This window comes from Helianthus annuus, chromosome 6, assembly GCF_002127325.2.
Source record: "Helianthus annuus cultivar XRQ/B chromosome 6, HanXRQr2.0-SUNRISE, whole genome shotgun sequence".
In the NCBI taxonomy this organism is placed as follows: Eukaryota; Viridiplantae; Streptophyta; class Magnoliopsida; order Asterales; family Asteraceae; genus Helianthus; species Helianthus annuus.
The window spans coordinates 15,834,710-15,964,355 of NC_035438.2; the positions used below are offsets into that span (position 1 = coordinate 15,834,710).

Genomic DNA, 129,646 nt, shown 5'->3' on the forward strand with positions numbered 1-129,646 from the left:
TATTTGACTAAGTATCCAGTACTTAAAGCACAAGACCGTCCCGATATCATAGCTCGCGTTTTCTATATGAAAGTTTTCTCATTTGTCAACTTTCTTCGTAATAACAGGCCTTTGGGAAAGTTACTGCGGATTTATACACGATTGAATTTCAGAAGAGGGGTCTACCACACTGTCATTTGTTGTTATGGATAAACGAAACTAATAAGATAACTGACGCTACTCATCTTGATAGGTATATTTCGGCAGAAATTCCAGATCCTGTAATGGACTCGGATCTGCATAGGATTGTTACCGACTTCATGATACGTGGACCATGCGGTACTGTTAGACCCAACGCGCCATGTATGTCATTCGGTATGTGCTCTAAGAACTTTCCAAAGGCTTATCAACAAAGTAGTGTGATTGACGAGAATGGATATGCACATTATAAAAGATGGTTGATTGGGAATACTGTCCTCAAAGGTGGCGTTGCTCTTGATAACAGCTATGTTGTCCCATACCACCGCACCATACTGTTACACTTCCAAGCACACATAAATGTTGAGTACTGCGGGTGGAGCATGTTGATAAAGTACCTCTTAAAGTACATATCAAAGGGCTCTGATCGTATTCGTTTTAACATTAGTAAAGGTCCTTCTTCTTCTGGTGATACCGAAGGTGACACTACGTTTGAAATCGACGAGATTAAGAACTATGTTGATGGAAGATTCATATGTCCACATGAGTCAGCTTGGAGAATTCTTGATTTCCACATTCATCAAAGGAATCCTGCAGTACAGGTTTTAGCTGTTCACTTGCAAGAAATGCAAGGTGTAACTTTCAGGGACAATGAACAATTAGAAAACATTATTAGAAACCCATTATCAAGGCGTACTACATTAACAGAATGGCTTTACAACAATTGCATTGATGAGAGTGGACGACATCTGAATTACGTAGACTTTTTATCAGAGTATAGATGGGATGCCTCAAGTAAGACGTGGATACATAGAATAACAAACAGAACACCAGCGATTGGGAGACTTATCTACGTACACCCAGCATGTGGTGAAACTTTCTACCTGCGTCTATTGCTGTCACACCAGAAAGGTTGTCGATCCTTCGAGGACATTCGTACAGTTTCTGGAAGGTATGCTCAACATACCGTACTGCATGCGAAAGGCATGGATTACTAGGTGATGACAAAGAATGGTCATATACCTTCGTTGAGGCTGCTATTTGGGCTACAGCTTCTAAGTTACGACACCTATTCATACATATGCCATTATATTGTGAGGTGTCAAACCCTAAACAATTGTGGGATATGCATTGGCATAGAATGGCTGATGACATTGTGCATAGACATCATCTCTTAAACGATGATGATAAGATGCAACATGTTTTGTATGAGCTTGAACTATTATTGCGCACTGGATCGTCTTCCTCATTGTCGGAGTTAGGGCTGCCAATGCCGAATCCAACAGTTGTTGCATCTGTGACAAATAGACTACTCATGGAAGAAAGAAATTACGAAAGGCAACAACTTGCAATCGAACATATGTCATCACGGTCTGCTCTCAATCCACAACAAAAGAGCATATACGATTATGTTTTGTCTACATTAGAATGAAAGGAGCAAGTAATGGCCTTCATTTATGGCTATGGTGGAACAGGCAAGACATTCTTATGGACTACTATCATCTCGGCCTTACGCTCTGAAGGTAAAATTGTGTTAGCAGTGGCTGCATCTGGTATTGCGTCTTTGTTACTTCTTGCTGGAAGAACGGCTCATTCGCGATTTAAGATACCGCTCAATCTAACAGATCAGTCAACCTGTTACATAAAGAAAAACACTCATCTAGCTCAGTTGCTAACAGAAACAACACTCATAATATGGGATGAAGCACCTATGAATGATCGCAGATGCTTTGAGCCACTTGACAGAACACTTAGAGACTTGCTGAATAGACCTCATCAACCTTTCGGAGGCCAGTCCATATTACTTGGGGGTGACTTCCGACAAACTTTACCAGTAATACCAAAGGCTTCAAAAAATGTAATTTTATCATCGTCTCTTCCAAGATCATATCTATGGAGACATTTTAAAGTGTACAAATTGACAGAAAACATGTGCTTTCAAAGTACGAATCTAGACGCAAATCACAGAGCCAAGATTGCAACGTTCTCATCATGGTTGCTTGATGTAGGTGACGGGAAATTAGGAACTCCAGACGTTGACAATCCCCAAAACACTAGAAACATCGAGATCCCGTTAGACTATGTCATACCTTATAGTGATAATGCACTTCAAGAGCTTATTCAGTTTATCTATGATGACGCCACTTTGCAGAATCCAACAACTGAAATTCTTCACAACAAAGCAATTGTTTGTCCTAAAAATGAAACTGCACAAGAGATTAATAACATGGTTCTTGCATGTAGCCCTGGATATAGCAAGATATATCTCAGCACTGACACAATGATACCCAACTTAGGAAGCCATGGTGATATTGAAATGCTTTACCCAACAGAGTATTTGAACTTGCTGCATTTTAGTGAACTGCCGCCACATCAGTTAGAGCTAAAAGTAAATACACCAGTTATGCTAATACGTAACATCAATCAAACAGCTGGTTTGTGCAATGGCACAAGATTAATAATTACACAATTGCTTCCAAGGGTGATTGAGGCACATATAGTGACTGGTACTGCAATTGGCCACCGTGTGTACATACCACGTATATCTCTGACACACACAGACAACGAACTACCTTTCACTTTCAAGAGAAAGCAATTTCCGATTAAACTATGCTACGCCATGACAATTAACAAAAGCCAAGGCCAATCACTTAACAAGATCGGGGTATACCTTCCCGAGCCAGTGTTCGACCATGGTCAATTATATGTGGCATTATCAAGGGCAACATCCCCAGACTCTTTAAAAATACTAACAACCCCAATGAAGGATATGCCATCCAATGTTACGAAGAACATAGTCTACTCTGATTTTCTACATCAGATAGACATTAACCAATCTTAAGGTTAGTTCAGTCATTTGAGACATTTGTCTCTCTTCATAGCCATTCTAACAAGGACCCTTTCAGGTACAAGTTATGTGGTCCTACATAGCTCTTCTGTCCGTACAATAACTCTTACGTTTTATATTAATTTACATTTACCAAAGAGATGAAAAGTATCATGTGTAACACCTCGAATTTTTGTGTCCAATGATGTGTTAACACGTGTCATTTGTTTACACGTGGCATCTATAATAAATAAAGGACTAATTTTGACAAACCTTGAAAATATATAAATTCGAGGGTTATAAATGTCAACAAGGGTAAATATACTGTATAGTATCCCTAAATAATGCTTAAACCTTCAAACGAATAAATTATAGATCGTACAAAAACAAAACGCGGAAGAAAGTGAGAGATTACAAACTACAGGGGTTAACTGTGTCAACATGTTTAATAATACCTCTGAGTGACCCTTTAACGTTCCAAAGACTTTGTAACGGTATTATACCCTCACTAAAATAATATATATGAATTTCGCGAAGTTTCGATATGAAACGAGAAAGTTACGATCGAATTCGTAGCAGAAGGGTTAAAAGCGTCAACAGTGAAAGTTAAGGCTTTCCAATATAATTAATAAATAAACTGGGGACTTAATAATGCGGGTAAATAACACGAGGCCCCTATCGGTAAATAACCGAGGGCCAAACCGCAAAGTTACCCCTTCAAACCCGAAAGGTCAGGCAAATCATTACGAAAGATTTCGTTATTAATGGCCAGATTCTGTAATCATGACAAAAGATTTAAAATTTCTGAAATCTTAACCCTACGCGGCCCGCATTGCATAATGGGTTAAGTTGAGGCGGGCCGCGAGCCTCCTCAATTACGCGTTTGGTGTTTAGATCCCAGGCGGCCCGCATTGTAAACGCATGGAACCTCCATGCGGGCCGCATTGGACGCCCAGATGCAGAAAAATTGTGTTTTCTTGACTTTTGAGCATTGTGAACGATCAACCTCCAATAAATGAGGCATGGGTGCCCCCTACTCGACCCATACACCTCTGGGACACCTACCCATCATCTCTGGACTATTGTGGTAGTTGTAATGATCATAGAGGCATGACATTTGCTATAAATAGCACTAGTATGCAACATAAACATTCACAACATCAAAACACACACCTCTGATCATTTCAAGAGCTCTCAAGTCCTCTTCTCTGCTCCATAAGCAAGAACACAACTTCTGTAAGTGATCTAACCCTTTGTGGTTTCACATTTCCTTAGTAAATGGCTAAGAACCAAACCGTCGTAACTACGGTTTGACTTTACAATAAATCAGTAATGGTTCAGTCTTATGACGAATCAAAAGTGGTTATGAGTTGGTATTTATGTGGGTAATAAACCCCTAAAAGGGTTCCCTCTGATCACCACTCTAACTATGTCAAATGTCGAGTCAAACGTGCGGTTAAAAAGTCAACAGAAAGCTATTTTAGCGATTTATGCATAATCTGTAATGTATATGTTATGGAACCTGTTTTGACAATCATAAAACATGATAATAAGTATATAAACCTGTTTGCGCTCGTTTGAATCGATCATTTACTATATGAACCGGTTCGGAGCCGAAAGTCGCATAAGTTTGACTTTTGCTTTGACTTCAGTTCTGACCCGTTTTAGTGAGGTATAAATATACCTTAGGACTCTCTTAGGACCAGGTCACATGTTGGTATACGCCTCTGTGGTCGGTTCATGAGTTATCCGAGTCTTTTACGTATTTCCGTCATTCGCCTAAAAGTTGACCGTAACGGCCTTTTAAAATTAAAACGAGTATTTCGGACACGTGAACGGACCAAAACCTTGCTTGTTAAATTATAAGCATGTCCTTAAAGTTTCACGTCAATCCGAGGTCTAGAATGAGAGTTATGCTAAAAAGCGCACTTTTAAGAAAGTTTTGTAATTAACGGCGCGATTAGCATAACGCCCATCTAACCCAAGTTTTCGTCACCAAAACTTTTACCCACTGTGGTAAAATAATATTTTGGGAATTTTAAAGATTTTTAATAATTTTTACCTTGCTCATAACCTGCGGTTATGGCTACGGTTCGGTAAATACCGAATATGCCCTTTTTGGCCAAAACGGGAGTTCTACAAGGTCTTTTGACCCGATTCCAGTTGCTACTGGTTTTAAATAATAAATAAAGTATTTTAAGCTTTATAAGCTGTTCGGGAAACTCAGATTTCCTGTAGAACTCGAAAATCCCTTTTAAAAGTCTTTAAAGTGACCGAAAAGCCCCTACGGGGCATAATATTAACTTAAACTCGTTACGGGCATTACGGAAGGTATCCTACTGATACCAAAATACTTTTAAGGCATATTGACTTAGGAAATAAGCGTAGGACACTTATGGTTAACCGTTTCGCCTATTTGCGCACACGGTACGGCCCATGGAACTAGTTTTCGTGCAATAGCCGATATGGGTCAAATTATATTATTTGAACCCCAAAAATCCAGAGTATGAACTATAAACCCATATAAAACAAGTCACTGAACTTGTTGGGTCCAAATCATACTCCATTCTCGGTTTTCGCCTTTTCGTGCGAATTAACCATATCTATATATCGGAATCAACCGGTTTAAGCTACGGCTAATACAAGGACCGTTAGGATTCTAAGAGGTTAATTAAAACCTTCGTTCCAGATTAGGAGCCCCAGTAAAAGCTATCGGTGACTTGATCTAAATTAAGGATTTATACTTGCAAAGGTAAATACTTTAACTTATTTCCCCTATATGGGCTTGGGTTACGGTATATTAATACCGCTTGATTGAGCATTATATAATTCCATCGCTTAGGTGGTTAATTGATTAAATATGATCGGCTCATTTAAACAGTTTTGTTGCTTATAAGCCTTTGGGGGGTTTAATGACCGTTGTCCCGGATATCCTCGGCATCATTTTACGAAATGGCCACGACCATCGACATCCCGGTGTAGGCGTACACCCGGTATAAAGTGTCGACATTAAAATTAAAAGACGTAGCCGTTGGTTTTTATACTACGGTTTTACGCAAACGTGGTGTGTCTATAGATCTTTAACCCGGCACGACCCGGGCTACTGAACGCATAAAAGAACATGTAAAACGTTCACAAGATCATTATGAATTTTCCCAAGTTATAAAAGAGTTTGTGCCTTGTGCATTCAAATCAATTTTAATAAACATTTTCAAATGTGTCAGTTGAATGTATTTACCAGTGTAAACTGACGTATTTTCCCCAAAAAGATTAAGTGCAGGTACCTAAACGTAATTGGCTGGTATTAGCTCCCTAGCGTCGGGATAAGCCTCGCAAGCTTGATTGCAGTATCTGATGGAACAATACTTTACCTTTATTTACGATCCACTGTGGATATATTCAACCCTTGTAATACATTTGATATTACGATCAAGGTTGAAGTTTATATATTTATCTTATGCTTCCGCTGTGCATTATATAATTGTGTGGTTTGACTATATTGTTGCCAACATCGTCACGGTAATCCCCCACCGGGCCCACCGGTGAGACACGTGGAAAAACGGGGTGTGACATCATGCTTTTAGTTTACCATCCATTATATGTAGAATTATTAATGAGAAATCACAAGTGTGACATAAAAGTAAATACAACAGAATGATATATGACATATCTTTTGTCTTCACAGTTTTTGTAGTAGTAACTCATCTTCAAATCTCACAAGCTTTTATTAACGTCTACTACTGTCTAAAATCCAATATAATAAATGCTATAACTTTCCCTTTTTGACATTGCATTAGTTACTTATTTTCTTTTTTCTACCCGTAAATTAGCATCCAAGACGCAGTTACTATGCCTCCAAAAAGAGTGTCTCATGTCAAGCCAGAAGACCCACCAGAACCCCTTGAAGTTAGAGTTCTAAAAAGGTGGATCCCCTACTTTAAAAACAAGGAGAAAATGATCGACCTATGTTACCTATTAGTTGATATACATGTAAGTTACTAAACATCAAACTAAGGTTCCTTCTATAATGTCAATTAACTTACGTTTTTACTAGCCAGAAATTAACATCATCTATTACAGGGAGACACAATTGAAGCAGTGGCAGATGTTACCAAAGCAGAATACTTTGACTCACTTATCAATGTACAACATTGTTACACGGTTGACAAGTATGTCTCATCTCCACAACGCCAATACATGCCATCGGTACCACACGTCGCTTCACTGAAAATTGGGAAAAGGGCTACTTTTACACCTTTACTTGACAAAGACATACCCACTTACTATTATAACTTTGCAACCTATGATGATCTTGCACCAAGAATGAAGCCACCAAAGCTACTTACATGTAAAAATATAAAAAAAGTATAATTAATAAAGAAATCAATGTTACTTACTAACAAGATTATATGAATAACCAGACTACATAGGGCGTGTCGAGGAGGTATCACCCATCATGTTTAGAAGTGGAAAAAAGCTACGAAAGATCATCATTCAAGATGAAAGCTAAAGTATCAACTTAAATCTGAAAGTAATATTACAACTTTACCAATAAATAGACATTTGTTGTAGGCGTAATGAAATCGAAGTAACACTCTGGGATGAGAAGGCATACATGATTGAAACAGAGGACATCATTGGCAAAGTATTTGCAATAACTGCTACCATGGTAACTTATTTCAAAAAACTACAACTTGAGTCCACAACATCAACTACAATTGTTATCAATCCACCGATCCCAGATCTTCAGACATACGTGAAAAGGTATACGATGAAAGATTGAGCTATGTTGATAAGACATTCAACTCTTTTGATAAGACAATCAATTCTTAAGACTAAATTATTAGTTATAAATAAGAAACTAACAATTTTCCATTTATATGTTGTTATAGATTTCAAGAATTAGTGCCACTTGCAGAACAACGTGCATCATTAAACCACATCACCATTGCTGAACTGAAGAAGAAAATTTACAACAAGACTGCGGTAAACTAATTTTTTCCTCATGTACTTTATTTATGAATTATGTCCTTTAAGTTTATATAGTGAGGAAATAGTTTTTTGTTGAACTAATTGTTTTACTCCAACCTTGCTTTTAATACCTCTTAATCATAACGCAGCAACAAGGACACTACACATGCACTGCAAGAATAACAGAAATCGATGAGTCACGCACCTGGTTTTATGTGAAATGTCCCAAATGTGGCAAGACATCATTTGCGGAAAAAGACCGATACGTTTGCTTGGACGATGATATAGAAGAAGAAGAAGAACCGATTTTCAAGTAAGTCTCACACTATATTGTTGTGAATTGTGTTGATGTTTGATGAGTTGAGTAGTTTATCTATGGTGATTATCGTGTGGTGTCTAATTTTTTTAGATATGAATTGGTTTTAATCGATTTGAGGTTAGTATGAAAAGTAGTATTTTGGTTAGGACTGGTTAAGTGTAATAGGCATTATGTGCTATTGGTTACTGCTTATGTTAACAGTTAATCCACCTGTTTGAGCTTTTGTTCATTAATCATTAACCTTTGAAGTTTGGGGGAATGTTTTCAATCGTATGATTAGAAAAGGAATTTACAATAGTGAGGATATTTGATAGGACTACAATTTAAGTGGGGTAGTTGTAGTTAGAGGTTATTGCTGGTGGCTTGAACGAAATCAACTTTTCCAAAAAGTTAGTTTGTTGTTATGAGGGTTGTGTGTTACAAATATATTTGTGATCCAGTATTTAAGAATAACTAAGATCGATATAGTTATGATAGAAACTATTCATTCGGGGAAAAACATAGGTGTGAGAATGGTGGAAGCATAAAGTTCACTCAACTATGTATTAGTGGAATAATTATAAGGATTATTAGGCTTTATGTATGAAAGTAATCTATAAGTTCATAGAGGATCAGAGGTTTATGATCTAAAATAGAAGAAATGTTCGGTCGGTACCACTTATCCCATACTCCCATCCCGCAAAGAGGAAAACAAAAATTAAAAGTAATATTATATTAGGTCTCATTCCCAAATACCAGATAATTGTCTAGCTTCATCGGTTACTTTTTCGTTATTGGTTAGATTAACTAATATGTTAAAATCAATTAAAATTTAATCAACAAATTTAAGTGATTATGTTTGTGTGATTTTAAAACTTAACGAAGTTGTCATATCATTTCATATTGTGTGGTTTTAAAACTTAATGAAGTTGTCATATCATTTCATATAAACTAAACAAATAAATATATAACTTACTTTAGAATTACATTAATATTTGAGTAAAATGCTCAGATAGTCCCTGTGGTTTTGTAAAATAACCTCTATAGTCCCCAACTTTTGGAAATTAAGGCTAATACTTGCATGTTGTCCTACGTCTACAGGTATTGCCTCAACGCAAAAATAACAGATAACACAGACTCCATAGAGGCAGTCTTCTACAACGAAGCCCTTAATGATATTGTCAAGCTAAGTTGTCGTGACATGGTAATGAATCTGGGAAACAGAAACCCAAGCTAAGTTTTCGTGACATAGTAATGAATCTGAGACTCCATAGAGGCAGTCTTCTTGGAAGAAGATTGGAGTGAAGTTGAAGAGTTAATTTTTTTTTTAAAAAAACATTTTTTTTCTATAAACAGAGTAATGTTTTTATGCTTAATTTATCAATTTGATATTATAAGTATGTTTCTTTAATTAGACATTTTTTCTATAATTAGGTTGCCGTTATATTTTTTAAAAAATTTAGTTACTTCCTTTGTAGGTATGGTTCCAAATAACTCTTCAACTTCACTCCAATCTTCTTCCAAGAATACCATCGGTTTCCATATAACAATTAAGTTCTTCAGTGGATCTACATATATAGATGCTTTTACATTCTTCACCGTCTTCATCTACATCTACTTTTTCTTGAATCGATTTCTGAATTTCACATATCCCTCTACAAATCTGTAAGTTGTTTTTCTTAAATTACTTCTTTAATCATTATTCATGTGTTTCTCCTTTTTTTAATGTGTTTAAACTATGTTTTTGTTTATTTAACCCTAAATCCCATTGGTATTTAAAAATATGTTCATTTTTGCGTTTTAAGATTATGGTTTTGTTAACGAATACGTTGTTTCTGCAAAACCCAAAACCGATTTTCATTCAGAATACTTTTTATTTATAATGTATATTTATTCTATAAAGTTTAGACGAAACCCTAGGTCCGATTGTTATGAATATCTTTCTTAAGTTCTATTTCAATTTATGTAAAATAACTTTTATTGGATTGGGATTGTTAATAAGTTTGTGAATGTCATTCAAAAGCATAAATCCCATTGGCATTTTAAAATATGTTTATTAAGGTTTTTTAAGATTATGGTTTTCTTATACAATATGATGTTTATGCGAAACCCTAAAACCGATTTTGATGCAGATTATGATGTATATAGGAAACATTGAATCCGATTGTTGTTGAATATATTTTTTTATGAATTTTTTATTTTGATATGATTCCGTTTATATGTTTTTTTAGTCTGATTTATTGATTAAGTTTATGTTATACAAATCCTGATTCTGATTGTCATGGAAATTCTTATGATTTTGTTTTTATATCACATGTTTATGTTATCTATCAACTTTTGAGGTCACTTTATCTATATTTGATTATAGAATAATAGTATTATATATTTTAAGGGGTTTTAAATTTTCTTAATTGTCAGTGTAAATTAGTTGGCTACACGATTTTTTATTATGATGTATCATAATGGTTATATCATCGGTTGCCTCCATTTATTATAGATTTTGGAATAAAAGATACTTTTGATGAGGTTTGTTATATAGATTGTTATTATAACATGTCGTTCACATTATTTTTTATGTTGTTATTTATAATTTTTTTAATAATTCATCTGATGTGGTTTGTTTATGTAACCTGTTTTTGTAGGTATTTCATATGGCAGAAAGTTCATCAAGGTATTTTTTGTTCATTTTGTTAGTTTATGTAACATTTCATATGTAGTATCTGTGTTTTTTTTCATGTTTTTGTTTTTTTTTCTCACACTAACATTAACATGTTACACTTTATTAACATCAAAATTTTTAAATCAGTTTCAGAGGACCCTGGTTCTGTAGGCTAATGAATGTAGCAGATGAAGTTATTCTAGTAAATGATAAATTATTACATAAGTTATTTTTGTTCTTTTATTTTTCTTATTATTAAATACAGTTTATTATTATTGCATAGTTTATATATTTTCACTGTAATTATAATTAATTTTGCCATTGTTTGTTTTATTAGTCCATTCCAGATGACGTTGCGGTCAAATTACGGGGTGTAGATAAAGGCCCTACAAATGTTATTATACACATTGAAGATGGCCGATTATTTAATGTATCTTTAAGCGCTGCTAAAGGAAAGTTATTCTTTTTTCATGGTTGGTCCAATGTTGTAGAACATTTGCGACTAACCAAAGGCTGTTTGGTAGTATTTAATCCTGTAGATTCTACTACGATTAAATTAACATATTTCGTTGATGGGGTTAGTCGTGGCTCTTTCTGGACGTATCTACTCCCTCCATCATCTCATTTTTATGTAAGATAAATTCTATTTTTTATTTTTCTTAATGTGTTGATGTATTAATTTACTTATATTAAAACTAATTTGTTTTTTTCTTTTTTTTTATCATTCTCACAGGTCATTCCTGAATGTATCCTGCCAAAAAAAATATGATTATTCATCAAATGATGTAATCTCTACTGTACTATTAGATAACAAAACGTTTAACGTTGCCATTGAAACGTCTGACGGTAAAGTCGGTTTTACCGCTGGTATTGACGTAATTGCCAGTCAGTTACAGTTGAAGGCAGGTTGTTTTTGTTATTTACAAAAGTTTTTGGTAATTTTTTCCATTTAAAATTTTTGCAAAAAACGGTGTTGAAATGAATTTTCCTGATGTAGATGTTGATGAGGTAAGTTATATTTTGGTACTTAAATATATATTTTATATATGTTAATGTAATACATGTTATATATTTAATTTGCAGGCTGACGTTGCACCTATCGATGTTGAAAATGAAGTTGATGAACAAATACCTGGTGGTGTTCGTCGTTTTGTTCGTATGGCTTGTGAACGTTATTTTGTAAGTTTTAATATCATTTTACAGACCTCTAAAAAACAAGTGTTACAATTTTTTGTTACTTAATAAACATTCTTCTTTTAGTTTCATATTTATTATTAATTTTATTTTTACAACAATACAGAGGATTCCTGATCCTGTATCACGGATGGCTAGACTTGATGAAGGTTTAAAAGATATCACCGTTAGGCTTATGCATCTAGATCCCCCACAACAATTTACTAACGGTACTAGACGTGAAAGAAAAATCGACGGAGGTTTTCGATATGCGTTAACCAGGTGGAAGAAGTTTATGAAAGCAGCTCGAATTAACGTGCGTTACAGGGTTCATTATTCTTTTGATGAAAATGACCAGGTGTTGAGTGTTGAACTGGTTGTACCTTACGTTAGGCGTAGACATTAGTTATATGACATTTAGGTCATGTTTTTTGCCTTTCATATGGTAGATATTAACTTTTTTATATGGTTTTGTTGCCTTCTGACATTGGTTATGGTTTTCAATTTCAATTTATTACATTTTTTGCATCTCTTAACTGTGCTTTTAACCGCTCATTTGTCATGAGTTGAAAGTTTAATCTTTCTGTTAAGTAGTCATTTCTTAAATTATATAAATCCTTCACTGATGCTAATGATCTTACTAATTTCTTCAAAAAGTATATTAAACACATTTTTATGTTAATCAATTAAGCGTTTAACATGATTTAAAACCATCTGGATCCCATTCTTTGTTTTATCTTTCTCTTTTAATATAGTGTTGTTATTATTATAAGATAGGATTGTGAACCTTTGCAAGTTTTTAATCATAAAAATTTTGTTCTTACTTCACACCTAATGATAAAATCCACTTTGTTAATAATTTATGTAATGTCTGTTTATTTGCATTAGTTTTATTGATACACTTATGATTTATGTAATTTAAATGTAGTTTACAAGGAAGTTATTCCCGGTATTTGAAAAGTTTTCTGTTTTTTTCTTCCAATGTATGTATTTGTACACAATATTTCATTTCAAAGTAAATAATATGGTTTTACATTAAGCTGCGCATCGCGCGGGCATTAACTAAGATCGATATAAACTAAACAAATAAATATATAACTTACTTTAGAATTACATTAATATTTGAGTAAAATGCTCAAATGGTCCCTGTGGTTTTGTAAAATAACATCTATAGTCCCCAACTTTTGGAAATTAAGGCTAATACTTGCATGTTGTCCTACGTCTACAGGTATTGCCTCAACGCAAAAATAACAGATAACACAGACTCCATAGAGGCAGTCTTCTACAACGAAGCCCTTAATGATATTGTCAAGCTAAGTTGTCGTGACATGGTAATGAATTTGGGAAACAGAAACCCAAAGGTGTTGCCAGACAAAATAACTTCAACAAAGGGGGAACCAAAGCTGCTACACATCACGGTGAAAAATGATAATAGCATTGCCGTGAACAAAGCAGAAAATCCTAGAACAATCCAACCAGCAACACCAGACCCCAAGAAGCCAGCAACCAAAAGATTTTTACCACAATTGTCAGGTAAATTGCCATTACCACATCAACAAATATTATACATAATATCGTTCAGTCGAACTATACGTCTGGTAAATGCCGTAAAATTAAATTTAAATTAAAAAATGGAGCACACCAGTTGGGTTATAAATAGCAAAAACTATACATCATACCGTTCAGTCGAACATAAAATTTCAAATCGAATGTTATATTTGATGATTTACGTTTGTATGTTTTTTTATTGGACCCCTTCAATGTTAATTTGGACCCAAAGTTTACAAATAAGATTTTCAAGGGTTTCAATCTGCATTTACAATGTGGGCTCTATTTTTTTATTTTACATTTTATTTTTTGGATTTTCAATTCTTATGTTTCAACTAATACTAACCAAAAGGGTTTCATTTCATTAATAGACTCTGACAAGAAGGCAAAGCTCCCAGCATAACCAACGCATGTAAAAGAACAACAAGCTTTCGGAACTAACTTTTTGGAAAACAGGTCCTAAAGTACAGTAATACAAGACCTGCCTTCTATGGGGAAAACAAGACAAGAAGATTGCCTTTTGTAAAAACTTCAGTGTCAACTAACGTATGTAGTATAACCTCAGTTTGTAGTTGTTAGGTAGTACCTCCTATGGGGAAAATATGACACAAAGACGACCTTTTGTAACAACTTTAACGCCGCCTAATGAATTTAATATAACCCTAGTATGTAGTTTTATAATTCTCTCACTTAAAATCATATAACTATATATAGTGTATGCATTAAAACCGTCAACAACCATATTTCCGCCGACTATAAACAACCTAAAGGTTGCCGCCGCAACGCGCAGCATCTGGCACCATCCTAGTTATTATAATCAAGTATTTTTATACATTTTTACTCGATGACCCACACCGAACGAGTGGTGCGGTCCAAGACCGGGACGACAAGTCAAGTCAAGGCGGTTGCGGTCAAGATGGGCGGTTGGGTCGGGGCGTCGGCCCGATCAAGTCTATAGTAGGCCAGGGTGGGGGAAGTGCACGGGATGATAGATTCCAATTCATTTGCCAAGTAAACACATAAAGAATGAAATTAAGATTCGAGTTCATACAAAAAAAAATTCTAGTTCTATCCATTGTGTAAAACAAACACACCCTGAGTACCGACCAAGGGACATGGTGGCTCTTAATACTCAACTCGTTGTTGTTTAGTTAGGGATGAAGTTGATAGGTTTCTAGGAGTAAAAGTGAATAACATAAACAAACTAAAAAACACATAAAAAGTTACGAAGATAATGAGTCTAAAATAGATAATCAGTTTGTCTTTGATTCCCCTTGATGTAATAGAGTATAATATTTGAAATGTTTTAAACGGTGTGATAAAACGAGGTTTTCACTATGAGATGAAAATAGTCAAATACCACATCGTGCTAACATTCCCAAAACTCTTTATAGTTTATACATCCACATAAAATGAAGAGACCACATTGCGATGCATCTCCCACAAACTTACTTGTAAAACTCTAACTCATAGCTCCCGTATAAACCAGAATTAAATACATATTAACCACAACTAGTATTCAAGTGTAATTGTATAAAGTTCCAATGAAATGGCTTAGGATAATGTAGGAGTTATAGTAGTATGCATGTAAACGGACCGAGCTTTCATAAAATGTTCGTAAATTGTTCGGCAGGAAGTTCGTTTATTTAATAAACAAACGGACATTGTTCGGCAGGAAGTTCCTATAAATAAAAAAAGTCAATATTTTTTATTTATTTATTTTTTTTTGCAAAAATGGCTTTTATACATTCAATTATGCGCTAATTACAATACACCCCTCAAGTTTGATTTCTACGGCATTGACCCCTCAAGTTTGGTTGGGTCACAAGATGAGGTAGCGGTATTGCTCAAAACCGAACTCGTCACATTTATTGGGTTTATATTAGAGACATATATCCTTAAATATATATTGTAATCATTCTATTAACAAATAACTCACAAGGAAAATCAAATATCATTTTATACCCACACTTGAAAATGGTTACATTACATACTTATGGTTGACTCGTAATGCTTGTAACTGGTGGCGTGTCTCGTTTTATGAGGCATCACCCATTTTTGGTATGCGCATAGTACTTCTAAATGGTCATTGATTAGGGATTGCAAGCACAAGAGAAATCATGAGGGATACAATACATATGCTTAATACAATGTTGGGAGTATATGAACTATCAAACACTACACTACACTTGATATTTCTATCAAAGGCTATTTTGTTTCACGCTACACATGATATTTCTATCAAAGGCTATTTTGTGTCATAATTACACTTCGAACTTTGCATTTATTAGTAGGCACTAACAACTCTTTTACGATGAACATGTTACGATTCAAACATCAACGCATAGTGTTTGGTTAATATTTTAGCAATCGTATCGGTAGCACAACAAAGTTTGAATGCATTACGTATTTGATCAATCGAGGGAAGTGTTGGTATATGAAAATCCTAAGTAAACACTTTACTAGGTCATTAAACCATTTTTAACGCATGTTTAAACTTTCACTAAAGTGATTATTTTAGGTCTTCTCCCAAGACATACATTCATGTGAAAAGTTACGTTACAAAAAGTATTCCAGGTTGTCTCTAATTATCTGGATATAAAGATGTTGCAAAAAAAATATATTTGTCAAATGTTGCTGGCCCATTACACGTTAATAGTTCCAACTTGCAAAAGGTGACTAAGTGTACTATGTTGTTGGGTAATACATCATATGGGATCCCACATGCTCGTATGTTGTTTGTTGTCTCAAGTCTCTAACGATGAACAATTATAAAGTAAAGGCTTTTATTAAATTGAAACCGATTTTAATGTAACTTAATATGTTTTGTACACGTTAAGAGAGTGTTTGGGGTTGAGTTTTGAAAATAGATTATGCATTTTGAATAATCAGAATCAGATAATTAACTATAACAAAACTTGATATTGAAAGATAGTGTTTGGATTTGATTATTTTGCTTGATATCACAATAATCAGATAATCAATTATTTGAGTGTTTGGAAAATATATATTTTTAAAAAATAAATAAGTGAAAATCCTTTTCTAAACGCAAATAATCAATTTTTGAAAAACTGCGTTTTGTTGCAGTAGGGGGAGCTGCTTTTGGAAAACTGTGTTTTGTAACTTTCTATACGCAAATAATCAATTTTTTTTTAGTTTTTTTTAATTTTTTACCCAAACACTCAAAACTGATTATTTATGTCACACCCTGTCTTTTGCGGAAGCGTATGATGTGTGACTGGTTTAATATCATTGCATTCAATCGTAATAAACAACTACATGATCAAAACGATGTTCATCCATTCATAAAATTTATGTATTACAAACATTGTTTATTCAAGTTTTTAAAACACAACCTTCGACTAGGTTACAAACCAACAAAAGTGGATGACATCTAAACTTCTAGTTACGACACCTGCGTCCAAGATCCATTCCTGTTACCTGAAATATATGTAATTTGGGAAAACATCAACAAAAAGTTGAGCGAGTTCATGCGTCTAGTTTGTGTACTGTAATTCTTTTGAGAGACTCTTTTGTAAACAGGTATGAAAAACGTGTATGAACATGAATGTTTTACAAGAACTTTAAGGCATGTGAGGACATGGGGAGTACTTGTGTAACACCCTTAAATTTTTCACTAGTTTTTAATGATAAACAACACATTTCTAGTAAAAATGTTGATTAAACAACATGTCATTCGTTAACGAAGTTCATAAGTAGCAAAGACCTTAGTCAACTGAAGACTAAGTTAAAACGTTTTATAATTTTGTTTAACATGTGTTTGCAACCCATACACGAATACTACAAAAGATCTAAATTATCGCGGAAGCTTCAAAATGGAGTGTTCGGTTCTTCATTCAATCACTTGATCGCCACCCGTAAGATCCACCAAATTACCTATGATCAAAACCGTCAAATTATTAGTTTTGACATTGATATACAATAAAATCCCAAGATTTAACATCGCATTAGAAACAACAAAAAATATGAAAGCTATTCAGGTTCCACCGTAACTTACGGTGTCACCGTAAGTTACGGTGAGTCATGGAAAGCCCTTGGTCCACCGTAAAACAGTAGTGAACCACCGTAAGCCTTTGATCTCCACCGTAAATTACGGTACCGCCGTAATTTACGGTGGTACCTTGAAATTCATGTTGTTGTTTTCTTTTTATTTGTTTGGCTGGGCATCACACCAAGACCCCGACCCTCGGATTTCAGTATTCTATGGTATCAATACATTAAAATCTAGTATTTCTAGTATGTTATATAACCAATATCAACAATCAATCTATCACAAACCGAAGCATTAATCATGCCTCACTTGATTATCCGACCCGTTTGGCTCGTCTACAGAATTTCTTCCTTTTGACGACTACCAACGAGTTCTAACAAACTTGTGACCAATTATACAATATAGCGATATCATCGCCTAGATTCATAGCAACCTTTATTCTAAAATTTAACAATGCATATTATAATGATTTAAACTTGCTTAATGTAACGGGTCAAGTTACATACCTTAGCGCACTCCCTTCAACCGCGAATCACCACCGGCTTGTCCACTCGACGTTCCGGTATCTTGTCCTATAAAGTTCAATTCAAGACATGTTTAGAACTCTCTTTAGACCTCACTACGCATAATATACCGAAACATCTTAATTTGGCGTTAAGGCTTTAAATTTCTGTTTTTAAGCCTTCTTTGAGGCATTTCTACAAACACTATGAGGGGAGAATTTTCTACATCATTCATACTCATGTTTATAACTTATTAATTAGTTAACTTAACATCAATAAAGCCCTCATATAGCATTTTAATCATCATACCTTCCTGAAATCACTTTTCTATAACCCATTTACACTAGGATAATCATCTAACCCTAGTGTTCATCATCACCATGTAAAACCCACAACCCACCTTCAAGGTGTTCATGGAATTTTCCTGAATTTGGTCATGATTTCGCATGAAATTAGCTAGGTTTCACTTCTAAACACCTTATTAATTCTAATCAAACTAATAACCACACATGCAACATAATTCTTCAGATTTTCCAAAATCATGAGAAATTCAAGTTAAAAGATTTCATTAGATTTCACATACCTTACAATCCTCTTGTGATGAGGATTATGATTTTAGGCTCAATTCTCGATTTCTACTTGGATTAATCCTTCAATTTTGCAAGATTAATGGGATTCTAGGGTTTTGGAGAAGTGGGGATCGCCCCTGATGTTTTGATCGACCAGACATCCCTTTTGTGGGGTGTTTGGTTTGATTTATATGTTACTAACAATTAAGTTTTTTTAATTGTTACAACTTAGGCCCCTCAACTTTGTTTTACTTATTGTTTAGTAGCCTTTAACCCTTCATAAGCTATTTCTAGTCTATTAACTAACTAGGTTATAAGTTTCTAGTTAGTACATTTTCCCGTTTATTTATACTTTTAAATTTTAATATAACGTTTCATATTTTCGGGGTGTTACAAGTCCACCCCCCCTTAAAAAGGGTTTCGTCCCCAAAACCGAAATACGTACCAAATAATGTAGGGTAGAGTCGTCGCATTTCTTCCTCGGACTCCCACGTAGTGTCCGAGCCTTTTCTATGCTCCCATCTGATTTTGACTTGATCGATTTGTCTATTTCTTAAGTATTTGACCTTCCGATCTAAAATCTCCACCGGTCTCACCGCATAATTTAGGCTATTATCTATTTCAATATCATCGAAATGAATATAAGCTGTTTCATCCGCTAGGCACTTTCTTAGTTGTGACACGTGAAACGTGCTATGGATTCCACTTAGTTCTGCCGGTAGCTCAAGGCGGTAAGCTACCTTGCCGATCTTTTCAACGATTTTAAATGGCCCAATAAATCTCGGGCTTAGCTTCCCCCTTTTTCTGAATCTAATTACGCCCTTCCATGGGGAAACTTTTAGCATAACCATGTCGCCCACCTGAAATTCGATTGGCCTGTTCCTTTTATCAGCATACGCCTTTTGCCTGTCTTGAGCCGCCTTCAAGTGTGCCCGAACTATGTCAATCTTCTCATTCGTGGCTCGTACTATATCTTGGTGGGCGAGTTCTCGTGGACCCACTTCACCCCAGCATACCGGGGTTCGACACTTCCTACCGTAAAGCATTTCGTATGGTGCCATCTTGATACTAGATTGGTAACTATTGTTATACGAAAACTCGACTAACGGTAAGTGAACATCCCAACTACCTCCAAAATCGATTATACATGCCCATAGCATGTCTCCCAATGTTTGTATCGTTCTTTCACTTTGTCCATCCATTTGAGGATGGTACGCAGTGCTAATGAACAATTTGGTCCCCATTTGCTCTTGGAAATCCCTCCAGAAATTCGAAGTAAACCGGGTATCCCTATCAGACACGATAGACACCGGCACCCCATGACGTGCTATTATTTCATTCGTGTAAACCTCTGACATCTTTTCTGACGTATAAGTCTCGCGTATTGGAATGAAGTGAGCACTTTTCGTCAATCTATCTACCACTACCCATATGGCATCAAAACCACGACTCGTTTTAGGCAACTTGGTTAGTAGGTCCATTGTGATATGTTCCCATTTCCAAACCGGAATTTCTAACGGTTGGAGTTTGCCGTATGGTTTCTGATGCTCCGCCTTGACTTGTAAACATGTCAAGCATTTTTCCACGTACTTCGCCACATCTCTCTTCATTCCGGGCCACCAATAATTTTGTTTCAAATCATTGTACATCTTGGTCGCACCCGGATGGATTGAATAACGGGATTTATGAGCTTCATCAAGCAGGAGTGCCTTCACTCCACAAGTATGTGGGACCCATATCCTTCCGGGTCGAGTCTTTAACCCGTGATTCCCATCCGACAAATCTTTCAACTGACCAATTATTCTTTCTTTCTTCCAATTCTCTTCTTTTACTGCTTCCAATTGGGCCCCTCGAATACGTTCAAGTATACCCGAGGTTACCACGAGTTGCATCGATCTTACTCGTATCGGAACATAATCCGTTTTTCTGCTCAAAGCATCCGCCACCGCATTAGCCTTCCCTGAGTGATAGCGTATTTCGCAATCGTAGTCTTTCACCGTTTCCAGCCATCGCCTTTGTCGCATATTTAAGTCCTTCTGATCGAAGAAGTATTTCAAACTCTTGTGGTCGGTGAATATGGTGCACTTTACTCCATACAAGTAGTGCCTCCATATTTTTAATGCAAACACTACCGCCGCCAACTCGAGATCGTGTGTGGGATATTTCTTCTCGTGTATCTTCAATTGCCTCGAGGCATAAGCTATTACCTTGCCCCGTTGCATCAACACGCAACCGAGTCCTGATAGTGAAGCATCCGAATAAACCTCCATGTCTTCGACTCCGTCCGGCAATGTTAGTACCGGAGCTTGAGTTAACTTTTCTTTTAGCGTTTGAAACGCTTTCTCTTGGTCAACACCCCAAATGAACCTCTCTTTCTTTCGTGTTAGCTTTGTTAGTGGTGACGCAATCTTGGAGAAATCTTGAATGAATCTCCTGTAATATCCCGCAAGCCCCAAGAAGCTTCTAATTTCTGAAGGGTTCTTCGGGGGATTCCATTTTGACACAGCCTCTATCTTTGACGGATCCACCAGTACTCCGACGGCACTTATAACATGGCCAAGAAATTGTACCTCTCGTAACCAAAAGGCACATTTAGAGGATTTTGCGTATAGCTTCTCTCGTCTAAGGGTCTCTAACACTTCTTGTAAGTGATGTGCGTGTTCAGCTTCACTTTTCGAATATACCAATATATCATCGATAAACACGATGACCGACTTGTCCAGCATTGGCTTGCAAACCCGGTTCATGAGGTCCATGAAAGCCGCGGGTGCGTTTGTTAGCCCAAATGACATCACGAGGAATTCGTAATGTCCGTATCTCGTGCGGAAAGCCGTCTTCGGCACATCTTCTTCTTTGACCTTTAGTTGGTGATACCCCGATCTAAGGTCAATTTTGGAAAACCAGTTCGCACCTTGTAGTTGGTCAAATAAATCATCTATCCTCGGGAGCGGGTATTGGTTCTTTACCGTGAGTTTGTTTAACTCCCGATAATCGATACACATGCGCATGCTCCCGTCTTTCTTTCTCACGAACAATACCGGTGCACCCCAAGGAGACACACTCGGCCTTATGAATCCCTTGTCAAGCAGGTCTTGGATTTGGGACATCAACTCTTGTAATTCCGACGGTGCAAGTCGGTACGGGGCTTTTGCTACTGGTTTCGCGCCCGGAATCAATTCGATCCCGAACTCTACTTCCCGTTCCGGCGGTATCCCCGGTAAATCTTCCGGAAAAACATCTTCATAATCTCGTACTACCGGTACACCTCCAATCTTTCGTGATTCTTTTTCGGGTTCATTAGCGTATATCATGAATGCCTTGCATCCTCGCCTCATTAGCTCGTGAGCTTTCAACATTGAGCATACTATGGGATTTCCTCCTTTCTCTCCATAAATGGTGACATGTTTCCCGCTTGGAGATGTTAGTTTTATCTCTTTACGGAAGCACACGACCTTTGCATGGTGTCGAGATAGCCAATCCATCCCAACGATCACTTGAAATTCTCCCATCGACATCGGGATTAGATTTATCAAATATTCTTCATCGTCAATGCTCAGTTTACAATTTTCACATACATCGCAAACAATAAAGCTTTTGTTATTACCTATCTCTACTTCTAAAGGCACAGGTAATTTTGTTAGAACAAATGAAGGATGCCGAATAAATCGATATGAAACAAAGGATTTATTCGCACCCGTATCAAATAACACACGTGCAGGAATTGAATTTACAGCAAATATACCTGAGACTACGTCAGGTTCAACCTTTGCTTCTGCGGCGGTTAGTTGAAAAGATCTTGCCTTTGCTTTAGGGGCTTCACCTTTCGGTTCCTGCCCATCCTTCTTTCCAACCAATTCCGGGCATTCAGACTTCTTATGACCCGTTCGATAACAATTGTAACAAACCGTCACTTTCTCCGGGCATGATATAGCTATATGTCCCGTTTTCTTGCATATGGGACAAGGCTTATCCTTGTAACGACATTCGCCTTTATGACCCTTCCCGCAGATCCTGCAACTTGGCGACCCACCTTTTGTATCGGATTTCTTCGCGCTTTCGTTTGTTCGTGCCTTCTTAGTAGGGCTTGGATTCACATCTTGCGCTCTCCGTTCACCCCTTTCAATGCTCTTTTTCAATTCGATCTCCCTTTCCCGAGTAGCATTTATAATCTCGGTAAGGGTCTCGTATTTGGAAGGGGTGATAAATTCCCTATATTCGGCGCTTAACATGTTATGATAGTAGTATATCTTTTGTTCTTCGTTCGTCACTAGATCGTCACAGAACTTCATCTTATCCATGAACGTTGCCGTAATCTTGTCTATGGTCTCGTTTTTGTGCCTAAGTTGCATGAACTCTTCCTTGATCTTATTCACAACCGCTTTGGGGCTATGATGCTTAAGAAATGGCGTCTTGAATTCTTCCCAAGTCATGACCTTAGCAGCTTCAATACCGATCTCTCTTTTTTTGTTATCCCACCAATCTTTTGCTTGATTTCTTAGTTGACCCGTACCATAGGCTACATAGTCTTCTACATCACAATGGGTCCTCTCGAATACCCCCTCAATATCACTTAGCCACCTTTGGCACACTATTGGGTCAACCTCTCCATTATATATTGGTGGTTTACAAGCCATGAATTCCTTGTATGAACAAGGCTTTCATCCTCCATGCTTTTCCTTTGTTATATTTGAGTCATCTTCTAGTTTCTTGATTCTATCTTCTACCATTGATAAAACTGTGTTTTGAATTCTATCAATGAAGCCTGTCAAACTGTTTTCGATCGCCTTTCCAACCTCTTCGGCAATCACTTCCCTCACTTGTTCGGTGACTCTTGGCACCGCATCATCGTTACCTTTATCAGCCATCTCTATTTCTGAAATGTTTACACAAGTTGTTAAAACATTCCATTTATAACACATGCTTTACTTGTTTGATTCAATCAAGTTCATAACTTGATTTAATCGCTCTTGCTTTGATTCAATCAAGTTCACAACTTGATTTGATCATTCTTGCTTTTGATTCAATCAAGTTCACAACTTGATTTGATCGTTCTTGCTTTTGATTCAATCAAGTTCACAACTTGATTTGATCGTTCTTGCCTTTGATTCAATCAAGTTCACAACTTGATTTGATCGTTCTTGCTTTTGATTCAATCAAGTTCACAACTTGATTTGATCGTTCTTGCTTTTTACATTTCTTGTATTTAAATGAGCTTACTTGCTCTTTTCATGCATATTTGTTCATTTCTCATTCTTTACGTAATATAAAATTTATTAACAGAAGTTAGTTCTTACCGGACGGTCGATCAAGCTTGAACCGAACACTTTGTAGACAACCTTAGGCTCTGATTACCAACTTGTAACACCCTTAAATTTTTCACTAGTTTTTAATGATAAACAACACATTTCTAGTAAAAATGTTGATTAAACAACATGTCATTCGTTAACGAAGTTCATAAGTAGCAAAGACCTTAGTCAACTGAAGACTAAGTTAAAACGTTTTATAATTTTGTTTAACATGTGTTTGCAACCCATACACGAATACTACAAAAGATCTAAATTATTGCGGAAGCTTCAAAATGGAGTGTTCGGTTCTTCATTCAATCACTTGATCGCCACCCGTAAGATCCACCAAATTACCTATGATCAAAACCGTCAAATTATTAGTTTTGACATTGATATACAATAAAATCCCAAGATTTAACATCGCATTAGAAACAACAAAAAATATGAAAGCTATTCAGGTTCCACCGTAACTTACGGTGTCACCGTAAGTTACGGTGAGTCCTGGAAAGCCCTTGGTCCACCGTAAAACAGTAGTGAACCACCGTAAGCCTTTGATCTCCATCGTAAATTACGGTACCACCGTAATTTACGGTGGTACCTGGAAATTCATGTTGCTGTTTTCTTTTTATTTGTTTGGCTGGGCATCACACCAAGACCCCGACCCTCGGATTTCAGTATTCTATGGTATCAATACATTAAAATCTAGTATTTCTAGTATGTTATATAACCAATATCAACAATTAATCTATCACAAACCGAAGCATTAATCATGCCTCACTTGATTATCCGACCCGTTTGGCTCGTCTACGGAATTTCTTTCTTTTGACGACTACCAACGAGTTCTAACAAACTTGTGACCAATTATACAATATAGCGATATCATCGCCTAGATTCATAGCAACCTTTATTCTAAAATTTAACAATGCATATTATAATGATTTAAACTTGCTTAATGTAACGGGTCAAGTTACATACCTTAGCGCACTCCCTTCAACCGCGAATCACCACCGGCTTGTCCACTCGACGTTCCGGTATCTTGTCCTATAGAGTTCAATTCAAGACATGTTTAGAACTCTCTTTAGACCTCACTACGCATAATATACCGAAACATCTTAATTTGGCGTTAAGGCTTTAAATTTCTGTTTTTAAGCCTTCTTTGAGGCATTTCTACAAACACTATGAGGGGAGAATTTTCTACATCATTCATACTCATGTTTATAACTTATTAATTAGTTAACTTAACATCAATAAAGCCCTCATATAGCATTTTAATCATCATACCTTCCTGAAATCACTTTTCTATAACCCATTTACACTAGGATAATCATCTAACCCTAGTGTTCATCATCACCATGTAAAACCCACAACCCACCTTCAAGGTGTTCATGGAATTTTCCTGAATTTGGTCATGATTTCGCATGAAATTAGCTAGGTTTCACTTCTAAACACCTTATCAATTCTAATCAAACCAATAACCACACATGCAACATAATTCTTCAGATTTTCCAAAATCATGAGAAATTCAAGTTAAAAGATTTCATTAGATTTCACATACCTTACAATCCTCTTGTGATGAGGATTATGATTTTAGGCTCAATTCTCGATTTCTACTCGGATTAATCCTTCAATTTTGCAAAATTAATGGGATTCTAGGGTTTTGGAGAAGTGGGGATCGCCCCTGATGTTTTGATCGACCAGACATCCCTTTTGTGGGGTGTTTGATTTGATTTATATGTTACTAACAATTAAGTTTTTTTTAATTGTTACAACTTAGGCCCCTCAACTTTGTTTTACTTATTGTTTAGTAGCCTTTAACCCTTCATAAGCTATTTCTAGTCTATTAACTAACTAGGTTATAAGTTTCTAGTTAGTACATTTTCCTGTTTATTTATACTTTTAAATTTTAATATAACGTTTCATATTTTCGGGGTGTTACAACTTGTTATGACTCCTTGTCGGAATACTCGTTCTGACTCCTTGTCGGAATACTCGTTCTGACTCCTTGTCGGAATACTCGTTCTGATTCCTTGTCTGTGCCGATTACCCTCGACTGTGTCGATTTCCCTCGACTGTGTCGATTACCCTCGACTGTGTCGATTTCCCTCGACTGTGTCGATTAACCTCGACTGGGTCTCCGAAGCACTACTAGGTACTAGTTTTGACCATGAGTGGGGTTCGGCCGTACCCGTTATATCTAACCCTCGTCCCTAATTAATGAATGTTTTTATGGCTTGCTACTAGTTTTCACCAAGACTTTATGGCATTTTTAATATTAAGTCTATGCTCACATGATCTAGTATTTCATAGGCATTTCATACCGTTTAAGTATTTGCACATGTATTTCACCCCCGAGAGTTATAAAACCAAAAACAGTTAAAGAAAAGGGGGAGCATGAACTCACTGTTTTGCGTCTTCAGTACTCGTAACTCAAATCTCGTCAGCAAATATGACTACCTACAATGTTCTAGGGTCTATTAGACGAGCGAGTCGTGCCTTGTCTTGGTATTCATGTTTTGAGTTACGTTTTCTTTATGTCTTTACATCATCCAGAGTTATAATACTTTTCAAGTATTTGCTTTCGCGTTTCTTTCCCAAGGATGGGAGTATTTCATACATGTATTCTCGTATTCTTGTATTTGTAGTTTCCAAAATAATATATTTTCACTTAGAAAATATACATAGACTTGTTTTGTCCAAAAATAATGTATCGTCAAGAAAATATATATTTTTCTTCAAAAATCATATATCTTCTAAATATTCTCAGAAAATATATTTTTACTTCCAAAAGTAATATATTTCCTCTTTGTCGAAAATATGATATACTTTGTAATAATAACGAAAATCATATTTTCACATCTTTCGTTTCCAAAATAATATTTACCAAAAATATATTTGTAATGGTATTTTTCCGGAATATTTTTTAAGTTACGTTCTTGTTCGGTTGTCAATATTTAAGCGTGTAACTTATATACTTTATTCCTTGTGATTTTTGGTATAATTTTGGATTTGTAAGTTCTTGGTATTTGTAAGTTGCATTATTTTTCCTAAAATAATATAACTATTTCACATAATCACACACAATGTTTTTAATGTAAATATATATTCTAAATACATATTTACCCATTTTTATTTGTAAAAACCAACTTCCAATGTTTGTATTTTTGTTACAAAAATCTATGGCAAGGTTCATATGGAAAATTATAGTTAAAAATACACTTGTAAACACTTGTTTAGAAAATATTTTCTAAGTATTGGTATTTTTAGAAAATTTTGTCATAGTTTCCCCTAAAAATGGAGGTTTCCATGCTTTCAAGCATATCATTTTCTTTTGTAAAATCATCATCAATCATCAACAAATCAAATAACACTTACCAAGTGCCAAAAATATGAAATTTAGCCTACGTCATGAACTTGAAACTTGGTAAAAATTTGTAGTAACTTAGCATGTGGTTAGGTAAGCTTAGTTACCCTTAAAAGTGTGATTATTTATTTAAAAATATCATTCTTGAAGAATTTTGATCTTCACAACTTGTATGAAGATTTTCTAAAAATATTTCTTCTTGTATTTTTCTTGTTAACAATATGTTTCTAGCTTTTATTTAACACTTAAAACATGTTTATTTCCTTTAAACATCATGATCATGTTAGATCTTGTAATAAACTTTAGCCTCTTGAAAATATTATTCTTGAAATCTTTTATTTTCAAGACTTATTACTTGTAGAAATAATCATTATGCACTAAAGCAAGTTTATTTTTCAAGTTCATGGTTTACATAAAGGATGATCATTATAAACTTCTCAAGATCTATCCTTACACTTGCCAGATCATGTGTTTAATCATCACCTAGCAAGCTTCATATGGTGATCTACACCATGAACACAAGAAATCAACAAACAAGTTCAATACATACACTAGAACCACTTGATCTTCATGTTTTAGATCTTTATGTTAATGTTCATCTTTATGTTTTCTTGAGATTCTTTAGTTTACCAAGTTACTTCATGCTTTACCACTAAAATTGTGAGTAAAAACAAGATCAATGGAACTTACTACTAGCACTATGGCTAAGGAAGAACAAGAGAAGAAATGAAGTGGTTAATAGCTCTCCATGAAGGTCCTTCAAGTTCCAATGCTTCCCACCTTCTTAAATATGCTTCTTACACCTTTGTTAATGCTTAGAATACTTGGGAATGGATTGAAGATGATGGGATTATGGTGAGGGTGTTGGGCCGTAGCTTAAGGGAAGAAGGAGAAGAAGGATGTTACTTGAATGGTGATGGTGATTATGAGTATGAACTAGTGGTTATAAAACAATGGTTTCCAACATTAAAGTAGCATATGCCATATCTTTGCTTAGCATATTCTCAACATAATCCTATAAAATAATCAAAGAAAATCCTATGTGGGGTGTCCCCTAACCGGCCATCAAGTGGGGGGGGGGTATTAGTTGAGTTCCAACTTCAAGTTAGGGATTCTAGTTAGATATTATGTGCAACATTTAGTGTTTAATGTTTCATAGCGTTTGAGGGTGTAATATGGTGTTCGATGATCATAACTAGCTTTGTAACACTAAAACAATGCTTCTAGCAATATTTTAGTGTTCCGGGTAGTGTCCGGTTGTTCGGTTGGTTACCGGTTCGTTAAAGTGCTAAATAGCACAGTTTAGTGAGCTTTATGTTATATTTTATGATAGTTTCGATTCCCGACACTTAGGAAAGTATCCTGGACCATTAAACCATTTTTTTGCATTATAATTAGATGTTTAAATGCTGAAAATAGCTGAATTTTGGTTATTTTCTGCAGAATTCTGCACTTTTAGTGTGTTTTAGGCACTTTCCGGCACTTTGTCTATCACTTAGGCATGCAGTTTTGTGGTCCTTACTTCCCTACACACTATACTAGTGTACGTCATCTCTGGCTCATACTGGGTCTCATAATATTGTTTGTCTATATACTGAACATCGTCAGTATTTATTATTTTTTTTGTTTGTCTAATAATGGTGCCAATTCTGTTCTGTGCATTATTAGCACTATCTCGTGTTGCATGTAGCAACGAATAAAGTCAACATGAAATGCCATTGTATGTATATAACAGTAATAGAAAATTCATTTGTCTTGTAAACTAGATCATGCACAATTATTTAAGCACATATTACTGTTCAATTAGTGTACAGAATGTACGGAAAAATGACGGTTGTCACAATTTACGATTTCAAAACTCAATAATCTAAAAATCTCTTTCAAAACTCAACCCCAAACACCCTCTAAATCGTTCTAGTATTTGTTTGCGTTCTAATATTGTGAGAATATATGAAAATTGACTCAAGACTTTGTGAACCAAGGGCTATTTCTGCTCATACTTAATGGATATTTTTAATCGTTTGTAAGTTAATGTTAAATGAAATGAAACCGTACTTGGACATTTTAAGTAGGGATGTTCAAAACTATCCATATCCGAAAATCCAATCCGAAATATATGAAAATTTGGATATCCAAATTTTTTTGGATTCAGATTCTGATAGTGATTTTAAAAATTTTCGGATATTTCAGATATCCGAGATATCCAAAAATTTAATTTTCAATTTTTTCGAATATCCGAAATATTCGAAAAATATGCGAAATGTCCGGTTTCGAATATGAAAAAATAATAAAAATTAAAAATTAAATAAAAGGTTGAATTTTCGGATATCCGATTCACTATCTGATCGGATATCCGAAATTTCTACGAATTTAGATAGTGAAATCTGGTATCCAAAAATTTTGAATATCTGAAAATTTCGTATATCCAAAATTTGAATATATATTTTTGAACACCCCTAATTATAAACCATCAAGCAACCTCATACGTTTGAAAATTAGAACATACAACCAACCAAAAACCATTGACTTTGATTATTATTAATTTGAGAATGGCTAATTTACCTATTCATTTAACCTACTTTTGGTTCTACACTATTATTTATCATAAAACTATAATTCTTAACCGCTTGAAAATGGGTCTACATGCACATTTTGACACCACTAGACTACACATCACCCTTAAGTATGTTAGATTTTTTGTTAAAAAATTTTACCTTGTAAAACAGGTATAAAGGAGAAGTAGATACCTATAACTTGTTACATTTGACATTTTTATTAGTTAGATTTGCAATTAATGAAACACAATAATTAGATTCTAGTTGAATATTTTTTTTTATTAATTTAAATATTTGCCAATAACCTCTAGCTCAAATGGTAGGAGGACTTGAGTTCTTTGAAGACTCAAGTTCAATTCCCATTTGGTGCAAAAAAAGAGTGAGGCATTGGTGGACAGTGATAGGAGACCCAGGGAAACCTGGGTTCGATCCTTGAGCCAAACGGGTTTTACTGGTAATTTACCGTCGTGCCTACGGGCGGGTGGGTTGCTGGGTTTTTCCCCGGAATTGGTGGACTAATCGAGTTACTCTCGGAGTACTCTGTTTGTCCGGTGGGTGTCCCGAGAGTGCTCGGGATTGATTTATTAGCCGTTAAAAAAAATTAATTTAAATATTTAAGAAATATAATTTTTGAATTATAATTTATACTTCTAAACACCACTTAAAGGCTTTAACTCACTTCACATCTATGGAAAGCAATCACTAATATCATTAGACTAACTATGATCATTGAAAATACGTTAAAAATAAATTTGGCTAAACAAGTAACTAAATCAACTACTATACCTTAATTGAAAAATAATTTCAAATAATTTAGTTTATACTTTAATGCTTCGCATGATGATTATCCATAAAAGCAATAAAGTAGCAGTCCTTAAACACAACATTAAGCAAATATGTATTTTTGTTAAAAGGAAAGATTTATAACATTCAAAAGAAGAAAGTTTAATATCGAGAACTAATTTTAAGTAAAGAAATACAATAATTACATAAACACTTGTATTCTAAAAAGTAAATTTAAGTACAATACATAAAACAATTATCTAAGAGTGTAAGGGGTATAACACGGGGATGGCCTGCGGTGAAGGGTCACCGTGCGGTAAAACCGCCGCCATCCCCTTAAATCGATCGGCAAACTCAAAAACTCAAAAACCTAAAGACTACTCACCGCATGCTTTCCAACTTTTTTTTGACCGTTGTGTGTTTCAACGGCTATATAACCGTACCGTATGAGGTTTTAAATTAAAAAAAAAAATTAATTACATTTCTATATTTAAATACCAACATTCATAATCCATTTCAGTTGGTATCAACTTTGCTTTGTATTTAATCCATTACACATAATGCAATTTTCTCACCCCCCTAATTTTTCCATAACTAGGACCATAAGTTAGACAATGGGGGCCGACAACATGTAGTACGTACACATTTCTCCAACCAAAATGTCAAAAACATAATATGATAAGAAATGAAAAACCATAACCATAACCAATTTCATATCTTCAAAAACAAAATAACATTAGTTGCAAGATTTTGTTGAAACTTAAATTCCCATTTCAAAAAGATAATAAATTTTTCTCCCCAGATTCGCCATTTCCCCTTCTCTATCTCCATTTCAAAAACCCTTTTTTCTTATAATAATTTGTAGGGAAAATAAATTAAACCCCACAAATTCGCAACTTTAATCTCTCTCCATCCGATTCTCCCAAACCCCTTTTTTCCAACAATCAAACACCCAATTTTCAAAATCAATTTTTGATATTTTTACCCATAATTTCAATCCGATTTGTTGTTCAAGATTCCACCTTTATTGTTCAGATTGATTTGTGTGGTGTAATGTTACATAACCCTTTTTGCTGTTAGGGTTTTGTTGTCAATCTTGTTAATTTCTTATCCGTATTTATGATCAGAGTATTTTATTTTGTTTTTGTTATGTCAACTAACAATCTTGAATTTGTTTTCTAGGGTTCCTGAAAAAGTTTGATTTTTTTTTTTTATTTTTTTTTATGTTGGTTGACATTTTTAGGGCCACAATTGATAGCACCATATATGTTTTTAAATTATTAATTGCACCTTTTTAACTACTAATATCCTATGCAAATATATACATATATATATGTGTGTGTATGTATGTACTTGGTATCTGAAAAAGCCCTTGATTGCTAGTTTTGGAAAGCAAAAAGTTTGATTTTTTTTTTTTGAACAAGTAAGAAGTGAGGTTGTTAGGCTTTTTGCTGTGTAGTTTAGTGGTATTGGATTATTGTGTATGGGCGAAATCGAGGGATGGTCACAGATGGGTGGTGGTGGTGGTGGGGGCGGGCGGGGCCCCCTATTGCCGAATGGGCTATTGCCCAATGCTGGTCCATTGATAGATAGTTTAGATTCTGAGAGATGGTTAAAGGCTGAGGAGCGAACGGCCGAGCTTATAAGTTGCATTCAACCGAATCCGCCTTCGGAAGAACGTAGAAACGCCGTTGCTGATTATGTACAGCGACTTATTATGAAGTGTTTTCCGTGTAAGGTGGTTCTCTTTTCTTTGTTATTTATTGTTTTGAAGTTCATTTTTTTCGCTAACAAGAATTATGATTATATGTATGCTAGCAATGTTATAGACTGTAGTTGTATGCTAGTTTAGGAAATATCTGAATCTTGATTTGGTTTCATATGTTATTTGTTAAACTTGAATTTGTTGATGTTAAGTGGTGACAAGAACATAGTAGAATATAGGGTCTATCCCATAGTTGTTAAAAGCCATCGCCTCTTGCGCCTAGGCCCATTTTTCAGGCGAGGCGAGGCAGTTGCGCCTTAAGTCGAGGAAATTGTGCTTTAATTCTCCAGGTGATGGTTCAGGTGCACATTCCGGCGAGATTCCTAGATTCCGGAGAGTTTCCGGACAAATTTTCTAAATTCCGGCAGGATTCTAGCCAGATCCGTACTTTTATGTAACGAAAACTACTTTTCTACACTAATACACTAATATTTTAGAACCTTTGGTACTAAATAAATGATATAAAGTGTTATATAATAGATTTTGTTTATTTTATTTAAAGAATCGTATTCTTTTTCTAACACATAATATATTTTTAATTTTTTTTCATTATGCGCCTTATTTTTCTCAGGCTCTTGCTTTTTTTGCGCTTTGCGCCTAGGCCCCAAGCGAGACCTATGCGCCTTGAATGCGCCTAACGCCTTTAATAACTATGGTCTTAGTCTATCCACCGGAGGATTTTAGGGGTGTTTGGATGGGTATTAAAGGTTATAATTACAAATTAAAGTTGTGATAATAAGCTTATTGTGGTTTGCAGGTTTTTACATTTGGGTCCGTACCTCTAAAAACATATTTACCAGACGGGGATATCGATCTAACCGCATTCAGTAGCAATGCAAACCTAAAGGATTCATGGGCCATTGAGGTCTGTGATTTATTGCAGGCTGAAGAGAAGAATGAGAATGCGGAGTTTCATGTAAAGGAAGTTCAATACATTCAAGCAGAAGTACGTTTATTCTTCTTCTATGTTTTGCTTGTTATAAATTCGGTTATAGATTTAGCGAACATTTGTCGTTTCATTGTAGGTGAAGATTATAAAATGTTTGGTGGAGAACATTGTGGTAGATATTTCCTTTAATCAGCTTGGAGGACTTTGTACCCTTTGTTTTCTAGAGGAGGTTAGTGTAGCGCCAATATTTTCACACACTTCGTTTTTTCATTTTTAATTGAGTAAATTACAAAAATCGTCCTTTAAGTATGTCACTTATTGCAAACTGTGTCCTTTATCTTCAATAATTACAGAAAACGTACTCGATGTTTTGCAAACCCTTGCAAGTTATGTCCTTTAGGCCTAACTTAGTTAATTTTTTTGTGGTTAAATCTGACCAAATGGACCCCACATGAGGGTATTTTGGTCATTTTTCTCTCATGTGAGGTCCATTTGGTCAGATTTAACCAGAAAAATACCCTCATGTGAGGTCCATTTAGTTAGATTTAATCACAAAAATTAACTGAGTTAGGGGCTAAAGGACATAACTTGCAAGGGTTTGCAAACATCGAGTACGTTTTCTGTAATTATTGAAGACAAAGGACACAGTTTGCAATATGTGACATACATAAAGGACGATTTTTGTAATTTACTTTTTGTAATTTTAAAATATTATCCTTGCAGGTTGACAATTTGATAAATCAAAATCATTTATTTAAGCGTAGCATTATACTAATCAAAGCCTGGTGTTACTACGAGAGCCGTATACTCGGGGCTCACCATGGTCTTATCTCTACTTACGCCCTCGAGACTTTGGTTCTTTACATATTTCACGTCTTCAACAATTCTTTTGCGGGCCCACTCGAGGTTGTTTTTTTTTTGTGTGTTTTATAATGATTATTTTTACGTGAAGAACAGAATAATCAGAAAATCTTACATCCGAACGTTGTCTTTGCAATTGCAGGTGCTTTACCGTTTTCTGGAGTTCTTTAGTAAATTCGATTGGGACAATTTCTGTGTTAGCTTGTGGGGCCCTGTACCCATAAATTCACTTCCAGATGTAACTGGTAATTTTGTTAGCAATTCTCCACTTGATAATAAACTAATGAGTAAACTTCCGTTTTGCTCCCTGTGGTTTGGTCACTTTAACGGTTTTACCCCAAACCTTTCAAAATAGCCATTTTACTCCCTGATCTATGAAGGCCTTCATGATTTTGCTCCTGGCCCCTAAACGTCATCCACTTTAACAGTTAAAGGCTGTCACGTGCAAAACACCTGAGGGGCAATTATGTCTTTTCCCAACCCTCCCTTTACAATTCCAGCTTAAAACCCTAACTGTTAAAATGGACGACGTTTAGGGGCGGGGAGCAAAATCAGGGATGGGCTTTTTTTCCCAAATACCCGTACTCGTACCCGTACCGTACCCGTTGTACCCGTACCGATTTTAGGTATTTGGTACATGTATCGGTACCCAGTTTTATTGATTTTGGTATTCGGTACTTTCGGTATTGGTACAGGTACGGGTACGGGTAAAAACGGGTACTGGTACCGAATTCTATGTATACCTTTAAAAGTTTTTTATTATTATGTTTTATTTCATATTATCGTATTTATAGTGTACTCGTATTGATTTTACCTATATGGTACCCGTATCGTATTGGTACTCGTACCAATTTTACCTATTCGGTACTCGTATTATATTGGTACTCATGTCAATTTTACCTATTTAGTACTCGTACAAGTGCTCAAAAAGTAAATAAAAACAAAATGGTACTAAGCGGGTACTGTACCGAAAATACCCGTACCAGTACCCGTACTCGTACCCGTACCGTACCTATATATTTGGTACGGTATTTGGTACCTAGTTTTGTTCAAATTCGGTACCGGTATTTTCGGTACTGGTACGGGTATAGGTACGGGTACTGTACCAATCCCATCCCTAAGCAAAATCATGAAGGCCTTCATAGATCAGGGAGTAAAATGGCTATTTTGAAAGGTTTGGGGCAAAACCGTTAAAGTGACCAAACCACAGGGAGCAAAACGGAAGTTTACTCTAAACTAATTAGCAATATTAATTATTATATTTTGTATTAATTTATTAGTTATCAATAGTGATATTTTCATTTGTAATGTTGCAGCCGAGCCACCTCGTAAGGATAGTGAAGAATTGCTGCTTAACAAAGTGTTTCTTGATGCGTGTAGTTACGTGTACGCCGTGTTTCCTGGCGGTCAGGATAATCACGGGCAGCCTTTTCTTTCCAAACATTTTAACGTTATCGATCCGCTGCGTGTGAGTAATAATCTCGGAAGAAGTGTCAGTAAAGGTACATATGCTAACTTTATTTTTTTTTTTTTTTCGTCTTTGAAAACGAAGTGCTTTATCATTTTTTTACGGGCACTTGTTTACGTTTTTTTTTATCATGTTTTTAGGTAATTTTTACAGAATACGTAGTGCGTTCGCGCTTGGGGCCAAAAGGCTCGCAAAGTTCCTGGACTGCCCGAAGGAAAATCTTGTTGCGGAAGTAAACCAGTTTTTTACCAACACGTGGGACCGACATGGCAATGGTATTCGTCCTGATGCACCCTTACCCGTTACTGATTCAACGGTTTTGAAAATCGATACTAAAATGAGTACTTCAAGTGGCAAAAAGTCAGAAACTGTTGGTCAAGAGTCTGACTTTGACCACACTCGATCTACCAATAACCAGTCCGAAAGTTCACCCAAGGCTCGTGTTGCGACTCCTGGTCAAACTAACCAAGGTCAACGGAATTTGAAATCTGGTCTTTTGGTCAATGACATCCAACGGTCCCCGTTCGCTAGAACGCGGTCTAGCCCTGAATTAACCGATACGTACAAATACGTTCCTTTTCAAGGAACCGTTAACAAACCACCTGAAAACGAAAAAACCCGTAACAGGAGGAAAAACGTTGAAACTGAAAACGAGAAAAACGAGGCTTCGTCGTTACACCATGTGCCACATAAGCAAAGTTTCGAACCATCACCTGAACCAAATATATATCACCGTGAAGATATGCAGCAAGAGGAACAAGATCTTGTTAACATAATGGCATCTTCTTCATTTCATGGTTTTAACGGGCCGGTGAATTTAGCTTCGGGTCATTTACCTTTTCCGTTCTCGCCCTCTTTTCTAGCATCGTTAGGATACACACAAAGGAATATTCCCGGAATGATCCCGTCAAATATGCCGTTTATTGACCCTCAATTTGCAGCTATGCATTTTCCTCATGGTTTGGTTCCTCATTATTTTCCCGGGGTTGATGTGACGTCAAATTCCGAAGATTCGGTAAACGAAAATAATCTCGGGTCTGTGGAACTTAACTCCGGTGATGATAATTATAACCATGAAATACTGCGGGAAGCCGAGCGGGTGAATTCGGAAATTGTTTTGCAAGATGAAAATAAACCGCAATCGTCTTCTACGAGGATGAATTACATACCACCACCTCGTCGTGTGGGTGCGTCCGGTGGGTTAGTAGTAAGAAGTCAACATAAGAATAACAAGGAAAAACGAGACAGATTAAGAGAGAACAACCATTTGGATTCTTCTCATTCTCTAGAAAATAGTATAAACGATGCGTATTCAGATGAACGGGCTACGAGTTCACGATTCTCATCTGCTGCTCACAGTAGCTCTTTAAGAAGTAAAACTTCTTCAGAGAGTTCTTGGGATGAAACATCAACGGTCAACAAGTCAACGAAGGGTAAAAAGGGAAAGAAAATCGTCAATCCTGTAGATTTGTCTTTGTCTGACCGTTTTCAGTCTGAGGATGATGACGTGGATGGTGGAACGGTTGGAACGGTTCCGCCCGCGAGTTTGAGGTCCGAGTTAGAACCTCATGCGGTTGCTCCAATGCATGCTTCGAGATCTCCCATGCCCGGTATCGAACCGGCTCAAACAAGTGGTTCCGATTCCGGTTCCGGTTCCGTACTTCCAATGGCCCCGGTGATTATCGGGTCCAACCCGAGACACCGGATGGACAATTCCGGGGGTACGCCATTGACTTTTTATCCCACCGGACCACCTGTCCCGTTCCTCACAATGCTTCCGTTTTATAACGTTCCATCAGAGAACGGGTCATCAGATGCATCAACTAGCCGTTTCGAGAGTACCGAAAATGGCGATGCTGGTCAAAGTTTTCATCCGGAAGGTGTTGACCAGGTGGAGGATTTTAGTCCTCGAGCGGCAGGCCGCCACGAGACACCAGACGAACACAGGTCTGATATTCTTAACAGTGACTTTGCTAGCCATTGGCAGAATCTACAGTTTGGGCGGTTTTGTCAAAGTCCACTTCATCATGGGCCCACAGTGTATCCTTCACCGGTCATGGTACCACCGGTTTATTTACAGGGTCGGGTTCCGTGGGATGGGCCTGGAAGACCCTTGCCAAACATGAACTTAGTTACACAGCTCATGAACTATGGACCACGGCTCGTGCCCGTTCCACCTCTTCAGTCTGTACCCAATAGACCTCCTAATGTTTACCAGCATTATGTTGAAGATATGCCCAGATACAACCGTAGTGGTACCGGGACATATTTACCAAATCCTGTAAGAAAGTTTCTTTTTCTTTTTTCCACTTACAATTTATGCCCTATTTTTAGTATGAGTAAAATGCCATTTTTGTCCTTGAGGTTTGGTCAGTTTTGCGACTTTCGTCCAAAAGTTTGTGTTTCCGCATCTGGATCCAAAAGGTTCCTTGCCATTTTCATCCGACTCATTAACTCCATCTAGTTTTCTCCGTTAGGTCAGGGGTGTTTCCGTTTTTTGTTAACTTATAGGGCAATTTGGTCCTTTTCAGGGGTATTCGGTCTTTTTACATAAAGTGAAAAGGGCGGAATTGCCCTTTAAGTTATCAAAAGGACAGAAATACCCCTGACGTAACGGAGAAAAATGGATGGAGTTAACGAGTCGGATGAAAATTGCAAGATTTCAAATCTTTTGGATCCAGATGCGGAAAAACAAACCTTCGGACGAAAGTCGCAAAACTGACCAAACCTCAGGGACAAAAATGGCAGTTTACTCCTTTAGTAAAATATTTCATAAAACCATAACTATCCTCAAAATATAATAATTTTCCAAAAAATTTAACATAATATTTTTGTTACTTATTTTTTATGACATACTAATTGCATTCAGGTCTCGTAATTTGTTTCTTTGCCCCTTGTTTCAGAAGGTCGCTGCTAGGGATCGTCCTCGTAGGGGGAACTTTAACTACGATAGAACTGATAGTCACGGTGACAGAGACGGTAACTCGAAACCACGTGGTTCGGGACGTAACCACAACCATAATCAAACAGATAAATCAACGGCCAGGTTGGATCGCTTGGGTTCCAGCGGAAGCCGGACAACGAATTCACACAGAAACGAGTCATTTTCTACATACCAAACGCAAAATGGTCCGTTACATCCTGGGTCAAGTCAAAGTGGTCCTGCTAATGTGGCTTATGGCATGTATCCTTTACCAGGAGTCCCGCCCAATGGGTCCGACGGTCCTGTTGTGATGATGTATCCGTTTGAGCAAAATCCTGGCTTTGCTTCTCAAAACGAGCCGGTTGATGTTGGGTCAACGGGTCCCGCGGGGTTTTCTGGTGTGAATGATCAGTCACCACGGGGTGACGGAAGTCGTTACAGGGGAGTAGTAGAGGAACATAGGTTATATTCACCAGATCAACCGTCCTCACCCCATCATCAAAGGTAAATATTATCTACTACTTTCAGAAACTTATCGAATGTGAAACTTGAACTAGATTGTTTTTTCACAGGAGGGTATGATTGTCTTTTCGCCGCCCACCTAGGTTCAAATTCATTGATCAGGTGAGACTATGAGAGTTGCAAAAGGTGACCTTCCGGGAATATACAAAGAAGCGGCTCGTGGTTCCATCAAATGATCCGTCTCTACTCACTGGTCGGTTCTCGGTTATGCAAAATCTTGATTTTGCTTCATGGGGTAGCAATAGGAAGGAAGCACACAGTGATTTCATGTAGAAGTACGCTCAAGGCTCGCGCCCATGGGGAGGAAGTTATGTACGTTTTTTCCTTTTCTCATATATAGGGGCTGCAACCACGGAATATGTAGTTTTTAACCGAGTACAATAACTTTTTTCGGGGATGAAGTTCGTAGGGTCTACCCTGTTATAACTGGGTTAGGGTTTGTACCAATTCATTCCCATGTATCCTTTTGTCATTGTAGCATTTACAGTTAATGAGATGATAGAATCTCTCTCATTATATGAGAAATATGTACTAATATATATTATTATAGCGTAACTAGTTCGCAAAGAAAGTAAAGCTTTATCTAAGCTCGGCTTGCAAAACCCGATGCAATTTGCAAAAGCTCTAGTCCGTGTATCTAAACTCCCATATGTCTAGCGAAGTTGTGTTTTACCTGATCCTGTTGGTTAGCGGGGTTGTATTTAGTCATGGTTGGCTTTTATAAACTTGAGTGCGGTTGAGCCATAAATTTGTTAGAATAGCCGTGACGGTCCATTGAAGCCTTAACATATGTGACAACTTAATTTGATATTCTTTTTGTAGTTTGCTATTACTTCTTATTTTATATACTTGACACAGACTAGTTAGATACTTTTATATTGTAACACATGAAGAACCGATAACGTTACAAGAATACATATGTGAAGTCAAAAACGTCGAAAGTGACTTCCAGATTAGTGAAAGCTAGACGCCATGCTTTATATTCTTTTTCTTCCACCTGCGTCGAAAACAAGATCATGATCAATACCAACTATCGGAAAATCTTTACATGAGATCTTGTTATCAAAACAAAAACAAACTTTCGAAATTATCCTGAACCGGAAACTAGTTTAAGAAAAAAGGAATTAGAAACACAACGGGAGTGAACGTAGGGGTTACTAGTTGAATGTGACTAGTGGTGTTCATGGTCCGCTTTTGAGTTTTGACGAAAAATCTAGGCCAAAACCGTCGAATTCGGTTTTGGAAAACAACAAACCAAATCGGGTGGCTTGGTGGTTCGCCTTTTGAACTGATTTTTTTTTTCAAAATCATCAGTTTGTTTTAAAAAGTTAAAAATAAAAAAGACATTTCATCAATATATTTATATATAACTGCATTTTCCGAAAATTATAAAAAATCCAAAAAAAAAAAAAAGAAAAAAGCTAAATGTGTTAAGCCAACAAAACTGAACCATATAATATATCTCAAACCTGCCAACTTGCTTTAACGATCATATCGGTTTCAACAGTTTATGAACACCCCTAATTCAACAACAAACTTAGTGATGAAATATCAAGTTGAACATACCTAGAACAATCGGTGTTGGCATTGATCACGGGAATTTTAATATTGATCAGGCACGCCTTAGGAAGTCGCGAGACTTCAAAACCAGGCAATCTATCTTTTTCGATCGCCTTTTCCTTTATGCAGCTACACATCATTTTTGCATCCTCGTCAGAATTCATTTTTCGAGCTATCATATCGAGGTTTAGACAACATAACGATGGCAGAGCTCCACACGCATCGCAAGGCGGGGATTTACAGACGCGGTGACAATGTTTCAAATGTAAAAGACAAGGCGCTAATCGAACCTTAAGATTTGCGCATGAATGTTTGTGGCCTTTGACTTGTGTGTTTGGCCTTGCAAGCACCAACATAATCACCACACAACATATTATTGTGACTACTTTGTTCATGTTTTATGTTCCTGATTAAATAATGAAGTTTAAGAACTTGAAAGACATATATATATATGCATGTATATATAAATGCATGTATGTACGTAATGTATATCTAATTTTTGAAAACATGCATATATAATAATATATACTTGCCTGCATAATTTATATTCTCTTGCTTAGTATTTTCATTACGAAATCCAACTATTTTGATGCATGAATAATATGATTATTCACATAAGTATCATGAATTTGAATGCGTGTGGTATTATGATCAATACAAGGAGTTATATATGTTAATAAAATGTCACACCATAGGTGCTACTAGAATTTCTTCATCATTGTATCACAACATTTTTGAAACACTCACACTGATATGTATTATATGTATATGTGTGTAAATATATTAGTTTTCTTTTTTTTTTTAAAGGAGAGTTTGATAGTACGTAACATTGTTGAGAAAATTGATATTTTTGAAGTGTAGGTGAAAATCTCATGTAATACGTTTGGATGCGTTGAAGATGCTCTAAGACTATCAAATGCTGGTTGGAGGTAGACCAAGTAATCTTCATCTAATCGGCCAATTAATCGCTAAACCGTCAAGAATGGTCAAATCCGGTCCTAATCGTCTAAAAAATCAATGGCTGTCTAACGATTCCAGCCAAAATCTGTAAATTCCGGCCAAATTTAGGTCAAAACCTGTAAATTCCGGCCAAATTTAGGTCAAAACCTGTAAATTCCGGCAATTAATCTTATCTACTTTAAAATATGGGTCACATAATTTGTTAAATTATGTCTACTTAAAAATATTACATATAAAAATGTGTGTATATACATATACATATAAAACTGAAGTTTACATATAAAATCTCAAATCAAATTAATCTTGATTAATTGCTAGTCAGTACCCCGCCGGCCGACTAGCGCCTAGCGATTGTTACAACACCCTCTAACTACCATCCTTTTTTAGTTGTGTAACATAAATAAAACTATAATTACAATGAATTATGCTCTTCTTAACTGAATGCTCATGTATGTTTATGTGTATGCGAACATGCAAGGTTTGCGGAAGTAAATGAACTAGGCATGTAATGTTGTTCGTTTGTTTAGTAAAATGAATATAAACATTATTGTTCATGTTGATTCGTTTATTAGAAAAATGAATATACACAAACTCCCAATCATTGGATTCATCTGACTCGTTAACAACAACATTTAATAAAATACGTTAGAAATGACGCGCCATCACTTATCTGAAAGTTTACCCAACTATCATATTGCATTGCTAAGCTTGCATATTGATGTGCATCTGTGCGTGAACGGTACAATAAATTTATATCAAGTCACCTTAGAAACAAATTCTAGTTCTCTTTATCGTATTGCATTTCCAATTGTATTATCATAATTACATGCTCAATATATATTTTACAAATTATGTAGTTAAGCTTGCACCAAAGGGCTTGTAATTCAATGCAGGTCTCTCTCTTAAAGCAGTGAATGTTCTAGTCTCATTATGGACGAGTTATGTGAAATTTAGGAGTAAGCTAGTTTGCAGTTAAAAAAATGTAGTTATGTACAGGGTTGTAAAAATCCTGACTACGCGCTGATTAATCACTGATTAATCCCAAGTAATTCCGATTAATCCCCAATTACTCGCTAGTCCTCACCCACCATCCGACTAGCGGCTAGCAAATTAGCAATTACTTCAACATTGGTTACGTAGAGTTTAAGAATAAAATAGTTAGTTGCCGTATTAAGCTTTCTCAATGAAATTAATGATTCTTGTATAAATTAATCAACTACACATTTATTTTTATACAATCTTTGTATGTAAAATCATATAATCTTCCTATAGTAAATGAATTTTTTTTAGACACGTGTCAGCTGGTGCTTTCTGATCTTATTTTCCTATTTATCTATCATATTAAATAATAATAATTTTAACAAAATACCAGATAAGAATAAATATTAAATAGTACATAAATGTTCATTTTTAAAAAATAAATCTTGATGACTATTTATGTTAATATATGACATTATATTTTATTCAATACTGCACTACAATATACATGTTTTTTTAAAAGATATATCTTTTTTATTATTTATTATATAAAATTACATTTATACGATCCGTTTAAGACACGATACTTATAATACAAATTTGAATCTATACTAATGGATACGTAACCTTTTAATATTTCACTTTAAAATAAAAACTATTTAATATTTTCTTTGAAAACCCATGTAATAGAACGGTTTCCAATCTAAAAAATAGTATTATTAAATTAAATATTAATTATTAGACTATGTAGGGTGGACCTCAAGTATACCGAGCCGTAGCACGGGATACAGCTTAACTTTTTATCCGTAGTGTAATTTTTTTCCGGTTTTTATACCAAGGATACCCCTGAACAATTACGATGACACCCCTAAAAATGTTTGTAAGCCCAAATTGCAGTTTATAAACTTAGTTCATACTTCTTAGCCCAACCCAAATCAATAATCAGTTATAAGATTATTACAACTTATAAACCTTATGTTATTAAAGCCCAAATCAATTGAAGTTTTAATGCACGACACAAGTGAAAGATTAAGGATACCAAATGTCGATCATCACCAAACGTCTGAACTCTGAACTGCTAATGTGCTGAAGCCTCCTGAAGTCGCTGCTGAATCGCTAAAGTCTGAACTGTTTCGCCGAACAGCGGAACGCCGGAATAGGCAACATCAGATCATTGATTCGATTGTGACTTGTGAGTATTGAGTATTCTTTATTTCTTTTCTTGGTGACTTGTGAATTGTTTGATTATTAAGTATTCTTTATTAGTTGTTTAGTTCATTTAATTAGTTGTTCGATTGTGATTAAAAAAGTTCAACTTAGTTTCACTGAAATAGGATGAATTGAATTCATTAAAGTGGCCTATATTATAATGTCTTTGATTGGTTTCGCTGAAATGTATTTGATTGTTTGATTAGTTGTTTTATTGGTAATTTTGTATGTTTATAGGGATTGTTGTTCAATCTTTTAGTGAAGCTAGCTTTGCTTTTACTGGTTGCAACCGTAACCGTTGAAAGATGTTTTTCGAAATTGAAGCTTGTCAAAACGGATTTATGCAATCGAATGGGCCTGGAATTCTTGAACAATGCTATGGTTTGTGCGGTCGAAAGGATTTTTTACATGAAGTAAAAGACGACGATGCGATATGATGAAACGATTTCAAGCTATGAAAAAAAGAATATGATAAATCTATTAGGTATTTGTTTTATTTTATTTATTTATTGTTGCTTTTTTAATATTGTATGATTGCACAGTGATTTTTTTTATACCCCTAAATTAATGTTATAGTTCCGCCAGTATGTATAGTGGGTGTAAACCCACTATCACCTCGACAATCCGCGACACCAACAAGGGGTGTCATGAGCGTGTCCTTCAAGCTCTCAACGGATGTGAAAGTTAAATGCGAGATGGGGTCAACCATTGAAAGTCTGTAACCAATCACCAACTTTCGTTATCTTTTTTCTTTTATTTAATTTTTTAAGTTTCTTATTTTTATAACTTGATTCAACAGTATACTAGTTAAATAAAACTTCAAAGTTTCACTGCCTAGTGTTAAAAAAACTGTTTTTTTTTAAACCGGTTTCAACCTGAACCGGGCAAATGCATCTCCTTCTCTATACGGTAAGAGTTAGATACATATCTGAGCCATCAAACCACTAGTCCTGGGGAAAACCTGCCCGCCCGAAAGCTCACTGTAATAAAACCCGATTTTAATTGATTTCAAACTAACGACCTCAAGAGAAATCTAGTCATAAACTTTATTGCCACCACAAATTTCAAACAAACCACTGCCCCAAGTTCATATAACTTTATAAAAAAGTAAATTAGTTAAATAAAACTTCAAGATCTCACTGCCTACCTTTAGGCCGAATGTAGTGGGGCGCCACATAGCGGGGAAAGGCAACATATCGCCCCACAGCGCCGCCGCACACTACTACGACCGGCGCTATGGGGTCTGAATTTTGAATCCACGCGAAAATCATCACGTCGTTGCCCAACCTTCTCCACTCAAACACATATATATATACATACTATAAATTGAAGGGGTTATATTTTTTTGAACGACAAATTTGGATCACAGACGGACCACTGGAGTATCATCGTGCCACCAGCGGAACCATCCGATCATATCCATTACCACTAGGCATAATGCCTATACACTAATTCAGGAGGAAACCCAATAAATATGGAAAAAATCCCCTTACCACTACACCCTCTTGTGATATAAAGTTCATCTCTTACGCATTTCGTCACTTGTCGCATAACGCCCCCAAATGGGCTTTGTGACTACATATGGTAGGGGTGAGCAGAAAATCGAAATAACCGAACCGTAATCGAATAATCCGGACCGAAACAAAAACCGACGGTTCGGTTTTCGGATTTTTAATAACCGAAAATTTTGGTTCGGTTTTCGGATAATCATTTTCAATAACCGAAAATAACCGAACCGAACCGATAAGTTTTAATAGTATACCAAATCTATATATTTTTATGTTTAAGTGTTTACCCATGCTACTAAGAATTATTAATTTTATTCTTGTTTGTTAAATATTTATAATAACATTACCATGTTTATTTATCACTAAAATTATCCATTGTTTACAAGAACTAACAAAGTTTAATATAAAAATTAAATGGTTTTCAAAGTATTAAAAAAGAAAACGTCTTAACAAAAACTTTTGAAAAACATTAAAATAGATTAGAAGGTTAGATTTAAGTGAATAATATTAATTTAAAAGACTAAATATATTAACTTAAATGTAAACATTTAAGAAAGATTCTTAAACTTTGAATTATACTTTTAAGTTTTGAATCTTACATAATTTGTTTCAAAAACGAAAAAACCGAAAAACCAAACCGTTACTAAAACCGAAAAAACCGAAACTAAACGGTTTTTGAAAACCAAAAACCGAACTTTCCGTTACGGTTTTAATTTTACCTAAAAATCAAACCAAATCAAACCGTGCACACCTCAAACATATGGTCTTGTAAAAGAGTAAATTAGTTTAAATAAAAGATAAATTACACTTTTCGTCCTTTATGTTTGTACCAGATTGCAACGGATAGCCTTTAACTTCAATAATTACAGTCACAATCCTTTATTTGCAAAATCCGTTACACTTTACGTCCTTTAGTATTAACCAGGTTAAAATTTTCAGTTAAGTTTATTCAACTAAGGGTATTTTGATCAATTCATATTTTTATTTAAATATTTAATAAATAAAACCACCACCACCTCATCCCCAATTTCATAACCCTAATCAAACGGTCAAACTTGCATTCCCTTCCCTGCTGCAAACAACCATTCGCTTCCCTGTTTCTCTTTCCCCAAAACCAATGGTCGCTGCAACATCCGATCAGCATCACCATCACTCGCGTCAATACAAGCAACAAACCACAAAAACACAACAATAATCACCAACAGACGATGATAAACCACCATTAGATGAACTAAACAGCAGACTAGAAGATCAAAACACTAGCAAATGACGTAATCAACGATCAACAACTGTATCTTGAGCGGATCATGAGGACCGAAACATGAAGATGATTTGATTGATTTGAAGTTTGAGAAGTTTGGTGGGATTCGATTGTATGATTGATAATGAAGAAAAATTGAAAGTTTAAAATCCTGTTGCCAAACGGGATGATGGTATCAGTGAAGATTAGGGCTTTAGCAATTAGGTCACACTTCATCCCTGTTCTTCACTCCTCTCAAATTATAGCAACGCTCCATCAGCAATTAGGGCTCTAATTTTAGTGTTAGTCACTTGAAACGTTTGATGCTTTTAGTCTGAGATTAGAGCTCCAATTTCAGAATTATTCACTTTGAATCAATAATCTGAAAGACGTTTGGTGCTTTCGTCACTCCTCTCAAATTACAGCTACGCTCCTACAGCAATGATCTAGAACTGCGAATCAATAATCTGAAAGAGGTAAGCAACATATTTTTATGTTCATATATTAAAACTTGATGAAATATTCTCTTCAAGCAAACCATTGAAACCACTGGATCTGATAATATATTGAAGTTCAATTTCTATGTGATGGGGCGTTGATGGCGGCAGATCCGGTGGTGGTGGTTAGGTCACGGGTCAAGAGATGGAGAGGGTGAAGGTGATGAGGGTGGTGATGGCGGCATATTTGGTGGTGGTGGTTAGGTCACAGGTCAAGAGATGGAGGGGATGAAGGTGATGGGGTAGTGGCGGCAGCAGATCTTGGTGGTGGTGGTGGTAGGTTAGGGGTGATGGTGATAGAATGGCAAGAAGAGAAAGAGAGCTGATGGAGAGGGAAAGTGAAAATGTGAGTAAGATTGAGAAGTGTTGTATTGTTTTATTTTTTTATTTTTTGTATTGAAAAGGTAAAAGGACTAATTTGCTCTCATGTGCGATTCATGTGACTTGATTAACTACAAAAATTCACTTGGTTAGAGTCAAAGGACTTAGATTGTAATGGGTTTTACAAATAAAGAACTGTAAGTGTAATTATTAAAGTTAAAGGCTATCCATTGCAATCTAATATAAACATAAAGGACGAAAATTGTAATTTATCCTTAAATAAAACTTGAAGATCTGACTGCCTACATGTGACATGACGTAAGACTTTACTTTATAAATACCACAATCGATCACACCTTGAAACCCTTTCCCCCAAATCAGTCTCCATCAAACCATTTTCACTCGTAACCACACCGATCAATCCCAATGGAGCAACAACCTGAATCCAAAATCTATCAACTAATCGCAAAACTCTTAAACGGCAAATCACAAACCCTAAATTTCCAAACCCCAATTATCCCAATCTCCTCAATCAAATCCCAAATCCAAACCCTAACCTCCATCCCCCCACACCACCAGCTCCTCCTCTCCAACGGCAAAGCCCTAAGCGACGATTCTTCATTCCACCATGAGATTTCCTCGAATTCAACGGTGCATCTTCTGTTGCGTCTACGTGGTGGCAAGGGCGGGTTCGGGTCGTTGCTCCGTGGAGCGGCGACAAAAGCGGGGCAGAAGAAGACAAACAACTTTGACGCGTGTCGCGATATGAGTGGGCGGAGGCTGAGGCATGTGAATGCGGAGAAGAAGATGGAGGAGTGGTTGGCGGAGGAGAAGGAGAGGAAGCTGGAGAAGGTGGCGGAGGAGTTTCTTAAGAAGAATGCCAAGAAGGTTAAAAAGGCGGGTGGAGGCGATGGGGCGGAGAAGTATGTGGAGAAGTACAGGAAGGATTCGGAGAAGTGTAGGGAGGAGGTTGAGAAGTCGGTTAGGGAATCGCTTTCGGGTGGGTTTTTGAGTAAGAGGAAGGGTGTGGAGGATGGGGACGGGTCGAAAGCGAAGAAACTTAAGATTTGGTAAGGATTTTTATTCTTATTATGCATTGATCATTTGGTTGATTCTATGCAGTTAATGCGGTAAAATATTGGATATCGCTCAAGGACCGATATTTGAGATATAGGTTATCTCGGTGAGATATCGGTGGTATGTTGGTAATTTTAATGTAATGCAGAATTTTGATATATAGCAATTTAACACTAATAATTCAGTGATATATCGGTGATATATCAGTTATATCGGTCAATATCGCCGATAATATCGGTAACCGATATTTTACTAAGGGACTGATATGACCGATACAACCGATATATCACCGATATTAACTGCAATGGGTTGATTGAGACTTGAGAGGCTTGGATTTATAAGGTTTTGTGCTTTTTATTAGAAACCTATGAATGCTATGAATTTGAAAATGATTTTAAAGTTTTAAAGCACCTTAGATATGCCTTTATAGTAGAAAGTAAACGTTTGGAGCTTAACGATAGTTGCTCATGCTAATGCTTGTATTTAGGAATGTAGACTACAGTAGAAGGTAAACATCTGGAGCTTAGTGGTTATTGGTTAATGCTAGAAGTTCATGCTAGTGCTTGATAATAGAAGGTAAAAAATTGCATCATGCTGTGGCAAAATGCAGGGTGAATGCTATGAAAATACTATCTTGGTATCTTGGTCTGAGTGAGCCATAAATGTGAGATGTTTTCTAAATTTGATTATGTTACTTAGTCGATAATTTTTTTTTTGTTTTTATAGGGGTGTGGTCGTGTGGGAGATTTGGTAGACTCATGTCAGTCATTAATATCACCAATTTACCACCACCTTGGTTTATATGCGCGCATCACGTGATGTGGTGATGAGATCACGCCTTGCAATACTGCAATGTGATCCCATGATGTGTGCACATGATGCAATAAGATGCGGTGCCTTATGCAGTTGACCCGTATTTTAACAAATTGGACCGTGATTGCAATGGTTGTGGTTTTTCAAATCTGATTGAACAAATCTCACCATAGATTGTGCAATGGGCTTGACTTGTTAAACATATTATACTCCACTGATTGAACAAAGCTAACTAGAGATGATGAAAATATCTTATTGTAGTGTTTTAAAGTTAACAAGTTAAATTTGTAGTACTTTTTATTAACGAACGCCTCACATAAGTGATGCGTGCTCTTCACGTTGTGAATCACGCATCGGATCACTGCATAGATTTTGTAACCAAGTTTACCACCAGATCATACTCATCTTTTTTTGCCTTGATGGAATGTAATTGTGAGGATACGTTATGTCAAATAACTTATGTGTATTCACGCACTTGTTTTTTTCCGATCTGGAATTGTGTTTGATGGTAACTTAGGTTTTTGCTAAAGAATATTTGGTCTGAGGTGAGAAGTCAAGTGAGACAGAACATAAAAGTTTTGAATGCTAGATGTTAAATCACATTGTTGTGTTCAATTTTTATCTCCATAACATGCATCTATATTCATTTTGTAGGATGGGTAAGAGAAAAGTGGATGATAGTGACAGTGATGACACGGATGAGGAAGATAGTGATGATGAGATGGATGAAGAGAATGAGAAATCTGCTGTTACAAACAACGAAAACCAATCAGACTCCAATAAGGAACTCGATGGAAGTTTAGCATCTGTAACTGGTGGGAAAGTTGAAGGAGAATCTTCAGTTGGGTGTTCATCTGAGAGTGCATCAGAGGAAGAGAAGGAGACTGTTACCGAACGACATTTGGGATCCATTAAAGATTCCAATGATAGAGTTACTTCTCATGAAGTAGTTGATGTATCGGTGAAACATGACGAGAGCATAGTGAATAACTCAACTGATTCTTTTCCACTTGAAGAAAAACAGTGTGAACTTCAGAGCGTTTCAAATGGGCAGGAGGCTGGAACTACTGATGGAGAAGCTACAATTTCTGATTCTAAAGTGTTAATCGATAAAGAGAATGTGTCTACAAAGACTGATTGTGTTGACGTTTTGAAGCCACTGAATTTTAATGAGTTTAACTCAGCAGCAGAGCTGGAGGTAATGCTTCAATCTAGACTGATTTTGGCCTTCGCATTTGTCTATTTTAGTTTCCGATGGTTTTTCTGGAAAAAAGTTTTTCCGTTCAATTGTTTCACTATAAGATTGACAAAATCTTTTTACGGTAATTCATTTAGGACACAACTCTACTTTGTGAAACTGTCTTAATGAATTCTTTTTCTTCCTTAATGGAGGCTGTATGTTCATAGTTGTTAATAGCGCTCATAGCGGGCGGTATAGCGAATTGCGTAGCGAGCGCTCGTGTGTCGCTATCTGATTTTGGATTCGCTATTAACAACTCTGATGTTATGTTCTAAATTTCTACTTTATCCAATAGAGAAGGCTTATTTTCAAGGCAATTGATATGTGATTCGGAGAGTGATTACTTCTAAGAACGTCTGCCATTGTTTAAATTTTATAATTTACCTGAGGATGTAATTAATTTGTATAAGTGACTTTCTGTATTGACCTCGGTTATTTTTGTTTACTATTAGGTTCTTGGTATGGAAAGGCTTAAAACCGAGCTTCAGGAAAGGGGATTGAAGTGCGGTGGTACTTTGCAAGAACGTGCAGCCAGGCTTTACCTTCTGAAAACCACTCCAGTGGAGAAGCTACCCAAGAAGCTGCTCGCTAAGAAGTGATTCACGAAATCTTCACTTGGTTTTGTATCTTATACATGAAGGTTCCTTTGTTCTTCCTGTTCTGTTTACGAATTTTATGCATTACAATTCTTTCGTTATGCAAATGTAGCTTGGAAGAATTTTAAATACTATAAGTTTCTCTATGTGGTATTTTAAAAAGTGTAAAATATTGTTAATGTCATGCCAACTCTGTCCTAATGTGTCATCATTAATACAATTACATGGTACTTGTCTTTTGGTCCCTTAATTTGCATTTGATATTAGTTTCTTTCTTTAGCTTAAGTATTTGGTCGACTATTAAATTTAAGGCATTCGTAGCAGTACATTGTGCTTGAATTGGTGTTACTCATTTTCAACTGAAAGGTCCTTTTTACCGTTGAAAACAGTTACATGCTGATGTGGATGAGATGTATAGTATCTTGGTTGACATGGACAAAATAAGTTAAATAATCTAGTTTTGCAGATAAGAAAAGCTAACAAGTTTATCTGTAAAAATGTCAATAGAATTGATCCGAAATTCCCAATCTGATTTTTCAGTGCTTTATTTTGGATTTTGATATTACAGACTGATTTATTATACAATCTCTCATTATTTATCTTGAGAAGAACGAACATAAGCAGCAGGGATGCGAGAAGCCGAGATCAAGTATTGAAAAAAACAATAAAACATATGAATATGTTACGAGCTAGCGGAAGGTGAATTTCGGCAAACCGGGCATGTCCCTCTCACCTTAAGCCACTCATCAATACAGTCAGCATGGAAGCAATGTCTACACTCGGGTATGCATCTGACTATCTCTTCAACATTGTATTCTGCTAAGCATATGGAGCACGTTGCATCTCCAAGTCCTGGAAGGCGTTTACTTTCTCCTAGAACCGCTTTTGCGTAGGACTCTATGGTCGATTGGTCCAGACCTATGACCGTATTTCTATTTGATACGGTGGTGGTGTCTGCCGCATTGAGTGCTGCGTTTCTTGCAACCCAGGTGGCTACCCTCCTGCGGTCCCTGCACATATAACATGCCAAGGCAATTGAGGCGGCTATGGCCGGTAGGGATACGGCTACAATTACCAACGCTATTATCTGATGTTTATTGCCTGAAAATGTACATTAGTGAGAACTTAGTTTAAACGAAGACTGACCAGCTTACATTCTTTGCAGTTAATATCGATGTTGTATCACCGATATATTGGTTATCGGTCCCATGTAAAATATCAGTCAGAATATGGGTACCGATATTATCAGCGATATGCCGATATCTGACCAATATTTGACGATATATCATCGATTTTCCCGATATCAATACCTTTCTTTTTAGTTATACCATTCTTCCTCTCAATGTTTCTATTAGTGTTTTAAGTCTTAATTGTTAATTGTTAGTGTTTTAAGTGTTAATCAGTTCTTACTTGCTACAATTGTTAGTGTTTTGCATGTTGCAAAAGGTTAATTTTTTAATGGCAGGAGAGTATACTGAATTGTTAGTGTTAAATTTCTATATATATAAATTCTACATGGTATTAAAATCACCTATATCCCACTGCGATAACCTATATCTCAAATATCGGTCTTGACTGATATCCGATTTGTTACCGCATTAATTGCTTAGCTTACATTCTTAGTCAAATCAAGGATAATTTGCAAAAAAAAAAAAAAGTCTTAGTGAGAAACATTGTCTTACTCTTTTTGGTATTGTCAAAGCAGGTAATATCTTGCTTTGTGGTATTTGTATAACCACAAACCGCGCCACGGGCCGTACACTCTGTACAATTAGGGCTATTCCATGTTAAAGCTAAATCCATATTAAGGTTAGATGTGAGTCCTCCTTGATCTTGCCACCATGCTATGGGGGTAGTTATAGAACCGATGATCCTACACGAGGTTTGGTTAGCCATTGTCATAGCAAAATGCTCAGATGAAATAGCTAAAGTAGAATGCGTAGAATTGCTTATGCAACCAACACTGATGTGATTAGACATGTCGGTCTCGACCGGGCAGCTCAAAAGAGTGTAGTTTTTACTTTGGGTACCCCAAAAAGGTGAACCCGAAAGGTCTAAAGTCAAACGTCTAGCGGCAGAACAGCCTGATGGATCGTAAACTTGGACAATTTGAGATCGATAATCAATGGCTCGTACTGAAAAGTCTCCTGAATTTGGGAGGTTCAGTAGCAGTTTTCCTTGTTTGTCACAACGTAGGTTAAAGCCCGGATAGCCACACATGTCCTGTTGTTGACCCACCACACGAAACGGGAACTGGATCGAGTATGCACTCGAGCCACAGAAGGAAATCGGGCATTCGTATGGTGATTCTGCTAACGAAGGTGGAAGAACATGAAGTAGGATTAGGAGGTACAAAAAGACTTTGAAATCCTCCATTGATGCTTATTCCAATGATAGATTGAGAATGTTAAATGTTGTCTATAAGAGAACATCATTGCACTACAGGTCAAATGTGTTTGGCTTTTTGAACCTATAAACAGCTAACCTACATTTTTTTATAATTAACTAAAGTCAAGGGTTACGTCCTTTGTCTTTTGGGTGTAAAAGCTTATCTTGTATAAGTTTTTGATAAAGGTCAACTTAGTGTTTTGTATATAATAATCACATAGTTGGTGACATGTTTTTTTCAGAAGGTGGTGGTTCTATTTAAAAATCTCAAGGTTGTAGTTTTTTTTAATGTTTTTTTTTTTTTTTTTTTTTTTTTTTTTTTTTTTTTTTTGTAACTATTAGGGTTGGGTCTTCGTTATCATTTGTTGAGTAAAGGACATTCGGATCGTTGGATATAGGGTTGTTTTATGACGTCCGGTTTTGCTTTGTTTCTAGTGAACTGTCTTATGATTATGATACAATGTTTTGCAAGAAAAACATGGTTTTTCTTGAGCAATACTAAACCATGTTTACATGTATACAAAAAATGATTACGGAATACTGATTTGAAGTAAAAATGGATTAACACTAAAGAAGTATATGCTAAATTGTTTGAAAGTTTGTAATCATGGATGTGACTCGTGATTTACAAAGCCTGCCAGTACAAACATGAGGTGAAACAGAGGGATGTCAGTTAGATTTTTCGCGCTAAAAAATTATTTTGTTAATTAGCCTAAGGGTGTAAGGGGTGCTCACCTAATAGGTGAGTCCCCCCTCTTACACGTAACCAACCAGAATAAGCCACGTCAACTCCCCTCTAACACTCCCCTAATACCCCTTTTTGATGGCGGCACTCCCCTATTAGGGGAGTTGGTTTCGAAAGTTGTGCCATCTTCGAAAGATGGTTTCGAAAGATGGCAGGGGACGGCGGAGGACGGCTGAGCAACGGTCTCCCTCGAAAGTTGTGCCATCTTCACGCGGTGAACCCACACCCAAAACCCACCCCGATTCGGGACCCCGCGGTGATGGCGGCGGTGTTCCCGATCGGGGAAAGGCCTCACCGAAACCCCTTACCGAGTACGCCCCGGACACCCTAAGGTGTTGCCTTTCTTTTAGTTTGACAGCCAAATTTCGCTAGTACAATAGTTGAAAGTGAATTTTATTTTGACTTTTGAAGTTGAATATTATTGTGACTTTTCTGTTGAAAAGTTATAGTTCCACCAATAGCACAATAATACCAGGGAACCACATATGGGTCTTTCTGCTTGAATGCCAAAGTTTCTGCTGTGGTTTCCAAAGTGGGAAGGGTGACAATGAAGATTGTGGAGCAAGGCGAGTGGAGAGCGGTGGTGCATCTCTTGTAAGTCATTATTCAAGGTTATAAACCAGTTCGAATGGTCTTTGAGAATTGAGAGTTGTGTTTGTGGATTACACGTCGTGATTTATCAGATTAGATAGAGATTTATGTTGATGAAATTGAATTAGATAGTAAGCTTTGGTAGTGTTTGGTATGCTAGAAGAAGATGCGGAATGGAATGGACCATTACGAGGGAATGAAGAAAAAAGTGTTTAGTTGGTTAATGGAATAGAATTACCCATTCCACAAGGCATTCAATTCCCTCAAAATCATTTCCTTTCATCCTATGTTTTTTTTTTCATTTCATCCCCTCTTGTACCCTTCATTAACACCACCACAACCCACCAACTCCCCACCCACCAGTCGCCAATAGCAACCCGCCATCGCCTCCGTCGCCGCCACCCACCCGCCACCGTTGCCACCCACAACTGCCTACACCGGCGCCTACCACTGGCGCCGCCACCGCCACCAACCGCCAGCACTGCCGCCATCCACCAGCACCGCCTCCGCTGCCATCAACCACCACCACCACCAACCGCCACCGACGACCACCGCCGCCGCCAACACCTATCACCACCCACAATCACCGCCACCGACCCACCACCACTCACCGCTGATTTTATTCCTTCGTCTTTTCTTGCCTACCAAACAATACACGGTAATAATTCATTTCATTCCCAGAGGGTAACCAAATAAGACATGGAATAGTAATGATCAATTCCTTCTCCATTCAATTACCCCATACCAAAGCACGAAAGCCAGGATCTTTTAGAAAATGGATTCCTATTCGAAGAGTGCATAACCGCATGGATAAGCTCACACTAATCCGTCAATTAGGATCTAATTCGATATTTTCCTTGAGAGGTATCGGGAAGGAAGTGCAATGGAATAATATCGATTCAGACAGAAGAAAAAGTTCTCGATTGATTCAAACACTGTACCTATGGGATAGAGGAAGAGAAAAAAAGCGAATATTTCACATAGTGCTTTTAATCAATCTGATTTATTTAGTACCATTCGCTCAATATGAGAAAATGAGTCCAATTATAAAGGATCAAACACATGGGACTTAAAAAAAATAGAGGGAAAATATTCATATTAAATAAATCAAAATCAATAAAATAAGTAATTGAATTAACTAAACTCATTGCCATAACACTACCCCATAAGAACTTGACTATTAACTAAATGCCCATTCAATGTGTTGTGGATTAACCAACTAAAAAAAAATTAAAAAGGGAATAATGTATTTTAATAATCTCAACTATTTGTCGTTGGCCAACAACAATCCCAACTATAAAAAAAACCACGGATGGTCTCACTTTTTAACCTATTGTCCACCAACGGACATTTTTTAACAAAGGTCTAACACAGCTAGTTTTTTGGTGACGTGGACGTTGCCGTTGCACAAATCTTTATTATTTGATAAGGTGACTGCTTATGTGGCACTCTCATCACCACCTCACCTCCACCTCACCACCACCCACCACCACCACCATTGCCATTAGCCATCACCACCACTTGTCACCACCCACCACCACATGACCTTCACCACCTGACCTTCAACCACCACCACCACCACCCACCTCCACCACCACCACCACCACCCACCTCCACCACCACCATCAACCATCACCACCACTTGTCACCACCCACCGCCACCTCACCTCCACCACCACCATTCGTCACCACCCACAACACATGCAACCCGACACCATCACCCCGTCTATAAACACCAACAACCACTATAATTTGAATTAAGCCCAAAAGATTAATTCCAAAATCAGACTAATATTAAAAAACAAGGCCTAAATAATATTCGTGTTAAACGAGCCCGCACTCCCGCGTCACGTAACTTGATTAAACATCGACGTTATTATCTCCATCAACAAGTTAATTCAATACCCTAAAATACACGTCGATAACAGTAAAATTACTAACATTCATCCCCCATTTTAGTGGTATCCATGATTAACCTAAACATCCTCACAGAAACACAAACGTGTGCTTAAATTAAAATGTCATGCGGATTGAATTATCACTTTAGTATGTTACACGATACAAATATTAGAATAACAAGGTGTCTCAGTGGATTGAACCCATGTTATCCATTTAAATACATGTAGGTAACATACAAATACATTTACAAATCCAAATTCCACTTAACACAATGTTTTAAGACCATATCAAAACTCAAGTCCAAAGGTGACTAAACTTCATTTCTTATATTTAGTTCATTACTCTTGCACCTGGACTGCACATTCCACTTTTATGGTCGGACTTTATGGTCGATTGGTCCAGACCTATGACCGTATCTCCATTTGAAACGGTGGTGGTGTCTGGCGTGCTGGGTGTTGCGTTTCTTGCAACACAGGTGGCTACCCTCCTGCGGTCCTTGCAGATATAACATACCAAGGCAATTGAGGCTGCTGTGGCTGGTAGGGCTATGGCTATGATTACCAAACCTATTATATGATGTTTATTGCCTGAAAATGTAAATTAGTGAGATTTTAGTTAAACTAATACCGACCCGCTTACATTAATCTTAATCAAATCAAGGATTATTTGCAACAAAAAAAAAAGAGTATCAGTGAGAAAGATTGTAGATTATCTTACCCTTTTTGGTATTGTCAAAACAAGTAATATCTTGCTTTGTGGTATTTGTGTAACCACAAATCCCGCCACGGGTTGCACACTCTCGACAATTAGGGTCATCCCATGTCAAAGCTAAATCGATATCTAGGTTAGATGTGAGTCCACCTTGGTCTTGCCACCATGCTATGGGGGTCGTTATAGAACCAATGATCCTACACGCGGTCTGGTTAGCCATTGTCATAGCAAAACGCTGAGAAGAAATGGCTAAAGTAGAATGTGTAGAATTGCTTATGCAACCAACACTTGTGTGATTAGACATGTCGTCCTCAACCGGGCAGCTCAAAAGAGTGTAGTTTTTACTTGGGGTACCCCAAAAAGGTGAACCCGAAAGATCTAAAGTCAAACGCCTAGCAGCAGAACAGCCAGATGGATCATAAACTTGGATAACTTGAGATCGATAATCAATGGCTCGGACTGAAAAGTCTCCTGAATTCGGGAGGTTGAGTAGCAGTTTTCCTTGTTTGTCGCAACGTAGGTTGAAGCCCGGATAGCCACACATGTCCTGTTGTTGACCCACCTCACGAAACGGGAACTGGATTGAGAATGCAGTTGAGCCACAGAAGGAAACCGGGCAGTTGTATGGTGACGCTGCTAACGAAGGCGAAAGAACATGAAGTAGGATTAGGAGATATAACAAGACTTTGAGATCATGATCCATTGATGTTTATTCCAAAGATGGATTGAGAAAGTTAAATGTGTATTATGAGAACATTATTGCAATAAATCAACACATTAAGTCAAATGTGTTTTTGGCTTTTTGAACCTATAAACAGCTAATTTACATTTTTATTATAATTAATAAAAAGTCAAGGGTTACGTCGTTAGTATTTAGGGAGTAAAAGCTTATCTTGTATAAGTTTTTTATAAAGGTCTACTCATTGTTTTGTATTATTGTATATAATAATATCTTCAGAAGGTGGTTGGTCTATTTTAAAATCTCAAGGGTGTTTTTTAAATGTTTTTGTGTAACTAACCGGTGTAATTTGGACCCAACCGGCCCAAAACGATCATTTTTTCACTTGGAACCGGTAAAAAAAGGGAACCTGTAAGGAACCGAAGTAGTCATTTCTTTTCTTGGAACGGAACCAATCAAATTTCACTTGGTACTGATGTTCTGAATCAGTTGGTTCAGTTTGTTACGATACTGGTACGGAACCAACACTCAATACAGCTCACGATACTTAAAAATACTATGTTATGCATAAAGGAGTTGTACCAGAGGCTTATGTGAGTTTTCAAAATAACTTTGATATTATACTTTTAACTAAAAAGTATTTGGTTTTTTTTACTTCTAATCCAAAAGTATTCATCTTTTGCAAATTTAAGCTCACAACTTTTTTACTTTCAACTTTGGTCTTCTACTTTTCATGTTTTGCAAATTTTTTGTTTATGTTTTCCTCGAAATTTTGCGAGTTCACACGGCGCAACGTGCGAATATAGTTCAACGTTTTTACGTTTTCTTCTAAATTTTATGACTTAACACGACGCAATGTGCGTGTGTTGTTCAACGTTTTTACGTCGTCTATTTTTTCTTGTTATAAAAAAATAGTAAGGCCACACGGGGTGGTCCATTATGGAGTCACCATAACGAGTGATAGCATGTGGAACACCGCCCCGCCCAATTCCATCACTAGTGATGGAGTGTAACGAGTTATGGGCATAACGCGTTGAACTTTGAGGAGTGATAGGGTATGACTTGTACATTGTGCATTAATACTTGTACATTGGAATCCCATCACTAGTGATACCACCCCCCCTACATTTCTATCACTAGTGATAGAAATTTGGTTGATGACATGACATGATTTTATTGGACAATGGGAGTGATAGAATCTACCACTAGTGAACCACCCCTCCTCCCCTAACAGAGAAGCAATGATGGTTTGTACATTGCTCTCGAGCAATTACACCATATACTAATGTTAGTTCTAAATAGTATAAGGACGTAGTTGTTAACTAGAGGTCCCTACATTTAAATATAGTCTTTGCATGCAATTCTAGATGTCCTTGCATGCAATTATAGGTGTACCAACACGTAATTAGTTATTTCTTTTTGGTCTCTCTTTCTCTGGATCCTTCTCTTATTATACAAGTTCAGATTTCCTTTCCATTTCATACTAGTCTCATTTACACTAATAATACAATATTTTTTTTGACACAAAATATTATCATTCCACACGAAAAAGGGCAATTACAAAGCAATGACAGGTAGTCGGGCAACAAGTTGCGCCGCCACCCCTTTTGAATAGAAAAACAATTTAGTAACCGAGAAGCCATCACAAGTTTTTGGTGAATGGTGTTGCTTCGAATCATGTTTTGGTGAATGGTGTAGTAATGAAAACATTTTGAAGAATGGGGAATACGCTTGTACGACCAGCGTATTGTCAGAATCTTTGGCTATTGCACTTGTACTATAAGTGCATTACACATAAATCCAATTCACATTCGCGGGAGATAATAGCCAATGATTCTGACAATACGCTGGTCGTACAAGCGTATTCTCCATTCTTCAAAATGTTTTCATTACTACACCAATCTCCAAAACATGTTTCGAAACAACACTCAAAACGTTATAAAATGGACGATTAGGGACTCAGATCGTTAAATTTTTTTATTTTACACTCAAGTGGTTAAAACCATTAAAACACAGCGACTAAAAAATAATTTAATATTAAACAAATTCAAAAGTACATTGTCTTAAAGGATAGATCATTGATGACGTCATCCTACAATATTTCGAAGAAGCTTCCGGTACTAAAAGGTTTGCGAATACTAGGAAAGAGAGGAGGAAGTTTCCTAAAAGACAAATAAAGCCAGAAAATTGAGTGTGTGTTTTTAAGATATAGTTATTTTACCACCTCTACTTTATAGTTTATGTATGAATATACCCTTTACTTCCCTCAGTTGATTACATATACTTAGATAGTTAGATCTCTCATCTCTCTAATTCGGAGATGAAACTTGCTCCATCACTTAATATATTCAACTTTGATCGTCAACCAAAGAAAACAACTTAGACATATTATCCATCATTTTTTTATATTTTAATGCCCTTTTTATGTAAACGAACTAAAATAAGCATGAAGAAACACCAAGTTAATCCGGAGATTAGCTTGTGGTTTGTGTCTCGTCCAAATAATGTTAATCTTCTTTCGATCTCGACAAACAACTGCGATGATCCTGCAAAACAATCAACATACCGTGAAGCTCGTTACAAGGAGAAGAATAGGGGGTTCTCCTCGTAACCACCCTCCAGCGTGAGAATAAGAATTTTCTTTAAGGATAAAAGTGTGTGTGTATTAAGTAAGAGAGCGATCCTTAAACATGTAGCCGAAGTTCTCTATTTATAGCCGAGGTGAGTTGTGAAGGAGATGGTCTGATGAGCCTTGGGCCTGAGGCAGACAACAAGGAATATCCATTTTGCCTCTCCTGTCACGACCGTTAGTGTTCACAAGTGAGGATGTAGTTGGCGCACGTTGAATGGATCCACATGGCTTGACGATTGTCCTTGTTGTCTGGTCTGGCATCAGCAGTTAAGTGGAGATCATGGAGCAGTGGTAGCCACACGCTGATTGGTGCCACGCACGTGTCCTTGTGTACTTCCTGTCCCCTGCACGATTGCTCGTCGTGCAGCATTACAGAGTACAGCTTGTCATGCGCTCATTGGTTTACTGCTCTGCCAATCGTACCTCTGTACTGTCCAACACTGTCTTGCCGGCGCAGGTGTCTCTGCGTTTCTTGGACTTACGCCAATTCGTTCATAGAAAAGACTAAGTGTTGGATTTGATCTATTCTGGGTATGGCCTCGCGCGTGGCCTGACGTTAACTTGTGTAGTCGGCGCAAGATTATTGACCATACCCCTTCAAAGCCTGAATCAACGTGTTAGGTTAACCTAAAACATAATTTTATAGTTGACATGCCTTTAATGTGTATTTGTGTAAGGTTTAGGAAAGATTGAAGGTTATAGACATGACAATGTGACCGATGCTGCGAATCTGGGTCTTATATCCAATTGAAAAATGAAAAGCATGTCATATACCAGTGAGTAAATTAGCAGATTACTTTATTACCCTATGATAAAGGAAAAGAGAACAAAGATAAAATGTTTACGTGCATAGTTCGGGTAAACACATAAGTATGTTTTATTTGTCTCATACCCACGAAACTTTTAAAGCAAGTCGCGTACCTGACCCATGTCTCATCCCCACGAAACTTTTAAAGCAAGTCGCGTACCTGTCACATACCCGAATGGCCGTCTTGTATGGTTCAGGTTCTAGTCTTCTAGAAGGGTGATTGTATAGTTATAAAAATTTGTATGTATAAATAATTGAAAATAACCATTTACAATTGTGAATTTAGTTATATGCTACCAAGTAAACTCAATTCAGACTTAAGTCTTAACCAAATAAATAACTAGCATGATAAATTTAAATACAAAAAGAAAAAAATACTCACCGGCATCAAAGAAATATTACAAGTATCTGAAACAACGATGCCATTATCTTTTGAATCTACTAATTCAATTTCACACTATCAACAAAAAAACCCTTTTAAACACATCTTATATTTTTTTTCTTATATTTACGTGTAACTCATTCAACGTCAACTCTAGCAAAGCCTAAGCGACCTACACTCAAGCTCAACCCTAACTTTGACCTCATTTAATAAACAAACATAGTAGATTTTACTAGATTCGCAAGCTCAAACACGTCTATTATTTATATTAAGATAACATCCTACACCTTTTAAAAATACATGATTATTGATAATTGAAAACATACGAAAAAAAAAACCCTCAAACTTGAAGGGCTAAAATTGCTAACTTTCCAAACTCTCAAACATATTTGTCCAAAAGTCTTTCACTCTCTCTCTACACTCTCTCTCCCCTTTCGTTTCTTCTCGTTCAAGCAGATAACTCGATCAATCAACGTTCATCATTCACCTTTGAACCAGTCAAAATCCATAAAAAAATACCTTCAATTGCCCCAATTTTATCGGCTATATGGTCTCTTCCTCATACTCCATTCTTTCTTGATTCTTACCGGTAAGAATCCCCTCTTCTTCCATTCACATTTTACTCTGTAATTTCATCTTCATTCATCCTCCATCATCAATTACATATCATTTCCAAGGTTAATTACACTATCTAGGGTTCTTCACAGCATGTTTTGACCTAATTTCTGCATTGACTGTCTGATCTGTTAGAATTTAGGTTAACAAATTTAGGGTTAACAAACTTAGCGTTAAGATGACGTCAGCAGGTGTTATTGCAATTAATCCACGTAGTGAGGACTCAATTTTGCCCTCATATGTTAATATTCAAGATGGGATTATGATTCATTTGGCTATATCTGGTAAAGTGGTTCCGATGAGGGTTTCGGAGTCGGATTCGATTGCTTCGGTGAAGCTTCGGATTCAAAGTTATAAAGGGTTTGTTGTCAAGAATCAAAAGTTGGTTTGTGGAGGTAGGGAACTGTCTAGGGGTGATTGTTTGGTTAAGGATTATGGTGTGAGTGATGGGAATGTAGTGCATTTGGTTGTTCGGATTTCGGATATTCAAGTGATTAATGTGAAGACGTCGTGTGGGAAAGAGTTTACGTTTCATGTTGGGAAGAATCATGATGTTGGGTATGTGAAACGGCAGCTTGCGAAGGGGAAGAAAGGGTTGGTTGATGTTGAGGAGCAAGAGGTTTTGTTTAAGGGTGAGCAGATCGAGGATGAACGCCTTATTAATGATATTTGTAAGAATAATAATGATGCGGTGATCCATTTGATTGTTAGGAAGTCTGCCAAGATTCGCGCAAAGCCTGTTGAAAAGAATTTCGAGCTGTCGATTGTTGCGCCGCAGTCGAATGATTTGAAAGAACGTGATCTTGCGGTTAGACAGCTTAAGAATGGTGGTCACGGTATAGAGTATTACGGGTCGGTTCCTAAAGAAGGTTTAAACAGAAATATTCGGTTGGAGCCAGTGATTGTTAACCCAAAGGCTGCTATCCCGTCTGTACTGCTGGACCTTATTAACTCTACGTATGACGGTTTACTAAAAGGGAATTATCCGATAAGGTCGTCCGAGGGTACAGGTGGAGCGTATTTGATGATGGACGCATCAGGGAGCAAATATCTGTCCGTCTTTAAGCCGATCGATGAGGAACCGATGGCTGTAAATAACCCTAGGGGGTTACCGTTATCAACGGATGGTGAAGGGCTAAAGAAGGGGACAACCGTCGGTGAGGGCGCGTTGAGGGAAGTTGCTGCCTACATTTTAGACCACCCGAAAGGCGAGCGTAGGTCGGTTTCCGGAGAACACAAGGGTTTTTCTGGGGTCCCGCCTACATTCTTAGCCACGTGTTTGCACAAAGGGTTTAACCATCCTGATGGTGTTAAGGAGAAGATTGGTTCGTTACAGATGTTCATGGAGAATAATGGAAGTTGTGAGGATATGGGCCCGAGTTCTTTTCCTGTAGATGAAGTACATAAGATCTCGGTGTTGGATATTAGGATGGCTAATGCTGATCGGCATGCTGGAAATATTTTGGTCAGTAAATCGGAAGATGGTCAACCTGTTCTTATTCCTATTGACCATGGTTACTGCCTGCCGACCAGTGTACGTTTTCATGTCTTTGCTATCTTAATCATGATCGTATTTTAGTTTTTAAATGTAAACTATATAATGTGGATTTTTATTCTACTGCAGTTTGAAGATTGCACATTTGATTGGCTCTACTGGCCGCAAGCGCGTCAACCGTTTAATCCTGAAACAATTAATTACATCAAATCACTAGATGCGGAGGAAGATATCGCGCTACTTAACTTTTATGGGTGGAATTTACCCTCAGAGTGTGCACGGACTTTTCGGATATCCACTATGTTACTAAAGAAAGGCGTTGAGAAAGGATTTACGCCTTTTGTCATTGGAAATATCATGTGTAGGGAAAATTTGAATACAAAATCTGTGATTGAAGAAATAGTCGAAGAAGCAGAAGGTCTTGTTCTTCCTGGTTTGAGTGAGGCTGCATTTATCAAGACTGTTTCAGAGGTCATGGATCGTCGCCTAGATTCGATCTGCTAACGAAGGTTATCTGCTAACAAAGGTTTAATAGAATATAAATAAGTAGCATGTAACTTCATTTCTTTTGGTGTATAAGAACCTACCTATGTGCATATGTTTTCGCCACATGTGTTTATGATGGTGGATATGTTTTAAACTCTTCAGCAGTTAAAAGTTGCTTGCTTTTGATTATTCGTTTGTTTGGATTGGATTGGTCTCAAACCTGTATTCTTTGTTTTGCGTGTTGGAAGCTCACGGCTGTTTTTTTAAACACGTTTAACTGTAGAGTTTTCTCATTCGCAAATAAAGTTTCCAAAACCTGTTGGTATGTGAAGATCCATATGATAGATCATGACCCCATAATGAGATTGTGGGGCATGCACACAAATAAACATCACTCATAAAGGAATGTATGGAGTAGGATCAAATACAAATCACATTTCGCATACAAACTGTAAGAACCATTTAAAAAGTGGCACGTGGCATCCAACCAATTATAGAGAAATGATAAAATAATATCCTAAATAATATCAATTATATTGAATTCCCTATAATATACGAACAAACAATTAATTCTTTATTTGAATCTTCCTTTTGTTTTCAATGTGCTGATTAAGAAAAGTGTTGATATCATTCAAATATCTGCAAAAATCAATTATCTTGATTAATTTTCATGTGCTAATATAGTTCAAAGTGCTACTTTTATGTATGCATTTTTTGGTACGTGCTAATTTAACTTTTTTTAAGTGCTAGGATCTGTTCTTACAGTTTGTACGATAAATATGGTTTGTACTGGAACCAACCCTAGCGACATCAAATATCATTAACGCATTTTGGGTATCTTGACCAACGAGAGGAGAGATCTATAGTCAAACGTGGCAAGTCTTCGCTCAGGGTATACGGAAAATAAAGCCCTTGAGCTCTTTGGTAACAATATTAATTGGTGTAAGAGGCCGGTTGTCACGAATGTTTGTTAAGAACATTAACTTAGGATGTTGAAAGTAAGCTTCTTTTTTTACTTATAGACTTGGATCAATGTGTTTTTATATGTTTGATATAAATCCACCCTACAATGGTTCTTTTTCTTCATTAATAAAGCCAACAATGGGAGCCAATTATGATTGCATCAACATTGTTGTCATTATAGGTTTTATGAGACCAATTTGACTGTATGTAGGTCAAGAACTAATAAGAATCATCTCATATAAGAACAAAATGCTACATTGTTAAAAATTCCCTTCATATAGAAGTTGCATCCATATGCTTTGCATAAAGATTACTCACACCAAAGATATCATTGTCCAAAAAGTTCCCACACAAATATGAAAAATACGCCCCCTTCGACCATTCTCTTTTGATTTCTTCTACGGGTCGGTCCACATTACATAAATAAAGACGGGACCCACAAAACAAGACAAGCAAGTTTAACTACACAGATTTGGAATGCATACATTGCTACCATCAGAGTTAGGCGGTTCTTTCCATATCCGACCAGTGACCCGCAACTTGAGTTCTTTCCTATCTCCCCCCGAGAAAAAGAGGGCCATGTTTCTCTGTATTATGAGCCCATCATGGCTGTCCCTAACTTTTCTGTGACCGTCTCTTATGCTTCTAGGGGTACCTTCCCATATGAGTTTTCTGCCATTCCCACCAACCTCCAAACTGTAACGGTAATTCCTGGCGTCATTTTCGTCACCCATGAACCGGAGAAACGCCATGTAGACTGGAGCCATGCTGAGCTGGAACGCCTCAAAGTGGAGACAAAAATATTGCCCATAGCAGTTGAAGACCTGTATATGAAAGGTTGAAAATTAACATGAGAAATGAGGTGAACAGTGAACTTTGACTTTTAAGTCAAAGTAGAGTTGCCAAAATGAATCGGGTGACTTGGGTTGTGTTTTACCTCAATCGGTAAAACAAAACATATAGCTTATATGGAAACGAGACATTGCGTTAGACAGGTCGCACGGGTTTAAAGTCGAACAAAGTATATTTTTAATGCATACAACCACCTACAACGTGTTATTCAAAGAATTGGGTTATAACCGTAACAATAGAAAATGAATTACTAATCTATGCAAGAAACTGAAAGTGGACAAAACGGGGTTCGCCGGTGTCCAAACCGTAATGTTTTTGTAATGATAATTCGCACATTAATTATTCTCTAAAAAATTAAAAAAAAAATGAATAGAGGTGTTTGCGGGTCAACCAATTAATCCTGGCTGTTTTGACCAGCAAACATGACCCGCGACCCAACAGTGCCAACCTTGCTTTGAATTACAAACATAACATGAGAAGGCAGAAACCGCATTAAACTTTACAAATAAAATACACATATTTTGTAACTATGTAACCATATTAAAGAAGTTGAACTCAAAACAAACTAACTCTCAAGTTGAAAATAGGTATGATTTTTGAGGTAAAAGGGTAAGCTTTAAACCTCCAAGTAAACATGGCCAAGTAAAAAATAACAATAATTTTTTTTAGAAAAAAGTTGTGAATTTATTACCAAATTTATAAAAATGAGTTGATGCTTGACCTTGTGAAGTCAAAGGAAGAAACTTTCAAGTTCAAAGTAAACCAATGCAGCAGATAGATTTGAACCAATTGATTAGATGAATAAACTACTAGTCCATATTTATTACTTGACCATTTGACCAACTAGTTTTCAACTTCAATATATATACACTACCATAACAAGAATACGCTGACAACTACCATAAACTTCATAATAATAATCTCAATTCATATATACTAACCGTAAGCATCCATGTGGCATTTTCAACTTCGCGTGGATTGGACTTAACATAGCGATGGTTGAAAGTGTATCCAGAGTGCATATCTACTTTATGGTCATCCCTCAAATGGGAAACGAGATACGGGATATCCCCAACAACCGAGCACTCTGATCCAGCATACGGACAGCTGTACGGCCTAAAATTGCATAAGGCCTCATGTTTAAGCTTATTATAGTACGGGAAGATCCCGGGGCACCCAAGGGAGCTGTATTTGCATGGAAACTCGAGTGATTCGGCCACTTTTTCCAACGCTAGGCACCTTATATCCCCGAGTTCTTGTCGACAAGTTGGACACCTGTTGTGTACACGCGTCTTACAGGTGGAGCAAATCGTGTGTCCGTTGTGACACTGCACAAGATCACAAACAATCAGATTTTACCGAACGTTTAAGTTTTATATACACTCCATTACATGTCTTAGATATAGGCACTTCGCTTTCTAAGTCAAGCCAACTAACTTATAACTTCAAAACCGACACAGAGGAAGCAAAATATCAAGATATATATATATATATGTAACCACATGATCAGTCACAATAATATTAAAATAGATTACTAAACATAATTGTGCTACAGTCTCAAATCAGTGGTTTCTTATCAGATATATTTCATCTTTCCAATTAACAGATATTCAGTTGACTTTTGAAGTCAAACTAACGATTTTAACTTCAAATCTGTCACAATAGTTTCTAAAAAAGTTTCCAAGATGGGTTCATTGACTTCATGATAACTTATTAGTCATTACAGATATTGGAATAAACCAAGATGAATGCAAACTGGTAACAAATTTCACATTAAATTTGATAAATAATAATACTTTGACCAAAAAGTCAAAAAAATATTAAAAAAATAAAATTAATCATACTTCTAAGCCCTAAAACCCCCCAAATCACACCAACTTCAAATCTGAAGAATAAGATCATGCATCATATTCATGTAAAACTCAATTAAGATAGGTCAAATACAAAAGTCAAAGCAATCTAATAACACCAAAAGTCAAATCTACCATTTCATACAATCATTAAAAAAGATAAAAGAAAACAAAAAACCTGATGAATTGGAGGATACATTGAATTGGTACAAACAGGGCATTCAAGAAGCTCATGAACACTGGTTGTGCGATTAATAGTCAAAGGAACAACAACATTAACATTATGAGTTTTCAAAGAAGAAAACTGTGGGATTTGGGGATTGTTTTGATGATTGTGATGGTGATGATTATAATTATGATTATGATGATGTGGGATTTCATCTTCTAACCCATCAGAGGTTGAAACACATTCAATGTTATCCATTTCCATTTTGGAAAAAGAAAACAGGTTGAATCTTGATCAAGACTATGTGGGTTTGGATTATTTTTTATCAAGAACAAGAAAAGATTGAATCTTGATCAAGATTATATGTGGGTTTTGATTATTCTTGATCAAGAAAAAGGAAAGATTGAATCTTGATCAAGATTATATGTGGGTTTTGATTATTCTTGATCAAGAAAAAGAAAAGATTGAATCTTGATCAAGATTATATGTGGGTTTTGATTATTCTTGAACAAGAAAAAGAAAAGATTGAATCTTGATCAATTTTATGTGGGTTTTGGGTATTCTTGATCAAGAAAAAGAAAACATTTTTTTTATTTTTCCCTCCCAAATTAGGTTAAAGATGATGAATCCATAACCTGGGGGAGGGAAGAAAAGGGGGTGCTTTTCTTTTCTTGATAGGTTTTTGGTATATTTGTTTTTGTTTTGGAGGATGGAGGAATGAGATTGGTGGACAGGGTTGAATTATAGAATTTTCTTGAATTATATTGAACGTGTTGACTGTTGAATACAGTTGAGAAGACTTGAATTTTGGTGTGCAACTGCAAGACAATAAATTCGTTTTTATTTTGTTTCTATGTGTGGAATAACAATATAACCTAAAATGTAACATTGAAATTAATATTTATTGTTTGTTAAAAAGTATGCATTTAATTGTATTAAGTAAAGTACATGTGGGTTGGTTAAAACTATAAATTTTGGTGTTTTGTAAACATAACCTGTGTGTGGAATAACACCCCTACCCTTTTGGATAAGAGGTTTGGTTTGATGATAATCATGTTTTTTAAAACATTAGGTAAGAGATGAGGTGATAGCGGATATGTTGTATCATGTATGAGATGAGAGGATTCATTTTTAGGTTTACTATAATAAAACAAGATCAGCCTCTATAACGATACAATGAGTTGGGACTCACTTATAGGTGTGTTAACAATCTCTAACAGGATTACGATGAATATATTAACTCAACATCCCTTAAGATTATCAAAGGTGGAATCACAACACTCGTTTTCTTTCTTTGGGGTTGAGAAAAATTATTGCCGTACATAATAACAAGAAACAAATTCATTCTAAACTTAATTCTTCCTTAGTCGACCAGATTGAGATCTATTCATGACTTGCCACTTGTCATAATACATCAAGGCGCACCGCGCATGTAGCAACTCTGTCTAGTTTACGCCATTTTTTATCTAGATTTCAGAGTCTTCTGCAAGACCACAACGATCTTAAATTGCTAAGATCCTTGTGAAAAGAATCTAGAGATCCCCTACGGGATACTATTAACGATTTAATCAGGATTTCTCAAGCACTGTATTGTTTGAGATGCGTTTTCATGGAATAAGGCGACAAATTGTTTGTCCAGAAAATTTAGAAATACTATGTTTATGGTGTTAAATGTATTATTTACACCAATTTCACATATTATGTCTATTATATCATACTAGGTTAGTTCCCCGTGTGTTACACGGGTTGAAGAATTTAAACTATTTAATAAATATTTCTTGTAAATACAAACCAAAGAGGGAGACATTTATATACCAATTGACATAAATAAGTTAATATAAAGATGATGTATGTTAGTATTATAAAATTTATCAGAGAAGAATGTAATCAAACTGTCGCTAAAAATAATACAAAAATAAATATATTATATAATACGTATTATTGTATTTACGTATTACATTACATTTAAATTTAATGATAAATAAAAAGATAGAATGGATGTAAATTACAAAGACACTCAATGTTTAAAAAAAAGATGTAACATGAATAATGATAATTTATGAATATTTTCATTAAATCCCCAGGAAGAGAGGACTATTGAATTCCTCCTCCCTTCAGTCCAATTTGAACTAACACCACGTAAAAACGTGTCCAATTATACATAGACACGTGTCCTAAACTCCGGTTATGCGAAAGATTGAGTTTAAGGGACTAAAGTTGACAACAAGTGAAAATATGCAAACGAAAGGACTAAAGGTGTCAATATGCCAAACTTGGGCCTCTGAATGAACACACGTGAAAGAAATATTCTTACATGGGTGATTGATTGGGTATGCGAAGCCGTTTGTGAAAATAATCGGAAGATTATAAATTACATGGGTTAAAAGTGTCAATATGTCAATTCTGACCTCTGAATGGCCTTTTAACAAAACCAAGGCTTCGTAATATTCAAATATACTCCCGAGAATGTGTGATAAAAATTTCACATGATTCCGAGATCGTTAAGCATGTTTTCCAAATTTTGGGCTAAAAGCGTCAACTTGATGAAACTTGCATTTACAAAGGAATTTAACGAACCCGAGTCTAACGAAGTTTGTTTATACCTACTTGGGCTCCAAGAAATTAACTACAAGGGCCTTGGTTGACAAAAATGGAGTTAAAAAGGATTATAAACGAGCAGGGACTGAAATTGCCAGCTTTTAAAACTTGTTGGGCTGGTAACATGGGTGGTCGCGTAGCGCGACCAACTGGACCATTAGTCGTCGCGCTACGCGACGGTCTTCAGTTAACAGCAAATGTTGCCAGGTGCGGGTTTGGCCTGTTACACCGCCTTACTTCGTTTATAACGACCTAGGGAGCTGTAAGTCGGTTCAATTGAGTAGCTAGGACACCTGGGGTGATCCCAGGGCCTCCTAAAACACCTGGAAGCAATCAAGATCCATAGAAATCCCTATATAAGAGCACCTCCTCTTGTGTTCTTGACTCACACTTGCAACATTTCATTGTGGGACTTAATCTGGAGCTTCCAGCAGTAAGGAGAAGACTTTCAAGTGTAGAAAAGATTTGCTAGGACCATTAGTAAGCTTCTAATTACTCCTTTAAGTTGTTTAATTAGTTTAATTACTTAAAAGTCAAACTTAGTGTATAATTAGTTTGACTTTCGTTTTAATTACATGTGGCTTAACCACTGATCAAATTGAAAGTGGTTATGAAACCACATTAGCATAGGTGATTAACCCTTAAAAGGGTGTCTCCTAATTATCTCGTTTGACCGGTTAATTGTCGGGTCAAAGTAGTTTGACAAAAAGTCAAACTGGACAGAAATGACAAAAATGATTCTAATTAATAAACCAGAGGTTCTAAATTATATTATAACATTCTAATGACTTGGTAATGATTATATAAACATGTTTTATCAGTCCTAATCCGACAATTAATCATCTAAGGGCAGATTATAACCGAAAGTCGCAAAAGCTTGACTTTTGCTATGACTTCCAGTTCTGACCCATTCAAGCTTATTTCTTCCATGTTTTAAGCTTCCATTAGGACCATACTACATTGTAGTATAACTCTCTGAAGTTATATTGCATGGTGCCTAATCGTTTGTCATTTATGCTCTTGATCGTAATTATGCTCATTAATGCCTAAAACGCCCTTTTTGCATAAAATCGAGATTTTTAGCAATGTGAATAAACTAAAACCTTTGCTACTGATATTTAGGCATGTCCCGAAAATTTGACATCAGTTTGGGGTCTAGAATGGGAGTTATGCTCAATAGCGTAATTAAGGGACTTCTTAGTAATTAAAAAGCGTAATTAGCATAAGGCCCATCTAAACCCGATTTTTATTACCAAACTTTTTACCTACTGATGTTAAATAATATTTTGGGATTTTTAAAGATTTTTATTTATTTTTAAGCTGAACTTAACATAAGATTATAGTCTAGTTTCGGTAATTACCAATTTTACCCTTTTCATGCATAAAATGAGTTTTACATAACTTTTTGAAACCAAACTTTTTGCTACTGATCCTAAATGATAAATGTATTATTTTGAACCCTATAAACTGACCAAAATATCAGATTTCCTATATTTACCATATTAGCCCTTTAAATCGCATATTTAGCGTTTTTAGCACCTAGTATGGGTCAAAACTATATTTATCATATAAAACTCATAACCTACTGATGTTTTAAACTAATTTACATAATATTACAGTAAGCTAATGTTTTGAACTCAGAAACTTATTTTTAACCCCTAAAAGCCTATGTAAAATTACCAAAATGCCCATACGGTGCATAATTGGTTATAAAAGATATATTTTCCATATATTAAGTATCCTACTGATGTAACTTAATAAAATACATGTCTTTACTAATCTAATCAGACCTGGAACTCAGTTTTATAAATAAATTCTTTTATAAGCATCAAAATTACCAAAATGCCCTTTTGGGACTTATTTTGGTTTAAATTGCTTTTTGGGCATAAATGTTGATATACTACTGATATATTGACATATTATGAGCATAATAATGATTAAGACCTGTTTATAGTTTGTCCGGTTACCCGTTACGCATTTACGCGTTCGGATCGGTTTACGTGACTAGTTTACGTAAAATAGCCGAAACGGGCTTAACCTAGTTATTAAAACCTCATTTTCCAGAATGTATTTAGTTTACCCATATTATACAAGTATCCAAGCTTGTCGGGTCTAAATCACATTCTATCCCGGTCTCCGTTTAATCTACCGGTTAGGTCCGTAAGGTTTCTTTCTAGCTAGTTGGTCTAAGTCTCCGACTTAAGTAAAGACCCATTAGCATCCTAATAGATAATTAAACCTTCTATACAGATTTATAGCTTCCGGTAAAAAGTATCTTTCAAGAATCTTAGGAATTTACTGCTACATCAGGTAAATACTTTTAACTTATTTTCCCTATACGGGCTTGGGATACGGTATATTAATACCGCTTGGTCGGGTATGGGATTATTATGTCGGATTGTGATTTAATAAATCCGCATAACCCGTTTTAATCTGTATTGTTTGATAACATAAACATTTGGGGGTTAACGACCGTGTCCTGGATATCCTTGGCTCATTTAAGTTATTAATGGCCACGACTATGCACGGGGTGCAGGCATGCACCCGACAGATGCAAATGCTAAATATTAATTTACCCACAAGTTGGGGATAACTCCTTTGTGGGTTCTATAAGTGGTGAGTTAGTTAATCATGTCCGGCTTACAAACCGGCCCCACATGTATGACAAGCATGTAAAACTGTATACAAGATTTCAATAAGATTGTCCCAAGTTATAAAAGATTTGTGCCTTGTGCATCTAAACCAATTTTCTTATATGTTTTCAAAACGAGTCAGTTAAATTGTATTTACCAGTGTATACTGACGTATTTTCCTAAAGATTGATTTGACAGGTACTTATCGAAATAGGCTGGAGCTATATGGTGTTGTAGAGGATCTTGCAAATCCCATAGATACCCTGAGTCTGTAGTTTTTGTTTCTTTGTACTTTATGATCCGCCTGTGGATCTTATTACATTCCAGTCTGTATTTTCTTGTATTCGAACATCGACAGACAGTATGGTTGTAATAGTTTATTTACCCAGCCTTCCGCTGTGCTATATTATTGTGTGTGTTGACAATGATGATATCAACTACGTCACGATACTCCCTACCGGGCCCACCGGTAATACGTGGAAATATTGGGGTGTGACAAATGTATTATTTGAAGATTTGGAATGTTGTTACTAAGATTTCAGGATTTTTTTTTTTTTTTTTGAAATTAGGATTAACTATTACCAAGATTTTAGGGTTATTTTTTTTAATTTAGGATTATCTATGAAACTAAAGAGATAAGTAAACTAATGTGTGACACATGTCATTTATTGGAACCATCTAATTTTCTGTTTTCCCGCCTCTTTTGTATAGTATCTTATATTAATTAAATACTAAATTAATATTAAATCGTATCCTACTTTGAATTTGAAATAGAATCCTTCTATTTTTCTAACAAAGTATTATCTTCGAATTTAAAATTTTTAATTTAAGATAAGATGTTTTTAATTTTTCTTTAGGAAAATAAAAAATAGATGACTCGAATGAATGATACGTGTCACATATTAGTTTATTTATAGTATGAATTTGGTATATAAAATTACATTTATTCAACCCGTACAATACACGGGGTTCCTTAAAGTTTTTCTTTTATTTAATATGTCAAATTATATAATAAAATAAAATAAAGAATTTCAAATAATGTCACGTGACACCCTCTCTTTTCATCTTACAATATTAATTTATATAGTATTTTATTTTAATATAATTTTTAATTACTTAAACGTGTTTTATATTCATAAATCTATTGATTTTCATCAATTGGTTGTTCGATAAATGAATACGTTTTTTTTGTTCTGGTGCTAATATTTTTGTTATAATAATCTAAATATATTAGTAGTTGATTACGTTTGAAGTTGATAAGGTATTAACCATTTGAAGTTGATTATGTTTTTAAAGTAATTTTTCTACTTTGAAATTATAAACTTATCTTTACTATAAAATATATAATTTATAAACATTTGCTTTTATATATTTTTTAAACGGATAAATAATAATAAAATTAAATTGATATGTGAAGGGAGATCAGATTTCAGGATTATTATTATTATTATTATTATTTTGAATTTAGGGATTCAATATTATTTGTAACATCATATTTTAGGGTCAATATATATCTATTTATTTTAATATACTTTATTATTTCTACATCTGACCGAAAATAAAATATTCTTCTTTTAAAACTCAAATCTTATCCAATAAAACACCGAAACTTAAATGAAATTCACAATATTCAAGTAGACTATTAGAATATTCAAGTAGATTATAATTATTATTATTATTATTATTATTATTATTATTATTATTATTATTTTGAATTTAGGGTTAACCATGAAACTAAAGGGATATATTTTAAAGTCAATATATATCTATTTATTTTAATATACTTTATTATTTCTACATCTGACCGAAAATAAAATATTCTTCTTTTAAAACTCAAATCTTATCCAATAAAACACCGAAACTTAAATGAAATTCACAATATTCAAGTAGACTATTAGAATATTCAAGTAGATTATTATTATTATTATTATTATATTATTATTATTATTATTATTATTATTTTGAATTTAGGGTTAACCATGAAACTAAAGGGATTATATTTTAGGAGGGAAAATAGATTTCTAGATAGTCTCATTGATTGCCATGTGTCTCAAATTGGTTTACTTTATTATATGTATAGATCTAATAATTGTATACTAATAATAGATAAACTCAATGAACACTAGATTTGTTTTATTGATTTTTTTTTTATTTTTATGTGTTATTTAGTGGTTTTTTACATGTGTTTTGTGGTTTAGGATGGCAATTAAACCCGAACCTGCTGGGTAAACCCGAAACCCGCCACATGTGGGACGAGTTTGGGGTCGGTTAATCGGGTTTGGTAATAGTTTTTATTTTTTTCGCGGTTTTGGGATTTAGTGATACACCCGTTTACCCGACCCAATTACCCGATAAAGTGTACCCGTTTACCCGATTTTATACCCGATATAATTCCTTTTATATTATTAAATATATATATATATACGATACATCCATTTTTTACACATATAAGTATTCTATTCCGTATAATTGTAGAGGTGCTCAAATCAGTTTTTTTCATAACCTAAACCGGTTAACCGGTTGTAGTAGTTATTGGGCCAAAAAAAAAAACCGGTTACGGTTAATAACCGACCGGTTAATAACCGGTTTTCAAACTGAAAAATATTAACCGCTAATAACCGGCCAGTTAAAATAAACCGGTTAACCTATGAATCGGTTAAAAAAAAACCGGTTTTTTCGGTTATTTTAAACAAAACCTGCAGAACTTATAAAAAACCTGCAGAATTAACAAAATAGCTGCAGAAATATAAAAAAAACCTGCAGAACTTATAAAAAAGCTGCAGAAATATAAAAATAGCTGCAGAATTATAAAAAAAAACCTGCAGAATTATAAAAAAACCTGCATAAAAATAAAAAAAAGCTGCAGAAATATTAAAACAAGCTGCAGAAATAAAAAAAATAGCTGCAGAAATTAAAAAAAAGGCTGGAAAAATTAAAAAACTTGTTTAAACGCACAAACGGACAAAAAAAATACGTTTTTTTTTTAATTTTAATAGTTTTTCAAGTAAACATTACATTAGAAGACATGAAAATATCCAATACATTTTTCTTAACTAGTCTAGAATGAAAGTTGTCGTCGTGTCGTTTCTTCATTTCTTCGTTTAGTCGCTTCGGGGGCTAGTAGAGCGTACGGATTCATCGTACATGAGTTCGTCATCGGAAAGTGGTTGCGCCCGTCCTTGATATACTTCAACTTCATGTAATTGTTCTTCCACGTCAAGCTCGCCTTCAAGATTAGAAACATGTAGTATACGTTCCACGCCATCCAAGTAATCTTTCAAACAAATGCACATTTCCATCGCCTCCGGTGTGAGTCTTGTTCGCCGAATAGATAGTACCCTTCCACTAAGAGAAAAAGCCGACTCCGAAGCTACCGTAGAAGCTTGGGAGCTTAGTAGATCACGTGCCATGGCGGCTAAAACGGGATAATGCGGTTCTTGTATCTTCCACCAAGCCAAAATATCAAAGTTGTGAAATTCGTCCGGTGATATGGTTGCTAAAAAATCGGTATATTTATACCTCCCGAGTTCATTATTTGAGGCACCATCTCGAGAACGTTTACTATTAACATTTCTTAACGAATTATAGAAGTTTAAGTCCGCATTTTTTCTCGACGACTCCGAGCTCGCCGCCATTTTTTGGTGTAACGATGACACGTTACCATATATTTGAAAGTAATGATCAAAAAGATTGTTTAAAGAAGCGTCAAAACGTCTTAGTGCATTTCTTGTAAAATGTGGGTCTTCGTCATTTAACCCCAAATCCGAACAAATATCCGATATCATCATCTCAACACCCGAATAATTTATAGTCGGGTTCAAGGTCAAAATTGACCCATAGTGTCGGGTCCCTATTCGTGCTCAAGATCTTCTTCACAAACAACTCACTAGAAGAACCAACATCGGCCGTAGCATGACCACTCGAACTCGCCATTTGAAACGTATTAAACTTATGTTCGTATTTGTAACTTGTAAGTGTGTTTTTGAGCTAGAATTGAAGTGAGACTAAACATATGCATCCAAGTCTTATTTATAGATGTTTTGTGGATTAAAAACACAATGATTCACGTCCAAAACGGTAAGAAAACGGTAATATTACCGTTTTTTTCAACCCCCAACGTTCACAAAACAGACTCTACAGTCTACAGCCTGCTGGCTGTTTTTTCCCAAAATCAGACTGGTTAACCGGTTAACCGGTTATTATCAAGTTAAAAAAAACCGGTTATAAATCGGTTACTACGAAAGGATCAAAAACCGGTTACGAACCGGCGGTTATTCAAAAACCCAAACCGGTTATTGTGATACCGGTTAAAAACCGGTTCCGGTTAAAAAACCGGTTATTTTGAACACCTCTATATAATTGTAGTTATTTGATATATATTTTTATAATGACAATACAAAATGTAACCGGTTAGTAGTTACCCGATAGATACCCAATGGGTTTTGAGATGACTGATGAGTATACCCAACGACTTTTTAAATTAACGGGTTTACCCGAAACCCGCGAGTATACCAGATACCTGATGGGTATTTACCCGCTAGAAACCCGATGGGTTTTGGGACGGGTTTGGGACAAGCTTATCTAACCGGGTTTGGGTTTGGGATTATCTAAACTCGTCCCAAACCCGACCCATTGCCATACCTATATGTGGTTCTTTTATATATCTTATGTAACTTGCGTTTGTTTTTTATCGATGTAATTCACGTACTAGTATTTTTTGATCATATCAATATTTTTTCTCTATGGGTTGTTGTAACGAGTGTAGGTGATGTAACAAAACAAAACAAAACGATACCGATCAAATTCCCGTCGTGTTGATATATTTTTGGTCATATCATGATTTTTTTTTCTCTATTGGTTGCTATAACGAGTGTCAGTACCGTAATTAAACGAACTGATACCTACCCATCGCACAACGCGCGGATTTAATAACACTAGTTTGTTTAAAAAAAAAACTGAGGTTAAACAAATCCGAGTGAGCTTTAATAGATAATAACTTCTTAAACCAGTTCATTACAAAAACTTAAAAACTATTTTATTGAATACAGTATTGCAGTAATACACTAGTGTTGGTAGGTCAATTTGGCCAAACCCATGTGTTTAAAGTTGCTGTTGTTTTTTTCCAACTCCACTAGAATGTATGAACTTTTATAGCACAAGGTACAACTTTCATAAAGCACTTGGCAAAGCTACCTTTATTTATTACATTACATTAATAGTTAAAAACCATAACAAGTTGCAAAATCCTACATGAGTCCACATGTGAGATGGTCAAAGTCAAATCTGAAAATCCTCCACCTGCACATCATTCAGATCAGAGCAATTTATCATGCAAAGTAAAAGGATGTCAAATGTTCAATATCTTAAACACATGGTACATCCATAATCTTCATGGAGCATTCTCATATATTAAGAATAACAGAAACATGAAACTACCATTTTAACATCATTTCTCCCTGGACCAATTACCACTCTTCCCTCCAATTTTGTGTTCCAAACGCACATCCGTAATCTGAATATCCTTCGAAGCAGCCTTACACATATCATACACCGTCAGTCCCGCAAGTGTGACAGCTGTCATCGCTTCCATCTCGACCCCAGTTTTCCCCGTTGAAGCAGCCTCCCCTTCTATCTCAACACAATATTTATCATGGTTCAGTCTTAAATCGACCCGAACATGCGTTAAATCAATATTGTGGCATAGCGGGATAAGGTTACTAGTCTGCTTTGCTCCTGTTATTCCTGCTATTTTTGCCACACTAAGGACATCTCCCTTTGCAATATGGTTAGCGGAAACTAAATCGTATACAGTTTTTCCTAAAATAACTTTGCAGCTAGCGATAGCGACTCTTTTGCTAATATCTTTGTGAGAGACGTCCACCATTTGTGCTTCACCTTTGACGCTAACATGGGTCAGTTTGGATTCATTTTTTATATTTTCGGTGGATATGAACTCGGAATCTTGAGAAACGGGTTGACTTTCGCTTGAACCGGTAATACTTGTAGGTGGAGCTTCACCGAAAACAAATTCCATCTCCTAAAATTCAAGATAAATGTAAATGCAATATGTTTAACTTGAAGACGCGTGAGTTATTGGTAACTAAATTACACTTTACACCCTAAATTACAAATAGCTGACCGATGATAAATTTGTAATGGTATGCATATAGGGCTGCAAACGAACCAAACGTTCAGCGAACAGTTCGTGAACACTTCGGCGGGAAGTTCGTTTGTGTCCATTCGTTTATTAGACAAACAAACACGAACAAGAAATTCGTTTGTTTAGTTAAATGAACGAACATGAACAGAGGTCGTGTTCGTTCATTTATGTTTGTGAACGTCCGGTAACGTGTTCGTTTATGGGCGATTGTGTTCGAAAGTTCATTAGTGTTTTTGATTGTTATACTTTTTCCAAACACTTCAAAAATTTTGACAAATAAAATATTTAATAAGTGTCAGTGTATTATATATTTTGTTCATGAATGCTTGTTTGTGTTTGTTTGTTTCCATTTGTGTTCATGAATATTAGTTTGTGTTCATGAACGTTCGTTTCCGTTCATTGCCTAAAACTAACAAACAAACACGAACAAGTTCATTTCCTTAACAAACGAACACGAACATAAAATCTCGTTCAGTAAGTGGTCATCAACAGTTCGTGAACACATATATTTCTTAACAAAGTGTCCGTTCGGTTCGTTTGCCGCCCTATATGCATACAAAAGTTGAAAGATTTAACCTCAAACACACATGTATCTTTGGTTTGTTTTTTCGCTTATTATGATATTTCATTTGTCAGGAACCGAAGAAGGGGTACTAATTCATTTTGTGATGTGAAAAAATATACATAAACAAAACTATATGTGAAAAAATAAAAAAGAAAAAGGCAACGATATTGACTGTGATATACAACTATACAAGTATACTTTATGTAGGATGCATGAAATGTGATTGCAAAGGTTTTGTGAGGCGACGATGGCATTCCTTTTTGTTTATGTAATCTGCTGAATTCTACAAAAATTTAAGACCAGTATAACATCTGTATAATCATATTAGGCCTGACTAAACGATCTAAACTTTGATCCCAAACTAGTTGGCAGATTCCACTAAATGATTGTCACTACTCACCACCAACCACAGGCCATTTTCTCCAATCATTACACCCACAATGACTTCTCTTGTCATAGTGACACCACTAGATCACTGAGTCTACTCAAACACATTCTCCGTCTCACATTGTATCGTGATCGGACAGAATGTGGGCCGAGCTATTTCATAATTCGAGTGTTTATACAGTAAATGGAGCTCGAAATCAATGGTGGGTCACACACAATCAGTTCCCATTTCCCTAGTGCCAAACTTCATTACTATATCAAATAAGAAACATGGTTCTAAACCTAAATTCATGCAATTTGTGTGACATGTTATCATGCTGAATGAGATATTAAAGTCAAAGAAAAACAAACCGGATTTGATTGTTAAAGCAACAGAAATGAATTAACTTGATCATAGAATCATACCTTGTTAAGTTCAGCAATAGTGCTGGCAAGATCATGGCTGCTGCTACTGCAAAATAACCTTCTTGATTTAGGTAACATCAAGGCTGACAGACGATGAAACATGGCGATAGATGACCTTGATAACAACAAAAATAAATGGGAATGAATTAGTAAACACAACCAATGATACTAATGACATAATCATGAACAATTTTGTACTCATTTAGGCATTTTAACAAACACCTGGTGTGCGTTAAACCAGTTCATTGTAGGTGAAGATATTTCAAAATATCAGATTAAGGTACCATAAAAACTCACCAATAAAACAACTTTTGTTGGAGTAAAGACTCAAAATTTGACTTCGATTGCTACACCTCTTTATTTTTAAATCTGCTTCGATACAGCGTTCTTTTAACAGTTAAGATACAAAGCGTTCAAATCGTCACCTGGAAGGCTGGAACGGTATAGTTACAAACGGTCAAATATGTAAAGATAAAATCGGGAGGTGAATCGGCGATTCAATTCCATTTCATTTTTTTTTTTGTTGAGACGAACACAGAAGGAATGGAATTTGTATTCCAATTAGATTTATAAGGGAAAGATGTTTATATATAGGGATGGCAATGGGTCGGGTTTGGATCGGGTATTGGTAATCTCATACCCATACCCGGTTATAAAATCATGTCTCATACCCGACCCATTACCCGTCGGGTATTTGTCGGGTAATTACTCGTCGGGTATCGGGTATACCCGTGGGTATCGGGTATACCCATTAGTTTATTAAAAGATATACGTTGGGATTTCTAAATACATTTTTCTACTAATATAACTAGATTTATCACCCGCCGCAATGCGGCGGGAGATTCATTAGTTGATGAAAGGCAAATATTTCTCACATGACCACGAGCTTGTGTGTAAAATCGAGAAAAAAATAACTAAGTCGATCTCTAACTCGCACGTTGCGACAGACCAATAGCCACACAATAGATGAAAAAACGTTGAACCGCACACGCATGTTGCGGTGTGTTAACTCGGAAATTTAGAGTGACACGTTAAACGAAGAATTTATGAAAGATGAAAAGTATATAAGGGACCAAAGTTGAAAGTAAAAAAAAAAAAGTGTTGAGATTAAATTGTAAAAGATGAAAAGCTTAGGGTTGAAAGTAAAAAAAAATTAAAGGGGTTAAATTGCAAAAGATGAAAACTTTTGAATTAGAAGTGAAAAATAAAATTTATCAAAGGGGTTAAAATACCAAAGATTGAAACTTTAGACTTAAGTTGCCAAAGATTGAAACTTTAGAGTTAAAAAAGAAATCAATTTCAGATTATGAAAACAAAAGAGATAAATAGATTTAGTTAAATTGATGTTTAATATTATTATTATTATTATTATTATTATTATTTAATAAAAGAGATAAATTGAAAAATAAGGATGAGAAATTACCAGAGAATGACACGTACCCGTCGCAATGCGGCGGGGGATTCATTAGTTATATATATCATGTTAGACGAAAATGAAAGGCAAATGTTTCTCACATGACCATGAGCCTGTGTGTAAAATCGAGAAAAAAATAACTAAGTCGATCTCTGACTCGCACGTTACGACAGACCAATAGAAACGCAATAGATGAAAAAACGTTGAACCCCACACGCACGTTGCGGTGTGTTAACTCGGAAATTTAGAGTGACACGTTAAACGGAGAACTTATGAAAGATGAAAAGTATATAAGAGACCAAAGTAGAAAGTAAAAAAAGTGTTGAGATTAAATTGTAAAATATGAAAAGCTTAGGGTTAAAAGTAAAAAAAATTAAAGGGGTTAAATTGCAAAAGATGAAAACTTTTGAATTAGAAGTGAAAAATAAAATTTATCAAAGGGGTTAAAATACCAAAGATTGAAACTTTAGACTTAAGTTGCCAAAGATTGAAACTTTAGAGTTTAAAAAGAAACCATTATGAAAACAAAAGAGATAAATAGATTTAGTTAAATTGATATTTAATGTATTATTATCTCTATCTCTATATATATATATAAATGAGAAGTGATTTGGGCTAGGTGTCATTGAATTTGGGGCATTTTTGCTGATGTGGCAACCTCATTTTTGGTGTTTAGGAGGGAATTAACAAAAGCAATAGCCTTTCTCGATATGAACAAAATTGGATGCGGGATCCGGATTGTTGTGGTTCGGGTTTTCCATTTCCGAGTTGACCCAATGCATAATTTCGGATCATTTATAAAGTTTTTCATTTTCTTATCTCTCATCATACCTACCTCAACTTTACCTTCTTCTCTCAACCTCAAGAACATTCAATCGGTTATCTTCTCACCTTCTTTACGAAAATTACTTCAAGATCAAAGGTAAAAACGCTAAATTGAATATAAATATTTGTTATATACATTATGAATGAAGATCTGACTTTGATTGTATGTTACTAATTTATATACATAGTTATCTTTTAAAACATTGTTTCTGCTTCTGTCAACTATGATTTGGTCTGATTCTTGAGGATCCGATCATAAATCTTGAATATGTTTGTTTTCACTTTGTTGTTTATGTAGGATTCATATTTATTCTAATGGATTGAACATGCTTAGTGTTGTTAAATAAAAACCTAAATCTAGATCAGATGTTTTGCTTGATTGTTTATGATTGTTTCTTCTTTCTAAATTAATAATTCCGTCAAAACAATCGGAATACGGAAATTGTCAAGGAACAGATGTTAGATCAAACCACCTAATTTGTTTTTGTATATTTTTCCGTTATTTTTTTTTAATTAACAATAATCTGTGTTAAAAATTATTGAATTTTGGTTTAAATATGATTAAATGTAATTAATTGTCTGTTTATATAATTGGTCAATGTTTCTATAATTAATTTCATATTAACATATTATTTACTTCCTTTTGCAGTTATGGTTCCAATCAACTCTTCAACTTCTCTCCAATCTTATTCCAAGAATACCATCGGTTTCTATAAGTTCAATGAATTTATTAAGTGGATCTACATATATATATGGGTTGACGTTCTTCTATCCATACCATCTATATCTACAATTCATTGAATCCATTCCTCAAGTTCACATATCGCTTTACAATCTGTAAGTTTTTTTTTTTAAATTAATTCTTTAGTTTTTATTCATGTGTTATTTGCTTTTATGTTATGTGTTAAATGTATTTTGATGTTTATTTAACCCTAATTCCCTTTGGAATGTAACATTTTTTAGATTTATCTTTAATTTTTGGTATTTAACGTTATTTACACTAAACCCTGTATCCGATAGAAATCAATGTCTGTCTTTACTTTTTATATGAGTTGATTTCTAATCAGTTATATTTCATTATGTTTTTTAATGATGGGAATGTCATTCCAGATCCTTAATCCCATTAGCATTGATTTTCATGTTGATCTAACGGCGATTTTTGATGCTTACTATTTCGTAAGATTTTGTTTATATGATTTTTTCAGTCTGATGGACTTTTTAGGCTTATGTTATACATGCAATGATACTTATTGTCATATAAATTTATATTATTTGTTCAGTAATATATATTTTTTTTCATTTTTAACTTTATCTATATTTGATCATAGTATACTAGGTTTTATTATACTGCGGTAATTTGTTTATAGTAATGTCAATGCAAATCATTTTCTAAAATAATCTTTAACTACATCTGACGTGCTTTGTTTATGTAACCTTTTATTTATGTAGGTATTTCATATGGCTGAAAGTTCATCAAGGTATGTCATTTTTAGAATCTGTCTTTTGTTTTAATTTTTTTTATCATGCTAACCTTAACATAAGAGATTTGATTAACATCGTAATCTTTAAATCAGTTTCAGGGGACCCTGCTTCTGTAGGCACATGAATAAAGCAGACGAGTTTATTATGGTAAATGACAACTTAATAAATATTTTTTTTATTTTCTCTATCTTCTTATTAAGTACAGTCTTTTATTATTGCATTGTTTATATTTTTTTCCCTATAATAATAAATCAATTTCTTTTTTTTATTAGTGCATTCCAGATGCCGCTGTGTGTAAACTATGGGGTGTATATAAATGTCCTACGAATGTTGATATACACACAGAAGATGGCCGAGTATTTAATGTTGGATTAAGCGCTGCTAAAGGAAAAATATTCTTTTTTCATGGTTGGTCCAAAGTTGTAGAACATTTACGACTAACCATAGGTTGTTTGGTATTATTTAATCCTATAGATTCTACTACCTTTAAGTTAACATATTTTGTTGATGGGGTTAGTAATAGCACTTTTTGGACGTATTTGCTCCCTACATCATCTCAATTTTATGTAAGATAAGTTATATATAGAGATTTCATACTCTATTGATGTATTACTTTAGTTATATGTAATTTACTTTTTGCTGATTATTTTTTATCCTTCCAACAGGTCATTCCTGAATGTATCCTGCCAAAACACTATGATTATTCGTCAAATGATGTAATCTCTACTGTAGTTACAGAAAACAACACGTTTGACGTTCTCATTGAAACATCTGACGGAAAAGTAGGTTTTTCCGTTGGTATTGATGTAATTGTTAGTCAGTTACAGCTGAAGGATGGTTGTTTTCTATTTTTTACAAAATCATTTGGTAATTTTTTCCATTTAAAAGTTTGTGGGATAAACGGTCTTGAAATGAATTTTCCGGATTTAGAGGTCGACGAGGTAAGTTACATATTTGTACGCCATTGAATATTTTATGCATGTTTATTTTAATTCAGTTCTATATATTAAATTTTCAGACTGACGTTGCACCTATCGATGCTGAAGATGATGTTTATGAAGTATTACCTGGTGGTGTTCGTCATTTTGTTCGTACGGCTGGTGATCGTTATTTTGTAAGTTATATAAACTTTATATGTTTCTTTCTAAACACTGTTATTTTGGTTTCATAATTTTAATTAATTTTTTTTGTACAACAATACAGAGGATTCCCGATCCTGTTTCACGTATGGCTAGACTTGATGAAGGTTTAAGAGATATCACTGTTGTAACGTCTCGTATTTCCGTGATTTTCTGTTTTTATTAAGTTCGTGTTTGGTTTCTAATTTTAGAACCACAGTCGAAACCGGAACGAAAAAAAAACGGATTAAAAAAAAAAACAAAATGACAAGCGGCGCGCGTTGCGCGTTTTTAACGCAACCGACAAACGGACGCGACTAATATCGATTACCAGCACCATTTTACGTATTTTCAACTTTAAATAAAATAATGCGACATTTTATAAAGTTCGGGTTCAAAAACAGGTTCGTAGGAGCTGGTGGGCCACTTAAAATGCGGACTGGGCTTGTGGGCCTTGGCCCAAGCCCACTTAAAACCTCATCTAACCTTAAGTATTTATAAGAAGTGAGATCCACTTAACAGGGGGAGGGGAGGGGAGGGGAGGGAAAATGGGGTTTTTTTTGCCTGATAATAGTCTTTCCAATTTGGAAAGACATGGAGGGGAGGGGAGGGATGGGGAGGGATTTTTAACTCGGGAACACACCCTAAAGGTGTTCATTTTCATCAGCCGTTTATTTTACTCCTTCCCAAATTTCAGCTTATTCCATAACCTCTCCTCATAATATAAAGCCCCTTCTTGTACAATATACACCAATCGGCCACCACCCTCACATGGATTATACCTCCTGATAATGGAACACCTTTTCACTTAACCGAAGCTCGCCGAAAAGATCGAGACGCGCCGGAGTCGAAGAAGATCGGAGTTCGCCGGAGACGCCCGAACTCGCGATGAAATCGTTTTAACGTCCGGTATACCCTTTTTCCTTTCGTATAAATCCTTCTCTTTTTTTTATCTCCTGTTGATATAAAAAAAAATTCTTGTTTCATTCAATTTGTTTGGTTCGTATCCATTACATAATCTTTTTTTTTAACTGTAACAAAATAAGCAAAACCATTTAGTATATTAATCAATGGTTCGGGTTTACGTCATTTCGCTCGCGTCGTTTCGGTATCTTATCGCGTTACCGTGTCATTTCGTTTTTGATTTTTATGCTTAAACGACCACTGAGAATTAACGGAAACGAAATAAAATGATAACTCAACATATTCAGTTTTGCTTTGCTGAAGTTCTGTTTGGATGGGAGTTGTAATTCATGGAAGAAGATGAACCGAGCAACCTGTTTAAATACTTGAAACCAAAACACATTCACAAGAAAAGATGTAGCTTGGCTGGTTGGGTGCGTGTAACATATACAGGAGGTCGCGGGTTTGAAACCTGGCCCTTACATTCTTGCTGATTTCTTTTTAAAACTTTTTAAAACTTATATTGCAAATCAATATTGAGTCAAAGTGACACTACTTATAAGAATTAAAACACTGGTAAACTAACAGGTTAGACACGTAGCCCAGCGGTCGGGCTACGTGCACGTATACTGAAGTCAGCGGTTCGAGTCCGGTTCTAGGCTTGTGCTGGTCGGTTTTCGACTATATATATTTTTTTTTGGAATATTTAATTTACTAATATATATAAATTCATTTTTTTAAGGAGAACAACGGTTTTATTCTATCAACTTTCATCCGTAAACTCTCCTTATTTCCTTTTTACTTCTTTCATTTTCATAGTAAAACTATTAAAACCCATTTAATAAAATAAGTGATTATAAATTTTCACTTTTCTAGTTCTCTTTTTTTTTTCTTTTTCTTCTTTTTCTTTTCTTTCTGTCTATAAAATCAAACCCCTAAAATTTGTAATTAACATTTTTATTTCAATTACTTTTCCCTTTTGAAATATAAACCATTAAACATATTAATAACATATATAGTTAACAATTTTTCCCTTTTCTTTTTATATCATTAAAAGTTATTAATGAGATAAATTATAATGTTAATCGAGTCGCAAGTCATAAATATTAGGATATTTGTTTAAACTTATAGTAATCGCCTCTCGTGTGATATTTCATATTTAGGATAATCGCTCTGTTCGTTCTTTTGGATTTTCCAATCCTTCTCTCGCGCGTTATTTCAAGAAATCTCTAAACGCAACCAAAGTGAGCATACTCGATCCCTTTTTACGCTTTATTACCTTTGGGATGCAATACATGTACTTAAAAATCATTTATACAACTTACGTGTTATACTTGTTGTCTTATGTGTTTACTTGTAACCTTACGTGTTATACTTGCAAATCATATGTGTTATAAATTGTAGATCGCGTGAAATGTTTACATTAATCTAGTATATTAGTTACGCATGCGAAGTTGATTAAAATGCTTTCTTATCTATATTTATATCCAAAACTTGTATGCTCGCCAATGCTTTTTGTATTGAACTATGCTTTAACATGTATTGCAGGTTGACGATTTTAATAAAAATGCCCGGAATCTAGTAGGATTTGCCTAGAAACGAATTTAAACTTTAATGCTTATCATATTGTATTTTACTTCCAAACTTGATGGATTTGGTATCTAAATCATGTACTACATTACATAAATGAAATGAAGGTTTATTATTCGACTATTTGTTATAAATGATTTAAACTTGTTGTATATTATTTCAAGTGATGTAAAATAAAAAAAATGAATACTTGTCATCAATAGCGTTATGAAGCCTCTTGCAATCTCGTTTTCGTCTCACTCCGATGTTTCCGCCATCGGTTTGGGTGTGACAACTGTTAGACTTAATCATCTGGATCCGCCAAAGCAATTTACTCACGGTACCAGACGTGAAAGGAAAAGCGATGGATCTGGATGGTGATATGCTTTAACCAGTTGGAAGAAGTTTATGAAAGCTGCTGGAATTAAGGTCCGTGACAGGGTTCATTATTCTTTTGATGAAAATGACCAGGTTTTGAGTGTTGATCTGGTTGTACCTTACGTTAGGCTTAGTCATTAGAGATAAAACAATTATGTCATGATTTTTGGCTTCCATATGTTACTTTTTAAGTTTTTATATGGTTTTTATGGTTATTGACATTTGTTTTGGTTTTCAATTTTATGTTTTTATATTTTTTCATATATTAACTGTTATTTTAAACAATCAATTTTGTCATCATTTTCAAAATCTATTGTATATGTTTAACAGTTAATGGTCAATTGTCACAATTAAAAAATCATTGACAGATTCTAATGAAGTTAATAATTTATTAAAAAATGAAAGTAAACACACTTTTTTCTTAAACATTCAAATAAATTTAACATTAGTTAAACTAATATTTATCCCATTTTTAATGAATATTGTATATCTCTATATACATAAAACTATGATTGTCAGATTTAAACTTGGATTATGCCTTCGAAATGATACAAAATAAGTTTTTGTCAACTATATTTAACATAAATAACCAATTAGTTATATTTCTTATTATATTATAAATTCAACTTTCAATATAGTTCTATAGAGATGATACAATACAATACAATATAACCTTCATTTTCTTATTATGTATTTTCAAAAAAATTTAAAATCTTATACCGAAATCCAGTGTATATAATTAACATGTATAGTTTCCATTTATGCAAATTTTCATAAATGTTAATTACCTATATCGATTTATAAATTATTTTGTTTCCTTATTTATTGTATTTTAAAAAAGATGTTTATTTTGATTACATAATATTAATATTATATTTCTAAAAATAATACGTTCTATTGTTTTATATAAATAGATCAATTGTTTTCTGTTTATGGCAAACAATTAGTTTTTCAACACCCTACTTCTAAACTTATTGCATCTTAGCTACAATGGAAATCGAAGGTCAGATCACCTTGCTGAACGACATTGATGCTCTTTCCACAAACTACACTATCAAGGTTAAAATTGTTAGTTTGTGGAGGAAGAAAATGAGAGCTAACGAAAGAGAGACTTATCGTATAGATATGATACTGATGGATGAGATGGTAAATTTTTGATTTATTCTTTTTTGTTTTAATTAGACTGAGTTTCATATCCTTTTAAGATATCTTTTGCATGTTTTTATGGATTTTACCTACAGGGTACCAAGATCCAAGCATTTTGCTTGCATAAGCTATTTTCAAAGTTTGAGAGGCATCTTATTGTTGATGAATGCTTAATCATAAAACGTCCTTCTCTTGCTGCCAACACTACGTTTTTCAAGATTGTACCTAACAATCAAAAGTTATCTTTTCACTACCATACGTTGGTGGAGAAGTGCAAAAATTGGGATGGTCCGCAGTATGTTTTCAATTTTGTTGATTTTAACGATGTTCTGTCACAGAAAATAAAGGAGGGTACCACAGTAGGTATGTATCTTTCGTAATAATTTTTCATTATTTATATACAATAATATTTGTTTTAGGTATTTTTTATGTTTTTTTTTACATATTTATACTTTAATGATGTGCTGTTATGTATTTTTCAATATTTTTTTAGATGTCATTGGTTATGTTTGTGTTTGTTATAACATCGAGGATACGAACAAAAAGGATGGTAGCAAAGGGAAACGCCTTAATCTTAAGCTTCAAGATATTGAGTAATAGCACTATTCATAAATTATATGTTTTATATTATATATTAGGCTTCCAAATTTACAAAATGTTTTTTATCTTATAATTTTTTGTTATAATATTTTGTAGAGATGTTCAGATCGATTTAACTCTTTGGGATGATTACGCTAAGGACATGTATTCTTACATGGTTAGTGAAAAGCGTGAAGCACATGTTGTCGTTGTTGTCCATTTTGGTGCTGTTAAGACATACAAAGGTATTTAGTTCAAACCAATTTACTTACCTCATATTATAATTTATTTAGATGTTGATACTTTATATATATTTTATTTAATGATTACTTTTTGCACATTACAATAGGAAAATGGGGTTTGTCTAATAACTTTGATGGTTCAAGAATTTTCATTAACGACAACTTTGATGACATGCTATTGTTTAGGCAAAAGTAAGTCATATTATAATAAATATTTATTTATTTATTTTTAATGTTGTTATTTATTTATTTTTTGTTTATTGAAGTTTATTTTTATTCAAATTGTTCTATAGGTTTCTTGCAAAACTTGCTGCTTCAACTGAGTCGAGTAGCCATGCTGGGTCATATATCATGTGTTCTGTCGAAGATGAATTTTTAAAGAACGATGTTTTTTCACCAATTGCTTATCTTGGATCAATCCTAGAGGTTCTCATTAACAATTCATATGTTATATTTTAAATTATATGTAAAGTTTAGTCTAATTGTTGTCTTTTGTTATGTAAACAGCCAAAGAAAGTTGTTGTTGTTGGGACTATCGTTGCAATTGTTTCAGATAAGATGTGGTATTATGATGGGTGCAACTATTGCAAGTCCAAAGTTGAGCAAAAGTTTGAAACATATGATAAGGATGATGGAACAAGTGATGTTAAAGATGAGAAGTTGTATCAATGTTCTAACAAGGATTGTAATGGTAAAGAAGTTTTCCCGTTGTCCAGGTAAAATGTTTTTTTATTCCTACTTTAACCTATTGTTGTGTTATACAAGACAATGTAGCTTGTATTTTTATATATTCATGAATACGTATGTATTAATATATATACCTTTTTAAATATTTAAACTATGTTTTTAAGGTTCAAAATACCGGTTCGTGTTCAAGATTCAACTGGTACGGTGACACTTACATTGTTTGATCATGAGGCGATGAAGTTTGTTGGTAAAACTGCAAAGGAACTTATAGAAATTCAGGACGAGGTTATTTATATTTATACTTTATTAAAAATCAGTTGTAATTAAAATTTTATATATTTTACATAACCACACCGTATATTATGTAATATATAGTTATTGAGGTCGAATGAGAATCCCGGAGAATATCCAGTTGAGTTTGAATCATTGCTTAACATAAAGTGTGCTTTCGTGATTAAAGTAAGTGACTTTAATATTGTGAATGCTGTCGAGAATTATGGAATCTCAGTTGTTACCACTGATGAAGACATATTGGATAAGCTGAACAAAAAATTCAAAATTGACCAAGTAAGCTTACGTTTTCTAAATGTAGATATACATTTACTTTCATAACTGTTTAAAATATCTTCAACAAATTTTCTTTTGTTTTCTCATTTTTGTTACAGCTTGATGTATCTGATTCTTTTGGTATGACTCAGTCTGAGTTCCAAGCTACCGGTGGTGACAGTTTCAAGGTATTCAATTGGAAATTCACTTTTATGTAATTTTAATGTTGTCTAAGCACTTTTTTTTTATTTCTTTAAGAATGCGGATTCTTACACTGGGGATAACACCACACCTGTGTCGAAGGATTACGTGAGTGACTTGAAGCAACCATCTTCTGACATGAAGCGTAACCTGGATGATGTTTATTTGAATGATGAGGGACTGGGGTCGTCAGCGAGTAAGCCTCGCATGTGTGTTGAGAAGAAGGCTGTTGACGAAGATCTAAGCAACAATAGATGAAGGATATTTGTCAAAGGGTGTTTTTAATAAGAAACAAATTATTTGTTTTTTCAGTATTGGATTTTTTTGGTATGCTATGACTAATTTTATGTTTAAAGACATTATCTGTTTTGCGGTATGCGTTATGACATATTCATGTTTGGTTAAATATTGTTTGATTGTCAATCATGTTTTGTTATATTCGTTTTTTTACTAGAGTACGTTGATGACTCTAATTTTTTTAATTTACTCATCCGAAAACATAAACATAACTAAATCAAACTTAAATTTAACCTTTAACATTTATTAATTTTTTGTCATCAATTCAACATTTACATTTATAAAACTATATATGATATATGATATTTAATATTCCATTACACCTTTAAACTTTTTTTAAGTAATATTTTAAATATGTCAAATTTTTATTTTCGTTACATTTCTATACTTATTTATAGAAAATCCAATTTTTAGCATTTTTAATCAATCACCAATAAATGTGAGATTGTTTTTATATTTAATGTCATTAATTTTCTTCCATATCATTTTACCAATTTATAGTATTCATTCCATAAATAACTAATAGCGTAGTTCTATAAATTCGCAACACTTCATACTCTTTTCACTAGCATCTCATGGTTTTGTGAATTTTCATTCTCGAGTTCCTTATACGGTTGAAACATTTCGTTAATCACTTTTTATATTTCCATTAATTTTTTACTTATTTTGTTAAAAAAAATTTCATTCATGCATTTGTTTTTCATTTTAAACTTTTATGGTTTTTGTTGTAGTACTCTGTGGTGTTAACAAAATGCAGAATACGTTTCAACAGCTTACTTCATATTCTTCTGAACCTCCACACCCTGGCATCGGTAATAAGTGTACGTGTTTTCATACTTTCTTCTAATATAGAAATTGTTATTCAACATTTTTTTCGAAATATTTTTATATTTTAACAACTACATTTTCCCGCAAAATACATTCAACAATTATTTGTACTTTTTTCATTTTTTTTTCTTTGTAGCTGACGAAGGTAAGTATAGACGTTGGTTAAGAAAAATATATCTTGATTATAAGAAGTCAAAATCAACAGCACTTCCGGCTTATTTTGTTAGAGGTATTTTTTTTTTCATTTATATATTCATATATGTTTATAATACATATATTTATATCATTTACTGTTATAAATCTCATTTTTATATAAAATCGATAATACATATAACAGATTCTAATAACTAAAACCATTGTCTTTCATACCTCATTTTGGTTTTAATCCAAGAAAACATTAAAATTTAATATTTTATTCTAACATAGTAAATGTTTATTATTCGTAACCAACCAGACATAATAATGGAAATGTTGAATCTAAATATGTCTATAATTATAAGTTAAATATTGAGCAAACATACTTATTTAAGGCAACCTAATTTATTACATTAGTAAACGAAATAATATCATTGGTTTGTTAATTAACGTGATGTCTAACAAATAATTATTTTAGTAAATATACTAAAGAACCATATGTCAACATTTATTAACTTTTTCTATTTTACTATTTCAGCTGTTCGGGCTAAACATAGGCGGAAGTTAAGAAAACTATACCTTGATAGTAAGAGATCAAGGATTAGTAGAAATTTGATTTCTAAAAGTGGATGCTCAACCTCTTCATCATCAACACGTTTTATTTTGAACAACAAAGAGAATTTAACTCCCAATTTTTCAATACCAACATTTACTACCCAATCATCAACTCTTATACCGACACGTAAGTTAACTTTTAAAATGTAGTTAATGTTATAGAATTAACATTATGGATTTACTTTGTCAACTGCAATTATGTTATAGTACTTTTTATACTAACTATTTTTATATCGTATTAGGTAATCATTTAGATTCCTTGGTTAACGTAACATCTTCAAATTTTACACCTTCTACAATGAGGAAGGAAGGAAATGTACTACAAGATAAGTATACAACACCCAACCGTACACCCTTTGCAAATATAGAAAACATAACACCAGGTAATCATACCCAATAACAAACACTTACTACTTTTTCATTTTTATAATTTTTTTTATTTTTATACCAAAAAAATGTCAACAAATAAGTTTCTAAATAATTATTTTGTGTTATCATGTTTTTTTCATGAATAGGAAATAATTCTAAATCTTCGAGAAACGTACCTTTATCATCGGGGCCAATTTCAAGTAAAAATATGAGGACAAATGTTTTGCATCATTCTTCAACATCAGGACGACGTATGATGCTGTCAAACAAGGAAAACATTACACCACTGTCGTGTATTACAAACATACGTACGCAAGTTCCCAGTGTACCATATTGTTCTAATGCTATGTCTTCTTTGACTCCTATATCACACGGTAAATGTTACAATTATATTCTTACATACATTATTATTTGTAGAATTCATATACTTAACTAACAAGTATTTTTTTCTTTGTTATTTAGATAATATTGCAACCTCATCAACTTTACCATTGAATGACCGCTACTCTTTTAATCCTCCAATAACAAATAAACGTAACACAAGATGTTCGATATCCGAAATTACCTCGCTAAAAAAGATTTCTTCTGGAAAGCGTAGACTTATTCATAAACCAATTGAAATAGAAGCCATACCAATGGCTCCTCTTGAATCTGATGATGAAAATCATATTCACGAGATTGTTGCAGACGCCACCAAAGGCGTATCCAAAGGTAAGTTAGTAATGTTAGTCGTATTTTTTTTCTTATTTTAACTCTTCTACAAAATTATTCAGTTTGTGTTTAATGTTCAAATTCGTGTTTAATGTTCAGATTACGTTGACCATGGTGACCAATCACTTACGTGTGGTTTATGCTTTGCAAAGTTATGGGCTACCGAAGGTGGAAAGGGTCGCATTACACTTCAAAAACAAACATATAGCTTATGTTGTGGATATGGTAAAGTTGACTTGCCTGAATATAAAGATTCTCATCCGTCTTATCAGATGCTTTTTTCCTCTTTAGATCAAGAAAGCAAGTTTTTCTTAAAGAATATAAGACGTTACAATTCTATGTTTTCCTTTACTTCAATGGGAGGAAAAGTCGATACTAAAATAAACAAAGGAAATGCTCCATATGTTTATAGAATCAGTGGTCAGAATGCACATAGTATGGGTAGTCTTCTTCCTAAGGAGGGTGCCCAGCCAAAATTCTCACAACTTTATATCTATGATACTGAGAACGAGCTTGCTAATAGAGAGTTGCTATTTGGGTAAGTATCTTTTTTGGTTCTGTTTGTTAATGTTATGTTATAACATGTAATTCTTTTTTTGTTTATTTTAAACTTTATACTGTAATTAACAATCTATCATTTATTTGCAGTGATTCTACAAGCAAAGCATCTTTAAGGGCAAAGGAACTTGATGCTAAATTTATAAAGTTTCTTACCAACATGTTAGATTCTACGAATATGCTGGTTAAAACTTACAGAATGGTACGCGACCACCTGCACGAGAATCCTAACGTTTCCCTTAAGCTTAGGTTAATCTCACAGAGAGATCGTGACGGAAGGACATACAACTTACCTACGTGTTCCGAAGTTGCTGCTTTAATAGTTGATGAACCTAATCTCAAGATAGAAAGTCGTGATATTATTGTTGAAAAGCGTTCATGAGTCCTTAAGCGTATTAGCGAGTTACATCCTTCTTACCTTGCTCTCCAGTATCCGATTCTTTTTCCGTACGGAGACGATGGCTATAGGATTAATATTCCTCATAGGGAATTTGGTCCTAACACAAAAAAGACAAGACCAACTTGCACTATGAGGGAGTTTTTTGCTTATAGAATTCAAGATAGACATAACAAGTTTTCTCTAATTCTTAATGCAAGAAGGTTGTTTCAGCAGTTTTTAGTTGATGCCTACACAATGATTGAAAATGAGAGGCTCAACTTCATACGTTTTCAGCAAATCAAACTGAGATCTGACCACTTAACAGTCTTAAAAATGTTCAAGAGGTTGGTCAGAGTGATTTGAGTCATACCGGACAACCTGTTATATTACCGTCATCGTTTACTGGTGGTTCTCGATACATGATGCAAAACTATTTGGATGCTATGGCGTTATGTCGGAATTATGGGTATCCTGATTTCTTTATCACTATCACATGTAATCCGAAATGGCCTGAAATTGTTAGATTTATCGGTGACTCATCAATTAAGCCAGAAGACAGACCTGACATACTTTGTCGATTGTTTAAGATGAAACTCGATGAATTGATAACTGATTTGAAGCAAAAAAAAATTTTTGGTGATATTAATGCAGGTATGTAAATTCGATATCCAAATTTAAGTTATTAGTTTTTTTTTTCTTTGTCATTCCTTTTTATCTACTATATTTAACATATATATATTTTTTTGTAGTTGTTTACACAGTTGAGTTTCAAAAGCGTGGATTGCCACATGCACACATTTGCTTATTTATGAAAGCTGATCATAAGCTTCCTACGGTTGAACACATTGATCCATTTATCTCAGCTGAAATTCCGGATAAAAACGAGGATCCTGAGTTGTATTCTCTTGTGAGTGACTTTATGATTCATGGTCCTTGTGGACATGCCAACAAGAAATGTCCATGCATGGTTGGGAACCGTTGTTCTAAGAATTTTCCAAAGAAGTTTTTGGAATCCACTTCCATTGATTCTGATGGATTTCCCGTTTATAGGAGAAGAGATTCTGGTCACACGGTTGTGAAGAAGGGTGTTACTTTGGACAATAGGAGCGTAGTTCCATACAACAAAAAGCTTCTAAAAAGGTATCAGGCGCACATCAACGTCGAGTGGTGCAATCAGGCGGGTTCAATTAAGTATTTGTTTAAATATATTAATAAAGGACCTGATCGAGCCACGGTAGCTGTTTTTGATTCAGACAGAGGTCCAGATGAGGAGATCCCAAAAGATGAAATTAAAGAATATTACGAAGCTAGATATGTTTCCGCATGTGAAGCAAGCTGGAGAATATTTGCCAACGAGGTTCATTATAGGTATCCTTCTGTCATGAGATTACCTTTTCATCTACCAGGACAACAAAATGTTGTATTTAGTTGTGACGACGATATTGAGGATGTCTTACACAAACCTCAAGTAAATTCTTCGATTTTCTTAGAATGGATGAAGATGAACAATTCTAAGCCTGAAGCAAGACAACTTACATATGTTCAGTTTCCTTCAAAATATGTGTGGAAGTTAAAAGATCGTTGCTGGCAGCCACGTCAAAATTATGTTGTTATTGGGAGAATATATTCTGCGTCTCCTTCTCTTGGTGAGGCTTATTATCTAAGAATTCTTCTTACCAAGGTTAAAGGACCAAGATCATTTGAAGAAATCAGAACATATGAAGGTGTTGTTTATCCTACTTTTAGGGATGCGTGTTATGCACGTGGCCTGTTAGATGATGACAATGAATATATCGAGTGTATTAAAGAATCCAGTTTCACTGGTAACGCTCATTATCTTCGTTCTTTGTTTGGAACACTACTTTTGTCTAATACTCTTTCAAGACCCGAAGTTGTTTGGGAGAAAACGTGGGAGCTAATGTCCGAGGACATTTTATACAATATGCGTAAAGATAGTGGCATGAGCGGTATGTTTTTTTTTTATCCTTTTTGTTATATTTTTTTATGTTATATGAACAAATTATTTCGTTATATTAAGTAATTTTTCGTTTTCATTGTAGGATTCGTTGTATCAGATGAACGTTTAAAGAATATAACATTGACCAAGATCGAAAAATTTCTTCTTCGTAATGGATCCAGCTTGCACAGGTTCTCAACGATGCCTTATCCTGATGATGACTATCTAATGACCGAGAGCAACCGTTTGATAAACGAGGAGCTTTCGTTTGACATTGATGAACTTAGGGGTGAGTTCAATAATCTGCACAGCTCTCTAAACGAAGATCAAAGAGCAGTGTATAATGAAATTATGCATGCTGTTAGAAGTGGAAAGGGGGGTGTGTTTTTTGTTTACGGTTATGGTGGTACGGGCAAGACTTTTTTGTGGAAAACTTTAGGTGCATCCATTAGATCCACTGGACAGATTGTTATTAATGTTGCTTCAAGTGGTATTGCATCTTTGTTGCTATCACGAGGTCGTACTGCCCATTCACGATTTCATATTCCTATTAATCTCAACGAAGATTCGGTCTGCCATATCAAGCCTAATACTGAAGTCGCTAATCTTCTAAACCAAGCCAAGTTGATTATTTGGGATGAGGCACCGATGGTACACAAACATGCTTTTGAGGCTCTTGATCGTACAATGAAGGATGTTTTGAGTGTATTTGATTCACGAAATTCAGAACTTCCATTTGGTGGAAAAGCTATTGTCTTTGGTGGTGACTTTAGACAAATCCTACCGGTTGTACAAAATGGAAGCAGGCAAGATATTGTAAACGCATCTTTATGTTCATCCCATATCTGGTCCCATTGCAAGGTGTTAAAGTTGACAACAAACATGCGTTTATCGGTAGGATCCAGTACCTCAAACATCGAGGAAATAAATCAATTTGGTAAATGGCTTTTAGAGATTGGCGAAGGCAATGTTGGTCATTCTAACGATGGTGATTCACATATTGAATTACCTGATCATCTTTTGATAACTGATGAGAATGATCCGATTCAGGCTTTGATTGACTTTGTATATCCTTCAGTTTTGGATCATTTTAAAGACCGTCACTACTTTTCTGAAAAAGCTATACTCGCTCCTAAGAATGAAGTTGTTCATGATATAAATGATCGTTTGCTTGAATTGTTTCCGGGTGAAGAGGTAGAGTATCTTAGCTCTGATAGTTTATGTCCTACTGAGGATATTAATGATCCGTTACATCAAGATTTATATAATCCGGATGTGTTAAATAGTGTGAAAGTTTCTGGATTACCAAATCATAGATTGGTATTGAAATTGGGTGTTCCGGTAATGCTTTTGAGGAATATTGACCAGCAAAACGGTTTGTGCAATGGTACGTGTCTTCAAATCACACGTCTTGGTAAACGTGTTATCGAGGCTGAGATATTATCTGGAAGTAATGTCGGTTCAAGAACTTACATCCCAAGAATTAGCATGATACCATCTGACAAAAAAATACCCTTCAAGTTTCAACGAAGGCAGTTTCCAATAACCGTATGTTTTGCGATGACTATTAACAAAAGTCAAGGACAATCTCTATCCAGAGTTGGTCTATACCTTAGAGATCCCGTGTTCTCACATGGTCAGCTTTATGTTGCTTTGTCGAGAGTAAAGACTAAGGATGGCGTTAAGGTTCTAATATTCGACAAAGATGGGAGACCAACAAACAAAACTGCAAACGTTGTTTACAAAGAAATTTTTGGGAAATTGTAGATTAAACTTATGTTACGTACGTGATTTATCCTAACCTAAATGTTATTGTAATTGTTTTTAATAGTTATTTTTTTATATATATAGATGTTGTCATTTATATATTTTATAATTTTCTGGTTAATAATATAAAATTTTGTTATTTGTATATAGTTAACCTCATTGTTATATCCCTGTAAGACGATATTTCTATGAATTAAACATTAAACATAACATATAAACAAAAAGTAGAACCCGTGAATATTTATAATCACTGTTTCATACTAGAAGTCCATAATAGATAAAGATGTTAACTAGAAACATGTTAACCTACTACAAAACAACTTTTAACAAAAAATATGTTACTGTAGCTTCCATCATTACCCAAAATTACCATATATTATGGTCAACAGTTTTTCATACTTTCAAACATCACCTTTAGCGGAACACACCAGCATGGAACAAAACACATATACCCGGAAAGTACTGGAACTTGCAATGATCACCTTCTTGGATGTTGTTATCCTTTAGCCATTTCGCCCAGCCTTTCACAACGTACTTGATACTGTTTTTATTTGGCTCCGGCCTAACATCATGTTTTGTCTCCACATTTTGCCTGTTGGCAATCTTAACTTTCAATGTTTCGTCAATTCCTGTGATCCTTGCTACTTCAACTGGTAAGCGCTATAAGTTAGAAAAAATAACAATAATTTCCATTAATGATGTTGAGATATTTGAAAAAGACCATAGTTAACCAAATTATAAAAACATATTTCACATGTTTTAACATTTTCTTTATGTTGGAACTTACAAAGCGTTTCGTGTATGGCACAACAAATATAAGTGGTCCGATATCATCATCATCAAAGTCATCTGATTCTGCCGAAGATTCTTCAGAAGCCGATAGCACGACAACATCGTTTTCAGCTCCAGCCATTCTAACAAACATTTATAAGTTTAACCCATTTTTTTAAAAAGGTCAAGTAATACCATATAATCCCATTTATCATTATATTCAAAATCAAAATCAAGTACAAATCTTTGTTCTTACATCATATATTACCCAATAATATTTTCCTTATTTATAATCTAAATATAAAGCATATAAATAATATTATACAGAATGTCATAAATAACAATACAAATCTATGTCCAAATATGTGATTTAAGAATACAGTAAATCATACTTTATTCAACAACAAAAACCATTTATTCATCCAAATCAAAATATAAACCAACCAAATCAGTTTCTTCATACGACTATCAACATAATATTTCAACCAAATCACACTACAAACCTAACAACCTAAACTTCCAAACACATGCTAAACATGTAATCCCTTTTTAATTTACATAACATACTAATTAATTTTTTTAACTTTAAGTAACTGAAATTTTAACATTATTTTACTGATTAATCGTTTTTAGGGTTTGATCGTGTGAGTTATTAGGAATAAGAAACACAACTTTAGTTTTGAAATCAGAATAACAATCTGTTTAAAAGTGATCGGATGTAAAATATGAAACTTACCTTTACTAATTTCTTGATCCTCTTTTTGGCTATTCTTGATTTATGTGAGGAAGATGAAGTAAAAGCTGTTTTAGGTATTATATATATAGAGATTCGGATAGATAATGTAAAAGGTAGAGATATTTTGATTATTTTATTCGGTTATTGTATTATACATAACATTTACCTCTATAACTTTATATTGTTTTAGATTTAAAAAATTTAGTATAATAACATTTTACTTAATAGGTGTATAATTTAAGTTTTGGAGCTGAATTGAAAACATTAATACAATTACACAATTATTTATAACATAAGTTTATTTTTAAAGTCATATTATTTTAGTCACTTTATAAACTATATGTTGTGTAGATGTAATATTTTAAGTGTGATGGTTGTAACATAGAAGTTATATCTGTACATTTTCATACTATCATATCATATTTGATATTTTGACTATTACAACAGATCTGTCATTTAAAAAGATTTCGTACAAAATGAGGTATAATAAACGCACATATGTATTTTTTGTGTTGTAATTTTTATTATATATATTCTATTTATAATGTCAAACTTTACAATTAACATATTATTTATTTTTCCTAAATTATATACATGAAATATCAAAAAATAAGTATATAATTTTATATTATGATTTCTACTTTGTTGTTTCTATCCGTTTGTATGATAATACATTTTTAACTAAAACAGTTACACAATACGAGTCTACTGAGATGCCGAATTTATTTAAATTGCATTTGAATCCCAAAACATTTAATGTACTACACGGCTTAACGGTTTATAATAATACTTCAAATATACTTCACAAAGACGTATTCTCAATTTTATGGTTTCATACATGTAATCAATAATTTTATAGTATTAACCAAGTTGATAAGTCTTTTACATATTTATTTTTTTATATATAAATTTTTTTTTTTAAAATGTAATTTACTTTCTTTTGTTAGTTACAAATTATATAAACAATTTGAATGACATATAAATAACCACAACTTAATATATAAATATGCATATGTAAACATTCATAATCCACAAGCATTTATAAATGTTACCAACATTACTTACATACTAAAATATGGCATCATATAAGATATAGAACTAAGAGGTTTTAAACTTAAACTACTAATTAAGGAAAGAAAAAAACTTAAACAGTATTTGCATGTCCCAAAAAAGAAGAAGTCATTTAACAGTTACACAACCATCATCATTTAGTCTGCACAAACATCTGAAGCATTCTGTTATCGAAAATGTTTTAACCTGCATGAACTGGATCAACCTTTGATAAGATCAGCAGATTTTGCGAACATACAAAGGTGAAATGCAATGTGTCACCGGAATGAAGTCCGTTATCCTTCATGAACATCGGCCAACCTTCGATAGCATACCTAACAGCATCTCCATTCTTCTGCCTCCTAAGATTCATATCTATTGTTTTTCCTTTCATGTTCATCACTTTTAACTGGTGCACTTTGTTTTTGAATCCTCCAATTCTTACAATATCAGCAGGCATTCTCTGCATGACAAATATAGTTTTATAATTAATTTATGCTTATTTATATTAGAATATTTATGTTTGTCGTTGAGTATTTTAGAAAATCATACCAATCGTTTATCACCATTTTTTTTGAACTCATGAACACCACTATTGTAAGCATCATTTACCCTTGCAACACCTTTTCTTTGCACATCCACTATCTTCAATGCTTTCTCATAACTCTTTGTATTTTCTTTAACCTTTTGAAACATTATACAAAATGTATTATTATAGTAATATATACAAAGGTAGCAGTTATACCGCTAAGCCTCATTACTAAATGTTGTTAAGTTAAGTTATACATACCAAGCGGCTGTGTGTTCTCTGTCCAACAGTTGTCACTTCTGGCATTTCCACTTCGGATTCAGATATCATGCTTTTACTGATTTCTTCCTTACAAACTTCCACCATCTTTTTTCCTTTGTTTTCAACCTGTTAAAACAATTAATAACGTTAAATAAAAACTGATCAAATAGTTATTAAATATATATAAATGTTTGTAAATATATTATTATAAGTAGTCATATATTATTTTGTTTAAAACCAATACATATCCTTTTCTTGCTTCGTTATTGTCTTCTATGCTCAAACTCTTTCTTGCTGCCTTTGACATTTGTTTTCCTTGATTGTTTTTATTCACCTTTTCTTGGTTATCTCCGAGAAGCCTTTCTATTTCCTAAATAATTAAATCCATAAAATATTATACTAATTTCAACAAAATCTATACAAATGATTACTTATTACCTTACTAACTATTTCATCTGTTGACTCTTCATCTTCACAGAAATCCTGTTATAAAATAACATAACGAAATTAATACTATTTACATAATTCTACTCTAAGGTACTTTAAATTACTTACAAACTTAACGTTTTTGTAGTATGTCTCTCTAGGTACTTCCATCAGAGAGTCGTCTTCACTTTCTTCTTTCTTGGTAAAAATTACCTCAACTCCTCTACGGTAAATTGTCAATTCAAATGTGACGGTGTCCGTTTTCTTCAACAGCAGTATATCATCTTCTTGTATTGCAAGATCATCAAATAACTTCGGGCAACCTTTTGTAAAAACATAATGATCATTGATTCTGTCCGTGTCAATGTTCCAAGTCTGACCTGCTGCAAAGATTTTGTAACAATCTTTGACTGGCGAATAAGTGTAACAGTTTGTTACGTAAGCTTCCGGAAGGACCTGAAAAGTTTTTAAATATTTTTATTGTTGTATATATATATGTATAGCATTTAATTAAAAAGTTTTTCAAAATAAATTTTAATTTACAACACATGTTAGTAGACTTACTACAATCTTTAAGATGTTGTAACGGTTGACTGTCACAAACGATTCACCACAGATGTTGTCGACAAAACAATCTATTTCTATGTTTTTGTCTTCCATTATCCGCAACCGCAATAACGTCCTCTTAGGCAACTGAAGCTCCCTTATTACATTACTCCACCCGTCAGTTATAACCGATTCACCACTTACACTTCTCAATGAAACTGGCCAACTTTTTCCAGTTTCATGCTTTATCAATATCTTGGTTCTTTGCCAATAATGTCCATATACGTTCTTCACAAACTCAATTGGAAGCACCTACGGTTACATTTATGTTATATATTTTTATTAATAAAAGATATACAGAATTGTTTGTATACATTGTATCATACCAGTTTTAACGATGATTCATCTTCTAAGAAAGCCACACATGACGAGCTCATTTTTAAAAACCTGTAATATACAACATATTTCATAATCATTTACTATTCAACATAAAGTTATACATATTTGTTCATAGCAATATAAAAATTAGTTGTTAACTAATATTCAAAAAAAAATATATTGAAAACTATGACTTTTTAACTGTTATATCTACAAAATTTAAAGTCATATAATTTTATTAATATTGTCATTACTTATAATCCACATATAAACAATATCAAATTAACTGTTTTCACATGATCATATATCAATATAAATGATGAATGATTCATTAGTTTATATTAAACTATACATATATTATAATGATGAGCAAAAATAAAAATACATAACTTTAATAAAATCTTATGTAAATAAGGTTAATAATCATACGATTAACCAATAAATCAGATGTAATAAATCATACTATTAACTAATAAATCAGTTTCTTTACAACCAGTTAAACTCCTATTTCAACTCTATAAACAATATCAACATAATATTTCAAACAAAATCATTTAATCATCGGATTCAAACTATAAACCAAGATTGGAGAGTTTTTTTAACAATATCTACACAATGTTTCAACCAAATAACACTATTAACCATAAAAGTAAACTTCAAATAACATGCAATTCATATAACCCTTTTAAATATACATCACACACAAAAAAATTTATTTCTTTACAAATAGTTAATCCAAGATTTCAACTGTATTTCAGCAGTAATCGGTTCAAACAAACATAATCGTCTTACTTATTTGTAATAATAAACACAACTTCAGATTATATATGAAATTAACAATGCTGTAGAAGTGATCGGAGATGTAATCGGAATTTTACCTTTACTAATCCTTCAACCCCCTCTTGCTGTTCTTGAGAGTTGTGAAAGAACTTGATGTGAAGTGAAGTTGCAGTATAGGGAGAAGTAGGGTGATATGGTATGATTATCAAAGATATTCTAAAAGTTAACTTTTTTTATTTGTATATACGGTTAGTTGATACTTAAAATATACATTTTTTTTCGTTTTATTTTCCTATATTAAATCTAATAATAAAATTAATCCGTAAATCTTAAAGATTTTCATTATTTTTTTGGTAAATATTACGTAATATACGAATAACATTGAATTTATTTATCAATTTATATATGTCATCTCAATATATATTTGGAAATACAAATCAGCCGTCTATTTTGAAACAATTGTTTTACAATTTTATGTGAACTTATTTCTTTTGTCACATTTATGTTTTAGATATTTGGTTTTCATATGTTATAATTTTAATTTGTTATGTTTAATAGTTTTTCACAATGTTTAATGGTTTTTATTTTTAAGTTATTACATGTTGTCATATGTTAGATTATTATTACTTTTTGTTTTAGTGTGCAAACTTTATAGATCATTGGTTTGACTTCCAATGCAGTTTTTTGTTATCATATCCAGTCATATAAAAACTCACAGAATGTATGATTATGTATTCATACACCTTATTAATCATACAATCTTTCCGTTAATTAATTTAAGTGTATATATTTATTTTATTACAAATATAGATTTCCTACCCGTGAGTATTCACGGGTTATAACCTAGTTATTTAATAAAATAGATAAATAGAAAAATAAGGATGAGAAATTATCAGAGAATGACACGTGTCCAAAAAGGATTTTTGTTTATTAGTATAGAAAGATTATTATATAATTTAATTTATACAACAACTATTATAAATTAAAAATATACATTACATACATATAAGTTTTATCATAAATTAATAATAAATTTATAATACTTATACACTTACATACATGTATATACTTCACAACATACAAAATATAAATACTATTATCAAATGCATATACTAAAAGAAAATTTATTTTTTCACATTATGAACATATTAAAATAAATCACCAATAGACAAGTGTTACATGAAAACAAAAATATAAATTATAAAAATCAGGTATATGATCGGGTATATAGTTCGGGTAAACGGGTATGTGGTTTCGGGTAATCGGGTCGGGTATCACATAATCCCATACCCGACCCATACCCGCGAAAATTTTTAAAACTAATCCCGTACCAGGCCCAATACCCATCGGGTATCGGGTATACCCGTCCCATTTGTGTCGGGTTTCGGGTATACCCATCGGGTATCGGGTATACCCGTCCCATTTGTGTCGGGTTTCGGGTATACCCATCGGGCTCGGGTATTTTTGCTATCCATATTTATATAGACCTTACGCGGTTTTCCCTCTAGTTAGTTTAAAGGAAAACGGGTTTGTAGCTGGACAAGCAACAAGAAAGGCAGAATTGAAGAAAGTTGATAAGCACGCTAAAGCTTGTGCAGAGAACCAACATGTTTTTGTCCCTTTTGCCTTTGACACATTTGGCTCCCTAGCGCCAGAAGCTATCAAATTCCTGACCAGGGTCCAACGGGTCATCCACAACAATTGCTCACTAAGGGGGACGGGGTTTTGTCTTGGTAGTTTAGGGTTTGCAATTCAGAAAGGGTGGCGGCGCAACTTGTTGCCCGTCTACCTTCTGTTTTGATGTAACTTGACAAGTATGAATGAGATATTTTGAAGTAAAAAAAAAATACATTTAGAATCCATTTCATTTCGTGAACGAACACTACTTAAGTTTTTCCTCGTGCTACGCGGCTGGATTTTGGTCTTTTTTTCCCGTGCTACATGACATGACTTTGGTCGTTATCGGCTCGACTCATCAGAAACCATAAAAGCAAATATCCATACTGGTTTCGATAATACCAATGCCGGAAACGATAATGTTTGCTTATAATTGATTCGGTTCGTCATAGTATCACAAGAGTAACTACACTCGCTAATAAAAAAACATTCAACTTTACCAAAGTTTTGTTGCAAAATGAAAAAGTCTAAAAATTTAATATTCCTTTTAAATATATAGTATTTTTATTTTTATTACTCTTAAATTTGCCTTTTTAAATATATGGTAAATTTAATACTCTGAAATTAAATATCACCTAATCAAGCTGTATTTCGAGATTCAAACACGTATTACATTTGTGAGGACCAATCACCAATGTTAATAGACGACTTAGGCCATAGAGGAAAAAAAGAAATATGTAAAAGTATATGGAAATTCAATAGTAACAATTAAAATTGCAAAATTCAATTTATTTTTTGTCACTTCTTATATAAAAGTTGAATGCTCCAGTTGCAAATAGTTTTCTTTCTAGTTTATTAATTATTGTTTCGTCATTGATACATATGACTTGCTAAACGGGGCTTTGCAACGGCCATTAACGGTTTGGCTTTAGGCATCGTCATACCATATATTTCTTGTGTATCTATATCCTCACATTTCAAGCCATCGGGTGGGCTCCAATCAAAGCAATGGAAAAGTCGAGCCAACGCCATCAAAACAAGTGTCACGCCAAGTGGTGCGCCCGGACACTTCCTCTTCCCCGCACTAAACGGTAAGATTTTGAAATCGTCTCCGTGACTAATCTCCACTCGAGATCCGTCACTAGTCAAATGTCGTTCTGGGTGGAACACATTAATGTCATCCCATAAGACAGTGTTCCGCCCAAGACCATGAGTGTTAATGAACACTCTGGTCTTGGCAGGAATGTAATAGCCATTGATCTCCGTGGCACGTAGTGACTCATGTGGGATGAGAAACGGTCCCGCTGGGTGCATACGAAAGGTTTCTCGAACCACGCATCGTAGGTAGTTCAGATTCGACAAATCTGACTCCGAGACCATACGGTCAGGGCCTACAACGTTGTCTAGCTCTTCTTGGATCTTTCGAAGAACGTGTGGATGTTTGATTACTTCAGCCATTGCCCATTCGTTAGTTACCGCTGAAGTATCTGTTGCCGCAGCTATCATATCTTGAACTAGAGCTTTGATTTGTCTATCATCCATATGATCTTTACTATCTTCACCTGGCAAAGATAATAAAACATCAACAAAGTCCATAATTCCTTCATCTTTTTGTTCTCCATTCTTCTTTCTTTGCCTATGTTCTTCAATGATTTTCATGTGAAAATCATCCACCCTTTTCTCCACTTCTCTCATTTTCTTCTCACAACCATACGGGTCGATCCATCGCCAAAATGGTAGATAATCGCCCAAATAGATCAAGCCTAGTAGCCAAAAGAGCTCATGGGTTATGTGCATAAACTCCATGGCCTCTTTCGGCCCGGCTGAGCCTGACCCGAAGTATTGTTTACCTAACAACATTCGGGTCACATTGTTCATAGAGAAACCACCTAAAACTTCTCTTAGGTTAATTGGGCCATTGGCTTGAGACAAGGCCCATACATCTTGTACCAAATGTTGGGCTTCGGATGCGCGTTGCTTCGCGAACGATTCGAGTCTCTTTGTTGTGAGAAGTTGTTCCATGCATATCCTTCGCATCCATTTCCAACGAGGGCCGAAAGGTGCTAGTGCGACATCACCGCAATTGTAAGCTAAGTGAACCGCGGCTAGGGTTTGAGGTCGGGATGCGAAAACATCATCTTGTTTAACAAGTATCTCGCGGATGATGTTAGGGTCATTGGTGGTGATGGCATCCACTTTCCCCAAACGTAGATAAACCAAAGGTCCATAACGTTCACAGAAAGAAGCCAGGTCTCTATGAGGCAGCGGCCCAAGTTGGAGAAGATTTCCAACTATGGGCCACCTTGGTGGACCTGGTGGGAGTCTATGAGTCGTGTTTTGAGTGACCCTTTGTTGAACATACCATAATTGTATAACTCTTGATACAACAATAAACGCAAGGACACTAATAAAAGATTGGAGGTCCATCACTTCTTAATTCACTAAGAGAAATTAGAAATGAACAATTTAAGGTAAAGTTTTACACAAATTTTGCATGTTAGAGTTTATTGGCTTCTTTCTTGGTTTGAAGTTAGGTATGGAATAGTTGGACCACATTCTTTTCATCCTAGACGACTATATATGTTTTATAACTTTATTAATTTAGAGTATATATCTTTATTAGTTTGATTAAAACTTAAAAGTCATTATATATCTTTATTAGTTTGATTTAGTTACCAACAATGATAATGTTAGTTGTTCAAAGAGCTTATTTCAACATATATATAAATATAGGTTTTTGTAAGATAACAATGCAAGATATTTAGAGTACGCCACAGCCATACGTCCACAACGTAACAAAGTCAAGACATCACGAAATAAGATGATGAAGTGAATATCTGTTCCATAAATACCTTATATGTCTAGTGATAATCCTTACAAATATTAAAAGCTGTTTCATCTTGTTGGAATTTATTTGAAATGTCTGCTTATTAATCAACAAAAATTTGCAAATGTAAGTGACCAGTCGTAAGTCTCAAAAGTAAAAAGCTCAGTATGATTGTTTCTTTTTCTGTTTACGTATAAATTGTTTATTGATTAGAAAGTTTACAAATTGGTTCTATGGTCTAGTGGTTAGGACATTGGACTCTGAATCCAGTAACCCGAGTTCAAGTCTCGGTAGAACCTAATAATTTTTGTAATTTTTTATTTTGTAACTAGTCCCTCAAGTTTAGATCGGATTACACTGTGGCGCATATTTTTCTTTTGATTCCAGTCCCTCAAGTTTAGTTCGGATTACACAATGGCTTCATAGGATGATTGAATTATAAGATTTATCTTTGAACGTTTTCTATTTGCAGTCCTTGTGGTTTATTATATGAGTTATATCTTTTAAAAAGAAAGTGTATCGTATATCTTTAAAATGCTGATACTCCTTGAAAGTTTAACTCATACTATATATCTTTTGCATAATTTACTGAAAAAACATTTTCATTGTTTATTAAACGATGGTCTTTTGCACAATTTACTAAAAAGAACGTATGCGGTTTATTAAACAATAGTTTTAAGTTCTACTTGAGGTGAGTCATTCCTTAATTAAAAAGCCAATAAGCATTAAAAAAAAAGGTGTTTATGTGATGATTGTTTTTTTTTTTCTTAAAACTTTTGTTTTCTAAAAATGTTATCTTTGGACAACCTCTCCACTACTATTATCATCACTACTAGGGTTGTGCATAGTTCGGTTCAGTTATTAGCATTATCCGTAATCGTAACCGAAGCCATCGGTTAATCGGTTCGGTTAATTTGTCGGTTTTCGGTTCGGTTTGGTTAATTTTCGGTTAATAACCAATTCAATCAAGGGCTATTTTTTTTGCTTAGAAATACATGTAATAGAAGTATAAATACATGAAATAGATCTATAAATACATGAAATAAATGTAAAATAAATGAAATGGATGTATAAATGCATAAATAGATGTTAAATACATAAAACTGAGGTATAAATAAATGAAATCAAGGAATAAATAAATGAAATGAAGACATAAATAAATGAAATAGAGGTATAAAAGCTAGAAATATATAAAAATAAATAAATGATTCGGTTCGGTTCGGTTAATTTCGGTTAAGTGATGGTAAAAAAAATATCCGTTTACCGACTTTCAGTTAATTTCGGTTCGGTTTTGTCGGTTTTCGTTTCGGTTAACAGTTCGATTATTGCACACCCCTAATCACCACATTGGAAGCGATGCAACTGTTAAAGCATACATCCACCATGTCCAAACAACAAGTTGGGTCATCACTCATTCCTCAACATCATGTGCTCGAAACTAGCTACAAACAAAGTATTGTTACAACAGGGTCCCGATACCAAGCCCTCTAAGACTATGGGTTATGGGACTTGGGTTGGGGTGTGGGTTGGGGGAAAATGCTCAAGCCACCATCCCGGGTGGGCTTGGGTTGGGGCGTGGCCCTTGGGGCTTGGGTTTCAAGCCGGGCGTGGGGCGGTCTTGACATTCTAGCTGGCTGCCTCCCATTCGCTGACCCCGCCATGTCATAGCGGCCATTTGAAAGTTTGAATTTTAAATTCAAACCGTTTGGCTACCCCAATCCGCCACCCGGGTCCCAACAACCCCTATAAATGTAACCCCCAACCCCACCGGTCCCCCCATCCCACGAACCCACAACCCCACCGGCTACCCACTTCATTCCACGAACCCGCTACCCCACCGAAGAACATGGCATCTTGGACTCACGAGGAAAAATTGGCTCTCGTCACAAGCGTCGTTGACGCTATGAAGGGGCGGCAACCGGGCCAAACAAAATATTGGCCGGAAGCATTCGCAACCTACCGACATGACGTCGGAAACGACCGCCACAACCTCAATGCGTGCCAACATAAATGGCGCGAGCTACGGCCCAAGCTCGATCGTTTCAAGGCTTACTACGAAGCCGTTCCGAGCGGCGAGTTAAGCCACGAGGACCGGGTGGCGGTGGCGAACATAGAATTTCGAGGCAAGGAGCAAAAGACGTTCGACAAGATCGCCTTTTTGAAATTTATCTAACGCTCTAGGTTTGTTATTTTGTAATTTCTAGAAATTATGTAATTTTTAGGATTATGTAATTTTTAAAATTTTAATGAAATTGTAGGTTTTTTTTATAAATGTTGTGTGAATTTTATAAATTTTTTGTAATTTTTTTAATAATCTGCCACGCGGTGCACCCAACCCACACCCCGCCATACCCCGCGGACACGTCACTAGGCGGTGGAGGGGCTCCCATTCCACGTGTCAACTCATGCCCCAACCCAAGCCCCACCATACCCACGGTCTAATGACTAAAAATGAAAATACCAACTTCAAATGAAACTATTGTAAATTTAGGGTAGTGTTTGGTACTAGTTATATTATATATATTACAATTGCTAACTTGTGTTAACATTACTTTGATTTTTATTTCGTCTTTTTTTTACCTTTATCTCTCAACTTTTAGGATTAACATTTACAACCCTTTAACTTTCTAAAACTCTGTAATCGAGTTTTGCATATTTTTTGTGTGTATCGATATAAATTTAAGTTGATATGTGTTTCAACGTAAATTTTTTTCCGGAAATGAGTTGGGTCAAATATAGTATGTTCTTATGCTTATTATTATGTACGTTTTTGGACGGTCTGCATTTTGACGTAAATTTTATTTTGTCTGAGTAATGAGTCGGGTCAAATATAATACGTTTTCGTGCTTATTTTTATATACGTTTTCAGGTGCTCTACATTTTGACGTAATTTTTTTTTTGAAACCAGTCGGGTCAAATATAATAATGTACAACTCTCAGAAAGATTCCACAACAATCCGTAATCAAAACCCCGAACACATGCCAACAAAAATTGAAAACGAAAAGAGTTAAAAAAAACATTGTCGTGTGGCGCGACGATGACCAGATTCTCTGGATGCCATGTATGGCCACGTGGCAGGTCTAGGTGGATGGCAGTGCTGACCTAGCCCTAGACCTTTCAATTCGCGTGTCGCGACGGGGAATTTTTGTTGGTTGCGTGGCGCGACGACGTCGTTTTTCAGCTATATATATAGAGCTGATCAAGGGCATTCACAATTGCTCAGTTCGCTCTCGAACAACTGCTCTCTCGAATCTATGTCTCGGTTATTGTGTATGAAATACTAATCACTAAAACGATACCTTGTCTGATTGATCTGAAACCCTAGCAACGAAAAGCCGAAGTTCTGCCTGAATAAGGTGATACTTTATACGTTGCAGTTTTGATCTCGTGATTATTGTTAAAGTTTGATTTGGTTTCTTACACTAATACGTGTTACATTATATATATTGGAACCAGGACTTAAACCAAGGAGGCCTAAAAATCCTAATATTCTACAATGTGAGTCATTATCTTTTATTAAATGTTTTCAAAACCCTAAATGTTTTCCAGTTATTACTTATAATTACAAGGGATTAAGTTTTTGTATTCCTAAATTACTGCAAGTATATGGGGTTTTGTATACACTATTTGATAAGCTTTGTTATTGGACAACGGGTTAGCCAATAGTAATATGACCACAGTCACCAAAATGGGCGCGTGACAAGTACTGATTTGAGTAATTGAAAGATATAAATAAATGTGAAAACCCTTAATATTGTAATTATAAGATTGTGTTTTTTTTATACAAATGAATGAACTCACCAGTATTTTTCGTTGATCAAATGTTTTTAAAACGCGTTTCAGGTGATTTACTGTGAAGGGAAGGAAAAGTGTTACGAGGCACTCAAGCTTAAATAAGTGGCTATGTAACCTGAATAAAATGTGTTTTGTAATTAAGGTTTTATCCATGTGAAAATCCTTTATGTGAATATGAGTTTCATCCCATAGTTTATGAAATAAAAACAACGTTGTTTGGAAACTCTGATATTTTTCCTGACACCCGGTCCTGATGAAATATCCGTTGCGACAATTTTAATAAACACCGGTACCAATTCTATCTGCTCATGGCTTCCGCCCATAGTAGGGTCGGGGGTTGTGACAAATACGCTTGTATTAGGCGATAATAATTCGAGGTATGTTACGTTTCAACTTCGCGATAACATGCGGGACAACCTACTAGCATTCTTACATATATGTTTTTGACTTTTTGCCCTAAGTTAGTAAAAATAAGAAACTTCCAAAACAAGTTCAAAAAAACCACAAACCCCCCAAACACACAATTAACCAAAGTACCAAACTCCCCTAATCCCTCCCCCCCTTCATTTGCTCCTCCAATGGAACAACAACAACAACTCGAACCTCACAACCAAAAACTCCAACAAACACTAATCGGAATCCTCAAAGCTGCCGATTTAGATATCGAAACCGAGCTCTCCGTTCGAAAACAGGCCGAAAAACTCCTTGGAGTCCAACTCTCCGATCTCGCTAGCAAGCGGCTCGTTAGACGAATCGTTGAGTCGTATTTGCTCTCTACTCCTCCGGCCGATGAAGTTCCAGAAGATAAAGATAAGGTTGAAGATGTGCAGACGGAGAAAGTTCCGGTTGATGATCGAAACATTGCGTCTGATGATGATTGCAGAAGTATTATCTGCAGAGTGAGTTTTTGAAAACCTAATGTTAGCTAAAGTTAGTTTAATTAAATGAATTGAAATGTGTTAAGAGAAACATTAGGGTTAAAACTGTTTATTTTAGTGTGCCTGAAATGTTGAATTGATGAATGCTTTTTAGTTTTTAGCCTAGGGTTTAAGTCATGCTCACTCTGTCTAGAAAAATGATATTTTGTTGTTAGAATGATTAATTTTACAGCTTGAATATAATATTGTTGTTGATTTCCAGTGTAATTCTATACACACAGAATTTTAACATCAAACTTACAATCTGTACTACCTACATTGACGCAATACTGTTCGTTCATTTGCAACGGTTTGATATGAACATGTTAAGAAGTAGCCCGGTAAATATCATGTGTTGAAGCTTAGCCTTTCTTTTGATACAACTTACTTACTATACAGACAAGGAATATTGGATTTTAAATTTTTAATAATCCCAATTATTCATCGTTGGCCGCAAACAGTCCCAACTTCAAAAATAACCACTGGCAGTCCCAACTATTAACATATTGGCCTCCAATGGACCCTGACTGACAGAACTCTAACGTCGTTATTCTCCAGTCGCCGGAAAAACGTTTTTAGCCAGAAATAGGTTCTTAAAGGTCTGATCTAAGGTTACAAAGAGGTTTGGGACGAAAATGTTTAGTTTTCCGGCCAAAAAGTTGAGTTTTCCGGCCAAAAAGGAGTCTTCTGGCGACCTCAATAATTGGGGCTTTTACTAGAAAAAGGTTCCGAAAAGTCCGTAGTAAGGTTACAGAGAAGTTTGGGACGAAAGGTTGAGTTTTCCAGCCAAAAACATTTTTCCGGCAACCAGAGACTAACGATGTTAGGGTTCTGTTAGTCAGGGTCCATTGGAGGCCAATATGTTAATAGTTGGGACTGCCAATGATTATTTTTGAAGTTGGGACTGTTAGCGGCCTACGATGAATAGTTGGGATTATTAAAATCTAATATTCCTATAGATAACAACTGCTAGTCGGTTCAAATGTAAGTGAAGAAATATCAAGTTAATTCGAAGGTTAACTTGTGGGTTTAGTCTCGTCAAATAAAGGTTAATCTTCTTTCTTCCTCGATTGCTTGCTACGAAATCCTGCAAACAAGACAACATTGTGAAGCTCATTACAAGGAGGAGAATGGGGGGGGGGGGGGGGGGGAGGGGGTGTTTCCTTGTAACCACCCTTTGGCGTGAGAATAAGAACTTGCTTTGAGGATATTAAGTGTGTGTGTAATAAGTGAGAGAGCGATCCCTAAACCTGGAGATGAAGTTCTCTATTTATTGCCGAAGAAAGTTGTGAAGGAGATGGGCTGATGGGCCTTGGGCCTGACGTCGACAACAAGGAAAACCCTTTTTGCCTCCTTGAACACGACCGTTAGTGTTTGCATGCGAAAGGGGAGTTGGCGCACGCTGAATGGGTCCACGTGGCCTGGTGGTTGTCCTTGTTGTCAGGTCTGTCATCAGCAACTGAATGGAGATCGTGGAGCAGTGGTCGGTGCACGGTGATTGGTGACACGTCGGCATCGTTGTGAATTCCTTGTCACCTGCACAATTGCTCATCGTGAGATGTTGCTGGACACAGCCTGTCGTGCGCCTATTGGCCACCTGCTCTGACATTCGTACCAACGCCTGTACTATCTTGAGTCATCTTGCTGGCGCCACGAAGCTTGCGCTTCTTAACCTCGCGCCATTTTAATGCGAAATGGACTAAGTATTGGATTTCGTCTGTTTTGGGTATGGTTCCCTGCGCGCGACCTGAGCTTGCCTCGTGTGGCCGGCGCAGGATTTGGGACCATACCCCTTCAAAGTGCATATCGCATGATCACTAGCAGCACATCGTTTTATCTTGTTTGTTTAAGATTTATGGAAATATGAATTTTAGTAATTAGTCGGGACATTTTTTAACCCTAGTCTGAGTCTTTTAGTATTCTGATATTTTACTGCAAGAAATCTGTCACATTTTTACATTATTTACTCCTCTTTTGTTGGTTCGCGTAGTTATCAGGTAAGAGTAGAGTTTCAATTGAAAAGCTCGGAGGGACAAAAGTGGTGGCAATTAGCGAGTATTACAAGAAACAGGGAAATATTACTTCTGGTAAAGGTGAACACTTGCTGCTTCTTTGTTCATGTCATTACTCGTGCACAACAATTCATGACTGTATAGTTATACATTACATTTCTAAGAAGCATATCTTTCAGAATGATGATTAGTATGTTTATCATGCAAGCGGTCATTTTTATCTATAATGATTAGTCTTGATCTGGTTTTCGGTTTTCTTTTTCAGGAATTACATTGAACCCTGATGAATGGTCAGCATTTTGTTCAAGTTTTACCGATATAGAAGAAGCCATCACAAAGATGGAATCAAAGATGAGGTACAACTTACTTTTCTCGATAATTTTTATGATTTACAAATTTACAAATTTGATTTAATTCAGAGATAATGGCAACGGAAAGAAGCAAACTGAACCAGGACCTTCAAATCCATCTAATAGGCCGGCTTATGAAGCCGACACTTGCCATCCGCTCATCCCCATCGCAACCGCACGTTTCACTGGCAAAAATTATTACTGCTGGAGACGCCAAATGGAGTTCTTTTTAAACCAGGTAAAAATATTTTACGTCCTCGTTACACCATGCCCAAAATTCCCCGTTGCAGTAGAAGCATCTTTTGAAGAAATCAACCGTTCAAAATCCCATGCACAAAAGTGGATAAATGACGATTACATCTGTCGCCACACTATCTTAAACTCACTATCGGACCATCTCTTTGACCAATACTCGGTCAAAACTCTGAATGCTAAAGAACTTTGGGACGATCTTAACTCGTCGTATGCTGATGATTACGGAACAAACACATCTCACGTCAACAATTACATTAATTTTCAAATGGTTGACGGGGTTTCTGTTCTTGAACAAGTTCACGAGCTTCACCGGATTGCAGATATTATAAGTACGTCTGGGACAGCCATTGATGAAAAGTTTCATGTCGGTGTGATTATTTCGAAACTCCCGCCTTCTTGGAAACATATTCAGACGAAATTGATGCAACAGGAGTGTTTAACGCTTGATAATTTGGTGTACATGTTAAAGGATGAGGAAGATTCCAGAAGTCAACAGAAAAGAGTCAATGGATCAAGAAAGAAAGACATGAGGAAGGTGTGCTTTGGATGTCACCAAGAGGGCCACTTGCGACGAGACTGTCCTTTGACCAAATCGGGTAACATTGATCGTAACAACCAATAGACGTTTGACCAGTTCTAACCGGTTAGGACCAAATTGCTAGTTGACATTTTGCGGGTTCTCATGGTTACAAAAAAAAAAAAAAAAATCACTATTTAAAGAAAGACGGGTAAGTGTTCGTCTTCCCTAGGATTAGTTCCTTTGTCGTAGGATTTTTTTTTTTTCAAAATTTTCATTTTTTGTTGTCATGTATTATTATCTATTCATTTTCAGTTGCACATTGCATTATTTGAACATAAATTTTATTTATAAAAACATGAAACGTGACTACTTAAGTTTTACTTTTGTTAAACCGAATGAAAACTGCAGTATGATTGGAGATTTTGTGTGGGTTAACTGAATAAGAAAATGGGGATGATATCGATATTGTACGGGCATTGGAATTGGAAATGAGTACAAACACAAACAGAATGTTGTGCCAATTATGGCGGTACGGTACTAGTTTGATATTGGTGGTGCAAAAATACCAAAAAATACTGAAACCAACCCGTACCTAAACGGTGGTGCAAAAATACCAAAAAATAGTGAAACCGACCTGTACCAAAACCAAAAATCATAAAAATGAATATTGGTACCGCCCCCGATATTGTTCGGTAGGTGCGGTACCAGCGGTAGTGGATATAAATACTCTCCGAATTTGGTACATAAGATACCCTCTCTTCCATGTTTTCTCTGCTTCTTAGTTTTATCGGTTTTATTATATTAGAGAGAGAGAGAGAGAGAGAGACGCGATGAGTACGAGACAACCACCTTTTTCATATTTGAGTAAACCACTACGCGCCGCGATATTAAACCAACTATATGTCAAGATATTTAAATATGCTTAGTTTTTTGACTTCATAAAAAGTAAAAAGTGATAATAGAATACAGAATTGATAGAAACATGTTATAATTTTCAATAATGTCACATAACAAACACAAAAGTTGAATTGCAAACTCGTTACAAAACTAATGAAGATACCACAACTATATACCGCTACCTAGCCATTTCACGAAAACAACCTTGTACACAAAGCGTTAAAATTGCTTCAAACATACCTGCTACGATGACTAGACAAACATCCAACCTACGGTCCACCCAAGAAGCAAACCCGCACCAACAAGTCCTAATCCAACAGCGAACGCAACAGCATACTTACCTATATCATGTTTGCAACGAGGAACACCAAGACCGTGTTTTTCTCGTGTTTTTTTCTTAACTGGCAAATTTCTGCGAGTTTTTCGGCGGGGTACGTGCCATGGGGAAGGTGGAAAGACGGGCTTGATCTTGTTGGTTTTTATCTGGTTACAAAGATTTTCAAGTTGTAAAAGATATACCCATTGTTTATAGGCAAATAATTGAGATGCTTGTTTGAATATTAGCTTCACAATGTGTTCCTTCTCCTCGTATGCTCGTTTGGCTGCTTTTTCTGCTTCTCGTGCTCGTGTTTGAGAATGGCAGAGTGCTTCTAGAAGCTTTCGCTTGCTTGGATCCATCTCAGGTGTTCCGGAACCTTCATGAACTGTGCTGTCGCTGCTCCGTGGGCTTAAATGGCTGATTGGAAAACAAATCAAGTAAAAGTCAAGATTTGGGGTCAAAAGTCAAACCTGTTGCTAATACTGCAAGTTTTTTTAAATCTTGTTTTTTTTAATTTCAAGTGTTTGCTAGGAAACTTCATGATGGTAATCGACATTCTCACAGAATCTAAAGAACTCGAAATTTACAACAGAAGTCAAACATGAACCGTTTGACTTCATAAGACAGTATATGGTATGTCAAAACTGCAAATTAGTCATAATCTTCTTCTGATTTTGTGTGTTCACTAGAAAAACTCAACATGGTAAAGTGGTAATCGATGCATCTTTTATAACTTAAAAGTTAAAACAGAAGTTAATGATGAAGTGGTTGACTACAAAAGTCAAAGATACCTGTTTGGCCCTGAACATCTGAGGTCAAAACTATTCCAAATAACTTAATGAGTTAATTACTGTTTTCGTCCCTGTGGTTTGTCAAAAATCACTATTTCAGTCCATTAGTTTAAAAATTGCGATTTCAGTCCCTGTGGTTTCACTTTCGTAACCATTTCAATCCACCTCGTAACCATTTCAGTCCCTGTACTTACAGAATAAATGGATTGAAATGGTTACTAAAGTGAAACCACAGGGACTGAAATGGTTACGAAAATGAAACCATAGTGACTGAAATCGCAATTTTTAAACTAATGGACTGAAATAGTAATTTTTAACAAACCACAGGGACGAAAACGGTAATTAACTCTAAATATTAATCTGTATGTCACATACTAGCAATTTGTGAAAAACTTCATCTAGTTCTGAGGTCATTAGAAAACTTCAACATGGTAATCGACATTTTCACAAAATTTAAAGAGTTCGGAATTAACAACCGATTTGACTTCAAAAGTCAAAGAATACCTGACTGGCCCCAAACTGGCATTCGGGCTAGCTGCATTTTGATATTGGTGCTTTTGTGGCATTGAACTTCCTAAAGAGGTAGAGATAACGTCTTCTTTATGCGGGGATTGAACATGAGCATATGTTTCCATCTTGAAACTTGTGTTGTGAGGTGACGGTAAATCGCAATTCTCAATGAAACCGTGTGATCTCTGCGCCACAAAGGACGCCAGGTCGTCTGTATCAGCCATTCGCCACCAAGGCAGCTCGTGGATCTTCTCACTCTCCATCCAATGAGGAAACTCAGAGTCCAAACCGAACTCATCCACTTCTTTACAAACCGAATCCATCTCCACAAACTCATATGATTCCTCCCCTAAATGGTCAACCTTGACGGTTGACCCACAATCCATAACGTCGACAAACTGATGAGAATTTTCGGACTCTAAAGTGTTGACTTTTTCATTATTCAAATCATTTTGGTGTACATGGTTAGGCTGCAACTGAAGCCACCATCTTGAATCCGGAGAGAGATTCGAGTACATCGAGTTGACCGTTGGAGGGGCAAAATCGGTAATTTCAGTCGTCGGAGGTCTCGTGTCGATTTGTTTAGACAATGAAGACGATGATGATGGAGGCACACATGCTAACTTAGGTGCCCTTTTAGCATCTTCTTGAACAAAATAACGGTTAGCCGTTCGTTGCCATGCTGCTCTTGCTTCTGCTGCAGCCATTCCATCAAGAACTAATATTTCTTCAAAAAGACCCCTAATTTAAACATTAAAAAATCTAAATAATCAAATTGCAAGTAAAACAATCATATAATCAGCAGAAATTAGGTTCATCTAGAAAGGAAATTCAAGAAAATTAAACCCACAAAATTCAATGATGAATCCATTAACCCAACATCCAAAACTAGCAAAGATATGAGCTTTTTGGGCAAAATGATTAACAAGAAGACTGAAGAAAGATCTGATCTATGTAAAACGGTAATTTAACTAATGGGTAACTGGTAATTTAGCAGATAATAAAGTAAATAAGCAAAATTAAGCAACAGTTAGCATCATCTAACGAAGCAGTTACTACACATATCCAGTGATTATGATGAGTATCAGAAGATGAAAGTAAAGAATCTTACCACTAGATTGATTGGAATTTTGACTGCAAATTGAAAAGATTGATTGAATCTTCTTCTGAAACCTACATAAACATGAAATTTTTCCCAGTAATCAATCCACCGTATTGTCTTTTTATTTGTTTTTTTTTTAATTTTTTAGTTTGTATTTTTTTTTTCTCCTGTTCAGTTATTATCTACTTTTCCCACTTTAGTTTTTCTCTAGAGACACGACACCGTTTCATTCTTTTTTGTCCGGTACAAATTTGGCAAAACTAACCATGTGTCATGAGTCTATATCTAATACGAGTAATAATTGGCTTAAGAAAAAAAAAAAAAAAAAAAAAAAACCTTCCTTTAACCATTAACCAATGTTTTAAAAACGGTTTTTAAATCAAACCGGATTAGGCTAAAAAATGGTTCAACCGGTTAAACCAGGTTGTAATGAGCGGTTCAACCGGGTTGAGTACCTAACTCTATAATTTCATAAATTACAACATCAACTCAAAAGTTAATCCAAAAATGCATGATTACATATTAAAAGATAATCCAAAAGTAAATCCATAATAAAAAATTATCCAAAAGATAATCGAAAATCATTCAGTTTTCCAACAAGCTCTTTTAAATGAAAGTGTACGATATATTTAAGCCATTTGAGTGTTGAATACATCAAGTTCACGATCGCATAAAAGATGAAATTTACTATTATCGCCATCCCCATCAACTAGAGGATAACTATTTTCGTTTCATACAATATTAAATAAGAACTTTTAGTTACGAATAATCATAATATATAAAAATTACATAAAGTAAGTAACATATATAATAAAAATAAGTAACAACCCAAACTAAAATAACCTTGGGCCGGTACCGGTATTACGTTTCAAACCGGTATACCGTATTTTACCGCCGGTACAAACCTTATGCCGTTTCACTTATTTACCGGGGTGTTTCGTACCGGATTTACATCTAGAAACAGTAATACCGGTATAACCTGCCGGTATTTACCGGTTTTTAAAACATTGCCTTTAACACATCACCCCTCATGACTCCTCAATCCTCATAACTATAAAAATACTTAGAGGCTTATTGTTTACCTCTTAATAAGACTCTTAATGGTTCAGACCTCTTACTAGTTCAGCACTTAATGGTTCAGACTGTTTGTTTCACGAGCAGATGTCTGAATGGTTCAGACATTTGCTTCTGAATGGTTAAGATTTATACAGAGTCTGAATGGTTAAGACCTCTACTCTGAATTGGTCAGACATTTTGTCACACCCCAACCGATGGCGGAATCATCGGGGCGCGGCACTGAGCGAAACAGATTGTTCAGAAGTTTCCACAACAACTATCATACAATTCAGTTATATAACACGTCCCATACCGTGTCCCAAATAATAACAAGTTATCATAGAAATCAACTAAACAATATGGGAACTGTTCCGACAACTCAAATTCTTAATTATTACAGACCGAAAGTAAATATTGTTTTAAGACTTCTAGACGGCTAACTATAGATCTTACTGACTACAGGTGCCAGTACAAGATCTACAGATAATTATGGCCCTGGAGCAGGTATATGGACACTGTCCTAAGGTCACTGGCTCCTAGAAGCTTATTATTGCCTCGCTTCCCTAGCACGCTAGTAGCTTAAACACCTGTCACATACGTTAAAATAAAAGTCAATACATATAATGTAAAGGTGAGTACACAAGTTTGATATAGCATATAGAGTTCGAATAGTTTACGCATAACCAAGCACGTACACAAGGGCAAACGATGCATGTAAATTATCAACATGGGACCATCGATACCAATGACTTCAAGTTGACTGTCCGAGACAGTTCGCAATACATGATTACCACCGTAATCCATGCAAGTAATTGTCCTTAGCAACCCCCGTGTGAACGGGTGCTGAGTCCAAACTATAGTACTACGTTGCTAAAGCAGGCAGATAGCACTCCACGTGTAAACATAATAAACAGCAATCATTTAGACAAGTAATACATGCAAGTAGGTTAGCGTTCAAATAGTTTGTGTTGTTTGTGGATTTGATAGATTACGTATGTAACACCCAAAAGTGCTGAAAGCAAAAAGGGATCGAGTATACTCACAGTGATTGGTTGTGGATTGAAAGGAGCACTGAGAATAGGTTAGCCTGAATAGTTCGATAACACAACGATGAGTAACGCGGAAAAGTAAACAATGTACTTGGATCGAATAGACCATTCGATCGGACAGCAGTTCGATCGAGTGGGCTGTTCGATTGGTTTGAAAGTCCGTTCGAACATCCATTCGATCGGCTAGCTGGCTCGATCGGTTGGTTCCTTCAAGTGGATTGTTTCTTCCTCTGATGAGAAGGATGTGTTTGTGTATGATGGTTTGTACTACCTTTCAAGTTGGCCGATCGAACAGCTGTTCGATCGGTTAGCCCAACCGATCGGCTAGCACTTCATTGTTTTCAAATATGTCACTCGATCGGTTAGCATGTTCGATCGGGTGACATTCCAATGTTTCGAACAGGTTAAGTGTTGAAGTGTAGTATCTCATGATTCGAGTAGTAATGATTACAATCGAGTAGCGTAGTCGATCGAACAGTACCTCGTCAATATTACACCTTGTGAGTTTGGGGGACTAAGTGCTAGTCGATCGGTTAGCCTAGTCGATCGGCTGGCATAGTCGTTCGGTTGGGCTGTTCGATCGAACAGCCTAGCCGTTCGGCCAGCTTCTCGATTCGGTTAACCTATCACTAAACACTTGGTTATTCCCGTTATTTGTTGATGTTTTAGAGATATTTTGACTACGAGTTGAACCACAAAGCTGAAGTCCCTACTTAGTCTACTGACTCGAGCAGGAATCACCCAGGCTCGGCCAGAGGCGGTTTGGAACTTAAGTTTAACGTTTAACCCGAAATCGGTATATCTCTCGGTAGAACCCGAATCTTGAACCATGTGTTTGTTTAGAATGGTTTATAAATCGGTTCAAGTTTCGTTTTCACCGGTTTGAGTGTAAAAGAGTTGAAAGATAGATGAAACCCATCTTCCAATCCTTTCCCACCGTGAAATGTTAAGATCTTTGGAAGATTTTAGGTTATTTATGTGGAAATCGGTTAGATCTAAGTTATTCATGGTGGAATGATGTCAAAACTTAGTGTTCTTGAAGAACACATGATGACATCACCCAAGAACACCTAGATCTTGGTGATTTCATGGATGAAATTCAGATTTTGAAAGATAGAAAGATGGAGAATCGATTAATGAACAAAAACGTACAAGGATTAGAGCAAAATACTTACCGGTTTGAGAGAAATCTGAGATTTAGTGAGAAGAAGAGGCTGGTCGGTCAGAGCTTTTCCAAAAGTGGAAAGTTTGACAAAGACAGCCCTATTTATAGGCTTCCAAAAGAGGAAAGGGTCAGCTGATCGAACAGCATCCCTGATCGAGCAGCTGTCCGATCGAACAGCCTGTTCGATCGGCTAGCCTGTTCGATCAGGTTGCCCTGTTCGATCGGCTTGCCTGTTCGATCAGGTTGCCCTGTTCGAACGGCTTGCCTGGTTTTGAGTGTTTCGCGACGATTTTTGATATTTCGAGTTCGATAGACGATGATTTGAGAATGATAGAATTCCTAATCAAATTACTTTTAGTAGTAGTCGAGACTATATCTAACATACGAGCATCCTTACAACCATTTCGGGTTCGATTTCCATTGAGTTTGATTCACCTTTGAGTCTTGATTGATTTGATTGATTCACCACACACTTTAACATAAAAGTAAACATGCACAAGTAACACATAAGGCACACACACACGTATAAAAGCATTAAAATCCCCACACTTGAGTTTGATGATTGATTTGATTAGCTTGATTATTGATTGACTAGCTTTATTGCATTGTTACTTCCTATCATTCACAGTCGGTCGTTGATTCACAGTTCGATTATCGGTCGATTAGCTTGATTATACAATACTTACTCCAAATAATATGAAAATCAAAATGAAACTAAAATGAAATTAATCTTTATTAATCTTTAATTCCAATAACAGTCAACACTTGACTTTGACTTTGACTTTTGGAAAACACGGGGTGTTACAGTCTCCCCTCCTTTAGGGAATTTCGTCCCGAAATTAGGCCGAGAACCGTACATCGCCGTGTGATTTACCAATTTGATGCTTCAGATCTATCTGAACAACTGCGGGTACTTGGCCTTCATGTCACTTTCGAGTTCCCAAGTGAACTCCGCGCCTCGTTTGCCTTCCCATCGTACTTTTACAATAGGTATGCGAGAGCGTCTGAGTTGCTTGGTCTGTCGGTCCATGATTTCGACAGGCTTTTCCACGAAGTGTAGCGTCTCATTGACCTGAAGATCGTCGAGTGGTATTATTGCGTCGTGGTCGGCTACGCATTTTCGAAGGTTTGAAATATGGAAAGTCGGGTGGACATTGCTGAGTTCCTCCGGTAATTCGAGTTTGTAGGCAACTTTACCGATCCTTTCCAGAATCTTAAAAGGTCCAACAAATCGAGGCGCAAGTTTCCCTCTTTTGCCGAATCGGACTACTCCCTTCCAAGGTGATACCTTTAGGAGCACGTAGTCGCCAACTGCAAATTCGCGGGGCCTGCGTCGTTTATCGGCGTACATCTTTTGTCTATCCCGGGCCTTCACCAAGTTTTCCCTTATCTGGTGGATCTTGTCAGTCGTTTCTTGCAGAATCTCGGGCCCAGTCAATTGTGAATGACCGACCTCGTGCCATACAATAGGCGAGCGACATCTCCTACCATACAAGGCTTCGAAAGGTGCCATTTCGATGCTGGAGTGGTAGCTATTATTGTACGAAAATTCGACCAACGGTAGGTGTTTGCTCCAACTACCACCAAAATCGATAACACACGCACGGAGCATGTCTTCAATAGTACGAATCGTTCTTTCAGTCTGCCCGTCGGTTTGCGGGTGGAATGCGGTACTCAAATTCAGCGTCGTACCAAGAGCTGCTTGAAATGTTTCCCACAATCTCGATGTAAACCGAGCATCGCGATCAGAAATGATGTCTCGAGGCGTACCATGATTCTTAATGATCTCGTCGGTGTAGATTTGGGCTAGCTTGGCCACCTTATAGTCTTCTCGTATTGGCAGAAAGTGGGCTGATTTGGTTAGACGGTCGACTATAACCCAAATACTGTCGTGACCTGATGGCGTGGTCGGAAGCTTAGTTATGAAATCCATAGCTATGCTTTCCCACTTCCATACGGGTATCGGCGGTTGTTCGAGTAAGCCTGAAGGTCTTTGGTGTTCAGCCTTGACTCTTGCACAAGTTAAACAGCTACCAACATATAGGGCAATATCCCTTTTCATCCCAGGCCACCAGTACTTGTAGCGAAGGTCCTGGTACATTTTGTCCGCACCGGGATGAATGGAATATCGGGATTTGTGGGCTTCGTTCATGATGATCTTTCGCAAATTTGTCCTCCTCGGAACCCAGATTCGGTCCAGATAATAGAATATCCCGTTGGCTTTGCTCACGAGTTGAGTTCCATCGTGATAGATTCGTTCTTTCTTCAACGTACGCTCGTTAAAGCATGCGTGTTGCGCTTCGCGGATGAGAGCTTCGAGGTTATACTGAGCCTGGATGTTTCGAACACCTATCACGTAATTCTTTCTGCTGAGGGCGTCTGCAACTACATTCGCCTTGCCTGGGTGATAACGGATCTCACAGTCGTAATCGTTGAGAAGTTCTACCCATCGGCGTTGACGCATATTGAGTTCTCTCTGGTTAAAGATATGTTGTAGGCTCTTGTGATCGGTGAAGATCGTACACTTTGTACCATACAGGTAGTGTCGCCAAATCTTTAAGGCAAAGACAACTGCGCCTAGCTCGAGGTCATGGGTCGTATAGTTCTTCTCGTGGATTTTGAGCTGTCGAGATGCGTAAGCTATAACCTTGTCTCGTTGCATGAGAACACAGCCAAGTCCAAGGTTTGAAGCATCACAATAGACAACGAAGTCATCGCTTCCGTCCGGCAGTGTAAGAACTGGTGCATGGCACAGCATGTGTTTGAGGGTTTGAAAAGCAGTCTCCTGTGCGGTTCCCCACACAAAAGGCTTGTCTTTATGAGTAAGGGAGGTAAGCGGTACAGCAATCCTTGAGAATCCTTCGATGAATCGCCGGTAGTAACCGGCTAATCCGAGAAAAGAGCGAACTTCTGACGGATTCTTTGGCGTAACCCATCCCTTGACTGCCTCAATCTTTGCAGGATCAACGTGTATACCCCGACTATTCACAATATGACCCAGAAATTGAACCTCCTCCAACCAGAACTCACACTTGGAGAATTTGGCGTAGAGTTGGTTTCCCTGAAGCAACTCGAGAACCAATCGCAAATGCTGCGCATGTTCGGCCCTCGATCTAGAATAGATCAGGACATCGTCGATAAATACAATGACGAAACGGTCTAAGAACGGTTTACACACGCGATTCATCAGATCCATAAAGACCGCGGGTGCGTTGGTCAAACCAAAAGGCATGACAACAAATTCGTAGTGGCCGTATCGGGTTCGAAAGGCGGTTTTGGGTATGTCTTCCTCTTGAATCCGCAACTGATGGTAGCCTGAACGTAGATCAATCTTGGAGAAACACTGAGCACCTTGTAATTGGTCAAACAGATCATCGATTCTTGGTAAAGGGTATCGGTTATTGATGGTCAGCTTGTTCAATTCCCGGTAATCGATGCACATTCGGAACGACCCGTCCTTCTTTTTGACGAAAAGGACTGGTGCGCCCCATGGAGAAGTGCTCGGGCGAATGAAGCCTTTTTCAAGTAACTCTTGGAGTTGGTTTGAGAGTTCTCGCATCTCAGATGGAGCGAGTCGATACGGAGCTTTGGCCACTGGGTTGGCTCCTGGAATAAGGTCGATTCGAAAGTCGATATCACGACTTGGAGGTAATCCAGGAAGATCATCAGGGAACACCTGAGGAAATTCTCGGACAACAGGAACATCCTTGACTTCAACTTTCCTTTTCTTGTCCGTCTCTGCTACAACAATGTTGGCCAAGAAGGCTCGATATTCCTTGCGGAGATATTTGCGAGCTTGAAGACAGGACATGAGCTTGAGATCTTTTGCAGTAGTTTCACCATAAACACATAGAATATCACCACTAGCTAGCACAAAACGAATCATCTTATCGGCACACACAACTTCAGCATGGTTTTCACGAAGAAAGTCCATGCCTACTATGACATCGAAACTTCCGAGCTGCATTGGAATGAGATTAATCGGGAATATATGATTGTTGAGCTCGAGAGTACAATCACGGAGCACAGAATTGACAGCAATGGTTCTTCCGGTAGCGACTTCTACTTCGAAGGGTGACGAAAGATAAGAGCGCTTACGTCTAAGAAGTTTCTCAAACTCAAATGACACAAAGCAGTTATCGGCTCCAGTATCAAACAAACATGATGCATATATACCATTCACAAGGAACGTACCATTGACCACGTTGTTGTCAGCTTGAGCCTGGCGTGCATTGATGTTGAAAGTTCTGGCGTGAGCGGCTTGTTGTTGAGGCTGCTATTGTTGTTGCTGGGGTTGTTGAGCTTCTTGTTTCACCACTCTGTTCGGGCACCGGTTTGCGAAGTGGTTAGGGTCACCACATGCAAAGCAGGTCCGAACGTTGTTTGCTGGGGCCTGTGCAGCTTGAGGAGCTTGAGGAGCTGGTAGCAGGGCTTGGTTAACAGCGGCTTGAGCTTGCGTTTGACGAGGACCATAGCGGCAATTTGCAGTGAAATGCCCGTAAACGTTGCAGTGGACACAGAAACGGCAGGCCACACCCACCGGGTGATGATAAGAACATGTAGCACAGAGTGGGTGGGGGCCGGTGTACGCACGCTTCGCCGGCGGCGCATTGATCACTGGCGCAGTGCGCTGTGGTTGCTGCTGTTGTGGCGGTACTGACTGAAGAGGAGAAGCATTGGTTGCGGCGGCACAACCCTTGTTCTTCTTTCTTCTTCTCGAGGACTTGGAGGCTTGAGCAGTAGGGTTGTCGGTTGATGCGGCAGTAACTTGATGCAACGACTTGGATGGCTTATCCCAGACACCAGCCTTAACTCGCTTGTCGTTAATCTCAGCAGCGAGTAGGTAGGTTTCCTCGATTGATGCGGGTTTGGCGGCGAACACATAATCTGCAACACAATCCGGAAGAGCACGGATGTATTTCTTGATGGTCATCTCGGGAGTCTTGACCTGGTCTGGACAGATAATGCTCAGTTGTTTGAAACGGGCGGTGAGACCAGCGTTGTCTCCCTCCTTTTGCTTGATACTCCAGAACTCATCCTCCAACTTTTGGCGTTCGTGGGGAGGACAGAACTCGTCCATCATGATCGCTTTCAATTCTTTCCACGTCAGCTCGTATGCAGC

General features: G+C 35.7%; 17 protein-coding genes, 1 long non-coding RNA gene and 1 other non-coding gene across 21 annotated transcripts in view; 12 read left to right on the forward strand and 7 right to left on the reverse strand.

Annotated features, from left to right (window-relative positions):
• LOC118479500 overlaps window positions 1–1,609 on the forward strand; it is a 2,881-nt gene extending 1,272 nt beyond the window's left edge. Inside the window, exons 1-3 of the mRNA XM_035974048.1 lie at window positions 1–18; window positions 108–972; window positions 1,086–1,609. The exon at window positions 1–18 is cut by the window's left edge and continues 1,272 nt beyond it. Coding sequence (XP_035829941.1) covers window positions 1–18; window positions 108–972; window positions 1,086–1,609 — 1,407 coding nt within the window. The remainder of the gene's footprint in view (window positions 19–107; window positions 973–1,085) is intronic.
• A 12-nt stretch (window positions 1,610–1,621) lies between these two features.
• On the forward strand, window positions 1,622–3,019 carry LOC110944445 (ATP-dependent DNA helicase pif1-like). Its single transcript, XM_022186109.2, has one exon. It carries the CDS (start codon window positions 1,622–1,624, stop codon window positions 3,017–3,019), a length of 1,398 nt encoding a protein of 465 aa, XP_022041801.2.
• A 3,823-nt stretch (window positions 3,020–6,842) lies between these two features.
• On the forward strand, window positions 6,843–7,514 carry LOC110863783. The gene is made up of 3 exons (XM_035974049.1): window positions 6,843–6,994; window positions 7,085–7,352; window positions 7,426–7,514. Exons 1-3 carry the CDS (start codon window positions 6,854–6,856, stop codon window positions 7,512–7,514), a joined length of 498 nt encoding a protein of 165 aa, XP_035829942.1. The 5' UTR covers window positions 6,843–6,853.
• On the forward strand, window positions 7,448–12,540 carry LOC110944434. Its single transcript, XM_035974050.1, has 10 exons — window positions 7,448–7,768; window positions 7,897–7,990; window positions 8,125–8,288; window positions 8,385–8,411; window positions 9,375–9,477; window positions 10,916–10,944; window positions 11,666–11,838; window positions 11,930–11,940; window positions 12,016–12,111; window positions 12,233–12,540. The coding sequence occupies exons 1-10, from the start codon at window positions 7,620–7,622 to the stop codon at window positions 12,509–12,511; spliced, it is 1,125 nt and encodes a 374-aa protein (XP_035829943.1). The 5' UTR covers window positions 7,448–7,619; the 3' UTR covers window positions 12,512–12,540.
• An 18,874-nt stretch (window positions 12,541–31,414) lies between these two features.
• On the forward strand, window positions 31,415–39,720 carry LOC110864831. Of its 2 annotated transcripts, none has more exons than XM_022113991.2 (9): window positions 31,415–32,459; window positions 33,244–33,432; window positions 33,512–33,604; window positions 34,099–34,281; window positions 34,379–34,481; window positions 35,553–35,738; window positions 35,845–37,985; window positions 38,611–39,131; window positions 39,200–39,720. In XM_022113991.2, the coding sequence occupies exons 1-9, from the start codon at window positions 32,205–32,207 to the stop codon at window positions 39,207–39,209; spliced, it is 3,681 nt and encodes a 1,226-aa protein (XP_021969683.1). In that variant the 5' UTR covers window positions 31,415–32,204; the 3' UTR covers window positions 39,210–39,720. The 2 variants fall into 2 exon arrangements, with proteins under 2 accessions (XP_021969683.1, XP_021969682.1); XM_022113990.2 differs by having other exon boundaries at window positions 31,417–32,459; window positions 38,608–39,131.
• Window positions 39,721–39,859: 139 nt separating this feature from the next.
• On the reverse strand, window positions 39,860–41,210 carry LOC118479704 (non-specific lipid-transfer protein Lac s 1-like). Its single transcript, XM_035974412.1, has 2 exons — window positions 40,716–41,210; window positions 39,860–40,146 (listed from the first exon to the last, which is right to left on the reverse strand). Exons 1-2 carry the CDS (start codon window positions 41,102–41,104, stop codon window positions 40,113–40,115), a joined length of 423 nt encoding a protein of 140 aa, XP_035830305.1. The 5' UTR covers window positions 41,105–41,210; the 3' UTR covers window positions 39,860–40,112.
• A 6,525-nt stretch (window positions 41,211–47,735) lies between these two features.
• Window positions 47,736–51,398, forward strand: LOC110864832 (replication stress response regulator SDE2). Its single transcript, XM_022113992.2, has 3 exons — window positions 47,736–48,492; window positions 49,967–50,510; window positions 51,005–51,398. Exons 1-3 carry the CDS (start codon window positions 47,849–47,851, stop codon window positions 51,149–51,151), a joined length of 1,335 nt encoding a protein of 444 aa, XP_021969684.1. The 5' UTR covers window positions 47,736–47,848; the 3' UTR covers window positions 51,152–51,398.
• Window positions 51,399–51,632: 234 nt separating this feature from the next.
• Window positions 51,633–53,568, reverse strand: LOC110944441 (putative RING-H2 finger protein ATL21A). Its single transcript, XM_022186106.2, has 2 exons — window positions 52,831–53,568; window positions 51,633–52,249 (listed from the first exon to the last, which is right to left on the reverse strand). The coding sequence occupies exons 1-2, from the start codon at window positions 53,522–53,524 to the stop codon at window positions 51,831–51,833; spliced, it is 1,113 nt and encodes a 370-aa protein (XP_022041798.1). The 5' UTR covers window positions 53,525–53,568; the 3' UTR covers window positions 51,633–51,830.
• Window positions 53,569–56,877: 3,309 nt separating this feature from the next.
• Window positions 56,878–58,211, reverse strand: LOC110864834 (putative RING-H2 finger protein ATL21A). The gene is made up of 2 exons (XM_022113993.2): window positions 57,489–58,211; window positions 56,878–57,358 (listed from the first exon to the last, which is right to left on the reverse strand). Exons 1-2 carry the CDS (start codon window positions 58,183–58,185, stop codon window positions 57,102–57,104), a joined length of 954 nt encoding a protein of 317 aa, XP_021969685.1. The 5' UTR covers window positions 58,186–58,211; the 3' UTR covers window positions 56,878–57,101.
• A 4,183-nt stretch (window positions 58,212–62,394) lies between these two features.
• LOC110864835 (phosphatidylinositol 4-kinase gamma 4) lies at window positions 62,395–64,768 on the forward strand. Its single transcript, XM_022113994.2, has 2 exons — window positions 62,395–64,132; window positions 64,223–64,768. The coding sequence occupies exons 1-2, from the start codon at window positions 62,777–62,779 to the stop codon at window positions 64,595–64,597; spliced, it is 1,731 nt and encodes a 576-aa protein (XP_021969686.1). The 5' UTR covers window positions 62,395–62,776; the 3' UTR covers window positions 64,598–64,768.
• A 1,013-nt stretch (window positions 64,769–65,781) lies between these two features.
• Window positions 65,782–69,136, reverse strand: LOC110864836 (E3 ubiquitin-protein ligase SINAT3). The gene is made up of 3 exons (XM_022113995.2): window positions 68,423–69,136; window positions 67,336–67,722; window positions 65,782–66,366 (listed from the first exon to the last, which is right to left on the reverse strand). Exons 1-3 carry the CDS (start codon window positions 68,672–68,674, stop codon window positions 66,001–66,003), a joined length of 1,005 nt encoding a protein of 334 aa, XP_021969687.1. The 5' UTR covers window positions 68,675–69,136; the 3' UTR covers window positions 65,782–66,000.
• Window positions 69,137–78,654: 9,518 nt separating this feature from the next.
• LOC110864837 (cyclic pyranopterin monophosphate synthase, mitochondrial) lies at window positions 78,655–81,712 on the reverse strand. 2 transcript variants are annotated; one of them, XM_022113998.2, is made up of 4 exons: window positions 81,456–81,712; window positions 81,159–81,273; window positions 79,078–79,678; window positions 78,655–78,939 (listed from the first exon to the last, which is right to left on the reverse strand). In XM_022113998.2, exons 2-3 carry the CDS (start codon window positions 81,258–81,260, stop codon window positions 79,088–79,090), a joined length of 693 nt encoding a protein of 230 aa, XP_021969690.1. In that variant the 5' UTR covers window positions 81,261–81,273; window positions 81,456–81,712; the 3' UTR covers window positions 78,655–78,939; window positions 79,078–79,087. The 2 variants fall into 2 exon arrangements, with proteins under 2 accessions (XP_021969690.1, XP_021969689.1); XM_022113997.2 differs by having other exon boundaries at window positions 78,655–79,678.
• A 2,340-nt stretch (window positions 81,713–84,052) lies between these two features.
• Window positions 84,053–85,363, forward strand: LOC110863785. The gene is made up of 4 exons (XR_002549364.2): window positions 84,053–84,234; window positions 84,847–84,875; window positions 84,972–85,026; window positions 85,152–85,363. It is a non-coding gene; the product is annotated as an uncharacterized LOC110863785 (long non-coding RNA).
• Window positions 85,364–90,926: 5,563 nt separating this feature from the next.
• Window positions 90,927–91,896, forward strand: LOC118479705. Its single transcript, XM_035974413.1, has 4 exons — window positions 90,927–91,006; window positions 91,108–91,240; window positions 91,322–91,530; window positions 91,666–91,896. The coding sequence occupies exons 1-4, from the start codon at window positions 90,987–90,989 to the stop codon at window positions 91,826–91,828; spliced, it is 525 nt and encodes a 174-aa protein (XP_035830306.1). The 5' UTR covers window positions 90,927–90,986; the 3' UTR covers window positions 91,829–91,896.
• A 4,394-nt stretch (window positions 91,897–96,290) lies between these two features.
• LOC110944442 lies at window positions 96,291–99,864 on the forward strand. Its single transcript, XM_022186107.1, has 4 exons — window positions 96,291–96,361; window positions 96,466–96,791; window positions 96,890–98,107; window positions 98,201–99,864. Exons 1-4 carry the CDS (start codon window positions 96,291–96,293, stop codon window positions 99,862–99,864), a joined length of 3,279 nt encoding a protein of 1,092 aa, XP_022041799.1.
• A 7,840-nt stretch (window positions 99,865–107,704) lies between these two features.
• On the reverse strand, window positions 107,705–109,406 carry LOC110863788 (cytochrome P450 703A2). Its single transcript, XM_022113084.2, has one exon. It carries the CDS (start codon window positions 109,383–109,385, stop codon window positions 107,829–107,831), a length of 1,557 nt encoding a protein of 518 aa, XP_021968776.1. The 5' UTR covers window positions 109,386–109,406; the 3' UTR covers window positions 107,705–107,828.
• A 606-nt stretch (window positions 109,407–110,012) lies between these two features.
• On the forward strand, window positions 110,013–110,084 carry TRNAQ-CUG. The gene has a single exon. It is a non-coding gene; the product is annotated as a tRNA-Gln (tRNA).
• A 3,994-nt stretch (window positions 110,085–114,078) lies between these two features.
• LOC110864841 lies at window positions 114,079–118,013 on the forward strand. The gene is made up of 4 exons (XM_022114002.2): window positions 114,079–114,480; window positions 116,489–116,591; window positions 116,776–116,866; window positions 116,930–118,013. The coding sequence occupies exons 1-4, from the start codon at window positions 114,160–114,162 to the stop codon at window positions 117,735–117,737; spliced, it is 1,323 nt and encodes a 440-aa protein (XP_021969694.1). The 5' UTR covers window positions 114,079–114,159; the 3' UTR covers window positions 117,738–118,013.
• Window positions 118,014–118,596: 583 nt separating this feature from the next.
• LOC110864840 lies at window positions 118,597–121,469 on the reverse strand. The gene is made up of 3 exons (XM_022114001.2): window positions 121,264–121,469; window positions 120,147–120,893; window positions 118,597–119,268 (listed from the first exon to the last, which is right to left on the reverse strand). Exons 2-3 carry the CDS (start codon window positions 120,857–120,859, stop codon window positions 118,785–118,787), a joined length of 1,197 nt encoding a protein of 398 aa, XP_021969693.1. The 5' UTR covers window positions 120,860–120,893; window positions 121,264–121,469; the 3' UTR covers window positions 118,597–118,784.
• Window positions 121,470–129,646: the final 8,177 nt, after the last annotated feature.

Excerpts from the sequence above, each read along its gene's own strand:
- LOC118479705 (XM_035974413.1), top strand. The coding sequence starts at position 90,987 with ATGCTATTGTTTAGGCAAAA. Across the intron at positions 91,007-91,107 it reads ATGCTATTGTTTAGGCAAAA|GTTTCTTGCAAAACTTGCTG; the intron begins GTAAGTCATATT and ends ATTGTTCTATAG. Across the intron at positions 91,241-91,321 it reads ATCTTGGATCAATCCTAGAG|CCAAAGAAAGTTGTTGTTGT; the intron begins GTTCTCATTAAC and ends TTATGTAAACAG.
- LOC110863783 (XM_035974049.1), top strand. The coding sequence starts at position 6,854 with ATGCCTCCAAAAAGAGTGTCTCATGTCAAGCCAGAAGACCCACCAGAA. Across the intron at positions 6,995-7,084 it reads ACCTATTAGTTGATATACAT|GGAGACACAATTGAAGCAGT; the intron begins GTAAGTTACTAA and ends CATCTATTACAG. Across the intron at positions 7,353-7,425 it reads GCCACCAAAGCTACTTACAT|ACTACATAGGGCGTGTCGAG; the intron begins GTAAAAATATAA and ends ATGAATAACCAG.
- LOC118479704 (XM_035974412.1), bottom strand. The coding sequence starts at position 41,104 with ATGAACAAAGTAGTCACAATAATATGTTGTGTGGTGATTATGTTGGTG. Across the intron at positions 40,147-40,715 it reads GCCAACACCGATTGTTCTAG|GTGGAAGAAAAAGAATATAA; the intron begins GTATGTTCAACT and ends TTTTCGACGCAG.
- LOC110864831 (XM_022113990.2), top strand. The coding sequence starts at position 32,205 with ATGGGCGAAATCGAGGGATGGTCACAGATGGGTGGTGGTGGTGGTGGG. Across the intron at positions 32,460-33,243 it reads TGAAGTGTTTTCCGTGTAAG|GTTTTTACATTTGGGTCCGT; the intron begins GTGGTTCTCTTT and ends TGTGGTTTGCAG. Across the intron at positions 37,986-38,607 it reads GGACATATTTACCAAATCCT|AAGGTCGCTGCTAGGGATCG; the intron begins GTAAGAAAGTTT and ends CCCTTGTTTCAG.
- LOC110864834 (XM_022113993.2), bottom strand. The coding sequence starts at position 58,185 with ATGGATCATGATCTCAAAGTCTTGTTATATCTCCTAATCCTACTTCAT. Across the intron at positions 57,359-57,488 it reads TTTTGACAATACCAAAAAGG|GCAATAAACATCATATAATA; the intron begins GTAAGATAATCT and ends TTACATTTTCAG.
- LOC110944442 (XM_022186107.1), top strand. The coding sequence starts at position 96,291 with ATGAGGGAGTTTTTTGCTTATAGAATTCAAGATAGACATAACAAGTTT. Across the intron at positions 96,792-96,889 it reads TTTTGGTGATATTAATGCAG|TTGTTTACACAGTTGAGTTT; the intron begins GTATGTAAATTC and ends ATTTTTTTGTAG. Across the intron at positions 98,108-98,200 it reads TAAAGATAGTGGCATGAGCG|GATTCGTTGTATCAGATGAA; the intron begins GTATGTTTTTTT and ends TTTTCATTGTAG.
- LOC110944434 (XM_035974050.1), top strand. The coding sequence starts at position 7,620 with ATGATTGAAACAGAGGACATCATTGGCAAAGTATTTGCAATAACTGCT. Across the intron at positions 8,289-8,384 it reads GAAGAAGAACCGATTTTCAA|ATATGAATTGGTTTTAATCG; the intron begins GTAAGTCTCACA and ends TAATTTTTTTAG. Across the intron at positions 8,412-9,374 it reads TTGGTTTTAATCGATTTGAG|GTATTGCCTCAACGCAAAAA; the intron begins GTTAGTATGAAA and ends CTACGTCTACAG.
- LOC110944441 (XM_022186106.2), bottom strand. The coding sequence starts at position 53,524 with ATGGAGGATTTCAAAGTCTTTTTGTACCTCCTAATCCTACTTCATGTT. Across the intron at positions 52,250-52,830 it reads CTTTGACAATACCAAAAAGA|GCAATAAACATCAGATAATA; the intron begins GTAAGACAATGT and ends GTACATTTTCAG.
- LOC110864840 (XM_022114001.2), bottom strand. The coding sequence starts at position 120,859 with ATGGCTGCAGCAGAAGCAAGAGCAGCATGGCAACGAACGGCTAACCGT. Across the intron at positions 119,269-120,146 it reads GCCAGTTTGGGGCCAGTCAG|CCATTTAAGCCCACGGAGCA; the intron begins GTATTCTTTGAC and ends TTTTCCAATCAG.
- LOC110864835 (XM_022113994.2), top strand. The coding sequence starts at position 62,777 with ATGACGTCAGCAGGTGTTATTGCAATTAATCCACGTAGTGAGGACTCA. Across the intron at positions 64,133-64,222 it reads GTTACTGCCTGCCGACCAGT|TTTGAAGATTGCACATTTGA; the intron begins GTACGTTTTCAT and ends ATTCTACTGCAG.
- LOC110864837 (XM_022113998.2), bottom strand. The coding sequence starts at position 81,260 with ATGTTTCATCGTCTGTCAGCCTTGATGTTACCTAAATCAAGAAGGTTA. Across the intron at positions 79,679-81,158 it reads CTATTGCTGAACTTAACAAG|GAGATGGAATTTGTTTTCGG; the intron begins GTATGATTCTAT and ends CTTGAATTTTAG.
- LOC110944445 (XM_022186109.2), top strand. The coding sequence starts at position 1,622 with ATGGCCTTCATTTATGGCTATGGTGGAACAGGCAAGACATTCTTATGG.
- LOC110864836 (XM_022113995.2), bottom strand. The coding sequence starts at position 68,674 with ATGGAAATGGATAACATTGAATGTGTTTCAACCTCTGATGGGTTAGAA. Across the intron at positions 67,723-68,422 it reads TGTATCCTCCAATTCATCAG|TGTCACAACGGACACACGAT; the intron begins GTTTTTTGTTTT and ends GATCTTGTGCAG. Across the intron at positions 66,367-67,335 it reads ATGCCACATGGATGCTTACG|GTCTTCAACTGCTATGGGCA; the intron begins GTTAGTATATAT and ends TTTCATATACAG.
- LOC110864832 (XM_022113992.2), top strand. The coding sequence starts at position 47,849 with ATGGAGCAACAACCTGAATCCAAAATCTATCAACTAATCGCAAAACTC. Across the intron at positions 48,493-49,966 it reads GCGAAGAAACTTAAGATTTG|GATGGGTAAGAGAAAAGTGG; the intron begins GTAAGGATTTTT and ends TTCATTTTGTAG. Across the intron at positions 50,511-51,004 it reads ACTCAGCAGCAGAGCTGGAG|GTTCTTGGTATGGAAAGGCT; the intron begins GTAATGCTTCAA and ends GTTTACTATTAG.
- LOC110863788 (XM_022113084.2), bottom strand. The coding sequence starts at position 109,385 with ATGGACCTCCAATCTTTTATTAGTGTCCTTGCGTTTATTGTTGTATCA.
- LOC110864841 (XM_022114002.2), top strand. The coding sequence starts at position 114,160 with ATGGAACAACAACAACAACTCGAACCTCACAACCAAAAACTCCAACAA. Across the intron at positions 114,481-116,488 it reads GCAGAAGTATTATCTGCAGA|TTATCAGGTAAGAGTAGAGT; the intron begins GTGAGTTTTTGA and ends TGGTTCGCGTAG. Across the intron at positions 116,867-116,929 it reads AAGATGGAATCAAAGATGAG|AGATAATGGCAACGGAAAGA; the intron begins GTACAACTTACT and ends GATTTAATTCAG.